Below are 144,179 nucleotides of genomic sequence, written 5' to 3' on the forward strand. Positions count from 1 at the left end.
GGAGCATCACTCCAATGGGATGAATGCTTAAGACGTACGAGTCCCTCGTAGACCTCGTGTTTCCCAAAGCCAAGAAATCTGAAATAACAGATTCTCTTTTTTCTAGACCGCCTTTACCATTTGTCATATACCAATAATTATATAAAAGAGGGAAAAAACATTTTCATAATCTTTGAACGGCTGCTAAAAGCGGACAGACAGAACGGAAGAAGCTTCTTTACAGTCCTTCGCCGAATGCCCATGAGCAAAGTACAGACCACCATGCCTCTTTCTTCACACCACTTTCTCTCCATGGAGATATCTCCTAGTTTCAGAAACCATTGTAGCTTATAAAGTTAAGATAGCTATAGAGTATGCTCTTCCGGTATAATGACGCCACGACTTGTTTCATCTTCCCGAGGTGAGATTGTCCACTAACCTATATCCTAGTTTTCACCCTTGCCATTTCAAGCCTTGTTCGCTGTGCTTAATACAGGCACGCTCGGGATTAGATAATCGCACATATTGAGATCCCGGGTTTCGCCTGTCGAATTTGTGCTGAAATATTCCAAAATGTAAGCGAAGGCAAATATTTTCGAAGTCTTTCCAAGTTTTAAAATGAACATGCCCAAGTTTTCAGTCCCTTTTATATATTTTGGCGCAATAGTTTGAATATTTACTCTAATCACTGAACGCTTATCGCAACGACTGAGATGCAGTGCAATGTTTAGACGACCCATGCTGAGAGGGTGATGTTACCTCGACTTTCAGTATTACTGCTATATACTGTGTCTCCAGATCGTGACACCTAGGCCGTCAAGGTCAAGTGATCGTAGCGCTTTCCCCACATTCGTCACTACTCGCCCCTTTCCGTAACCTGCAAGAAGACTCGTCCCCCTGTCGATGAATGTTATGTGCGAAAATACGACAAACCAATCAAAATGCGCGTATGATTTCATGTTCTTCGTCAAAGAATCCCTCAGAAATAATTTTTGATTTCACATATGTCTTGCATCTAAAAATATACCCAAGACACAGTTAAATGTGCTCAATCATACTGTATAATTCCGCATGTCCAGATGTGCTTTAAATTGCATCTGAAACATATATAATATATGGGGAAATGTATGTGAACCATTACGCAACGAGTTGACAATTATTTTAGGTATGCCCGTTTGCGCTAAGACGGAACCCGGTCGCAAAAACGGCCATGAGAGGGGCACGAGTCGCTATTCGGCTTGTCCCGGAATAACACGAGTTGGTCACGAATGGCTTTCCCCACTGTCCGGCGCTCGCCATAGTCCAGCACCGTCCGGCACAGCTCAGTGTCTCCACGTTTCTTATCGTATTGTAAGAGAATTTGTTGCCCTACATTTTATTCCCTAGCATTTTAATCGCATACTTTTGTCATGTTTTGATTTGGTATATATTATCTCATATATGTGTTCCAGCTTATTTATGTATTGGATATGTTTTAGTAACTTTGAATTTCACGCAGTAACGGGATTATCTAAGACCATGTAGATATGTCTCATGTATTCGTGGTCATTAATAGGACATATCTGGTTGAAAATGTTTAAAGGTTGCTTATGTGCAGCCCTGTATTTTGCTGTCTGCATCTCCCTTGTTGGTTTAGTAGTTAGTTTCCTGTTCGTGTTTTTCATATTTTAAGAAGTTCGTTTCTGTTAGTTCTCTGGTCTTTACATTCCCCCAGCTAGTAAGAGGAGGTTGACGTCTCCGACGTCCGCACGTATGGATTAAACCCCTTGGCGATATCTTGTGTATCCATCTCAAGGGACTGCTAGAGCGTTTATTGGTCGTACTGTTATTGGGTGGTCAGGGCGAAGCTTAGTTTCGCTATTACGTTATTATAGGGCGATTTTTATCTTTTACTGACTTACTACTGGTGTTACTGAGCTTAAGTATTTGGCTAGGGTGTTATATATTATAATCTTTTTTTCTGAAAAAAAAACAATTTTCTCAGAATTGCCTGGTTAAGGTCAAGTAGCTAGTAACGATTGGGAGTCAAGTTATTCTTTTGGCCAAGTGCCTTTTTATTGTCGTGAGTCTAGGTACTCAAAGGCCAAGTTCTTATTCTAGGGATAGGCACACATTTCTCCTTATCTAACCAAGTCACGGTTAATCGCTCCTTAGAGTGCTGAGTTAATAAACTCTCACGTTGAATGTAACGAACGTCTATATGTATTGACGATTGTCTTGTCAGAGTGTTGATTTAGCTATCTTTTGTAATAGCTTTTATATAGCTGTTAGCAAATCAGCTTGTGTATTAGTTCTGGTTTATTAATCAGCGATCATTGTCAGTGTCAATTAGGGTCTTGGGTCGTTAGATTTCTTTGTTACAATTAGCTGATATAATAAAACTGTGAATATTTTTTTCTATTACTTCATTGTTATTTAATGACACAGCTCCGTGACAGTAGTCGGTGATCCCCTATTATTGTAAGTGCGAAATGCAGCATCAATAAGTAACTTTAATGTGATAATCTGTCATTACATGTTTGTCATAAATGAATAAATTTGACAAGCCACAAAGCCTTTTCCTTATTCCTTAAATAATCAATGCCAAAAGCAGAGTCGATTGTACAAATCCGACTACACCATGAGCATGTGTTAATCGAATAGTGATGTGCCAGGTGTTCGTGAAAAGGTAACCGTATCGTAAGTCCATGTCAAGCAACACCAGCCACGAGTTTATTTACACCCACTACGCTATTAAACGTAGAATATCACTCACTCATTGTTAAAAGGCTTAAGATACACCGCCGACGTTCGACAATGAAACTTTATCACTTACATCTCCGATTCGTCGCACTGACAATCTGGTATGACGTCCATTGTAGGGGTAACGCTGTGCACGAAGACAAACAAATCTAACGTTTGATATATTATACTCATTTTTATATAGGTTTGACTGTAGTAACCTTGAAGAAAGCCAGCAATCAACAAGACGGCCATATACAAGCCACATATTGGATTAAGTAGGGACTAGGGAGAAAGTTTATGTCCAAATACTCTCATTACTATGATGTGTTCAGCGTGTCTTTGACTTCGTGGCTGGTGTTGGTAAAAATGCCGCATCCCGTTATCAGCATCTGCTTAATTTTACTGTACATTATCACTCGTTTGAACGAAAGCTACTGTTACTGTTTCCAACTATGTTGTTGTTGTTTCTGAAATACCAGTGTCAATAAAGTCGTTCTTATGTTGAAAGGGCAGTGAAGACCGTAAGTGTTTTAGCATACACTGATCTACAGAGATACAACAAAGCGATAATCGTGGCTTATCTGACCACAAGCAAAGTAACTATTTAAAATAGACATCAGTTCACGAACCATGGGACTCGTTCTTTCATGATTGTTCTTAACATTCATTAACGCCATTTGACGTCACCTGGCGTGGCATTTATCATGCATAACTGTGAATAAGCATCAAACAAACAAAAGACATGGTCAGCCCAAGCCGGGTTTATATAGGACCCTATGACGTCATAGTCCCGTTACTTCAAGTGACATCCCGTCACTTCTTGCTAGATTCCGTCACCTCCCCGCGAGACCCCGTCAAGATTTGCGGTGCATCTGGTCACGTGAGTGGACGTGACGCCATTTTCCCTGATTAATGTGTTTTTTTCAAGATGACGGAACTTCCGGTTCCAGTGTATCCCAGCATGCACCTGAACCGTAAGTGTCGCCATCTTGGAAAGACGCCGCCAGGGTGACGACGTTGACTACTTTAAATGGATCGGGTGTGACGTCGTTTCCCAACGACTTGGATGCCTTCTTGTGATACCAGTCCCTGGATTGTCCGGTTAAGACTCTATTGTTTACAGGCATCCGTCGTGTGGCAGGAATTTTCCTCTGTGTGGCGTTAGGCAACAAACACACACTTTTGTGTGAGTGGCGGATGATACCGGAAGAGCAGGACAAACTCACCAAGTTCGCGATCACCCATCACTGATTTTCAATTATCCATTTTATATCTAACAAATGTTATATTTTGGATAATACTTTATCCAAGTACTTTTTGGGGTTGAGTCCCTTATGGGATTCGAACACATACTGCCAGAGTGAGGCACCAAATTGTCAGCACACAAAGTCAGCGATTTAACCCACTCAGCCACCGAGGCTTCCACAAAAATGAAAGTCATTTTCATCACTATTTTGCCTTTACGTCTTTTACATTTTGAATGTTAAGTCCCTTGGTAGAACTTACAACTAATTTTTTTTCCTGGGTAAAATTATTCTGCAAGTGGTTACCAATTCCTATGCCTGGAATGTTTTTGCAAATGAGCAAAATCGAGAGAAGTTTTTAGTGAGTTTTTAGTGAGCCATGGCAGTCTTTCAAGACCACCTTGTTCACGTTTGTCAACTGATTGTAGTCTGATAATGGGTCAGTATGAACAACACACGTCATTGCAGAGTTTAAAGATATGTTAAACGATTTGCCATTAGTACATGGGAAAACATATTAATCCTCACGTCTCTGTGGACAGAGCAAATTATAACATACCGTACATGTACAATGGATGTCAAACACTAACTAAAGAAACCGCCAATGGGGATTAGATTTGTCTTGTTTTCTAAGAACTCTTCTGTCTGTCCATGAGACTGGAATTTAATGTGGTCCTTAGTCTTTCATGTTTTGAACTATGGCCAGAGTTGGACTGACGTCACTCAAATTGTGTCAGTTGACTCCAGAATGAACAACACCTCTTAAACCTGTCCAATTGTGGGCATCCTGACGATGAATGAACAGAACAAGAGACATGAGACAACAGAAATCTGAACAGCTTGATCATGCGAGAAGAAAGCACGAAGCGCCGAATGTCTTTGGTGAAAATATATAGTATACATAAAACCTCAACTCCCCACGAGAACCGGTATGGTGCTGACAAACCAAGATTCATAGTCAGGAAGAATGTTGGATTCGAACCTACTATTATACTGTACAGGCATGCATTGTATGGTGTTTCAGACTATATAAGTCAACTGTGCCCCCTATTAATTACAATACTGGCAAGACTTGGTACAGGGACTTTTGTTAGATTTTCACATAATAATCACATATAATCATTAAAAAGTGATAATCATCTAATGTATCAACTATTGCCGACAGGTGACTTTCTAATTTCCAGATGATTATGTGTTCGGTGTAATTTGCAAAGTGAAATGATGAATGTTGTGTTACATTTAAGTAAAGGCCTATATAATACCATTAAATATGTTCGAACTTATGAAAGTAAGGATGGAATTAGAAAATCCGTCAAAGCTTCCGTGTATCTGACAACGTCCACAGAAACACAACAGAAGAACTCATCTTTAGAAAGAAGGAAGTGATACAGTCCTAAGGCCAGGCCAACTTTATGTCGTCATTTTGGGATAAGCTACAAAATATATATATTCTCCATCAGTTAATGGCAGACCTCATGCTTCTGCAAATGATAATGGCCTGAAAAATAACGTTACCCTTATATTGTACAGGGTTTTGGAAATATAAGAAGTACCCATGATTATATCTGTGAAGCAAGCATGTATAACTGCTGCCCTTTGACAATGCGGTTGCTATTATGGGGGAGGGAGGGGGCGGTTTAGATTACCGAAAAGAAGTCCTTTGTTAATTATTCCCTAATGGATGAAAGTCAATTGGACCTGTGTCGTGGCCTGTTGGCCTGTCTTCATCATCGGCGGCGTCTGTCAAATTAATCTTCTCCTGAAACTACTGGACCAGCAAAGCCTACAATGAAACCTCAATTTGTTCGAACGGATCGAATCCTCTTTATAATGTCGAAAAACCAAATTATAGCCTGACACAGGCATTTTCTTTAAAATGTAACGAAATTTGGAAATTGCCATTCAACTGTCGCAAATATGTACATGGTTATGTTTATGTTTATTCCTATTCATGTTTCCACACAAGGTTACATCTATGCATGGATGTTTTTCAATATAGCAAGCTTTACAAACCTCAAAGGAGTGGTGCTATTAATCAAGTATTGTCATCTTCAAAAGCTTGTTTGTGTATCCATGTGGTATTGGATTATTTTTTATAAATTTTTAAGAATGGAATTAATATTTTAATAAAGATAGCATATAACGTTAAGACTCCCTTTGTAAAACCTAAAATGAGGTTACAGATGTACCAGAGTTAATGAAAACTATCAATGAAATATTTCATCAGAATATTTCTGCATTGTCACATACACAGAGGTTATCACGCGAGTGTGTTCGGGGACGGTAAATATCCTGCATTAGGAATAAACATTGTATTAACATAGTGTTTTTTCTTAATACAGCACATTTACCATCCCCAAACGCACAAGCGTGATAACCTCTTTATCATATCATGTCATTCTTCAATTCTGTGCTTGAAAATCGCTTTCCCTCTCTCACAAACATTACATAAACATTGCGAGTTTTCCTGGAATGCGCGCATATATATTTATTACGTCACAGGGTTAGTGATATACAGTGGCAAAGTAACGTATACGCAAAACAACAATTGTTGTTACTTGCATTTCGCGGCGATCCATCGGTCTGTCCGCTAGAGTAACTGCCCTTTGCCAAAGGGAAGCTACTCTAACCCTAGTCTATGAGACGTCACGGTCAAGTACAGACGTTGATGACAGTCAGCCTGTCTTGTCATAACATTAAAAAGTGCAATCAGATGTACACACAGCGACAAAACGAAACAAGGTAACAATTCAAACATATTTCGACCAAATCCAACCATTTTAATTTGTGGAAAAGGTTTCAAGCCGCAGAGGTTTACGAGCACAGATATGGCTACTGATGCCGCTTGGCTAGGCCGAGTGCCCTGGCAAAATTGTTTCGAAATTTACGTTGCCAAAACTTATGAAATGCTTTAGCTACGTCACAGTTAGACACCGATTTTAAGTATATAAGACTGTTCTTTTGATAATGATAGCAATTATCCCTGTAGTTTATCCAGATTCCCGATGGTTAATTCTGACTCGATTGCCGAATGACAAGGGCGACGCCATGTTTGTTTATAAACACTGAAAGTAGTCCCTACTTGACCTTTGATATTTCCATCTCTATCAGCATATGACCCAAACGGATACCGTTTTTATCCGTTGGTGAGTGAGTGAGTTGGGTTATCGCCGCTTTTAACAGTATTCCAGTTATATCATGGCGTGTCAGCTTAATGTGGGAGGAAAGCCCGACGTGATGCAGGTCTCAGACGTTTACCACTTCGGTGAAACCCCCAAGCATGGGTATGGTGCAGACGAACCTAGAAACATAATCGGGGCGAACCGGGATTCGAACCCACAATCATAGGTTTCTGGCGTGCCCATGGATCGCAACTCTGCACAGCGAGTCGCGACGCCTTAGACGACTGGGCCACCCGTGCCCCCTTATCCGTAGGCTTTATCCTGCCGAGAAACCTACCCATTATATAATAAAATCTAATATCCTCGGATGATGATTCCTTTATAACGAACAAAGTCATTGAAAAGTGCCCACTCTGATTCAATCGCTGTGCGAGACGAGTTTCAATATTTATTTCGGTGTGGGACTATTCTCCCAAAGCGATACGGACTCTTAAACACACAATATTATAAGTTTCGAAACCTTTTTGAAATATAAAAAAAACTTATGACAACTGAAGAGATCTTAAAGGCTTCTCTAAATTCCCCAATCTTAATGCATAAATATTGTGGGAACGCATCCTAGTATCATTACTCTTATTAAACATTTTGTACAAATTGCATATCTTAATTTACTGTGTCTCGTGTAGCACCGTGGGTGTTTTTTCTGAGAAAAGAATGAGATGAGTTGATATACTAGTACAACAGATGCTCATAAGTAGCATCTTAATACAACAGATGCTCAAAAGTAGCATCGTAATACAACAGATGCTCAAAAGTAGCATCGTAATACAACAGATGCTCAAAAGTAGCATCGCAATACAACAGATGCTCATAAGTACCATCCTAATACAACATATATTCAACCGCAGTATTGTATTACACCGGATATGGTTTTTTTAATCTGATTAGCTGCGATTGAAATACGAGATTACTACAATGTGTTTCTCAGAAGACATACATTTCCAATCACCGATTTTAACTGTGTACATGTAAACACTCAAAACCTATAATTACATGACAAATAACCAATACTTGTACCAGTTGGACTGAATTGGCAGTATGGCACAGGCTCTTTACATGCAATTGTGATTTTCCTGAAACCTCATTGAATTGATTTGAAGTTCAAGGTTACCGATTATGGAATTCAAATATTTATTCGGTTATAATGCCAAAGTGAATGTCAAGGACAGAGATTAAATTAAGGTTTAACTGTTCTGAAAATGCATGTATATAAGTTAGGCTGAAAATGGGTTAAGTTAGAAGGGCGTGTTTCTTTGAGAAAAGGGCACTGTCACAGGGTATAGTTCCCTACCCTCAAAGAACATATATCAGGAAACACGAGGTGACGGCTGACCTCACCAAGATATGTTTATATATTATTTGATCCCATTTTGTTATGATTCAAAGTAGTATTGCAAGCTTACCAGATCACATGTCTTAACGGGATCGGGTGTTCAGGCTCGCTGACTTGGTTGATGCATGTCATCGTATCCAAATTTGCGTGGATTGATGCTCATCATGTCAATCACTGGATTGTCTGGTCCAGACTCGATTATTTATATAATAAATATAGCTGGAATATAGAGTGCGGCGTTAAACGACAAACCCAAACCAAAAAAACATGTCACCTTCAGTTTCAGAAATGTATCTTTTTCCCTAATGAAGAAAATAGATTCGTGTCCGAGAATAACATCATTGGTATGTATTGGACCCTGGAATCAGAACTGAGATCAATCCACATGTTACGGGGAGGAGCAAAACGAAGGGCACAAGTCCGAAACAGATGGAGAACAGTTGTACACAGGGTACACAGGAATAAGAGATAAGAGTGCACTTCCAGTATGGTGATGTCACTTCCGGGTTTGCATTAATATTTGAATGTTTATATCATCTTCGTAAGACTTCGTTAAGAGTGAGTGAGTATGGTTTTACGCCGCTTTTAGCAATATTCCAGCAATCTCACGACGGGGAACACCAGGTTCAACACATTGTATCCATGTGGGGAATCGAACCTAGGTCTTCGGAACGCTTTAACCACTGGACTAACCCACCTCCCTCGGGAAGAGCTTGTGAGAAATATGAATGACAGTTTTGATTGCACTAATATGTTTTGACACTTAAAGTCTTTTCATTGGCAGCTGTTCATATGAAACAAAGTAAAACATATTTATTGCAAGTGATTATATTTTGTCTTTATCTTCTATCATGTCATGGCGTCATCGTCATACGACTCTTGCTCAAAATATTTTTATGAGGATTACAACAGTCAATGCCTTAGTAATTTAAGCTTCTAAAAATATTTGGAGAACACTTCCAAATGTGACACAACATTTATGACCTATTTGAACTTGTACCATATATTGCCGTGTCTGTTCAGGTGAACTCTTCCTCTGGTTTGTGTTTGTGACCGGTGCCACCAGAAGGGCATGCCTGGAATCATCACTGTAAGAAGACCCGTGAAGATCCGGGTTAGAATAGATCTTCAGCAACCCATACTTGCCGTAAATGGCGGCTATGCTTGTCGTAAAAGGCGACTTACGGGAACGGGCGGTCAGGGTCGCTGACTTGGTTGATGCATGTCATCGTATACCAATTGGGTGAGAGGATTCTCGTGATGTCAATCAATAGATTGTCTGGTCCAGACTCGATTATTTACAGACCGCCGTCATATAGCTGAAATATTGCTGAGTGCAGCGTCAAACAACAAACAAACTAAACACTGTATGATGTTGACTCATAACTACACGCTTAACACACAGTCTACAGTGGACATTTCTTATTACTAAGGGTGAAACGATACACCGATATTCCGATGCATCGCGATACTTGACCCACGATACGATATACGATAAACGTGGGCCCATTTATCGATACGCCACGATACGGAACGCAAATCTCAAGTACAGCGTTTCCTCGCTATTGTGCCTTTTAATAAACCGCTAACTTGGTTATAGCGCGCGGTAACGCATGGCTCCCAAAACGTACTTACATTTTTAATAAGCTCAGGTTTTACACCGACAGATGTTTTTCCCCATCGCATTAAACATTATCAGCTGATCCCCGCAAGCACATAACAATGGAAATACAAGTCAGCAAGTCCGATACCATTTTTATACTATCTTGTTATTAAAAGGTGTTCATTATATATCTGGACTTGTGTTTTGTAATATATTTTATTAATTTTACTCAGAATTTCATTTAATATAATTGTTTTCATTAAGTTAGGTGAAATCGTGTGTGAAGAGATACAGCAACCACGGTCAGATTACCGTTTTTGACGCATTGAAACGAACTGTAGTTGCTAGAGAATGGATACATATATTAAAAATGCCCTACTTTGACTCGTCAAAAGTCATATTTGTGGCAATTTGGCTAATATATGTCAACATAATGTTTTCGCAATCGAAATACATGTAGCACGGGAAGTCCTTAGGGTGACTGGTCAAATTGTTCCATACGTAAAAATACCCTGCAACAGCAATCACCAGTACCAAAATGCTACACTTGTGGTTCTTATAATTTTAAATATATATATAGTAAAAACTGCAACTAAGGTAACACGATATTGGAATATATTATTCCCGATAAAACAAAAAATTCAGATATAATTTCTTCGACAATTGCATCAAAATTCTTTGACGTTGTATCACTGGTGGAGCACATTAATTATTTTCTGGTGTTTGAACGTTGAATAGTTTTTAAGGAAAGTTAGAGAAAGTTCCACTTTGAAGCTGAACAACTTCAGTAGTCTTGTTATTATGAAATAATTTTGACTGTCCCAAAATCATGAAAGGTTCAATCTTGACATGCTTTAAGTCTTGTTTTTTTATCATTGCGTATCGAGATACGTATCGTATCGTGACCAGAATATCGAGATGCGTATCGTATCGTGACCTTCCTGTATCGTTGCAGCCCTACTTATTACTAAAGAAAGCACTTTTTCGCTCTTATGAATGCTAAAACATAAATCATGATCAATTTCCACTTACTCCCTTCACGGCGGGGACAACCACTTTTAGTTACATACGTTGTACCTATTAGGAATCGAACCCATGGGCCCACTTGCACAGAACAACCTTAGTTACAATCGATCTTAGGTGGCTACAATCAACTTTACAATCACCATACAATTGTCCTATTCCACTTGCACAAACCGATCTTAGCGCGATTGTAAGACGGCTTGGAGTTAAGATCGCGATCTTAGCTAAAATTGAAATCTTCAACGGTGGAGGCACGAATATTTTAAACTCGACTCCTGTCTACAGTAGTCTGCAAACGCGCATAGTTTGCTGCGCATACAATAAGTGGAACCGGTAACGACACGCAACACGTACCTCCATCCATCGCACTTTGCACAGTTTCAAGATTACTAGAATGAAGGCATATATTCTTGTCGGCATTAATACTGTCGTGATTTAGGAATTGTTTTCTATTTCAACAAGAGAAATACCTACTCATGTCTTTATTCAAAGTATTGAAATACGAATAAATACATTATTTAGTAACACAATTATTATGAAAATTAAAATAAATAATAATAATATTTCCTAAAACCATAACGTGTAAATGCATGGTCGTCATCTATTTGGGGGGAGCTTTTCGTAAAATCCTAAATATATGCTTCATTTTTTTGTTTCGTTGCTACAACAAAGGATGTTATGACAACCATTTCAAAACACAGAAAGACGGGAACTTTCAAAACCGCACAGACGGGAAATAAGAATAATGAATAATGGTTCAAAGAGCAATTGTTTATATATATATTCACTGGGTATTATTTTTTTTTATTTTTTTTTTAAAGTGTGAATTTTATTTTTGCTTTTTATGGGATATTTTGCAAAAAAATAAAAAATGTTTCATCATGTATATTTGCTTGTTTGATGAATACTTGTATTTCTTTTAAACTCTGATATTTAACCGGTCGTCCCCGTCCCATTTGATTTTAGATTTAAACATGTATGATTTGCTCTTCAGCTTGTATTTATTTGTAGATTAATGTAATGATAAACTAAAGACAAAATAACTGACACTAATGTGACTCAAAAGAAATATAGGGGAGCTCAGCGATTCAACAACATTGATACACTGGGTAAGGTAGATTGTACTCTACGGGCTTATACAAAGGGAAACCACTCACATCTAGAGTATAAACTAAGATTAGCCGCCCTTGTTTTATCGAAAAGGTCACGGACGTTACAAATCGCTTGCGGGACGACTTAAGTTTTTATCCTTCCCTTGTTTAGCGAAAAGGTATGTTGTTTCGCATTTCTTTCAGTATTGAGTCGGATGGGAATATTCCTTTTAGCTATCGACTCGATAGTAACGTGTTTAACTATGGTAATTAACGATATTTCTGACGTTAAATCTGTTGTGCGTTCTTCATGTTGTTAAAGTGTCGATTCGAATTATTAAGTTTAACAAGAAAAGAGGCAATGTTTGAACGTATAGCAGAATATTTATGTGAAACAGACCAAGCCTTGCACGCCATTTTGTCAAGTTTATTCAGGGACTACAACGATCGTACCTACTAAGATTGGTCCGGACCAATTGTAAGTTTCGATTGTAGCTTACAATGATCTTAGCCTACAATCGCTTTGTGCAAGTGGATGACGGTTGTAGCCGAAGCCTAAGATCGCGATCTTAAGGATTTACAATAATTGTAGCGCTAAGATCGCTTTGTGCAAGTGGACCGCCCAGGTCTTGACGAACCATAAATTGAGCTATTATGCTACCCCACCATCCAATGTTCAGTGTACAATAATTCGTCTTGAAAATGGTATTGGGTTATTCTAAACTGGAATTAATATCTTTGATATGTTATAAGTTGTGGCAGGGTCACGAGGGGTACATGGAGTTTTATGCGTCCCGCGTTAGGTTTTATACCAAGAGCCGGAGGAGGTAAGAGAAGATAGTGATGTAGTTATATCTCGATCTGTCCCCGTCGCGTGGCAATTCCCCATGAATCCCCTACGTTTGTCGTGTTGGATGATGGTGTACCAAGTTGGAATATCAAATGTTTTGATATAATGGGGCGTAGTCTTTTTTCTGAGATTGCAATCTTTCAAGAAAATCCTTTTCGAATTTGAGAATCAACATGCTATTAATTCTACTTGTCTCAATACTTAATGTGAATATAAAGTCATTCCTTGGTTGTTTTAAGTTTTATAGTTGATCTATAGATTTGGTGGTACATTTGCCGGACCCTGCAATGTATCTCTGTTTTTACGGTACAGTACAAAAGAGAAATGGACGTGTATGCAGGCTTTAAAATTCAAGTCAAAAGTTGATAGTACTTATGCGTGATTTTGAAGGAATTTCTTTCCCAGTTAACATACTGGCCTTATATATGGCGTTATTTGATAGGTCAATCATACCAAGTTCATTTAACAAACAATTAATGTACTGATGTTAAATGATTATGTTATTTGAGGCATAAACAGTGGGACCTTGGATGACAGATGGCTGGTACAAAATAGGTTAATTCCAATTCAGTTTCCTATTTTTCAAGTTGTGTATTCTACCAATAACAGCGCTGCTGTTATTGGATCCAAAACCATATCATCCCGATTAGACAATAGCTCATGATCAGTTTTCACCACTGAAGCGAGAGCATTATTAACTGCTTTGGAATGTATTCAGAAACAGTCCAGCTGTAAACGGTTCATCATCTTTTCATATTCATTATCATGTCTCTAGGCAATAAAATCGAGCTCTTCAAGTCATCCATGCATTTTTGATATTTTAGAACTATACAATGACCTTGCTACTGGCCAGTACGACATCGTCTTTTGCGTGTTGCCCAGTCATGTTGGAATCGGAGGCAACACAATGGCTGATGCTGCAGCAAAGGCAGCTCTCAACAAATCTGTGACACCACTTTTTGTACCATACAGTGATTACAAGAATTTGATAAGATTCTACATCAAAGACCTAATGCAAAAGAAGTGGGACACCCAAGTAGGTACTTATAAATTACATGCAATCAAATCAACCAAGGTGAAGATCCTCCATTCCGTGTCCCTTGTAATGAAAGAATCACGGTCAAGCATTTCCTGCTTGATTGCATTGATTTTTCCATCACATGGGATAATTATTTCGAGGTTTCATCCATAAAGGATTTTTTTAAAGTAAGTTCTTATTTAATTCTTCTTTTTTTAAAGAAATTGATGTTATAGATAAATTTTGATAATATGTATTGCAAAAAGTATGTGATTTTATTTTGGTAGAATGATTATATAACTGTGATTGTTAGTGGCCGTACCTTCAAAGGGGGTTGAAGTAACGGCAAATAATTGTCCCCCTGAGAGGGTACGTGTGTCCCATTTCATTCAAAGTATTTTTCATCTTTCTGTGATTTTAATCGAAGAATACTTGTTGGTTAAAAATGCTTTGGCTTGAACTTCCTGACAATCACCAGTAGCCAGCGGCTTGGTGTAAATCCTGCTGGGGTACCATGCATGTAACAGATATACCGTAAGTCCCCGTGGTCCCTGGTATGGTGACCTTACTTTGGTTGCTGGTGATATCGAGCCCATTTTTATAATGTATTGTTGAGAATAGTCACATTTTTATGGTTACGTGCTAGTTTTAAATCTATATCTGTGATAGTCTAGTGCTTTTACTGTCCTTTGTTGACTGTCATTTTGTCATGATATGGATGCGTCATTGCTGTAAACTATAGTCGAATCCAAACTTATTTCTCTGTGCATCCTATTGGAACTATTTCTGTTGACACCTGATCTACTTTGGCTGTATATCGACTCTTTGTGTCTCAAAACTTAATCCACAAAGGGTAGATTCGTAGATGACGTGTGTGGTTTTTTTCACAGGCCTGCAAGGTTTGGTGCAGTATTTTTAGCTGTAAAGTTACACATTCCCGTTTCTATCCCTGGTTGCGCTGTATACACAAGGACGCCATTGTTTGTTTGTTTGTTTGTTTTTGTAATATCAATTAGAATCCGTTAATTGTACCACAGGCGATATACTTGTTCCTGTAATAGGCATGACCACGCTTTTATTTCATTGCAAACTATACACAACAGTACACTACAAACTGTCACAAACTGTTTAAGAAAGTAAACTATTCATATCTTGAATTACCTTCTTACTGGGGTAGAATTGAATGCTTAATACAATTCACTATGTTGTATAATAGCACCTCGCGCTCGGAATGGGGCCCAGTCGTCTAAGGCGCAGCGATTCGCTGTGCAGAGTTGCGTCCCTTGGGCACGCCAGAAACCTATGATTGTGGGTTCGAATCCCGGTTCGCCCCGATTATGTTTCTAGGTTTATCAGCACCATATCCGTGCTCGTGGGTTTCACCGAAGTGGTAAACGTCTTAGACCTGCATCACTTCGGGCTTTCCTCTCCCCCATTCAGCTGACACGCCGTGATATAACTGGAATAATGTTAAAAGCGGCGTTAAACCCAACTCAATCACTCACTCACTCTCTCGTGCTCGAAAGCAAAATCGTTTGCTGGTATATATATATATATCACTATAAATCTGTTTTATAATGAAAAAATGATATTAAGTGGCAACCTTCAGTCAGCAGCATTTTATCCCTCACATAATTAAAGCCATTGCAAGGAAAAGCACAAAAAAGAAAAGCAAAATATACAATAGACACGCATGGTCGATGAGGACCGAACGACGTAATGATGTTAGAAACAAACAGCTGTTCCAGTATAACCTTTCTTTTCTAGTGTTTTTATTGAAATGTTTTACTTTTATTGGCCAATATAAATTGGTTTTGCTGCTGCTGCTGCTGCAGCTGATGATGATGATGATGATGATGATGATGATAGCAATGACTCGATATTTTCCATTGACAAGTTGTTTTTGATTGCATTTTTTTTTTTATAACGGTCTCTGATTGTTTGATGGGCGTTGATATTCTTACGGGAGCACCCAGTGCAACCCATTCTATTGTATCACCTTCACATTTCGGTATCGTGTCATGATAATATTGACATCCTTCAACGGATCTATGAGGTGTTAACGTTACTGAGAATAACACCACAGTCACAATGTTGTGATATAAGGTTGTAGATGTAGATATTTGAACCCACGGTTATCGGATCCCGGCACAATTAATGGTCATAAATCCTAGCCTGTTGCGGGGCTATAGATGACCGGTCCACCTCTGCTAACAGGGGCGAGAGCCTAGTAAAGAGGTAGGCGCTGTGTCATGGACTTGCAACACCGGTTTGACTTGCAACAGCCTAATTTAACGCACTAACGCCAATAACTACGTGTGTTTTTAAACTTTTTGTTAGTATTTCATCCAACGTCTCACGTTCCTATTGCAGTAACGGTGAGAGGATCAAAAACAATGCCGAGCTCAATGCTACTTGAACATGGCAAACAACTCATCTGGTTATGTTTTCCATTCCCAACTCTCGATTTAGTATCTGATTACGTTTTGCGAGATCTCAAATCTCCATTACACGCCAGTGAACAGCAACACTGGCATTCATGGATGAAACCTGGTGAGCTGGAGGATAAGATGAACCAGAAAAAGACATCAACACTTTTCCTTAAGGGAAGCGTTGACTCTAGCACTGATTATAATTATATACAACTGCATTCTTCGACGCCTTTTGGAACGTATATTTAGCACCGACGGATATGTGATATGTGATAATGAGCCTAATTATGAATTAATCCTCAGATAATGAAGTCCTTCAGACTAATTTACAGCTGCCACTGCTACAAGAGCGCCACATTTGACCGGCATCCAATTAAGACTTTTGTATTCAATAATGAACCGAGCCACCACGAGATAAGACCATGTTTACATTACATGGAGTTTTGGTACCTTTTACTTTTTACCTTTTAAGTTCTGGACAAAGGTTTTGTGTAAGCAATGGCGTACCACGTTAACTTTAAAGCCACATTATGTTTCATCACATGTACACTCAAAAGCAAAAGTTATTGTGACTTGGATGTCACTTACAAACTTTACATGAACTATTGGATTTGATGAAACGTTATTCGTGTTCATGTATTTTTCCAGACATAACGAATATTCGGGAGAAATAGCTTTAAATGTTCTCTATTGTAGACCTGATAAATAATCCAATGTCATTGCCACTATAGGCAACCATCAGAATTTGATAGGATTTCACCATGCCACACCTAAGTGACAATAACAGAATGAATCCGGTAGTCGCAGCGTGAGGTCGCACGTCAATTCAACGTCCACTAGTATAGAACACCATTTGACACGGCGACGTTATCAACAGAATAACCACGTCAGGGCCACCCACCCGTGACAACCCCTTAAGTCATATGGATATAAATCACGTTTCTTCAACACAGTTTCCAGAAAACAACTCTCCTAACCGGTATCATCCCTGGCAACAGAGGCTTACCTAGGAGGATAGTCCGACTACATCTTCGCTTGTTCGGCATCCGAGCGAGGCGCCCAGCCACAGGGTCTATCATGACGACAAAACTTTAACGTCGACGCTAGTATAAGCGTAACGCTATTTTTCAGGGCATTATCATTTGCCGAAGCCCGAGGTCTTCCATTAACTGCCCGACGAAGGAGGGCAGTTGAAAAGACCGAGGGCTTCTGCAAATGATAATGCCCTGAAAAATAGCGTTACCGTTATTATAGCTAAAATGGATGGAATTTGTTATCAAATAAAAAGAAACAACAATATAGGTTTTGAAACATTTACTGCAATCAACACGAATGTCACTGACCCACTTTTACAAATATGGAAACGTTATTGAACAAACCAGATGACGTCACTATTGAACGTTACGTCACCTATCCCTATCCTATGACGCCACCTAACAACGGGCGTGATAATGGCCCGTCGTCAAGTAATATGAGGGCATTATCAAGTTACAGTGGCCCGCTCATTTCAGATAACATGCGGGCGTTTTTATGATAATTCTATCCATTTTAGCTATAATGGTGCAGATAACACTTGCGTCGGACAACACGTCAAAAGAGAAAGGTTCTCTTCACTGATGAGTCCCGTTACCTACTGCACCGATCCGATGGCAGGGTATCCGCAGGCGTCGAGGTGTGTGTAACGTCACGCCATGTTTTCTTGAAAGCGCTTGCATTGGAGGCGGTGTCGTTATTATGTGGGGGGAATTACGGCTACCGCAAGGACTTAAATGATTGTGATTGATGGGAATTTGAACGTTGCAAGATACCGGATGAAATTTGCAAACCGTTTTACCGTCTTTGCAACATACCGGTATAGGTTATTGTACCAGCGGTCAAGGTTATATCGCCAATTCAAGGTTTTAGTTATCTCGTTGACTTATAATTGCTTTGAAAGACTCTATGTCTTTGTCCTTACACACAAAGTAATCTACAGCTTACTTTTATTCAAGGCGAATGTTGTCCTTCGCCTCGTAACAGCTCATGCTCAACGTTGGCGTGAACTATCAGTGTAACACCCGATCGTTACAGTGTCTTGTGGATCCTGTATAATTTGTTTTCTTCCATCTGTGACAGAGACACGAATATGACCACGTATAGACAGAAACGTTGCATGTTCTTTTGCCCAATACATTATCCTTGATTGTTTTAATAACATCGAGTATTAAAACATCCTTTTGATTTATCGTGATTGCTGGTGTGTTTTTTATCACTACAAGATGACCTTTTCGAAATATTAGTTATACAACTGTCAATATTCCAGTATATATAAGAACGTTAAAAAAGAATAGATCGATGTCCATTAGCAGCGGACACTACAGTAAATGGCATAGCATCATTAGCGACCCACGCACTTGAATACCTGTTCTACTTTCACCAATATCGGTTTATCGAATATGATTGCCTAGATGTCGTATTGTGAATTCCTATTGTTCATGAAATGAAATGCATCTCTTTTTCATTGACTTGTTAAATGTTGAAACATATGACTGTAAACTAGGGGAAATATAGAATCTCTCATGGACATTTGGCCTACCGTAATCAAAGATAACGTTATGCCTGTCCATGTGCCCACATCACTTATAATCGTATTCAGATGGTATGATGTCAAATACATACTTTAGTTTTCTACCGGAAAATTAAATTATTTCATTTCACCACGGTTCACCACCCCTTGTATTTGCGACTTAAAAGTAATTTCGTGTTTGCAAAATCCTAAAAAATATAAACTAAATATGAACTATCAAGTGTTTTGTTCACCGCAATGAAAATATAACTTTTTTCAAGTTCCGAAAACTCAGTCTTTGACACTGAAGTATATACTACAATATGTTATTGTTGACATATGGTATTTCTTCATCATGACGTCCGTAGGAAAATAGAACAATGTTTTTTGTAATTGCAAAGCAAATTTCTTTAATGGGGTCCATATGTAATAGTTTTTATTTGGAAATATCTTTCAAACCCACACTCACGCTATAACACACCTACTAAACTCACAACACGCGATATATTGTTTGAAACTATGCCCCGGGGAATTCATTAATAAATGCCATTCATTAATGTATTTATTATGAGCATATACTGTTTATAGCTATAGAAACTTACCCTCATAAACACAATAATATAACATATACTCAATACGCCAGCAGCTGTTTTCACTGGGACAATAAAGGTGAAATGTTGCAGCTGTAAGAAGTGATCAATAACCTCGCGTATGGCAGAGCCTGTCCATGAAAGATACCTCTATCGGGCGTCCCTCAGTAATCACAATGTACATACACGTTCACAGAGAGGAAGCAACGCGGTACAGCTGCTGTGATATCTTTGAGACTTTTGATTCGTGTCGACATTCATCTCGCCAACATCAAGGCGTGGTACGTAAAGAAAGGTTAGTACTTTGTGTTATTAAATTGTTGATGTATTTCTTTATTACTAAGGTCTTCTACTACTAAGGTCCTCTATTACTAAGATCCTCCTGTTGGTTTCAGATTCTATTGTCCGATCACTACTCTGTCTAGTTTTAGGTAACATCCTTATACGATAACTGCAACTGATTTACGTTTCGTTATGAGAATTCGCTACCACCACAGGATCAGCCCATGTCATTATCCTGTGATGTTGTCATTTTCAAGACAGCTTTTCGTGTATATTGTGAAGTATTACCGTGAATTCCTTTAGTGGTAGTTCTATGAACATCAGCGTTACTATAATGCCCACTGCATTAACACCATGGCAAAGATTAGTGTTCTTCGAGAACAATAAAAGAATAACAATGAATAAAACTCCTCTTCATCAGAGCATTCTAGTATAGTTATAGTGATTAGCAGTGTATGTGTATCTGGTAAAAGCGGCACAACCCTTTTCATCTTCATAAGAAATCTCCACTAAATGAAAGATTGCAGATTCCGACTAAATCATGAGCATGTATTTATGAATGACTATCAAATAATGACGGTGCCAGATACATTAGTTAATCGCCAGAGTTAAAGGATGACGGATCGCCAAGTGACATTTAGTAGGAGCGCATTAGAAGAGGCGTAATACGTAAGGTTGTTTGCATGAACAATACTATCTCTTGAGAGAACTTAAGCTTGTATATGTCATGCGTAATTAAAGGAACTGCCAAATCCTTACTGAAACTGAATCAACAATTCGTGAATAATATGAAATTGAATATTAATGTTTCCAATAATTTATCACTTAACGAATATTACAATTGGCTTGTCATAGCTGACGTGAGCTACCTCACAGTCCATAACATGTGTAGGCGTATGTGACAAAACACAAAAAAGGCCTGTAAATAATTCATCTATCAAGCAAAGGGGATCAATATATGAATATTATTTGAAGGTTCTGTCGTCGTGAACTGATGAACGATTGATGTCATCGAATTGTTCTCAATATTTCAAAATGGAACAATGATGCAAAGAACACGTGGATAACATAACTTATCATGTCACGGTTCCGTGATGATCATACAATTAGTTTTATTTGACAGACTGAATTGGCATTCTTCCCATTGTCAATATTTTGAGATCAATATCATTACAAGGACAGTATCCATCGAGACAATGTAGCTGACATAAAAATGCATACCCATGCATGAAGTTCTACCACCCATGTCTTTGTGAGAAATACATCTATCACACTTTTCATGATCATGTTTCTTTTTCGCATTATATCTTTGCACTTGGGTTTACGAATTAATGAAATCTGTTTCGTCGGATAATCGAGACTGACCATTCCTTGGCGTTGACGTCATATATGTACTTAACCTGGGTCGATGTTTCTGTTGGTGAACTGATGTACCCGAGTTTCATCATAAGCTCATTAGCTCTTATCAATTATGCTGAGTAGACTGCTCCCCAATGTGTTGCAGAACGAACAAATATCTTAAGTTTTTCTCCACTTGTAAGCAGCAGACGTAATTCAATATTTATTTTTCGTTTGAACAAAATCAGTAAATGCGCTATCTTTTCACTGGATTGCCTGGTCAATCACTTGATTATATGGTCAAGACACATTTTTTACTGGCCCCTGTCGCATGGTAGGAGTACTTCTGTGCAGCATCAGACAAACAAACACTTACTTTGGATGCAAATTGCAAACGCCTGGAGTCATCACTGATTTCAGTGATCCATTCATGTCATTTCTACCATTGTTTTGCCTCTGTTCGGCGGATAATCGAGACTTGATTATCCTCTAGCGTTGACGTTTTATGTCATGAGAGGATATAGGATATAGGCCCATTTCGGTTCCCTGGAAATATCATATTATATAATTGCAGAAAGCTTTGAAATATTGGCATGAAAATTTTCAGACATGGCAGGCATCCAGCCGTTTGTCTTCTTACAATTGCAAGTTTGTTTCTTCTGACATAACATTTAAGAGGCTTTGCTAAAATGAGTGATAAAAGCCGACCTTTCTAACTTCAAATATGATCAAGGCCGTGACACAAAATATTTCACTATATTTTACGAGGCGTATATTATCAGTTCAGAATCGAAATTGTTGGTTGCTAATTAATGTTTAACATAGTACGCTCCACACACTTGTCAAAGATGTTAGAGTGAATGAACCCCACTGGTGTAGAAGACGGGGGATGAATACGGAGGATGTTCATTGAGTCTTGCATTGCAGCCATGGCGACAACAGACTTGGACAGGTGCAAAATTTAGGTGGAACATGACGCCTTCGAGTAGTTTTCCACTAATATAGTCCTGTAGCCTGGATATTGTCACGCAGTTGCTTCAGCGGATTAGCATGATTTTGGTCTGACCTTTCGGGAGGTATTCTTGTCTCTACTGCTTTGAGTGCTGTTTCATCTCTGGGCGACATTCATGGCTACAAATAAATCACCCATTAAGATTAGTTTGGTCCACTTCAAACTTGTCTCACGGGAGATGATGAACCTCAGTGTGCTGGAACCTTCCTCAGAATGTTCCCATGGGAGATGCCTACTGTGACGGTTATGTGGCGTGTAGTGAGTAGTCTGGTTATCATTCTCTGAATACATCTGAGCACTTTAACAACAATTTCCAAACGCTTTTTTGAAATTATGCCTTTTTTGTGGGCCCAAAAGGCCCTTACCTTACCTAACCATGTCCTTTCAGAGATAAACTTCTCCGACCTGCGTTGCATCACTTTGCAATAAGCAGACACACCGTGATATACTGAAATAGGTGAGATGATGAGATGAAATGGGGTTAAACCACGCGTCAAAGATTAATGTACTCACATAGTGCATGCATGTGTGTGTGTGTGTCTGCTTGTACTAGACCGGACTAATGCCGATTTATAGTGCTAGCCCACTGAGATACCATGTCGCAGTTTAACATAAATACCCCACTCGTACACAGTATACAACTCCAAGCCGACCAGTCCTTGTTTTAGCCCCCTAATGCCGAGCGCCAGGCAGGATAACGAGAAGTACCATTTTTTAAAGTGTTTTGGTATAACGCGGCCGGGGATCAAACCACCGACCTTCCGCTCTCTAGGCAGAAGCTTTACCATTAGACCACGGAGGCGGTCTGATATACCGAAATTCTAACCAAACTCACTTCAATATTCCGTGTTGCCTCGTATGAACTTTTGACATGAGAGATCGTATGTTATTCAGAAATCCGTGACCGCAAAGCGAGAACGGCATAAATGTATTATTAATGTGTAACACGTGGTCCACCATATATCGTAGATAATGAATATGCTCTTTCCATTCAATAAAAATATATAAGTTTAAAAAGTCACTGTTAATTGATATACAGCAAAATGGAATTTTAACGAATGTGAGAATACCAATATATGCTAAATAAACCCGCCATATAAGATGGTGGAAGTGATCTCCTGCTGCTTACGTTAACTAAGACATCAATCAGGGAGCACGGGTGGTTCAGTCGTCTAATTATGTTTGTAGGTTTGTCAGCACTATTCCTGTGCGCGTGGGTTTCACCGAAGTGGTAAACGTGTGACACCTGCATCACCTCGGGCTGTCCTCCCACATTAAACTGACACGCCGTGATATAACTGGAATACTGTTCAAAGTAGCGTTAAACTCAACTCACCTACTCTCTGTCCTCTCTCCATCAGCTCGTGTTTAAACGTAGCTTACCATTACCAGTGATACAACCAACTATACAGAACTCCTGTGATGGGTTTATGACTTCATGTGCTCGGACTGACGAGGAAGGACACTATGTATTCATCTCACGAGATACTAATGCAGTTATGAGGAACTATATAGATTTCAGTGAGGACATACTGCCCAAAGCATTCAGTTACGTCTCAAACACTTTAGCCAGTACTGTTGTGTTCCAATGCCAATGCCACGTAATTCTTTCGCAGTGGGTTCATTCGTAGACGTTCTAACATAAATCGGAAGAAATCATTACACTCATCAAGTACATCAAGATTTGTCATTTACCTATCACGGTCAAGTATTTTCATCAAGTATGTTATTTGTATTTGAAATTTGCTTTATCTTTGATCACATCCTTGTCCAGACTATATCCCACTGAACGTTTTACGTGACGTGCGCTCCCACACAGCGTAGATACCAGAACGTCACAATCCAGCTGGTTGATAACGTATTCTGCCTGGATGTTTAATGTTTATGGCTTTAACCTCATAACCCTAATTTCCATCCTTTAATATAAGGCACTCTCCAATCATGCAACTTTGTACTGAAGTCTAATGAAAACCAGACGTTTCTTTGAGGTTAGTGATCCGACCCATCCTGAAAGCCGACCACACAACCTGAATTCGATTTCTCTCCAAGCGATAGAGCTTTATTAAAACTATAAAATTATTTATTTCATGTTTGGGATCCCAATTTAGTCTGTTTCTTCCTACAATAAAGTAAATCCCATCAACCAGATGCAAGCCTATTCAGTGATCAATGTTCATTCCGGCAAACTACAATACCATAAGCATGTTAACATCCACCCAACTATGTTACTGTGTCTGCCTGACAACAACAAATATTTATCATATAATATTGAAATATTTGTGACTATGACAGTCATGGCCACCTGGTTTGACATTCCTCCAAAAAATAGTTTTTAGAAATTGGCTGTACATATTCTTGTTTCGACTGATTACACCACTGCTGTTATCAGCAACGTTACTTGGCCATCAGTGTTTCAAGGGTAGACCATAGTATTCATATAAGTAAAATCTAGAACGATAACCAATGAATATGTTCAACATGGACTATAATTAACCGGCTTGCCGAGGCACTAAGCTTAAGGTGCATGCTTGTCGTAAGAGGCGACTAACGGGATCAGGTAGTCAGGCTCGCTGTCTTGGTTGATGTATGTCATCGTATCCCTTTTGCGTGGACTGATGCTCATGATGTCAGTCACTGGATTGGCTGGTCCAAACTCGATTGACGACACACCACCGTCATATTGCTGGAATAATGCTGAGTGCGGCGTTAAACAACAAACACACAAACATAAGATGCACGTTCAACGTTCTATTTGACATAAATAAGACACAAAAAGTCTGAAAACCTGACACCCCGATATAGCATTGTAAAGGGTGCGGTCGGGTAGCCTAGTGGTTAAAGCGTTCGCTCGTCACGCCGAAGACCCGGGTTCGATTCTCGACATGGGTACAATGTGTGAAGCCCATTTCTGGTGTCCCCCGCCGTGATATTGCTGTAATATTGCTAAAAGCGGCGTAAAACCATACTCACTCACTCACTCATTGTAACGGCCCATTTCAAAGAGATTCAGCAGGGCATTTCTGGGCCTTCCTGACTCTTATACTCACATACACCATACTAATAAACATATGTTGATATGACTGCTACTGAACAAATAGGGTTATACCTCAAGCTTCCTAGCTTCTTTGTTTGTGGTGTAAAACCAAAGTTAAATAACTCCAGTTGATCAAATGTACTTTTTGTTTTGTTCTTTCTGTGGTACAGCAGCAGAAGATTGTAATCTTGTTTAGGCGGTGTGGTAGCCTTCACTACAACGCAAAAGACTTCCCAAAATGTTTGTAAAAGTTTAGCGTAGCTACGCGGGGATTACGCAGAATTTTTGTGAAACTTTTGCTTAGCTACGCAGAATGTTTGAAAAATGTATGCGTAGCTTCGCAAAGACTCCGCGGAGCTACTGCGCAGTATGTGCGAACCTGACTGCCCCTTTTATTGAACCAATTAGCCAAAAAGCGGTTTCTATTCCCCACACGGAGAAGAATTGTTTGTGGTAGTGATTGTACCCCTTCTCTCAATGTCAACATGTGATATATGTGTGAGAAAATGAAAATTCAAGACATTCTTACAAGGTCAACTTTTTTTTCTATGACTGACCAGTCAGTGACGATAATTCTTTGCTATCCCCTGGTAGACTACGGGTTCCACGGGGTAATTAGATAGACGATTTGTGCCTCGTTTGTGCCTCGTTTGTGCCTCGTTTGTGTTCGTACCTAGTTGAATTGGATAAGTACTTGTCGGCATTTTGCAACATTTTACGACAATTACGACAGTTTACAACAATTTAGCAAACGTCAGTATAGAATGACTCCAGGAAATATTTCCAAAGCACGCGACGATATACGACAGTGAGCCTGTGTTTGAACAGCCACTTCGCATCGATCATAGGGGCTTGTGAGCGTCCAAAATGTAAGTGAAAATGTTGTGATTTAAATGTACGAATTGTAAGTGTATGCCACATAGACAATAGGGGAAAATACAATATGCACTTAACATGTATTATCAGGAAATATTGCGGTTGCTGATTCAGATCTTCCGTATGCGCCTACGGTGGGATCTGCACACGAAGTAAACCTTTTGGTTTTGAACCATTGATAGAAAGTAGGGACTTCCATTTCTAATGAACTGTGTAGTCATGCACCAAATCCGGATTAGCTGGGTTCGAAATCTTGATTAACACTGGTCAAGCCTATCTACTTTTATTCACCCGAATCAGTCAAATGCACACGAAGCAGACCTTTTGATCATTCCCAAACTCAAGCCTACATGTACTTCGGGCGCATAAATACACACGGAAGTCCTACAGCTGGTCTTCATATACACAGAATGGCCAACATGGCTTATTATACTTCTATTTAATGTATTGCCAATCTAGGTCATGTTTACTTTGTCAATCAATACAGTAAAGTCGAAAGGTTTCTAAACACCTTTGACTGAATCTAATTGTCCTCTGTATGTACACACAGGGACCAATTAGGGAAAAGGATTACAACCTTGGTCGTCTAATTTATAGTAAGTGAGTGAGTGAGTGAGGTTTTACGCCGCTTTTAGCAATATTCCAGCAATATCACGGCGGGGGACACCAGTAATGGGCTTCACACATTGTACCCATGTCGGGGATCGAACCCGGGTCTTCGGCGTGACGAGCGAACGCTTTAACCACCAGGCTACCCGACCGCCCCGTCTAATTTATAGAGTTATATAAGTAAAATAAGATAGTTTGACAATATTGAGATTTGGGATAAGACACATGTAAGAATCATTTCATTGCTATTACATACGTATTCATTGGAGGATTAAGATTAATACCAACAAAACTAAAAATATTAATATTTGGTGGATACAAAAACTGATTATAGTCATTTTTCTAAATTGGTCATGATGTTTTGGAAAAAAGTTTCTAACCATAACTACCTTGATGTTACCTCTTACGAAAAAGACTAAATTCACTTTAATGAAGAAAAAGTTAATTGAACAAGTTACGAAAGCTATTTTCTGTTTTATGCCAAGGTCGGAAATTTAATCACATTACATGTCAACTGCGGCTTTTTGACAGTATGGTTATACCAGGTCTTCTCTACGGATGCGAAGTTTGGGGCTTTGAAAACATCTCAGATCTTTTTAAAATATCTTTTATAATTACGGAAAGGTACTCCAAATGCTGCAATGCTATTAGTACTGGTGAGGTGCATCTGCACTAATGGCGCTGTATGTCCACGGCGTGGGCGGGTTTCGCAGCAGTTGGATAAGGAAGGGATCAATGACAGATCATTAGTCACATGTTGTTTTGGGTTTCAAGTATGGTCTTCATTGCTATACAAAATGTACATGTTGACGCACAGTTCGGGTGCTCTTACACTCCACGTGATATTGACACCCAGTTCTAACGTGTTGCACAAATTGCAATTTTGTTAACGAGAATCCGTGGAAACCACGCAATGTCATAATATCGTGTCCGCGATACACATTACTTATCCAACAAGAGATACTCGGTCCAGTTAGTAAATCTCCACACATGTATGTGCTACGGAACACTGAGAACTCAACGTATTGGTACTGAGCCGTCTCGGGTGAATATTCTCTTGGGGCATGCATGTACAATATAGGAACCATAAAACAATGGACACAATGAATGTAACTTGCTGGATACCTACAACAGTGAGCTGTGTACAATGGTGAGCTGCGGCCGTAGCTCAGACATACACGAAGTGGGCGTCACCTTCAAGCGGCCATTCCTGTCTTCGATCATCCGGACAGAAACATTTGGAATACCCAACTGTCTGAAGAACCAGATCAAGGTGGACTACAGTTGTAACACCAACGTAGTTATGATTTTTACAAAATATTTTGCTCCATTAACGGATGCGGGTGAAGGAAACATTGGATGGGGATTAAGCACATTTGTAGCAACGAGGGACCTATTGACTTCAATTGCTTCAGTCAGGGTTGAGAAACAATGGACCTGTTTGCAAGGAAACATAGATATTCAATACAATGACTGATATATTGACTTAAGCATGAGGAATATCTAAAAAAAAGTGAAAATGTCAAACTGTGACTATGAATGATTTCTTTGTTTGTTGTTTAACGCCGCATACAGCAAATATTCCAGGTATATGACGGCGGTCTGTAAATAACAGTCTGGACCAGACAAGTCAGTGATCGACATTATGAGCATCAATTGGGATACGATGACATGCATCAACCGCCTCTTACATGAACGACAAGCATGGGTTGCTGAAGACCGATCCTAACCCGGAATCTTCACGGTTGGACAGTATGAGATACGAGGGGTGGCTAAAAGGTTATGAGCAGAGGGATTTCAAGATACATCGTGTAGTAAGTTTACCACAGAGAAAATGCGGATCATTATACAGGGCCTAGAATCTTGTGACTGATCAAACATTTTCAGTTTGGGCAAACTTTAATGTACATAATGTTTAATTCAGGCGGAGTTGTTCCGTGTTAGAACTTCATTCATAATATAATACATTCAATTTAATTAAGACTCTCATATACATAAATTATGTTAATGGTTTGATTAATATTTAATCTATACATATACTGTTAGATGTGTTAAAGAAATATTTTTTGATGTTGAAACTGATATCGTAAATTTGGGGAAAATACCTAATATCGAGTTATAGCGTACAAACCGTTTGGAGCTGTAGACAGATTATGTACAGCGTATTTTTAATGAAAATTTTGACAAGCATTTAACGTAAATAATACAAAATGTATTATATTTGTTTTCTCAATAGAGTATGAAGCATGTATAGCATTAAACATGAAAGGGTTCATTAATGAGAGTGACTTTTTGGTTAAAGGATGCTTGGCACGTTATTTCAGTTTTTTTCATGGCGTTTCAGCTTAATGTGAGCGAACATCCGGAAGCAGTCCCCTGTATCTAAAGGGTAAGGCAGCGCTCTCTAATGAGTCATCAGTGATTTGACTACATGTCCATAGGGTATAAGGGTTGTCCTTAATCAGGTCAGCAACTCTGGTGATTTCACCATCACCAAATTTAAGGTTATATGTCAGGAACTGATCCTTCCTTAATATAAGTTACATTCTCGTTTGAGTGAGTGAGTGAGTGAGTGAGTGAGTATGTATATCTTGTTCTTGTTGTCGCCTTCTGTTTTTGTTGTTTAAGGATTTGTTCAGGAGATGCGTTACCTTGTTTGTTTATGTTGTTGTCGCATTACTTTGTGAGGGCTTGGCCTCAATTCTTACTTGATGCTATGAACTTCGCCATGGTAAGTTACCTTAACTTTAAAAATAAGCCGATACTATGATAGGAATACCATGAACACGATGCAACCAAGTGTCCCCACACATGGCAGTCGCGAAATACAATCTGTATAAGGTGATGCATTGTTGAACAAGAGCTTTTCCTAACTGATACCCCCAAAGCAGAGGACACACGTTGGTCCATGAAGGAACATACTCCTACGGTAAAGCTGTTCATACAGTCTTTGCATTATACGTTAGCAGCATTCTGTTAAGTGTCGATAATGCTGCAGGGCTAATGACGTGCACTTATCCAGTGGACTATTAATGATACCAATGTGCTTATTTATAATGCGCCAGAGGCGGTGGGGTACTCTAGTGGTTAAAGCGTTCCCTCGTCACGCCGAAGACCCGGGTTGTGGTGTGGTGGTTGCTGGAATATTGGTAAAAGCGGCGTAAAACCATACTCACTCACTTAAAATGCGCCAAATTCATTACCTGAAGCATCCTCAAAGCTCTAATGGTTAGGATGAATTTGAAAGTGGATGGTGTTGTGAGCTATGTGGATATCTTTCCCAGTTTAGGATAACACTAAACAACATTTACAATAAAATTTATTTTAAGTTATACTTGTCAACTGTATACGGGGAACAATATTTAAGGGTACCCCCGTCATTTCAGCTATTAGAATGAAATGACCAGCCTTGTTGCACGAGACACAATCACAGAACGCTGATAGTAAATGTACATGTTGTATAGCATGTCGTCCACGGTGACTCAATGCTGGGTACTTTCATGTGCCAATAAACGTCACAACCACTTTGTTTATTGATCGGGTACAACGAGGGAAATGTCTCCAAACGCGTACATGACTGAAAAAGAAACATAGCGCAAAATTCATGATTGAAACTGGTCAATCACAGAATGCAGTGTCCAGAAACTTTGGAAGATCTGAAGGTGAGGTACCCCGACTGATGAAACGATATCGGCAAATTCTGCATCAGAACTGAGGGCCAACTTCAGGACTGCCACAGGGATCCGACTTTCGACGTCAATGATACTAACAGGTTAACAATCTGAAATCAAGACCTTCTTTCAGAGGAATGCGTCTAACTATGGCGCACAGGCGCCTCAGGCAACAGTGGACACAGCAGTTTGCAGGTCGTCAACAGCGGCATGGGAGATACACCATGCTTTTGGTTGAATCAAGATTCTGGTTATGCTTTTAAATTGTTTGGAGACGGTGCGGAGAGAGGTACTATCCCGCAGAGCACGATAGGTAAGGTGGTGGCAGCATCATGGTCATGACTGTCGTTAAATGCGCAACAGGACGAATGTGATGATCGTTCAAGGGAACATGACTGGTCCACGTTATGTGAACCAAAGTTAACGTACAGTGGTCATTCCATCCCCGCGTAGGTCTGAACTTTGTGTATCAGGATGATAACGCGAGTTGTTTTAGACAGCTAAATGTATCCCACATTGAGCAAGGCGTTACGAGCATCGAAAGTCGATGGTTAACATTAGAATTGTGTTCCGTCGTTTTGTGGATCTCGGCCATGGACACTAAACGCACGCACGTACGCCCAAAGCACACACACACTCACAAAAGCTCGTGACTTTACCTTCTGATAAGCGACTCTCGCAGTGTTATGAACGAAAGTGTCATACATATTCTGTTTTATTTCAGTTTAACTTAAACTTTAAACAATGTTGACCATGGGACAACACATTTTCCTTGGTTCAAAACTTTTTTCTCAGTTTTGCACTAACGCAGCTACAAGATTGTTTGTATGTTTGTTGTTTAACGCAGCACTCGGCAATATTCCAGCTATGTGACGGCGTTCCGAAAATAATCGAATCTGGACCAGACAATCCAGTGATTGACATGAGCATCGATGTACGCATTTGGGATACGTTGACATTCATCCACCAAGTCAGCGTGTCTCACCACTCGATCCCGTTAGTCGCCTCAAACGACAAGCATTGGTTGCTAAAGACCCAATTCTAACCCGGAACCAGATCCCAGTACAATCACAGATAACTCAATAGTTTATATAAACACTAGATATCTGAACTGGTTCACTCAATGCCTTGAGACGGCACGTGTGTGCCTGACATTGCCGTCATTAGTGGCTGCTGATTATGGAACGGCCGTCCGCTTGAGCAAACATGCCGTGCGTGTGACAGATTGCGGTCCACCAGCTGAATATTTGCATTCGTGCTTTCCATATAAACAACTGACCAGGAGAGACGTAATAAACTGCTGTTTTACTGTATGAATGAAACAGTTAGCGGCGCGGCTAATGATGTTTATAACAAATGATACTGTGTGTAGACTCCTATATATACACAAAGAAAACAGTTAAGCACACCCTGATATATTTCATTATTGTTTGGTACCAATATTTGTAACAGTCATGAAAGATATAATTACGGGAAGAATTGTTTTCTCGAGATAATGTAATCAGTCATGCGTGACGAAAGCTCACGTGTCATGCATGGTATGCTCGTGCAGCATGCTGCCCTCGAGTATCTCTAAAAGCAGTATATCCAAACGTTTAAATTGCTTTCTTAAGCTCGTTTTTAAACAGTTATTCCATGACATTGTGTGGCCATGGCACGAAGGCGTATTCTCAAACGCCACAAGATGGCAAATAATCGGCATGCATAACGCAGGAATGTCTTGTAATGCCACTGTTCGGAATTTGGGGTATCACCACACTGTCGTAAGCCGTTTAGTCGTGAAAGATGCTCTGATCTGTGATGTACAGGACCGTCCCAGATCCGGAAGACCTCCTGCGACGACACATCGCGAAGACAGGGGCCTTCTTCGCCTCATACGCCGAGAACCCTTTTCAACAAGTACTCGTCTGAAACAGCTGTGGTTCCCCAATCGTCGTTTAAGCACCAGAACCGTCAGGAACCGGCTGAGAGCAGCAGGACAGGCCTGGGCGAGTCATAAAGCGTCCCTTGTTGAGAGATCACCACATAGCTGCTCGTTTAGCATGGTGCATTGCGCGACAGAACTGAAATGTGAGAACTTAGAGACGGATCCAGACGAAAGTCGCTTTCTGCTCCACGTCACTGATGGAAGAACAAGAGGTTGGAGGCACCGGAACACGGCCTACACCCCCAGGAACATTAAACCGACTGTTGCATAGGGCGGGGCTCGGTAATGGTTTGGGGGTGTATCTCTCATGATTGCAGGTTGGATATTTTGGTCACCATAAGGGGCAACTTAACGGGGGCTCAGTACATCCGGGACGTTTTGAGGCCAGTCGTCGTTCCTCATTTTGACAACCACGATGTTGCTACTCGACCTCAGTACATGGATGGCAATGCAAGGCCTCATCGTTCGCATGCAGTCGTGGATTACATGAGGAGAAATGCAAAAACGACTATACCCTGGCCAGTATTGAGTCCAGATTTGAACCCCCTTGAACATGTTTCGGATATTCAGGACCGGCGCATGCAGGCACGAGATCCCCCTGTACAAGATTTACGCCAATTGGAAGCATCATTGCATCAGGAGTGGTTGTTGTTGACCCATCAACAGATCCAACGTCTGACTGGAGGCATGATACGTAGGGTGGAATGCGTCATCCGGGCACGTGGCGGTTATACCCGCTACTGATCTGTTTCACGTGTCATGACAAGTAGAGACTTTAAGGAACATTTTCACACGAAACATCAAACGTAACTCGTTTACTTAATCCTGCAGCTCAATACTTTTTTAGGTATTATCTAAGGTCAAAAACAGTACCTGTGTTACCATGATGTTTTTGTCAGTAAATTTCAATCACAACACACCAACGTCTTCTTGTTGTCAAATGTTAGTTCTATCCGATGACATTGGTATCGCCCAGTTCCTGTGGTCAGTCATCCAATGCCATGATTGTTGCCATTTGTCATGGTTCAGAAATAGGATGCTTCACTTTTTTCTTTGTGCAAATGTGTTTATTCATAATACTGAGAGGCCATAGGCCTATAAAACATGTATGGGTGTATATACATTTGTAAGTGACACATTTGGAGCTTCTTAGCTTCATAGCATGCAATATGCACATTGACAGTTTTTTCGTAATTACTACATTCTTACTTGATATTAATGTAACACATTTCTGTAAACTTGGATAACGGATATAATGTTCAGCATATAACGGACAAAGTAGTAAGAAATGGTATTCACTTTCAACAGTGTTTAAATCACAAAACTGACAAATTCTGTGTTCTCTCACGATCCCCATATATATTATCACGTCTCGATAAAGAGTTCGTGTGAACCACATCTGAATCTTGCAAGTGCAATTCGAAATGATTTTAGTGTCACATCTAAGTATTGATCTCCACAGAAACTTTTTTTAAAGAGGGAATAATTTGATGGGTTTTTTTTATACTGATAAGGAAAACTCAACTCAGGTGTGTTGACTCATGTTTATAAGATATGATGATATCATGTCAGTAGCGTGTACATTCGTTGATCCGAAGGTTGGTCTTCAATAATTTTCGCAATTCTAGGCGCCATGAATCTTTTCAATGCAGGCATTTTGTTTTCGTAAACATGCTTCAGTGTCAGGTCCCGTCTACTGTCACGTACATGTAAGTCAGTGAGTGATGTCGTTTAATGCAAAAGTCATCAATATTCCAGGCATGTCGCGGCGACCTGTGATTATGTATTTGAGGTCAACTGAATGTTTGATGATGCACATTCCCGAGCTATGCTGAAAAACAGCCAGATCCTATTTTCAATTAACCGAGTCTCATTTCTACCCCGTAATCCGAAAACGAGGTCTACAAGTAAATAGTAATATTAATGATCTCTCTCATTTTTTTATTTTTTTATCATCATGTGACATCTATAGTGTATCTTCCAAAACCAGCTGTGATGTTTTAAAACAGAGGAAGTCAGTCCTTTATACTCGTTTTCAACGTTATAAGCAAACATCTGTATCTTGAAAAAATACGGGTGTACATAGTATATATTGATGTATTTTTTACTCAACCTAGGCTCCTACAACTCCGAACGTGGCCCATCTGTTTTACATATTCTGTCTGCCAATTATGGAATTAATTCTCTCTCTCTCTCCCTCTCTCTCTCTCTCTCTCTCTCTCTCTTTCTCTCTCTCGCCCTCTCTCTCGCATGTTTTACTAGATCATGCTAAATGTATTCAATGCAGATGTATGTATGAGTATTGGAAGACAACACGGAAAACTGGGTCGAGAGAAAAATATGGCTTTAAGTGCAAGTAGGTGTTTCAGCAGTGTCACAGTGGTGAGAGCTTTTTCTTTTCCACGTAATGATGGTTTGGATTTCTAAAAGCGGCGTTACACCCCAAAATGTCACTCACTGGCGCTATCTAACTGCTACGACGGTACAATCATGTCTTTTCCTAAATGCCCCTTTGGGGATTCGAACAGGTGTGTCAGGTGTGGTGTGCGTGTCTTAATACTAGTATCTATTTTCCCATGATTGAAATATACTTGGCAATGTAAAGATGATATATCTATCCCAGTTGGAGAGCCTAGTCACAAGTTTTCTCTGTTCTAAACCTTCAACCTTCCACTGTGTACTAACTTGTCTTTGTGGTTATCCAAGGTATATAAAATGTACATGTAGGATATAGTTCCATGTGTTATAATTCTTATTGCGAATTATGACTGGAAACCTATGTTCCATGTATTAACTCATTGTACATCAGACAAACCCGAGTTCTTTATTTGTTTGTTTATTATTCAGTGCTATAAGGTATGACTTATAACAAACACTGATGTTAATTCAAATGGCACATTGTTACATAAATGTCGACCCGTGAAGATCCGGGTTAGAATAGATCTTCAGTAACCAATGCTTGCCGTAAAAGGTGACTATGTGCGTCGCAAGAGGCGAATAACGGGATCGGCTGATCATGCTCGCTGACTCGAATGATGCTCATGATGTCAGTCACTGGATTGTCTGGTCCAGACTCGAATATTTTCAGACCGCCGTCATATAGCTGGAATATTGCTGAGTGCAGCGTTAAACAACAAACAACAACAACATAAATGTCGCCGTACTGGGTGTTTACATGTATGTGGGCGCACAGTGCGTATGCATGCGAATCACGTTTCCATGATCAAACACTTTAACCTCTTGTTTTGCTCTGAACTGAACCCCACCCCCATTCATAAGGGGATTTTGAAAAGAAACCTCCCGGAAGTAGAGGGCTCAAATGAATGTCTATGCACAGCAATCAATGTAGGGAGACTTCACGTGTCACGCAGTTATACAAGCCACTGAGAGCTTCCGGATAATACTGGTTATATCCTTCCATCACGAATATACATATGTTTTCATCCTTTGTACATGTCCACATATGAACCTTCCACTTAAATTACGGCGCTTGGATGTGATCTAAATAAATAAAATTCAAAGGGTTGCATTCAGTTCTTCTATCGATAGGCCGAATGCGCACGGCTTTCCAATAAAAGGCATTTAACTGGGAGTCAAAGATAGTATCTATGTCTCTATTCTGAAATTATCCTACGAGCAATATTGGCATGCAGCTCTTTTTCAAGTTCTAAATTGATAACCTACGCTTCTTTCAAAATATCCTTTGGCCTCGAATTCTATATTAATGAAATTTTCTTTTCAAAATTCCGTGCTGCATTAGCTCAACTCAGATGTTCTTCACACCAGCTCCGAAGTGAAACTGGTAGATATGTTAAAGAAGTAAAATCAGATAGACTATGTCATGTATGCAAACAAAGGTACATAGAGGATGAATACCATATTGTACGTGTGTGTTATGCTCATGGCAATCTCAGGAGTTTGTATCTACACCCAAAATACGACTTTTATCCAACATTACATAAATCTAACTTACAAATGTCTTTAAAAAATCCAGAAACTGTTAATTATCTTGCAACGTTTATATGTACGTCAATGCAACTAAGACAAACATTTGGGTGAACAATGTATATCAATGTATCAATGTTTATATGCTGTTACTCTCTCTAGCAATGATGTTACTGTAGAATGGGCCTATGGCCTTCTCTACTTTATGACTAAAGATGTCTTTATTCGGAAGAGGTCACATACACATGTTTGTTTGGTCATTCGTGTATGCCCAGGCATCTGTGCATAATTCTAGCTGTATCCTGGCGGCATGTTGATAATTGAATGAAGGCAAGGTCAACCGGTGGCCAAAGTGAGTACATGTCCTGCATGCTCACCCTATCCCAAACTTACAATGTACGATAAGCAATATTCTTTCGTTACTGAGTCAAGCAGAATCCATGTCGAATTGGACAGCTTATTGCGGACGGTGGGGTAGCCTGGTGGTTAATGCATTCGCTCGTCACTCAGAGGGGCCAAGTTCGATTCCCAAAATGGCTACAATGCGTGAAGCCCATTTCTGGCTTCCCCCGCTGTGATATTGCTGGAATATTGCTAAAGGTGGCGTAAAACCATAATCCCTCACTACCTTATTGATAAATGTCCCATGACGTCACTGCAGTTTATGGTCTACGCATCTTCTGTAGCCGTGACTTCACAGAATCTACTGGAAAGCTAAACTGATCCACCAACTTCATAAACGACTTGTACAGTGATTATGACCTTACACTGAGCCCAGCCAAGCTTTATCAAGTTCGCGGTGCATTTATTAAGCTGCATTGTCCAAAATAGTAATGACTCCTGACTTTACACATGACATGACTGATCAAATAAGTCGACCGTGACGATAGAGTAAAGAACACAAAAAGTCATATTCCATTGAATTTACAAAAAGACCGAAATGTTTCGTATCAAGGTATTTATTTAAGAATATCTATAAAATCAGGTTTAAAGTCTTCAATTTCGTAAATCTTCGACGTTTGAGATATGAATAGGTTTGAACGTTTTTGTCTTTAAACAAAGTGACATTTTATAAATGATAAGAAGACTATGTCTAGTCTATATTTTTTCCAATTTGACGAACACAAAGTCGATTGAATGCTTTTCGATCTCAACTCTTTGTAACAAGAAGTCCAATTACATCCATATCATTCCTGTCGTAGCTTGACACGTCCTCGATGAACCAATTTAGTTTCGTGAATACACGACCCTGACTATTGTCATCTATACACAGTGATAATTCCCTCGTGGCATCAGGCCAACTGAAGCGGGATACAATGGTTGTCAAAAACACAAGGAAAGTATTGTTCAAACGTAATTATGAGTATTTGAAAGGGAACACGCTTTTGACATTTGCCAGAAATTGTCATTGCCATGTACAAAAATGACAGGGACGTTGTTAGTTACAGTACCTTTTTCTGAATATACATTCACTAGCACAGCATCCAATGCCTTAGTGAAGCTTTCTAACCTTGTTTGGTAGACATGTGGAGAACATTTCCAAATTTGACGCCTCACTGTCCTAAATGATGTCTGATGCATTTCCCTAGTTTGACTTGTCACACGTTTCCATGTTTGACCTGATGTGACGGTGCATGTGTTTGTGACGGGTCCCACTGATGGGCAGGATACGCTCACCTATTGGCGAATACCTGCTATAATCACTATAGTATAGTGATTAATAAACACATGTTCATGATAGTCGGAATCATGAAATGAATTTTCATCACTGGGATTTCTTATCACAATGGAACTGATTTTGACAATTGTATGTATCTGGTTAAGTGTTTAATGGTGACCCAATGGGGCCTATCATCTTGCATTGTGCTATTTTTTCTCAGATTTTTCCATAGCGCTATGAGGTTCATACGGTAATTTGAAGATTGATGGGAAATTAATCATCGTGAAAACAAAGTGAAGCGACCCAAAATGTCTTATGTCGAACACCTAGGTCTTCAGGTATCATGAACATATATACAGTGTTCACGATTCGAACCCTTGAAACCTCGAAATTAGTTTGAAATTTCTAACCAGGAAAATTCATCAGAAAATAATTGGATAAATACGTTATAGTCGAGTAATTACTTGGGTATTAACTTTGGATTTATGTTCTATTTCTGAGACTCTGGGTATAGATTCATGAAATAGTACTTGTATATGCGGCATTCTACCATGACATTGAGGGATTACCGAATTTGATTAATTTTACTAAATTTGAAGATGTTAATGAGCGATAACCAGTTCTCACTGCATCGATGCACCTCATACATGCACAATAAAGAGTCCGTTGTAACAAAACACATTTTAGTCATTAAAAGGTGGTTAAAGTATTCAGTTTTTAATTTGGAGATGATTCCTCGTACATTAAACAACGCTAAATGTCATATAAAACTGAACGCATTGAGATGCATATCTCCTCACTAAACGATCATCAAATACTTCGAAACTGTAGCTTCATATGAAATATGCGCTGAACGTTAGTTCATATTTGTTTTACCGCGCAAATCCGGGCATTGAATGTTTTTCATATCCTATGTTTCTTCTTTGCATTGTCTTGGCTCTTATATGTCATCACATATGTACATGTATGTCAGTGTATCAAATATTTCAAGTCAGCGTTGAAGCGGTGCCTGTTCAATTTCACCACGTTAAATACGTCACGTTTAGAACCTGTCGATCTTCGTGACCAGCATGAGAGCCTTGAGAAGTCAAGTACCATTTTAAAATAACTATTTGATTTATATATGAATACATCATCTTCAGTGCTCTTCAGATATTCATCAACATACTTTATGGGCTCATAGGTATGTTAAGTACACGTAGTCTCTTGATTTCATTACAGCCTGTTGCCCTTCAACCATTTGCTTTGCAACATGTGATAATTGTAAATCAAAGACATCAATGCCATCGTGGTATTTATATTCGTATTTCCGTCACGAAGAAATTTAGAATACTTAAGGAGGTCCCTTGTAATACCAATTTCATGATAGTTCTCGTAGAAGTTCTTTTGTTGGATACCAGTGGGGCTTCTTATGTAAGGATTAATTCATTGTCCGTTTGTATCCATCTATGTAAATTTATAGTTTTGCGATGCGAACATCGAATATTATATGAGTGACAAAAAATATTTTATGCCTGTATTGTTTTGTGTCAGTAATATTACAACACATATGTCCCATCGTAACCTCTTTTCGAACCCCTAAACAATACGTATCAATGGCGTAATCAAGGTCGACGCTTCAAAGTGCACTGAAGACATCAAAGTTTTCGCCACATGTCGCTGAAGTTATGTTACGAATTGAGCTACACGAGGTAAGATATTCAATAATTAATGAGAGGTAAGTTTTTCAATAAGTAATGAAACCATCCATCAAAACTAAGGGACATTTTAATCAAACTTGATCTGATGACAATTATGCATCAGAACAATCGTATACACTGATGGTGTATCGGCTGCTATTTGTAAACTTCCTGTCTGCGATGTCATGTGACCTCCATGGAGGGACTCAAAATCATGTGACAAGAAGATGGCACCAGATTCACTCGTCCCACTCGGCGAGGCATGATTAATTTGACAAAATGTGGTCATTTGACTATCCAGTTGTAAACAGAAATAAATGTTCTCTTAGGTATGTCTTAGTTTTAGTGTATTGCGATTGTTATTAGACACGTAACGAGAAATAGTTATTTTGGGCTCGAAAACCGTTGACGTTTTCTATATACTTTGATATTGTGTGTGGTACTTGTTTCCAAAAAGAAAGGAGTGAGTGAGTGAGTGAGTGAGTTGGGTTTAACGCCGCTTTTAACCGTATTCCAGTTATATCACGGCGTGTCAGCTTAATGTGGGAGGAAGCCAAAGTTATGCAGGTCTTAGACGTTTACCACTTCGGTGAAACCCACGAGCACGGGTATGGTGCTGACAAACCTAGAAACATAATCGGGACGAACCGGGATTCGAACCCAACATCATAGGTTTCTGGCGTGCCCAAGGGACGCAACTTTGCACAGCGAATTGCGGGGCGGAAGAAAGAAAGAAGTCATGGTGTTTCTATATTTATTTTTATATATGAATTTGTTTAGTCCTATTTACAAACTGGTGCGTGAGTGTTTAACATGATCGCAGTCAGGATTTTGTAATATTCGAGTTATATGACGGCTCGAATCTGGTATAGGTAAACAAGTGATTGAATGTCTGAGTAACATTCAACAGCACCCGACATCACACAATCAGTTATGTCACAGGGCTTATCACACAATATAGCGATTGAATTGATACGATGCTTCCCAGATAATACATGTATCGGATCCGCCCAGCACTTCCGCCAAAACACAAGGGAATACTCTACCCGCCTCATTCTCTTATAAAATGTAATTTATCATTACATTTTGAAATATTAATGCGTATCCCATGAGGCAACAATATATTCGTTTTAAGTATTCGTTACATATGGCCGTATTTGAACCTGTGTATAGTTGTATACGAAGCGGTGAATTTTGTGTGTGTCCAGTGCTGAGGTTGACAATGAACTCAAATGAAACTTTTCTTGCTCAGGGCAGTCTCAGCGCTAAGTCTATGTTTAAGTAAGGGATTTGCGATGGTCTTAGCACTAAGGTCGCTTTGTGCAAGCGGGCCTTGGAGTCATATTGATTCACCCTGAGTAAAGAGAAGATGAATAGTTCCCTCCAAACCGACAATAATCTGAAGAATCAATCTGTTGACTGCTATCCGTTAGTATTGTTGTATCTTCAGAAGGTTATAACTCACCACAGTTGCGTGTTCCACACATATCACATTTTGAGTGTATGTGCTGTGTGTGTATCAAATCGATGTTTAAGGTTTTCAATCGATAGCCTGACTTAACAGTTCTCGAGGCAGTTATGTGCAATCAGTACACTTTACTGCTCTCGAGAGTGTTACGGTAAAGTTAGTAGTTATAAATATTTTCGTTAAAATCATCCACTTGTTGACCACGCCATGATATAACTGGAATACGATTAAAAGCGGCTTTAAACCCAACTCACTCACTTGTTGACCCGAAATAAGTATAAATATAAATTATTCCTTGCATGACAAGACTGCTTATAGCATAAGCATTTTTTCTCACGACGTTCTTCATTATTTGATATATATCACATAAAAAGACATATATGTATGTATGATGTAAGGAAAATGTCTTTTTATAAAATGGAATTGCGAATGGAATTGCGAATAGTCTACAGACAATCAATTATATCTACATCACATGCAACGATTAAATGAGCAAGCGCCTGAAGTGTTTTCAAACACATTAAGTACTCGTGCCACTGTACTTCATTCCCACTGATGACCTCTGTGAAGCCTCCACATTCCACTGAAAGAGCTGACCCGGTACATCAGCACTCGCAATCTTTGCTCGCCAAAGGCGTTTACATTGCCTTTGCCTGGCTGCTCCGCTGCTATTTCTGGGTCTAGGTGAACTCTATCTCACTCGGCAGCTGATGTGTAAAGCCATTGTGGTAAAAAACGATTAGCACTGAATAACATACTTATTTACTTCTTTGAGAGGCACTTAGTCTATGATATTGTCAAGACATTTAAGTTTTAGATGATTGGAACATTTTAGTGTAGTTACTGAACCTGTCTTCTGCCTCCATCTTATCCAATGACTTTGGGTGCAATAAGTGAATTGAAAAATCAAAGCCAGAGAATAACCAGCCTCGATTATCTGTTCCATTTCCAACAGAAGCCCATTTCTGGTATCCCACAACGTGATATTGCTCTAATATTGCTAACAGTGGCCCAAAACTATACTCACTCCCTCACTCACTTTGCAAAACTTACAACATGTCATCTTGGAGTGTAACGTGAAATCTCGTTAAACAGATATACCTGTCTCATTTTAAGCGATTTAACTTTGAGATCCTGGCGTTAACCCTGTCGATACTTTGAGTGTCTTGAAGTATGAAGTATGTTGAAGTATGTTGATGATCCCCTAGGTCTTCTTGATAGCGAGGATTCACTGTATATGTTACACCTATAACAGTTTGTAAAATCAACAGCGTGAAATAATTAACGTTGGATGCCAAGGTATTAGTTTAATCCTTCACTTCAGATATTATACATAGCCGTAGTTCACGTAAACACATGCACAACATGTAACTGTTTTATTCAGAACAAACATAAATCATAGACCTTCTATATAGTTACATACGATATACTGGCAGTATTCGCATACATTCCACCGCCTCAGTGGTCTAGTGGTAGAGCGTCCACCCGGAGAGCGGAAGGTCCGGGGTTCGATCCCCGGACGCGTCATACCAAAAGACGTTTAAAGATGGTACTTGTTGTCACCCTGTCTGGCGCTCGGCATTAAGGGGCTAAAACAAGGACTGGTCGGCTCGGAGTCAGTATACTGTGTCTGGGTGGGGTATTCATGTTAAACTGCGGCATGGTATCTCAGTGAGCTAGCACTATAAATCGGCATTAGTCCGGACTAGTTCAGGCAGCCACACACACGTGCTACATTAGTGCAATAATCTTGGACGCGACGTTAAACCCAATTTCACCTCGCCTCACCCCATACATTCATTCTCTATGATAACAGAGTATTCACACACAATATAACTGTGTAATAACAGCTAAATGATTGATACTATAATGTTGATATATATAGTCAAGGCTATACTGCAGTCACATATCTTAATGTTCGTCCCGACTCGTCTTCAAATAGGAAGAATCTCTATTCCTGTCATTGCCTCAATTATATTTAGAGATGGTCTGAACTGATCTCTCCTCGGCAAATAAAGGTTTCAAAGTGAGATGAAGTGAGACAAAATGAACAGTCGGACATCGATAACAAAATCAACAACCTCTGCGTTTATCGGCTACTTTTGCAACTGGAGACTGATTGATTGATAACGGAGAAAGAGTGTAAAGTCGCATGGAATGTATTGGCCTGTTGGCAGGTGTTCCTAACCAGATCGTCAGATCAAGTCAGATGAATGTGAATCGGCCTTGGGTCTGGATATAATGTTTAATGAATACTGATATCTGACATTATAACCAGACAAGTTCCATTGGAATTATACCATTGGTTGAAGATGAATGATTTAATTTTAATGACAGAACGTTCCTTTTTGTATTCATTTAAAAACATCAAACGCTGGAAATTGCTTCTCTATTTGAACTTATTCCGGCAACGTTGAACGCTCAAAATACAGAGACTTCTATTGTATCCTCTTTACACTCTTTGGGGTCGTCATTCACCAAGCCATGGTCGCATTTCGGGTTTTTTTCAATTTACATGACATATCGTAGAGATTTGGATTTTGGATATTGATCTTGGCCAACACATTTGTACCTTTCCGGCAATTACAGCTGGAGTCAAACAACTGCTGTTATCCTGGATAACGCTTGCCGCTATTATTGTTACTAAGGCGCGTGAGAGATGAAAGATAGCACACGACCCACAAGGGACGAATCCAGTCATTACAAGCATTTTCCATTTGGAAGAGAGATACAGGGTCAACTGGTATGTTGAAAAAAAAACGAATTATTATCCCGATGGCATACATCTCTCAAGATGTCATAATGATATTCCCTGGCTCCTGTCATCATCCTGGATCAAGTGCAACTTCCTACAACCCTGCTGATTTTTCTGATCGGGAGATATGGATAATTTATATAATTATGGATAATTCATTCCAAAGATTTTTATTGCGACCTTTCAAAATGTGACGCTCAGTGATTGTTATGTTATTAAACTCATATTTTACTAAATCATGCGAAATGTATGCAATATTAAATATGTGTACGACTATGAGAAGACCACACAGTGAACTTGGTCAAGATGACAATATGGCTTTAACTGCAAATAGGTGTTTCGATAGAATAGTGGTGAGAGCGTTTACTTGTCCATGGACTTCTAAAAGCCGCATAACCCCCTACAATCTCACTCACTGGCGCTATCTTACTGCTGCCACAGTATCATGTGTTCTCCTAAATACCTCTATGGGGATTCGAACAGTCGTTGTGTGCGTGTGTTAATGTCTATTTCCCCATGACTTTAATATTATTGGCTGTACAATGCTGATATTTCATCCTAGTTGGAGAGTCGTGGCATACAGTTTTCCTTTATTCTACACACTCAACTGCATGTATAACATTCAAGGAGTTTATAAATGTGTTTTCATTTGGAATCTACATTATTATTGCCTTGGATCTTTGTTCGACGTGTTGCTGCAGTGTTTTCGACACATGCAAGTTCTTTGCTGCCATGGTTTACATGTTAAACATTCATAATTTGTAAAATTATCTGCTTACATCTGACGATATGTATTTTCATATGGGTCAGAATGTGAGTATGTTGAATTGTTTTTCTTGAAACGGATGTTGTTGTTTGGTTTTTTTACAAGGGCCCTTGACCATATATAATGTACATGTAGAATATAGTTCCCTGTGTTCTAATCCGTATGTTTTCCGGATAAAAATATAGGTCCCCAGTTGCTCATATTTTTATCGGAGTAAATATTTCTGCTTAAGATTTTTATACCGCGGATGAACAAGTAAAAAGTGAATTTCATCCTGAACAAGATTTATATCCAAATGCCATTTTCTCTTTGATCATTTTTATATCGGCTAGATCCTATGTAAAGATTATGTGATGTACCCGCACTGCAGTCATGGTAAAACAGCTAAGTGCGAATTATGACTGGAAACCGAAGTTGCATGAATCATCTCACTATACATCAGAACAACGCAAATTCAGTTTGTTTTTGTTCGTTGCAACAAGGTATGAGTTATTACATTTTAAAAACTGAAAAAGCACAAGAAAAAAGGCCTTCTATATAGTTAAATACTGTATACATGTTCTTACAATAATCGGGGCGGTCGGGTAGCTCGTCACGCCGAAGGCCCGGGTTCGATTCCCGACATGGGTACAATGTGTGAAGCCCATTTCTGGTGTCCCCCGCTGAGATATTGCAGGAATATTGCTGAGAGCGGAGTAAAGCCGTACTCACTCACTTTATGTGAGATACAGCGATTGGCTCTTTCTTAAACATACACTTAGCAAGTCTCCTTTTGTCAGCTTCCAATACATTTTAGGGCTAGTGATTCCAACAATAACATGAGGACATCTTATGCTGTAAAATGCATTCATAAGATGGATGTATTTACTATGAAAACCTTGAATCAATGATTATAGATAAACAGCCCAATGCAACGGTACTACTGGTATAGAATTTAATAAACCATGAGATTCATCCCAAGCTTGAATCGCCTGAAACCATAACCAAGTGAAGCACATTGTGCTTCATTCAAGAGCTCATCCAGCGAATTTATCTTACCTCTCGAGCTCTGTGGCAGAGAGGATATGATATCACCATATACACACTGTAATGTACATGTACATGCACCTGAAACTAAACCAACAGGCTATGGATCAAATCATCCAGAATAATCTATATACAATGCAAGCATTGGAAACTTCAAATCATCAACACCGAAAATGCCACAACCGCTCTGGACATATGCTTATTTTTGCATATAGGTAACCCGACCAAATCTTTGACTTGCGCGATATAACTTGCATTTGGACACAGCAAAGTCCAAAATTATCTGAATGCCACCAAAGCAGTACCAATGTGCCTCTGGCTTGACATTTATTCATGTGCTTCAACACACTCGCTACCAGATACACCGGGGGAACAATCACCACTCCAGTCAACAGTAAACGTGTCCACTGTTTCACAACCTGGGTTCCCATGGCGAGAATCAAAACGTACAGCTTTATTATTATGTCTTCTTTGACAGGCATTTACAAGTTGGAGTACTAAGTAAGGATGAGAATTTATGGATGCACAACTTCTTTATTACAATTGAGAGCGACGTTTCTGTGTAGGTTCTAACGCCGTTTTCAAGCAATTGATGACACAAATAAGACTCACACAACCAAGTTCAATAACCTCAAGAAACAAACCCACAGCCATCAACCCACTAGAACATCGGCCATTGAAGACTACCCTAGCAAGACTGTCAAAAACTTGAGCAGCAAAAACCTCAACAAGCAACAGATTGCTGTCCTGGCCAAAGGGTTAAAGTTCTCACCAACCAGCATCCGGACCAACAACGATGAATTCATAACCAACATCGAGAAGGGATTACAAAAACTGGCCCAAGGACGTAATGTTGACTTCCTACGACACCAGATTGCCAACATCCTGGACAAAGACCAGCCCCAGAAACCCAACCTAACTCTTTATGAGTGGAAAAGTCTAAACAACCTTAATTCTGACAACATTACTTCCTTAATAACGGTGTTAGAACCTACACTGAAACGTCGCTCTTAATTGTAATAAAGAAGTTGTTCATCCATAAATTCTTATCCTTATTCGTTATTATGGTATGATGCAAATTAGTCATAGTGAGCACTCCATTTATCAAGTATTCCCTTGCATACAAAATCTGCAATGCTCCAATCATCAGTGCCGTGTAATCTGCTCAGATATTCTGCCTTGTCATTGTCGAGCGAGGAATCCAATCAATGTGCAACTGAATACTATACTGTAAGCACATCTAGAAAATTTCTAGAACTTCTAACTGACGTTGAACTTTCAAGCTACCTTTCTGCACGACTGAAATCACATTTTTGTTGTCTGGGAGCCATTTCATTTTGATGATTCCTTCCAAACTGAGAAAATTACAAAGTATCATGGCAACTGCTTTGAGCTCCCTCCACGTGGTCATCTGCATTTCACTGACTGACCAATGTTCATGAAAAACCACCGAACTGAACACACCATCCACCACATCCCTTGTTACTGGCATCACTGTAAACTACCCAAGTGGGGGAACTATCAGCTTATGAAAATGTTGGACAACTAGAACCGAAGTTTCATAACTTGTAGGAGATAAATAGATGCTCTCATCACATGACCTTGCCTGTTGCACCAATAGATAATGCCCTTGTCATGAGTAGACTGACTGGCTTCATTGTAATTATCTGACATTTACTTGACAAAATAGTCCGGACCGCTAACTTACCTTTCGTTTCTAAAATGATGTCAATACAATCCTTGAGTTTACAAATCTTTCTATCGGGTACAGTTAACCTAAATTGTGAAGCATCCACTCAAACCCCAGACCATTCTAAGTACTGTGATTTCGACGACAATGAATTGTCAACTTTAGGACCGAAACCAGATGTCAAACCAAATGACGATACAAAAAAGCAGTTCTCCAGTCCTCGTATTTCACTGAAAGCTTGCAAACGTGTTTGTTAACAAAAGATAGAACTAATATGAGTCTCTTCTTTCCCAGTGATCGAACAGAGTAAGAGAAGGTCTTTCAATCAGAACACTCAACAATGAAGTCTTTTCTGGACAAATTTTATGTTGATTTACATACAAATTCATGGTATTTAAAGGGTGGTTTGTTATTTTTCAGTTCCACTGACAAAACTGTGGAATAAACGTGTATTTAATAACCTTTCTTGATAGTATCAAGCAAAATGTCAGTTGATCATATTTCCTTCAAAAAGTTGCCACGATGTCTAAAACGTCTCAAACTTGATTTCAACATCACCCTGCTCGTATTCGTAGAAATCATAAGTGAGATTGTTATATACCTTTAGGAATATTTTATTTACCTTGCTCAATCTTGTTGAGAGCACGACTGGCTGGCTATGTAGGGACAGTGACGAGCGGAAATCTCTCCTCCAGTGTGACGGGTCTGAACATGTTTAGCACGTGGCTTTTCTGCACGAAAGGGCCGATAGGACATGACAGGCTGTCAGCCCTTACTAGACTGGGCACCAGTCTGTAGGTTTCCTATACGGAGAAAAAGTCAAACTCGGATCGCTTCTTCTCAATCTTAACGGCTCTGGCTCCAGCTCAGAACATCCTTCTTTTATCGTCGGAATGATTGGCCAGTTCATTGTTCTCATTGACTCAGTTTACAAGCCAGCTTCTGACGTATCTGCTAGTGTTTATTTCTTCTTTCGATGCCGAAAATCTCTGTAGCGATCACCTCGGTTGGATAATCCCCTTCACAACAGTCAAAAGCAAATTTAATTTGCTTCATATTGTCTATAGTGTCAGCATTAAAGTTCTATTGGATTTTGTCACGTTTTCACTCGAAATGTTTTCTCTGATCTTCACTGCGGGTCCAGCGAGGTTCTATTCAAACTATTATGCAGACCGGCGAGTTCAGCATCCACTGCACTCTCACTATCATCTTTGGTTGCCAATTGTGATAACATGCTATCAAGTTAGTCGTTGAATGGAATCTGAGATAGAACGACCATAGTTCAATTAACAGATGCACCTTCAGTGTACACGTGTCCGCAGGCGTGAATGAACTATCCGCGCCATAACATCCATCATATACTTCATACAAGCGCCCTCTGTACAAAAGTTCTTCTCAATGTATCCCGTTTGAGAAATAAATTTCATTCTTATTCATTTTATTCAAACGAAAGAAATATCATTTACCACAGAGAAAGATTGTTTGTTAATATTCAATTTATCATTGTTTGTGAAATATTATATATACATGCATGAGAAATTGTACTATAATATGGGTCACCAAGGTTATACTTGAGTAGAATATCTTGATTTCCGTTTTCCCGACTCGGCTTTAAACAGGAAGCAGCCTTATTCCTATCATTACCTCAAATATATCTAATTATGGTCAAAACTGATCTCTCCTGGACTAACACAGGTTGTAGTCGTCACGTAGGGATGACGTGAGATGAAGAGAAGAGTCGGACATCAATAACAAAACCAGCAATCTTTGCGCTTATCGGTTACTTTTGCAATTCGAGACTGATTGATTGATAAAAAGAGAAAGAAAGTTGTAATGTTAGGAATGTACTGACGTCCTATTGACAGGTGATCCACGCCAGTTCAAGTTGTGTGAATCGGGCTTGGATTGTAATATAATGTTTAATAATACTGATATCTGATGTTTTAACCAGACACGTTGGAATTATACAGTTGGTTAAGGGTGAATTATTTAATTTCAATAACTCCGTTCATTTGTTTATCTTTTTAAAAAGAAAAGAAAACCAAACCCAAGAAATTGCCTCTTATTTTGGACTTTTTTCGTCAGTTCAGCGCTCACAGAAGAAAGACTTCTATGGCATCATCTTAACACCCTTGATCATTGTTCGTTATAGGTCATGGTCTTATTTCGGGCTTTTATCATTCACATGACATATTGTAGAGATTTGTATTGGCCCCGTCCAACACATAATTACCTTTCCGGCAATTACAGCGAGAATCAGGAGTCAAATAACTGCTGTTATCCTGGATAACGTTGGCTGCTATTATTGTTATTAAGGCCCGTGAGAGATGAAAGATCCACACGACCCACAAGGGGAGGATTCCATTTGGAAGGAGAACAGATTCAACCTGAATTATTAACCTTATGGCAAATCATCTCTCAGGTTCCATTGCTATTTTGATCATGCTAGATCACTTCAACATCCTTCGACTATATTGACTTTTCATGGAAAAACGGAAAATTAATAAAATTATGATAGTTCATTGCAAAATTATTTCACTACGACCTTTCGACAATCGACGCTCACTGATTGTTGATAGTTTATTAAACTCATCATGTAGTCCATTTAACTTTGTATGACTATTTGAAAACAACCGAATTATTATCCTTATGGCAAATCATTCCTCAAGGTTTCATAATAAGGTTCCATTGCTATTTTCATCATGCTAGATCACCATTCGACTATATTGACTTTTCAGGGAAATACGGAAAATTAACAAAATTATGATAGGTCATTGCAAAACTATTTCATCAACATAGTGAACAGTGGCAAGAGAATAGTACCGCTTTAACTGCAAATAGGTGTTTCGATAGTATAGCAGTAGGAGCGTCTCCTTTTCCACGTCATGATTGCAGCTGGATTTCTAAAAGCGGCGCAACACACCAAAACCTCAGTCACTGGTTCCATCTAACTCCTGTGACAGTAAAATGTCTTCTCGTAAAAACCACTTTTTTCCCATGATTGTAATATAAGTGGCTACATTAATATTATGTTGACATTTCTATCCTAGTTGGAAAATCAGTAACAGAGGGGTAAAAACAAAGACAGTATGACGACTAGCATATTCCGGCAGGTCCACTCAATTGATGAACAGACCGAAGGTTTTCGCGGATGGATTTTGGAGGTATATTCATACATTTAGATATGAAGAACATTTATTAAATTAAGTATGAAGTCGTCTGTTAAAAAAATTCTTGATTTTTTATATTTGGATAAGTTTGTATGTTATTGTCTTTAAGAAAGAGGGATATTTTAATATATAGTAAGAAGAATATGCCTGGTCTTTATTTATTTCAAACTCACGTTTTAAAAGTAGTTTGAATCCTCTAAATTCAACTCTTTATACTATGAAGCTAAATTGCAGCCAAATAGTTAATTGCTGTCGTGGCTTATTTGATGAACCAATTTAGTTTCGTGAATACACGACCCTGACTATTGTCGTATTATGAGCTTGATCACAGTGATAATTCCCTCGTGGTATCAGGCCTCCTGAAGCGGGATACAATGGTTGTCAAAAGCACAAGGAAGGTATTGTTCAAATGTTATATTAAGTATTTTGAAGGGGACACGCTGTTGACATTAGCCGGAAATTATCAGTGCCAATAACAAAACTGACAGGGGACTTTGTTAGTTTCAGTGACCTTTCTAAGTATACACTCCCGAGCACAGCATTCAATGCCTTAGTGATCAAACTATGTGAATTCCCATCATCAACTAGGTATGAATACAATATTATACCGCGTGTGTAAATAGGCAGACATCCTCCCAACCCACAGCATAATCCAACTGCGTTTTACATAAACATGCAACTTCAAACACATTATAGTTATATGTTGTCACGTATTACTTTTATACAATTCAACGGTCTGCCTTTAGAATTCAGCATCACAAAGTTTACGAACATGTCACAATAGCCTATGACGTAATTTGTGACATTTTGTTGCACGATACACAGGCGAAACAATGCTCTGTGACGTCAGCCTTGCAACAGTGTTGCTGGGGTCATCGATTCTGCATAAGCTCCTCTCAGTGATCCACCATCACTACACGCAATGTTATGAATAAGGCCACCTTATGTGTAAGTGAAACTAGTTCCGGCAGTACATAAGCACGTGCTTTGGCATTAAACACTGTGAAATACCAGCTGATTATTATTAAGCATTGGTAAATTCAGTGGGCGAGTAATCAAGTAACAAAAAAGACAGAGATGACAATTTCAAACACCTTAACAAAAGAAGTGGATGTAAATGTGTGCAATGTTAAAACAGGTGCTTCTCCAGGCCCATATATATGCAACGTAAGATATGACCTGTTGTGCACTACACTATTACTGCTGACATAATTCGTTTACTTCAGCATTTGCATTCGGTAGTCGTAACATTACACTCGGACATTAACACAAGAATGTGGCGTATATGTGTTGCGCTTAACGCCGTTTTGAATAATAGCACGAGTATATGTGGGTGTTGGGTGCAATCAGTAGAGTGATGTTCAGATCATAGCCACGAGCACGAGTATAAAGTTTTTGATCTTGGATCATAATCAGGGCGAAACTTCAGAGACACAGTGCACATATCGCCACCCTACCCCTTCCCCATACATGATTGTGGTGTTCTTTATGTTTCATTTGTTGCCCTTTTTTTCTTCAAATTATTTTCGCCAAAGTGTGTTGCCAGATCGAGCCAGGTGAGATTCGTAATATTCATGGGGGAATTGGATTCAGTGGATCTCTTTCTTGTCGGTAGAGTATTGCTGTAAACTCTCAAAGAGCAGACTTAATCATCACTCGCTGAATCATAAGACTATTTGCCTTTTCCTGTTTGAAGTTGTTTGCAATCAATTTCCGACTTGATGAATTTCAAGATTCTTAGAAACAGTATTGATTTATATGTAGGTACAGCTGAGTAAAACACTAAACATTTGTTACGACAACATGACATTATTGTTTGGTTTTGGTTGGAAGTATAAACTTGATAAAATGATGTATGCAATAATCGATCATTCAATTTGTAATCAGTTACCACTGGCAGTTAGTCTATGTCTAACTTATGAGTGCATAACGTTTTGTCGAATCGTTTGAGTTTGGACCCATCGACGCATACGACCTTTTAATTACACATATACCCATAAGTCTACTATTACAATTTGATATCTGTACTGATACCGCAAGGCATATTAAGCAGAAATGTTGCACATAGTAACCACATAATTATCAAATTTCATGATAATAAATGCAGGAATGACTGAGTTATGGACATAAATGAATGGCTGTCGTGTCGAAGTCAGATTGGAATTCTGTGAGCACATCTTACAGATCAAGTACACAGTTTCTTCTATCATACAAGGCCTTGTAGTTTCAGAGGTGATGTCCAAAGGGTAACATTCAACGACGGACCGAGATAATAAGGTGAGATAATGAGTCAAACTATTTCGCGAAGATTAGATAAATTACCAGATGTGCCACAGGAGTCTGTTTAATTATACGTACCACGATGTCCTTTCCGATAAAGAGGGGGTTTCGGAAACATGTTCAACGGCGAGGTGTGCCTAACAAGCATCAACGAGGTCATAGCTCTAGCCATGGGCGAGTGTGGCATGAAGAAGCTTTATAGCATCTTGAAATTTATATTTAACATGGCAACTACCCTTATCCGATTACGTCCACTTGTGTTTAAATCACAGTGCTGAGATTGGGTTGTTCCATGTTGGTCCTCTGTTATAATTAGAACACTTCGCTGATATATTACTGTAGCACATTTTCAAATGAAATGGTAGAAAACACAGTTATGTCATACAAATCGTATTTATCCGTGATGAAAAAGGAGCTGACAATGGTCCATCTTTAATGTTGGATACCACTACCACATTGGCATCTTATGTAAGGATTATGTTATATGTGACAGAAAATGTTTTATGCCTGTACTGTTTTTATGTCGCTAATATTTCCAACACGTGTACATATCGCAACAAATAAACGGGTTGTATTGGCGGTACAAGTTCCCGACAAGGGTACAATGTGTGAAGCCCATGTCTGGTGTCCCCCGCCGTTATATTGCTGGAATATTGCTAAAAAAGCGTAAAACTATACTCACTCACTCCTTCCCATACATATACACTGTCAGTCTGGTTGCGCAACTTGAATATAGACTTAGAATCGATTTTGCTTCAGTTCCAGTTTCAGTTCTTTAACTTTGCGATGTAAGCATTCTTAAGGTAACGTAGAAACGAAACGAAAATGCACAAGGGCATGATTACGAGAGATGGACGTTGCCAAGAATACGCATAGTTGGATAAAAACAATATCTAAAATCACATGTTTTTCAATCAATATTCAGCAAAAAGAATAAACTCTGCTTTGATCCCAGACACTAGTAGAATTCCTGCTTTCGATAAAATGGATGTAAAATGTATTTGTTATAACGGCGGCAAGAATATATGTTCTTGCAGTCAATGAAGAAACACCGATAAGATCTAGTTTTAACATAAATACATGAATGACAAAAGAGGCATGTCAATTACAAAAATACTTTGTAAGGCTAAAACCAATCATTCCCAAAACGAAAAAGCCACAGAACTAACCGTATTACTCTTTTAAGTTGTTTTTTAGTAAAACAGTTCTTGGTCTGCAGACTTAAAAGGTTTAATCTAAAATAAAGTAAATTAAGATAAATGTTAGGTGGAAGTGCGCACGATTATATCAGGTCCTCGTCTCTTTTCACCAAAGATTGTTTTTTGTGGTAATCTTTTATATCCGTTGGAGTATCAAGTGTCGAAGGATACCTCTCAAAGCAACAGGGAGAATGAAACATGACTTAGATAGATCATTAATGTCAGAGAATCGATTGTTTTATGTATCAGTTCTTATGTATACCATTTCGGTTATACGAGAGGGATTAAATTATTATTAATCGTGTGCTGGTTTAAATACCTCGTTACTACGGGTTTATCCAATCTATTTTGTGAAATCCAATCTTCTGGTTCAGGATCAGATTTTAATTACTACTAACAGGCATAGCAGTATTAGTTGCAACATTAGTACTTCGTTTTGATTTAATCATCGCCCAGAGAAGACCATGCAACCATGAATAGTCGCCGACAGCAATCTGTTAAATAATCCTTGGCAAACATCAATGTCGGTTATCAGTAATGTATTTTACTAACAATCGAACCAGGTCTTCTAATGGTACAGGTAAAGTAGTACTAATATGGCTTTTGCAAGTACTAGATACAATGAGCCGTTTGCATTTATGTAAAGGTTCGCGAACTGTGGCTGAGTAAGGGCTTACGACAACTTCATAACGGCGTTTGGTATGATATCTCTAGGGTTCAAAATCGTAAATGCGCTCAATTCATGTTAGGAGTTTAGTTGGTTTGACAGTCAATTTCTATCTGACCCCTACTCCTTTTAGAGATGGCAGGCTAATTTAAATGTATGTTTTAAAATTTAGGTATTTGAGACAAGTGGAATTAATACCATATGGATTCTCAAACTCAAAGGATTTGCTTGACTTTTTGCAGTCTCAGAAAAGAACCAAATTCCATTATGTCAAAACATTTGATTTTTCGACTTTGTACACCACTATCCCACATGAAAACCTTAAGGAACAACTTCATTCCTTGATCCATGGGGCTTTTGTTACAAAACGTGGTGACCGCAGATACAGTTACGTATTTATATTCAAAAAATAAAAGCAAATGCCATCTTAAGTTTACTGAGAAAACGATATGTGAAATGCTGGTTTGGCTTGGTTTGCTGTTTAACACCGCACTCAGCAATAGTCCAGCTATATGACGGCGGTCTGTAAATAATAGAGTCTGGACCAGACAATCCAGTGATAGACATCATGAGCATCGATCCACGCAATTGGGATCGATGACATGCATCAACCAAGTCAGCGAGCCTGACCACCCGATCCCGTTAGTCGCCTCTTACGACAAGCATTGTCGCCTTTTACGGCAAGCTTGAGTTACTGAAGACCTACTCTACCCCGAATTTTCACGGGTGAAATGCTGGACTTCCTCGTTGATAAGATCTACGTAACATTTTGAGGCATTTCCAAATTTGACGCATCATTGACAAAAATGATGTCCGATGCAATTCCATATTCCCATTGGTGTTTTTTCAGGTGGACAAATGACTTGCCTTTGCATGTGTTTGTGACGGGTGCACCGGTAGCGCAGGATCCGCACCTTTTCGCGAATACCTGGTTATATCACTATTTGATAGTGATTCATAAACAAATGCTTATGATATAGTCGTAATCGTACTATGGACTTTATGCAGAGATTTCTATTTGATATTGAAAGGGTTTAGTCGCTTCTTACTTCTATAGATGGAGTATTTTATGTATACGCATCTAACTGTTCTGATGTTGCCGTTAGCAACCGTTTGTGCTTCTTAGCATTTGTACTAAAACTTTTCTGTGTGATTTGCTTCATCTGTGAAATAAATTAATTGCACTGCGGCTATACAAGCTTGTATCCCAAAGACTAATCAATTTCGTATTGATAAGATATCCGAAGCCTACACAATTGTAAATATGAGAAAAACAAACGAAAAATAATTTCACAAAAATGATGTTTCCAAAATTGTTTTTCTTTGTTTATATTGGTAAAGGGAGATACTTGCTATTTATTGTTATATAATTGTTCTGCATGTAAAAAATGTTGTCGACCAATATTATTAGCAAGTTTCAAATAAAACTGATATTGTGGAGTGTAACAATTACTGGAATTTGCCCTTGACTTTTAATTAGTACTCTAATTGCACTGATATTATAAGGTAAGTGATTGAGGCGTCTGGTACTTTTCCTGGCGCGTTTCACGGTATGCGAGTAGACATGCTCTAATGCACATAGCGGATAAGCGGACGGGGGTGATTGCACTGACGGTGACATCTTTATTATAATTACGTGAAAGTGTTGAAACTGTTTTTTGCTGAGCTGCCGGTTTGTACGTCATGCCGCCAACACAGCGGATTACACAGGCGGTGAAAGTTTGTTTTGTTTGTTTTGTTTGTTTGTTTGTTGTTTAACGCCGCACTCAGCAATATTCCAGCTATATGACGGCTGTCTGTAAATAATCGAGTCTGGACCAGACAATCCAGTGATTGACATCATGAGCATCGATCCGCGCGATTGGGATCGATGACATGCATCAACCAAGTCAGCGAGCCTGACCACCCGATCCCGTTAGTCGCCTTTTACGTCAAGCATAGTAGCCTTTTACGGCAAGCATGGGTTGCTGAAGACCTATTCTACCCCGGAATCTTCACGGGTCCGGTGAAAGCTGATAGTGGATACATGTATGAAGGTGTGGTTGTGATAGGTCTGTAGGTGATGTGTGGAGAAGGGAGGTGCGGTAACGTGTGGTAGTGTCTGTAAACTGGAGGCCGGTATGTGTGGGTAGCTAGTGTGTCATCAATGATGTGTGTATATGTAGGTTGTGAACGTATTGACTATGCTATGTGTATATTTTGGGTTGTGAATGTATGGTATATGCTCTATGTATATGTGGGTATAGAATGTATTGTTTATGTTGTGTATTTATGTTTGTTGTGAATGTATGATCTGTATGTATCTGTGCGTATGTATAGATAATGGGTGTATGGTCCATGCTGTGTATATATATGGGTACTCAGTGTACTTTTTGTGCTGTGTGTATACACTCTTAAAAAAGAGAAACGCACAGGTAGTATGCAGTTCATTGAACCTGACTACACAAACAATCAGGTATATGAATTGGATATATGTTATTGGAAAATGTTGGTGGCCTGATATTCGACAAACGGTGCGTCAAAACGCAGCCATTGTCGATTTGCAATGTCTTAAACGGCATTGTTTTCACACTTGTTCAAAAATGTCATGGAGGAAAACAGTAAAGCAAAATGCACGTGCAAGTTATGGCATGCGTCACTCGTGGTAGTGGCTATAAAAAGGCAAGCATAAGCTAATAACTTGTCATTCAATTGTCAACATTTTTCAAGTTCGAAAATGCCGAGACTCAGCGCTGCCGATCGGAACATCGATATATGACGTATCCAAAGAGGGGAATCGCAGTCTTCTGTTGCACGCCACTTCAAGGTCCACCCCAGCTCGATTTGACGCCTGAGACGAGTGTGGTTTAGCGATGAATCACGATTTCTTCTTCACCGGCGAGATGGAAGACAACGTGTTTATCGTCGTCGAACTGAACGTTTTGCCCTACATTGTGTACGTGAATTCGACACTTTCAGTGGCGGTAGTGTCATGGTGTAGGGGGGGCATATCCTACACCACGAGATCTCACTTGTTGTGGTTCAGGGAAATTTGACAGCAAATCGCTACATGAAACAAATTCTTCCACCTCACCTTCTTCCTATCATTGACCACCAGAGGGAGCTATTTCAACAGGACAACGCTCCACCGCACACAACTCGTGTCAAGGTAGACTGCCTTCATAATGCCAACATCAACGTTCTGCCCTGGCCGTCGAGATCTCCATATCTCAACCCAATCGAACACCACTTGGATGAGCTCGATCGACGTGTACGTCAACGTCAGAACACTCTGCAGACACTCCCACAACTGGCCAACGCGTTACAAGCAGAATGGCGCAGAATTCCGCAGGACAGAATTCGTACACTTATCCAGTCAGTGTGAAGGAGATGCAGAGCCGTGATTGCTGCGCGGGGCGGTCACACCAGATACTGAGTTCAGCGCCACATTGTGGCCTTATGTGACATAACAATGAACAGTTTTCAATGCCTTTGTACAACGACAACATGTGAATATCGAGCTCCAAAATTCTTTTTTGTATCCATGATATTAAATTATATATATCGACTATATTAGGTACAATAAATTTACTAAAAATCTATCTATGCGTTTCTTGTTTTGGAGAGTGTATGTGGGTAACATATATGTTCTGTGTTGTGTGTATATTTGGATAGTGAATGTAAGGTCTATGCTGTGTGTCTGTTAAGGTAGTGAATGTATTGTCTTTGCTGTGTGTATATGTAGGTAAAATGAATGTTCTGTGTTGTGTGTATATGTGGATAGTGAATGTAAGGTCTATGCTGTGTGTATGTGTAGGTAGTGAATGTATGGTCTTTGCTGTGTGTATATGTAGGTAAAATGAATGTTCTGTGTTGTGTGTATATGTGGATAGTGAATGTAAGGTCTATGCTGTGTGTATGTTTAGGTGGTGAATGTATGGCCTTTGCTGTGTGTATATGTAGGTAAAATGAATGTTCTGTGTTGTGTGTATATGTGGATAGTGAATGTAAGGTCTATGCTGTGTGTCTGTTAAGGTAGTGAATGTATGGTCTTTGCTGTATGTATATGTGGACAGTGAATGTAAGGTATATGCTGTGTGTATGTGTAGGTAGTGAATGTATGATCTTTGCTGTGTGTATATGTAGGTAAAATGAATGTTCTGGGTTGTGTGTATATGTGGATAGTGAATGTAAGGTATATGATGTTTGTATGTTTAGGTAGTGAATCTAAGGTCAATGCTGTTGAATGTGCAGGTAGTGAATGTATTGCCTACACTGTGTGTTAGTATGGGTAGTGAATGTATGGTGTATGCTGTGTGCAAGTGTAGTTAGTGAATGTATTATCTATGCTGTGTGCCAGTGTAGTTAGTTTATCTATTGTCTATGATGTGTACATGTGTAGTTAGTGAATGTAAGGTCTATGTTGTGTATGTGTAGGAAGTGAATGTAAGGTCTATGTTGTGTTTGTGTAGTTAGTGAATGAATGTTCTGTGCTGTGTGTATATATGGATAGTGAATGTAAGGTCTTTGCTGTTTGTATGTATTGGTAGTGAATGAAAGGTCTGTGCTGTATATGTGTAGGTTGTGAATGTATGGTCTTGCTGTGTGTATGTACTGGTAGTGAATGAAAGGTCTTTGCTGTGTATATGTGTAGGTTGTAAATGTATGGTCAATGCTGTGTGTATATGTGGGTAGTTAATGGATGGTGTATGGATGTTTGTGTTGTAGGTTGTTTGGATGTGTAAACAGCTGACAGTGTAGATGTGCCATTGTATGTTTTATGTATGCATTAATATGTTTTTAATGGACGTGTCTCATGGGGCACCTTGAGAAAACCAGTTTCTCTTTCTCTATAAAATCACTGGAAATTGTTGTATTTGATTTGTGGTGACCTGTCGGCTTGTACGGTATACGCGAATAATCTTGTTCTGATGCAATCGACGTGGAAACCAATATGACCTCAGCTTAATATAAGTCAACAAGCTTCAAAATGAACTGTGATTTTGCAGATAACAGTTTACTAAAGGTGTGGAAAGTGACTGAGTGACCGTTCTGAAGCCTTTTTTGGTAAACAGCAGCCGATTACCCTCGCGCTTACTCGGCTCTGTTCGCCTTATTCCGTTTCCGCTCACACCGATGTTGGCTTATCACGTGACCGGACTTTTCTCTTGTTGGTAAACAAACGCACTTTTACTGAAATAAGAACAGACGAGCCTATAAGAAGCCTTTCCATGCGCTATACATATGGTTTTGCATAATTGTATAGATATATTCGTACAATGGCGACAGTGAGACGCATGGCAATATAGCTTCACACGTCAAAGTGACCGTACCACTAGCTGTCGGTAAGGCTTCGATGAGAGGATGTGGAGAATAAATACGCAGAATAAATGAGATTTTTAGGATTTTCTCAACGAAAGTTAAACATTTCATGACGTATGGTTATCTGAATGTGTTGACACATCCAAAGATGTGAAACATATGCATGGTCTGTGTAAGATGTGACGATGTGACAGAGGTGGCCGCTGGCCTAGGTAGCCCTGAGTTGGAAGGTGATTGGCTTCATACGACCGAAACATATTTATGTCGTGATCTAGGCTTTGATAAACATTAGCTTCTAATTTAATCAACTCATGCATTAATTACAAACATGCAGACCCGTCCCTTGTTTATACAATTAAAACTTAAGATAAAGCCGAATAATTTAAAATATCATGCTCAGGAGTAGGTTAGTAGTAAATAAGGGAAGTACTCTTGGACTAAAACAACAATTATTAAGAAGCTTAGATTCCCCATCTGCTGCGTATTCTCGCTAATGTCTTTCAGTTACTTTTCAAATTACATTATAAAACATTAAACCACTGATCATGCCGAAGGCGTGGTTTACTAGTAATGAAAACAAAAAGATTACATATTTACACTCAAAGGAGTTCATAGCCAAGGATTAACTAACTTCTTTCCTTTCAGTAAACAGATTTCTGCAAAACATCTGGTCAGACTATTAACCAGTTGAACAAGCTTTATTTTATGGTGCAAGTATATGGGGCTTACTAAGTTTAAAGACATTGGAGTTGTGCAGAATAAGACTGCCAGAAGGTTTCTTGATTAAGTATATATATGCACCTGTTCATGCAAGTGGAGGGGGCATGGGCTGGTGTTAAGTTTCGGTCACACAGAAAATAGAATGTTTCAGATATCTTATCAGACTTAAGTCTGTGCAGCAAGATTGCCTGGCTAATATTATTCGGGATGTGAGGATGCTTCACTACCTCTTGGGATAGCAAACTAATTAACCTTTTGAGTCAGTATAGTTGTACTCACTGTAAAATTAGATGGGGCGATACACGCTGTGTATGGTATATTTTAAACCTTTTACTTCAGGATGACACAGCTAATTGGCACACTTTGCTTTGGAATGATAAGGGTAATGTAAATGAAAATAAGTTATCTACTTACAGAAAATATAAGTGTTTGTACCGCTGTTGATTTCTACGTCAAAAACATTTTTTTACAGAGACGATCGGCGTATTTCAGCCAAGTTTAGATTGGAATTTTACCTTTGTTTGTTGAGACAGCGATATATTCCATGACTTCTATACCACTATCGGAGAGGTTAAGTAAATATTGTGATTGTGGTTTTGTGGAAACCTCTCATTATATGTGTTAGTTTTTATAAACAAATTAATATGACACCGGTCTACTTTGTTTCTGAGGATGTCAGCTTATTACCCCTCCAATCACTGGTGCATAAGTTAGTTTTCATAACACTGTAAACGGAAGAACTGTACCGTAACTTTATTGTTAAATCTGACCGATTTAACAAATGTTATATTTGGGATAACACTTTATCAGTAAAGTACAAATTCTCGTTCTTTATAGGCTTCAGTCCCGTCCGGGATTCGAACACACACTGCAAGAGTGAGGCACCAGCACACAAAGTCAGTGATCTAACCAACTCAGTCACCGAGGCTTTCACAAAAAAAAGAAAATCCGGCAACTGGTAGTCTAGATCACGTACTTTTTGTACCCCTCTGACAAGTGGTCAGGTGTAACAAATGGCCGTTAACCGATTAGGTTCAAAATCAATTCAAAGAGAAAACCTACATGTTTGATAGTTTATTTCATGATATATACATGTACAACACAAACAAAATCAATTCAAATTTCCAATGGCTATTTCAACATTCCTTTTATTGGAGTATGAGTATGGCTTTTGGTTGATCTTGGATTGAATAGCCATCTGCCGATCTTACTTGCGTCCCAGTGGGCTTGACATATTTGGGCTATGGTGGCTTTGATTTTGCTTTTTATCTCTAGTTCACTGAAGGGGATAGGCTGTATCTCCGCTTTGTCTGGAGCAAGCTTCGCCAGTGTGTCTGCTTTTTCATTTCCATGAATAGCTATGTGAGACGGCATCCAACACAGCTCCACCTGTTGCCCTTGGTCCGATAGTCGTACAGAATATTATTGACTGTGTTTGGACTGGAGTTTGAAATTCTGGCGCTGATGGCTTGAAGTGCACTTAGCGAGTCTGATGACCATGACTACAAACATACATACATTTAAACTATTTCATTTATAAACCCTTACCTCTCAATTAAATGGAGGAGGAAATGAAGAATATTAAATCTAGTCATAGAGTTGGGGCACTGGGGTTGTCCTGAGTTGTCCTGAGTAAAAAATATATCATATGACCATATCACTCAGCTCCATAAAAGTGTAACAGTCTACATCGAAACGTCGCTATATGCATTAAACCAGACGTTTTACGTTTTCTTACAGAGTCCTGTTTAACACTATGCCCCACATAGGTACACTGTGTGAAGCCCATTACTGGTGTCCCCGCGGTGATATTGCTGGAATATTGCTAAAAGCGGCGTAAAACCATACTCACTTACAGAGGACAAGAGGGTACAGGGTGTATGTACTGTACTCTAGGTGTAGTAACAACACTGTAAAGACCTATAAACATTGTTGGTCCCAAGACTGAATGACAACCAGGTCACCACCGGGATACGATCTCAGCACCTGGCGCTTGCTAAATGCGCCCCCATGAAGATACCCGGAAAGTGATGTTTGTCTTGCCGAGGGACAAATATTGAATCTTTTTTTAATGAAATGGCCTTTTTATGTTAATGCAGAAATGTTAAATTGCTTTATTCCCCAAAAATGTACATCTATCATCCGCCAGTGTGGTTGGCGACCGTTGTTTATGTTTAGCGGCAGACTGCCTAGGTAGTGGGAGAGTTACCTCCCTTGGTTTGTTTCGTCTTCTCTTCACATGTTGTTTGGCCATTACTGAGAAGTAAAGCTACAAGTATATTGGAATACCTGTGTTGGGTTGTGAATTGCGAGGGTCCAAGCTGGCGATCATCCTGCTACTGACACATACAATTCCCTTGATCTTTCACTGACAGATTCAAATATTTATATGAATTTGAATGGTCAGTCAATGATGACCTTTGTGGAAGTGGCCATTTTCCAACAATACTTACAACTATCAATCCCGCTGAAGAACCATCTTCAACAAGGTGGAACTTTACAAAGCCCAGTTGGTCTTTGTTCCAAACACGACGTACAGTAAAACTAAAAGCTGACAGTTTCAGGAATGGTCCTCATCCTATGCAACTATTTTCAGATCAATTAAATTCTATTTGAGACGAAAGCATCCCTTAGTCCTCTGAAAACCTTCATATACGTAAAACATCGTTTGATCATGATTGTAAACAAGCTGGAAAAAATAGGAAGAAAGCTGAGAAATATTTCCGCCGACATCCTTCCCTACACAACCTAAATGATGTTAACTTCACAAGCGCCAAGAGACGCATTTTTTAACACAATAAACTCAATCCCAGAAAACAATATTTATCTAAAATTAATTCCTACAAAATTCAAAAGATAGACAGCAAAAGATCAAAACCTGGAGTTCACCATCACAAAAATGGTAATACACAATATTGACTACTAAATCTAAAAAAAGCCAACAAATTTGGTGAAACTTTAGGAAACCATTATAATAAACCCTCAATTTCAGAGGTTTAAAAAACAACAGGAAATGAAAAAGGTCATTTTTATTCTGATAATGGTGAGCACTATAATGTAACATTTTCACTCCATGAATAGCACACTGCCCTAGGGCAAGCTCATGACACCGCAGCAGGAGCAGACGACACATTATCAGCTCCTGAAACGCTTGTTTGGAAACACTACTTAATATATTTGATGAAATATGGACAACCGGACATTTCCTTCCTTCGTAAAACAATGCCATTATCATTCCTATATCAGAGCGTGTACGGGATCATATAGGTCCATCCAATAACCATCCCATGTCATTAAGTAACTGTGTTTGTAAAACCAAGGAGCGCATTGTCAATAATCTATTAGTCTCGCAGTTGGAGACCGGTAACCTCCCGAATGACGTCCAGTGTGCTTTCCGTAAAAATAGACGTATCATTGACCATCTGGTGCGTTTAGAATGATTTATAAAAAATTCTATTGTCAACAAACGACATACTGTATCAAACTTTTCGACCTAGAAACTTGGTATTTTAATACATTTGTATGAATTTGGATTGAGGGGCAGATTACCACAGTTCATAACTCAATTTTTAAACAACAGACAAAAATTTCAAGTATGAGTGGGCTGAGGAAGCTGTGACACTGTAAGTCCCCATGATCCTCAGCGAGGTGGCTTAAAGCCCGTGTTTTAAACTGTTGCAGATATTATTTTTCTGCCCAAATATATTTGACAAATTTGTTTTTAAATACAACTTTGTATTCGTGACACAATTATATTAACTTATTCTCGTCCTTATATGGCTAAAATAATGCCGATACCACGTTAAATTGTAACTCATTCACTAAAGAGGTGATATCTTTAACATTTGAGACTGCGCTACCACAAACGGATATGACAGTTATACATCCCATCCAAAGAGTCCTAATCGAATTGCATATTACATAACAGTGTTTTCCGTTGGAGAAATTCCGAATCATAGTAATTTACAGCCAATATATCCAGTAAGTAAACCGTGTACACGTATCATCAAATGTTGTTTTTCTGACGTCAATCGTTGTTCAATGCAGGACCATGAATCCTGAAACAATGTTAATGAATGTACTGTATCATGAAAGGTTTTCGTTGCATCAAATAAGAGAAATATATGTAGGGTCAACTAAGCTTCACTCACAGAATACCACTGCTTTTGAAAATGTGTGTAAATCATATGGTAATCCCAATGATAATCTTTTTCGGTATCTGTTTAATCGAAGTTTGCTTGTCATGTGTAAGTAGCCGATTCGAAGTAGTTTATAAAAGTACAGTGTATCATTACAAACGTCTTAATGGGCCCGATTTTCCCTTAATTACTAAGTTTAACCACGTACAATTATACACAGGAGAACAACATATGATAGTACAGACAGACAGACAGACAGATGATTTGTGATGCCTACACTGGTCTGTGTCGTACGGACGAATGTAACAAACTTGAAGTGATGTTCAGGTTTGTGCACTTTTTGCATACAAACACTTGATCACGTCAGGGGTAGATTATTTTTACCCCAGATATTTACACAAATATGAACTCATACAAGCCTGGTCGGCGATTATATTTACAACGTGTAGCAGTCACGATGCAGGATTTAATGTACTTCGAGAGGAACAGTTTAGTGGCTTTGAGGTTGGTTGGTTGGTTTGTTGTTTTACGCCGCATTCAGCACTATTCCAGCTATTTGACGGCGGTCTGTAAAAATCGAGTCTGGACCATCCAGTAATTGATAACATGATCATCGATCCACGCATTTCGGATCGATGACATGTTTCAACCAAGTCAGCGAGCCTGACCACCCGATCCCGTTAGGCTTTGAGGTGAACGGGATGAAAACAAAATGAATACGATCATACTTTACAATCCAATCAGTATAACATACAATAATCAATCATTTTGATAGACCTATGCCTAACCCAGTGGTGTGGTTGTTGCTCAACCCCAATGTATATCAGCTAAATGACGGCGCCCTGTAAAACATCTTGTCTTGACCAGACAACCAAGTGATTGATATTGTTTGTAACGATCCATACCGTCTGGGTACATGTAATCATCCAAGTCACCAAGCCTAACCGCCCGGTCCATTTGCTTGCCTCTTACGACTAGCAACTTGCTTGGAACACATTCTAACATTCACACGAGAGTAACCCATTTGGAGGAGATGGGATGGCACTGCAAACACATTCTTGTGCAAGATTCTTCTTTCTGGCAAGGTGTTATTAGCTTTATTGGAAGCTTTTAGAACAAATATTTTGGAAAATGTTTGCTTTTAGTGTTTTAATTTTCTATTTACATGAAAATTAAACAAACACAAATGTCTGTTTCTTTTTGTTTTTGGTTGTGGCTTCTATGTATTGTCCAGATTTTCAGTATGTGTGCCGGTGTTTCAAGGTGATTTTACAACTAACAATGTTTGATGTTAGGTTCAATCGGTGTCAAAGGGATATAAAATGTAACCCTGTTCTCTGTTGGGGTTTATTAAATGACCACTGCCTGGGTATCCATACGTTCATTTGTTCAGTATATAGTTTGTAGCAGTTCTTCATTAACAAAGAAGCGAACGCCGGGAGTGAATACTTCAATCAGGTTTGTTCACCCACAACCACCCCTTCCATCCCCGCCGTAACTCTTGGGAACATTCACAGAGAATATTATGCCAGAACTAATACAGATACCTATTAACTAATATACAGTTACTATTACTTAATATATACATTATATACACAAGAGGCCCGTGAAGACCCGGGATGGAATAGGTCTTCAGCAACACATGCATGCCATAAAAGGCGACTTTGCTTGTCGTAAGAGGCGACTAACGGGATCGGGTGGTCAGGCTCGCTGACTTGGTTGATGCATGTCATCGATCCCAATTGCGTTGATCGATGCACATGTTGTCAGTCACTGGATTGTCTGGTCCAGACTCGATTATTTACAGACCGTCGTCATATAGCTGGAATAGTGCTGAGTGCGGCGTTAAACAACAAACAAACAAATATACACAAGGTAGTACACATTTCACACTAACTGATATATCATCACCTTTCTGTACTGATGTTGTATTGATATCCATTAGAACGTACATAAAGGATTAGAAACGTTTAAGAAGGTTTATTGTCAGCCATCCAAATCATTGCGGTATGTGTTTATGCCACCAAGTTAAGTTAGAAGTGATTGGTTTTGTTGTATTCTTACTCAACAATGATTTTTATTTATTTGTTTTGCAGGATCCCTGGAAGAGATTATGGCAAAATGTACATGGAAATACGACCTTAATAATGGACGATATAGTTATCTCAACAGCTTTTTACGAATCCATTAAAGGCGATAACATGGAGAAATACACTCAGCCACCTCTCATTGGAAGGATATCAGCTTGAAAAATGACGACGAAATTCAATGCCGTTAACACGAACTCTGTTTCATTGCGCACAATGGCCACTGACTCTTCAGTCACGGTGAATGTGTTGCCAGCATTTGGATACCACCTTATCGGGGCACTTTTTGTAATAGCAATAATCATTTCGGTTTTGGCGAACGGATGTGGTTTGTTGGTGTTCATGAAAAACAAGACTCTGCGCTCACCGACAAATTTGTTCATCATAGCATTATGTGTTTGCGACATATTGATGTGTTCGTGTTCAGCTGTGGCGTGTGCAGCCAGTTTTAGCCATGGGTGGGTGTTTGGTGATGTGTTCTGTGTTCTTGAAGGATTCATGGTGTACTTCCTAGGCCTTACCTCCATGTACCTTCTGGCCGCCATATCAGTTGACAGATACATTGTGATTTCGAAGCCTCTCATGTCCTATAAGATTACCCATCGTGTCGCAGCTACAGCTATCTCCGTGTGCTGGGGGTTGGGCTTCTTCTGGGCAGCTCTTCCTCTGGTAGGGTGGAGTCATTATAGCTTGGAAGGGGTCGGGATTTCTTGTAGTATTGCATGGCAGAGTAAAGACCCCGTCAGCACCAGCTATATCATCATCATCTTTGTTTTGTGCTTCATCTTCCCACTTTGTATCATGGCCTTCTCCTACATAAACGTGTACCTCACGGTGAGTTGAAAATGCATACATAAACATGCGAACAATTCTTGTTCCTTCTCCTATCCGACGCTGTGAATTTGATGTTTGTAGTATCAATGGTACAGACATCTAGTGGAGATATACCATGGCATGTACACTAGTTCTAGCGTACGTGTTGCGATTTAGGCAGAGACCAAAATGGGGATGATATCCTATAAGACACATACATATGACAGCCTCATGCTTACTCCGTTCATGATGAGACTACGAGGCATTCGCCACTTTTTTTAAATTACTTGTTGTAAAAAGGGATATCGTATGAATATGTATAACGCCTCCGTGATCTAGGGGTAGAGCGGAAGGTCCGGGGTCCGCGTAATACCAAAAGACGTTTAAAACGGTATTTGTTGTTACCCTGCCTGGCGCTCGGCATTAAGGGGCTATAACAAGGACTGGTCGGCTCGGAGTCAGTATACTGTGTCTGAGTGGGGTTTTCATGTCAAACTGCTGAATGGTATCTCGGTGGGCAAGCACTATAAAATGGGCTAGTCCGGACTTATACAAGCACAAGAAATGCTTTTGATATACACAGTCCTTCACTGCTACTGCTAACAAACACTCGATGCACACGCTATTTTTGGCGAAATTAGATATGGTTTGAGGTCCCGAAATTCGTTGTGCAGTTTGGTCCTAAGGACGTCGCAGAAACCGGTTCGCCCTGATTTTGTTTCAAGGGTTGCCAGCACCATACCCGTTCTCGGGGGATACACCAAATGGTAAACGTCCTAGATCTGCTCCACCCACACGGAGCTGACATGCAGGGAGTATTACTTTTCAAAGCGGAGTTCAAACCTGGTGAAGCAGGAAATGTGTGTGGGTGCGCGCGCGTGAGTGGGTGTTTGTTTGTTATTTGTTTAACGCCGCACTCTGCAATATTCCAGCTATATTACGACGACCTGTTAGTAATCGTGTCTGGATCAGACAACCCATTCTTTGATATTGTGATATTGACACCGTCCGGGTTAGCATGAAGTAGCTTTTCGAAATCTGCTATGTAATGGTATGTAGCAGTCATGGTAAGTTCCTACGTTCAGAGAAAATGATTGTTGAAATTATTTGAGAAGTTAGTAGTTAAGGGTTACCTTTCAGAATAAATCACAGCTTACGATATAACCATGTTCTTTCCTCCCTACACCGTCCCCCAGGAACACAAATCACAATCACGTGCATGAAAAGCAACACTATCAATATGATTAAATTGTATTTGCAGTACATACTAGCGTGCAAGCATGTACTGCAATTGAAGAACTCCCACCGTGCCTACCTCTGAATTCTAAAGCTTGTCCTTGAGGTCACAACGAAATATTGACATTCCGGAAGTGATGGTAAAAACAGGGAAATTTGCTAACCTACGCACAATTTACTCCATAAGTTGCTGTAAGTGAGCGCATAATAGAGGAAAATCAATACAAACATTACTGGGATGATATGTGTATGTGGTCATCACCAGGATAAAACAAGGTTAACGTGTACAATAGACAGAACAATGTCATCGTACATTCTCCAACACAAAGGGACATAACTCTTCTTTTTAAATGATATAAGCGACGGTCAAACCTTCCGGTCTGGTTTCCGATTCAACAACTTGTGACATGTAGAGACGGTGCCGAGCTAAAACGTCACCATGTTGCACTTTCATTTAGAAACGGTCGTTTACTGCTGGATATCTTAACGAGAACATGTGCGACTCTTTGTAGTGATAGTTAGTTTAGCATATTAACATTTCTCTCTTCATCTGAAACAGGAATTGACACGATGGAAAATAAGTGGATAACCCCATGAAAAAAAAGTATATTGTCAAGGTCAGAAAACAGCGAGACATTATTTTAGTCTGGGGTAGCGTCGCATCGATGAAATAATACAAACTCCCTTTATTTATCAGCCTTTGTGTTATTTCCCACGACAATTCCTACACTATTACAACATTCAAAATAATCTAACAAATAGAATTCATACTACCATGGACTTCCATGCAATAAAATCGAACATACGCTTACATTTGCGGCACACGCAGAACTTTACCACATCTTAAACATTATTACAAATCCGTGCCTTGACATAATAATTGATCCTCTAACATCTGATTTCAATTGGGTTTTTTAATTCAGACAATCAATCATTTACTCAGTTGCAATATGCATGCCAGTCATGTTTGAAATGAAAGAATTACCCATTTTATTCTATGTCTTATAGAATGTGTCCATCATTTTGTGTAATAGGTCATTACAGGTGAAGTTTCTATAGTATCTGACAGATGCCATAGAAAGTCAACTCGTTTCGTAAAAATGGTATCTAACGAGAATGAGTGTAGTATTCTCTATGTATGTAATCATGGCAGTAACTGGTAATAAACAGCTACTTTTCACCCATACAACTTTTCTCATACACCATGCACCAATTACCCCTTACAAATGTCAAAATGTATTATGTATGTAGTTGATGAGATAATCTGTCAGTGGCTGTTACTTACACAATTTCTTGTCCTTTTTTTCTCTCACTTCTCTCAATTATATAACTTCTAAATAATTGCGTTGTTGTCAAACTTGTATCAACTGACCTTCGCATTATGCGTTCCGCACCTCCTAGCCTCTGTATTGAAATGCATGAATATTAATCAGCGATAAAATGAAGCGAGGTGAAAGATCAGCTGATCCCACAGTATCGCTTCGAACGGCAGGTTTACTATTACAATATAAGCAGTCATGGTTATACCGGATGACATGACAATAGATAAATCTTTGTTCAGGCGAAAATATATACTGCCCACACACCAGCGAAAATGTTGTCGATAAAGGTGAAGGCTGAACTGGTTAACGGTCTAATGGTATAATGGCCCATTATAACTCTCTTGTACTGAGGGTCCACGATGTTAAATAACAAACCAATTACAACCCCAAAGATGACCTTGATGTTTGGACCCGTGAAGATTCCGGGGTAGAATAGGTCTTCAGCAACCCATGCTTACCGTAAAAGGTGACTATGCTTGTCGTAAAAGGCGACTAACGGGATCGGGGGGTCAGGCTCGCTGACTTGGTTGATGCACGTCATCGATCCCAATTGCGTGGATCGATGCTCATGATATTAATCACTGGATTGTCTGGTCCAGACTCGATTATTTACAGACCGCCGTCATATAGCTGGAATATTGCTGAGTGCGGCGTAAAACAACAAACCCACCAACCAACCAACCTTGATGTTGGAGGATTTGTCAAGATGTAAATATAAAAATCCATGTATGTGGAGGTAACCATGCCTCCGAAACTGAACATGATATAACCTTCTCCCACACGGGTGAGGTGAAATCAGCAACTCGATGTATTTTAAGTGCCAGTATCTCCTGATTAATAGATATCCTGATTAATAATGGTGAAAATACCTTCAGCATCTGACAGCGAATCTGCATCTAAAACGTGACCAGCTAATTAATGATCCATCAGTCACAGAAAACATCACAAGAGTTTCTATCATTGTTCGAACAGTGCATCACATGGTTACATGGCCACCAAATGCAGGTATTTTGTCAACTAATGACTGTCTGAAAGTTGTTTCACCTGTCCTGTTAAATGGCATGGTATTGTGCTTTGACAGATGATTTTTGCCATGAGAGAGATGGCATAAATGGAACCTACGAAAGCTCCTTTCCAATGCACAAGAACTTATAAGTCTTGTCGCTCAAGGGCGCAAATTAATACCCATACATCTTGCTTTGGGAATGACAATAGGGCATTTGACTGGTTCTGTAAAGCTACAACAGTGAATGAACTCTTCTCATTTCGACATGGGGGCACGGGTGGCCCAGTCGTCTAAGGCGCCGCGATTCGCTGTGCGGAGTTGCGTCCCTTGGGCACGCCAGAAATCTATGATTGTGGGTTCGAATCCCGGTTCGCCCCATTATGTTTCTAGGTTTGTCAGCACCATACCCGTGCTCGTGGGTTTCACCGAAGTGGTAAACGTCTTAGACCTGCATCACTTCGGGCTTTCCTCACAAAATTTGGCTGACACGCCGTGAAATAACTGGAATATTGTTAAAAGCGGCATAAAACCCAACTCACTCACCCACTCACTCACTCATTTCGACATTGTGTTTCAGATTGTGTTTACATGACATAAAAACATTGTCAATTTTGCAAGTTGGAGTAAGATACTTTGGATTTGCATTTGTAACAATTAACAACCTCTTATCGCTTTAGTTTACAATTTATTACTTTTGTAAACATGGTAAAGCAGGTACTTGAATATTATTCAATATGTAGACTGCCTAAGAATTATTATATTTTATGTATTTTATATACACTTTAAACAACATCACTGTCATTGCTTTGTAGGGATTGATTTATTAGACGGTCACGGATAAGCTCATGATGTCAGTCACTGGATTGTCTGGTCTAAACTCCATAATGTACAGACCGCCGTCATATAGCTTGAATATTGCCGAGTGCTGTGTTAAACGCATGCAACAGTAGTCAATCAAATCTAATCTAATTTTTAGTAATTATTAGGGGTGCGATGATGTGGAAGGTGACGATGATACGCCAGACTTACAACATAAAGGCCATGAACTGAAATACAGACTGTACTGGCTCCATCTCTAAAACGAAACAGGGTGGCCAAAATGACCCAAAACAGCTTTTCAAGCTCACATTCATCCCTAATTAAATAGGGCTATTTTTCTTTAAAGTTGGTTGTTTATATTGTCATGTATTTAAATATGTGAAACCGCCATCCCTCCACACCACACCACACCACACCACACCACATCGCACAGAACCCCATACACACATAAGCACACAACCAGACCACACATGCAGACTTACATGCCACATGCTATCACATACATACATACATACATACATACATACATACATACATGTGAGCAATGTTCGTTGAAACTGCTTTCGATTTGGCAGTGTGAGTGACAAACTTACACAAGAGCCAATTACCAAGCAAGGATCTTCTGTAGCTGTCTACAAAAAAGTATTTCTGCACCATCTTCAGGTCAAGGTAAAGGTTGGACAATGACGGATGCAGGATTGAAGATTAAATGGATTGTCAATAGCACCTGACAATATTATCCAGAGCATAAACTGTAGATGCAGTCAAAGGTCTTGTAAATCTTCCAAATGTTCATATAAGGCAGGCATTGGATGCTCAAACACAGTATCTTAAGGGACGTGATGGTGTGGCTCGATCATTTTATTACCGTCTCCGCCATGCTTGTGGTTTTGATACAGGGGTCCATCCATGGTACGATCCAGAATATGTAGACGGCGTTATGGAAAATGATAAATACAAAATTCTTTGGAATGGGCCCGTATACAGCCTGAGACGTATCCAGGCCAACAAACCCGATCTTGTCCTTTTTGATAAATCCAATGAAATCATATACATTATTGAATTTTCTGTCCCTTTTGACAAGATTCAGGAAAAACATGGCAAATATGCGGACCTCGTTTTCGAAATGACACGCTTGCATCCCGAGTACCATGTTGTCGGCCTCCCCGTTGTTCTCGGTACCTTAGGTTTGGTACCTCCTAATCTGTTGACTGACATTGGGAGAATACCCGGGTTTGCTACCAGGAATACAGCACTTCTGACAATCTGGGTAATGCAGAAGGCTGCAGTGTTGGGGAGTCTTCGCATTCTCCGAAAAGTTCTCGGTGGGTTTGGCTTGGCAGCGCTCCCTGGGAGAAATCCCATTCGCTGTCTGGCCTGCGTGTAGAGGGGGCAAGGGCCCTGAGCTGATGATGAGCCTAACCAGCCTGACTGTGCCAGGATCACCAAAACCCTCTTTGCTTGTATTTCAATCTGTAAATAATAATAATAATGATGATAATAATAATAATGACACTAAACACATGATCTGGTTATAAATAACCCAATTGCAACTCACGCCTGTCACAGATAAACTAAATATGAATTATAAAACGTAGGGCCTTGAAGTCTTTTATTTACAAAAACGTGTTTGTATCCTGCTTCATACCTTTTGCGAGATGCTTCTGTTAGGAATAGAGCGTACAATTTGATTACATCATTTTGACGGGACACCAACATACATGTAGCTCGAGGCTATATGCCTACATTAGCCCAGATTAGAATATAGGTCCCAAGCAACCAATTGTCATAAGAGGCGACTGAATGGATCGAGTGGTCAGGTGGTTGATTGCAAGTTATCTATCCAAATTGCGTATGATACCCATCTCTTGATTGACTATTTACAGACCGCCGACATATAGATGGAATATATAAATTAGATACACTGATATTAGCATTACCCGTACGCGAACATTCGATATCCTACCACAACCAATCAGTGATCAAATCTTATTACTAGGATAGTTGTGAAGCAAACATAATTCTTATACTTACGATGCCTTGCGTATGGTGAATTATTTTTGTTGTTGTGAATCATAAAAGCTTTGCCTTTATGCAAGTGCAGTTAAAAGTGTCTCATTTGACCACACAATCATGTCTTCGCACTCACACTCAACATATCGCGTAGTAAACCTAACATGGTTGCATTACGTTATCAGTGTGAATAGTGCTGTCAAATGTGTGTCTCATAAAGTATGGTATGCAAGAAACGTATATTACGAAAGCAAAACCGTCATACATTGAGACTATTTTACTATTTGAAAAAAAGATCCGCTTCTTCTGATTTGTCAATCGTTCTATTACTTAATCTAATATTGTATTTACCTGTGTTGTTTCCAGGTCCGCAATATTGCAAGAAGTAATGTATGGGACATGAAGAGTCGGGTGGCAAGAAAGAATCTCAGACTGGAAAGAAAATTGTTTAAAACATGTTTCCTTATGGTTTGTAAGTATCAGAGTACATATTTCATATTTATGTAAATAAATGATTTTGTTGTTGTTTAGGCAAGTCAGCAATATTCCGGCTACATAACGGCTGCCTGTGATGGAGTCTGGACCAGACAATCCAGTGATTGCTATCGTATGCGCCACGTTCAATGGCATGCAATCAATCAAATAAACGACCCTGACCATCAGATAAGGCTGGTTGTGCACACTTTTGAAATACAGTGTTATTTCAATTTTTACGAATTATATTGCAATATTGTGCGCACCTTATTCGGAAAGTGGCTGCCCTTAGAGATGCTGTAAACTATTGACATGAGAACAAAGTAATATAAAACGTTAATGCCTGAGAATAATTATTATCAGTCAGGGCCACTGCCCAAACAGATTCCATTGGCCGTAGAAGACAAAATAGCGGTGAACATTATATGATGACACCGTTTTAGCTACGGTGCTGTTGTTGTAAATTCATCAATTATGTAAAATGTGTTTTTCTTGTTTTTAGGCATCTTCGTGTTCTCGTGGCTACCATATGCCATCGTGTCTTTCATGTCGGCGTTTGGTAATTCTGGAGAAATTACCCCTTTAATGGCGACACTTCCGGCTCTTGTTGCTAAATGCTCTGGATTATGGAACCCTGTGATTTACATAGCCACAAATGCTCAATTCAGGAATGCCTTTTATAAACTCTTTCCTTGTTCGAAGATGGTTCTTGTTGACAAAGATCAAGAGGATTTCAAAAGCAATAATTCTGATGATAATAACATGACGTCTAAAAGATCAAACGAACCCAATGAAAAGAATATCAAAGATGACATTGGAGCGATAGTGTTCACGTTCCAGTCAATAACAGAGCATGCACCTGGTCACACGGTAGTGAAGGAGTTGTCGCCTCGTGTGTCGCAAGCGAATGGTAGATTTGTTCCAGAGAAAGTTGAGCTTACAGATCTAAGTATCACAAACAAGGTGGACGCATGAGCTGAATAGGTCGGTGTCATTTATCCATCAAGGACAGTGTGATTGAAGCATAATTATCATGGCACCATCATTACATTATATTGAAGTCTTCTTTTTCAAAGCTGATTATTTACGGAATGATACTCGATGTTCATTTTTTTAATGTTACAAATGTTTGCATATTGAAAGAGATTAATCATATATTAGTATCAGACACATACAATGTTTTAGACAATCACCACAGTAAACAACAAACAAACAAACTAAACTATTGTATGTTGTCATGCTCTAATTCGCAGAGACAAGAAAGGCCCACGTTTACGTGATGGTATTATGTTTATTGCTGAAATATACATTCCATGTTGAAATACCATCACCGATTCTTATGTGTCTATATGTTGTATGATGCATATTAATCATATTTACAGTGCATATCGAATTTGAGATATTGTATGATCGCTCACTGTCATTACAGAAGGAAGAATATTTGAGGTTTTAAGAGTATACCAGTATTATGTTTATCTGTCTGAAAGTCTCCAGGTAATTATGATATTGATGACAGAAATTCCATCAACTTTATAGCATGGAACAGTGAAGGTTTTGTGAGAAATAAACTGTGATATCTTGTTTCGGGTCATATTTATTGCGAACACATTTCCCCAGAAGTTGCACATAAAATGTGCCACCTGCATAGTCCCAATTGTTGTTAAAACTTCCGGATGCCTGCGAAGTTTCGCAGTATCCTCGCATAATCGGAATCTTATATGGTATGGCGACCTTGTTCAGGTAATATTTTGAATGCTGTGATTGTAGATTGATTGTAGCCTTACACGTATCTGACCTCAAACATCGATTACACTTGTGTCTGAAACAGTGTCTGTTGTCCGCTTCAACGTGTAACATTCATTCACGGGTGATGCCTTCCGAGGTCCATACACTTCGGTCAACGATGCTGAATTACCTGGATCCCACTGCTGTAGAAGGCTTCCTCCTCGTGGTTTAAAAAACCGTTTACATAATGCTTGCCAGAAACTTTTTTCTTCAAATTTGTTGAATACGGAGGATGTTCAATGAGTTGAAAAACTACAGTATTGCATTGCAGTCATGGCGATAACGGAGCATACTTTTAGTGAGCTCTCCACGACGTTTAGCCTTGATATTCTCACGCGGTGGCCTAAGCAGATCAGCATTATATTGGCCATTAATAGTCTGACCTTTTGGAGGTAGTCCCATATGTTACTGCGTTTGTTCGGGTGAACACTTGACTTTGTATGTAAACCACTAGGATTCCCATGGACGCGGAGGAGGCGTTAGATGTTTTCACTGCTTTGACTGTCGTTTTGTCTCTGGTTAGTAGTGTTAGTAGCGTACAAAGCGCACAACAAAATCAACTGGGTCTGATTCTAAACGATGTAAATTCTCACGAGTGTGCTAGTTAAAATTTAATGTCGCATCGGCATTATTTCATCAGAGATTATGGACCTGGTGCGTTTCTGATCAGGAGTCAGGAGCCTGCTGAAACCTTTATCACCTCAATTCATTCATCAACACGTTGTCATCCCTCGCATGAGAGATGCGTACTGTTTTGTGTTTATGTGACGTGTGGTGAGTCGTCAATCATCCATTATATTAAAATGTATCTTAGCTGTGGATCTTCTTGGATCATCTCCGATGCTGTCTCTTCCCCTCCACTACCTACCTCTTATATTTGGCAAAGGAGAAAGTCTGACGTCGACACCAAGTTTACAGGAATGGCTGTTTGGTAAAACCCCTTTCAGTTGGAGATGCTTCATGACACAGTGCTATAGCCAATAGTGTCCATTTTCATCAACAGAGAACACCTAGTCACTTTAATGACTGCAGAAATATGTTGTCTGGTTGTGTATTTAGTGCAAATGCAAAGACTGTAGGCATGCAAACTGTACTACATGTATTCATCCTTCGTGGTTAGGTTCAGAACTTTAAAGCCACCACTCATCCGTGCTATACATTTCACGAAGCCATAGTGAGAATGGAGTGAGTAATAGATTTATTCTTAGCCAGGGCAACTAATTTCAGTTACACATCAAATACAAATCTCTAAGGCTTGTAATATAGTGCCCACATCGAATATTTTCATGAAGAATAATTGAAAGAGACGTCCAACGTAAAAGAATACATTATGGTTACTGGGATTATGACAGGGACGCAGTTTCTTCGACGCAAGATGCACAAATCATCAGTCAAAATAAATAACATTAACTGCAATAAATTTGTGTCTTGAATCGATGATAGCTATAGTGTAGTTCAAAATAGGTGGAATTTCAAAGTGTGAGTAACTTTGTCATTAACACTGGCTCGATTTCAGTTGAGAGATATTTTGACTCACTCGTCACTTTCATTCACAATAACAAAACTTGAAAGATGATTGTGAAACATTTGGTTCTTTTAATGTAGCCCAAAAGACCAAAAGATAAATCTCCGGACTACGTCACAATTATATTTCCCGTCACCGTCTTGGGTCCGATCCTGGGACGTCAATGTTTTGCTTTAAGGCGATCGTTGTAAGGCAAGTAAACGTCCCAGTTACTTCAAGATAAGCATAAAAGTAAACAAAACTCGCGTTACAAGCATGCAACTTTACCGTTAAGAGAGGTAACATAAAGAATAGAAAATATAACACTTATGTGTTTTGGAGTTAGTATGTTAGTTTGGTTATCGCCGCTGCGGCAATATTTCAGATAACTCAGCGTGTTGTGTCCCTATTCAACGCCCAAAGGTTACGTATAAAATCAGGACATTATTTTAACAACTATGCGGTGAGGTGAGGTGAAATGGAGTTTAACGTCGCGTCCAAGATTATTGCACTTATATAGCGACGTAACAACTGTAATGTAATGCTGTCGGTTAATACTCACGAATACGAACACGTTTCTGCTTATGGAAAACTTCTGGTGAACAACACATTGCAACCTTGCGAAATTATGCTGGGTTAACTGTTGTATGCTTAATGCCAAAATAACTAAACGGTGAGTATTACAGTAACTGTGCGTTCTGCTCATGCTGACATGATTTATGATAGCCTACATACATTTAAATTAAATTCACTGAGCTTCGGAGCTGCGAGGAATTCGCCAAGGCTCGGGACTCACAACATTAATTAACTCGGGAAACATAATCCGTAACTTATCCATTCTCCATGACACACGCGAACGTATACTATGTGCTTCTTGATAATAGGTAGAGATGTCGGACAATATATCAAACTACGTCACATTAAAATGTCTGTGACGTCATCTTTATTGTGGTAAGGCGTTGGATACATGTTGGTATGGTATCGTATTCACCATAACAACGAAAACAACGAAATAATTAGCGAGAACTGACCCATCAGCATGAAGATAACCTGAAAGTGCAAACTAATTTCACCTTTATCAATACCCCTATGGATACCGAATGCTACAACTGGAGTGTAATAAGTGTGACATAAGATTCTTATAAAGTCACATTTGCATCAACATATAACAATACTGTAAATCATGAATAAAGGGTAGTAATACGTCATCCATTGTGTTTCAAAAATGACGTCATTCCTCTGAACATATATGCGCATTCTACAGAGTGACGGGAACGGTGAAGGAAATGGCTATTTGACCGTTTTGAACGATATCAGTTCATCGATATACCTGAAACTTAAGTGAAACTTCTTCACCAAGTTGCCTTGTTTATATTTTGCCACTCCGAGCAGAAATTCTAACTCGTGCATAACGAAACAGATAATCAAGTATAGGAGCACAATTGGTGCCTGCGTTTTGCCTCCATGCCTTGTTCCCAGGGTTAATGTAGATTTTAGCAATGAGGAAGTCCAGTATTTCACATATTGTTTGATAACATTTGCTTTCATTTTGGGCAAATTGTCCTAAACCTATAACATAGAGCTATAACTATATCTACGGTCACCGTGTTTCGTAACAAATGCCCCATAGATCAAAGAATGAAGTTTTCCATTAAGTTTGCCATTTGGGATGGTGGTATAAAGTTGAAAAATCAAATGTTTTGAAACAATTGAACTTGGTTCGTTTCTGAGATAACGTTCAAGCAAATCATTGGAGGGTTTGAGAAACTCTTCTTGTCTCAAATTCTTTCTGCGAATATACAGAAAAACTTTCCTTGATATGTTAATATGTACATCTTGTGATAGTCACTTAGGGCTATAATACTACGGATGTGACTTTGAATTCTAATACACTAAATCACTCATTCTCGTATTCATAAGCCACTTCAGAATTGAGCGCTAGTTTAGGACCATGATGCATACAGTTGAGCCTGTCATCCAGCTTGATAAAGAACAAGCATGAAATACTCACATCCCCCGCCAATATGACATGTCGGGTGTGTGCAATGCATTAGCTCCTGTGAACTATGTTCACTGGACCTTTTTGTAAAGAAATATAGTACGTTTTTCAAGATCTGCTCCGGAAACGAGGACTACCTCCATTTTCAGTCTAAATCAAAGTCGTTGCCATGGAAACTCGAAAAAATTATTTTTTTAAATCCCAAACTATCAAAAGGCACAAGTTTACCACTAGATCTATCTATGTGCCAAGTTTGGTGAAGAATTATGGTACGGTTTTCAAGATCTGCTCCGGAAACGAGGACTACCGCCATTTTCAGTCTAAATCAAAGTCGTTGCCATGGAAACTCGAAAAATAACTTTTAAAAAAAATCCAAAACTATCCAAGGCACCAGTTCACCACTAGACCTATCAATGTGCAAAATATGGTGAAGAAAAATGGTACGGTTTTCAAGATCTGCTCCGGAAACGAGGACTACCGCCATTTTCAGTCTAAATCAAAGCCGTTGCCATAGAAACTCAAAAAATATTGTTTTTAAACATGCCAAACTATCAAAAGGCACCAGTTCACCACTAGACCTATCTATGTGCCAAGTATGACAAAGAAATATGGTACGGTTTTCAAGATCTGCTCCGGAAACGAGGACTACCGCCATTTTCAGTCTAAATCAAAGTCGTTGCCATGGAAACTCGAAAAATATTTTTTTTTTAAATCCCAAACTATTAAAAGGCACCAGTTCACCACTAGACCTATCAATGTGCCAAGTATGACGAAGAAATATGGTACGGTTTTCAAGATCTGCTCCGGAAACGAGGACTACCTCCATTTTCAGTCTTAATCAAAGTTGTTGCCATGGAAACTCGAAAAATAACTTTTTTTAAATCCCAAACTATCCAAAGGCACCAGTTCACCACTAGATCGATCTATCTATGTGCCAAGTTTGGTGAAGAAATATGGTACGTTTTTCAAGATCTGCTCCGGAAACGAGGACTACCTCCATTTTCAGTCTAAATCAAAGTCGGTGCCATGGAAACTCGAAAAATAACTTTTAAAAATCCCAAACTATCAAAAGGCACCAGTTCACCACTAGATCTATCTATGTGCCAAGTTTGGTGAAGAAATATGGTACGGTTTTCAAGATCTGCTCCGGAAACGAGGACTACCGCCATTTTCAGTCTAAATCAAAGTCGTTGCCATGGAAACTCAAAAATACCTTTTTTTAAAATCCCAAACTATCAAAAGGCACCAGTTCACCACTAGATCTATCTATGTGCCAAGTTTGGTGAAGAAATATGGTACGGTTTTCAAGATCTGCTCCGAAAACGAAATGTGACGGGCGGACGGAAGGACGGAAGGACGGCCGGACGGAGGACGGACGGACGGCACCCATTCCTATATCCCCCTTCCACTTCGTGGCGGGGGATAATAACTTGATAAAAATATAGCAAATGTTCTTAAAATCGTTAATTCACATCAGATGGAATAGTTGTTTGTTCTCTCATCGGATGCAGCAAACCTTCTTGATGGTTAAGTACTGATTTACTGTAACGGTGTTTCCTGGTGGTTTCAGTGCTACAGGTCGAGATATAAATATTTTGTTGAAAATTCCACTCGCCCATTATAGCAATATTCCAACAATATCACGGCGGCGAGACCAGACCTGGGCTTCGTAAACCTGGGGTAAAGTAGCTGTGTTACATTGGAAATGTACAAATTGGTTCAAGTTTATGTAAGAATTTCCCGTAATCAAAATCAGGGGAGGAATTGGTATATAAAATATTCCAAAACAAAATTATTAAAAATGCAGCATTCAAAGAGTGAGTAAAATTAGGGTGTCTGTTGCATAGCTAAGGACAAATATTGTGACCATATTCAAAGTGATCTTGAAGAAATATAATTTATAATCAAATATGATGCAACCATTAGGTTTTTATGAACTTATTCCTAAGATTCAGCATAAATGTCAAATGAATTTCTCCCACAAGAGTTATTTATCCATCTTGATTTTGATACGGCTGAAGCGATGCGTGATTCTGATCCTGATTAATCAGTCCACTGCATCAGCACATTTATGGTTTAATAAATTGATCACATGTAACTCCGATAAAAAGACAACCCTTCGTGTATTAATTGAACTTCGGAGTTCAATTATAGACTCTCGACAAATCGAATTCATATAAATTCTATAAAAAGACAATCATTGATCCTTCGGAGTTCAATTGGGGACTCTCATAAACATTCCCTTGTGACAGTTTGTAAATCCAAATAAGACATTACTTCCGCTCAAACATAAACTAGTGCACTAGTACCAATACTGATGAAATGATGGTTTCACTACGTAAGAGTTTTCAACCAGTATAATGGTTACTATGGTTTGGCCTTACTGAAATTGATAAACCGTACACAATTTCCTCATGGCTTACCTGCTTGAATATTTGTTTATGTTGAAAGAACCATGTTTGTATGCATTTATTAATATGAACGTCTACAAAACCTCTTTTGTGGACTGGATGTTGTGTTATTTTTTGTTGCGTTTTTTGTTAATTTGTTTTTTTATACTTACGTATAATTCAGTTTGTTTCATAGTCATAACATTCATAAAATTTCTTTCAATTTAAGACACAAAAATGCATAGGATGAATAACCCTTTCCTTCATTGGGTCAGAATGACACGAGCGCAATGTCATCGGCAAAGGTCATGCAACATATAGGATATGCAAGTCAACATGTTCCTCAGAACGAACGTAATGTTTATTGATTAGGTTCAGTCAGTCCATATTGATCACTCTCTGTCGTCGACTGAAGCCGTCTTGTTAATGCCATAATTTCTACAGATGAAAGCCCGTTGGCTACAATACATAAGTGCTCATGACGCCAACCGTAATCTCGTGATACATAGAGGCAAATGTCAACGTCGGAATTTAATCAAGAGGAATTTGAAAAAGCACTTCAATATATTTTGTGGAAATAATTGACGTTTGTGTTGATGTGATCATCCGCTAGGACTGTGATGAATTTGAAACGATTACAAGAATATGTTTCAATGTGACATGTTAATTAAACATATGTACTGCATCAATGTATCAAGATTGTGAAGGTAATCATTTCACATGGCAAACATTCGTAGCAACATCAAATGTGAAAGGTGTGTCTGTACGTTTTGTTTTTACCCATTCTATTTCCATATGTTTGAGAAAAACTTGACATAAAGTTTCGATTATTTAAGGTTTTTTAATAATCTCCAAAAAGCAGGTTCGTTCTGTTCTCAGGAGAAGAGGTGATGTTGGAGAAGTAGGATCACCTCAGTCTCAGTCACGATCTAATAATTCTTTCGGACTGGACCATAGGAAAATATGTGTTTAATAGATTAGTGGTTTCTCATAAATAAGTATTATAAAAATATAATTTGTTATATTTATAGGAGGGTATTGAGAGAAAGAGATAACAGTAAAGTTAAAACCCTCGGGCATAAGACATCGAACAAACAGATGACTTGATATAGAAATGGCACTTTCAGCTAGTACATCATGTACGAACCTCATGAGGCCACAATGAGTGAGTATAGTTTTACGCCACTTTTAGCAATATTACAGCAATATCATTGAGGCGACACCAGATATGGGCTTCACACATTGTACCAATGTGGGGAATCGAACCCGGGTCTCCGGCGTGACGAGCGAACGCTTCCACCACAGGGCTACCCACCGCTGCCATGAGGCCATAACAGTGTGACAGACCCAAAACGAAGTGTAGTAACGTAAGGTGAAAGTCAGCTCATAGCTATCAAGGGAACAAAAGAAGTTAGGAATCCTGAAACATTTGTATATACCGTACATATTTAAAGAAACTCTACTCTACTAATACTCTTCCCCACAAAAAATATACCCAAAATATTCATGCTCTCTAATTTTTTTTGTTAACTTTAGTATGTATATGAAAGACTCAGCTTGAAGTCTGGGGGATTTGTACTAGTCGCTGTACTGAACATAAGAATGAACTTAAGAGAGAGAGAGAGAGCTTCTTTGAGAGGCATTTAGAAGTTGGAGTACTAAGTAAGGATAAGATTTATGGATGAGCAACTTCTTTATTAGAATCAGGAGCGACGTTTCGGTGTATATACTAACACCGTTATCAAGCAAGTGATGTACAGAGTATGGTTGACAAGTATATATTCAGGTAGGAGGCAGTGTTTATACAGTAAAGTAAATATCAGATGTAAACATATTGACCGGCGAAGATGATGAAAAAGGTTTACCATAAGTGTCTAGATTCAGTGCTATTCATAATCTAGCGTGGGACTTTGATGTCATATGTTAATGATATTATTTTTAGTCATAATATACATCAGACTAGGGACAAATGCAGTGCATTTGTTGTTTGATAAAATGTTGCATCCCTCTCTCAAATTGTTTCCATGGTTACACGGTACCTCCCAATTTTAAGTCAAAGTTTAAACATTGGGGAAGTATTTAGCAAATACAAAATTATCAACAGCTAAGGGCAACAAAAATAAGTCTAAATTTTATTGAGCTTCTGTTACTCCACGGGTGTTTAAGTGCAGATATAAACGCTGCCTTACTTGCAGTTATATAATTGAAGGACGAAATTTTTTAGGCAAAGCAAAATATGGATTGTGATACTAGAAATTTCATTTATTTAATAATTTGTAGTGGTTGTAATGAAACGTATACCGTGAAAACAGAGAAGATGAATCTTCAACGGCCGCAAATAAAACAGCCACACAACCGCACTGTTCCGCATATTGAACATTCAGATAAATGGAATATTCTGTTGGTATCTCTCACTAATGGGGTAATTACTCTAGTATACATTTATTTCATGATAAACATACATGTGTGCAACCTTTTTAAACTATATTAAATTATTCATTTTTTTGGGTACAAATCAGACAAGATTGCATTTTGCAAAACATAATTTGCCCCCTATATACTAGTATATATTGCATATATATACAAAAGAAATGAATAATCAAAATATTTTTAAAAGGTCGCACGCAGGTATGTTTATCATTAAATAAATGTATAATGTAATGACCCCATTAGTGAGAGATACCAATAGAATATGTCCTTTGGAAATAATTCAGGAATCTCGTTCTTGTTCAAAATAAGTGTGTGTCATCGATATTGTTATTCAGGTAATTTCGATGTACATTTGATATTCTTATCAATGTATTGTTCTTGAAGGAATCACGTTTTCTCATATATCACAAGCTTAGCAAATAAATAAAGTATTATTGATATAATTTACATAATTCTGAAACGGATATACATGTATTCTGTTTACATTACATGTAGACATTGTGAAATGCCTTTACCATCAATAACAAGAATATAGCTTTTTCACTATCCCCCGCCATGGGGCACATTAAAATTTTGTTTGTATATATAGTAGTGAATTTAAACTTTAAAAAGAGTCCTATAAAGCTGCATTAATAGATAGGCACCTGGGCCGCTTTATGTCATCAGATGAAAAATGAATAAAAGTGAAAATAATACACACAAAAGGTCCTTTCTCTGAAAAAATAAACTCAGTATTGATAAGTATCAGTGTGTAAAATGTCATTCCTCTAACTTGAATAGTTTGAAAAAATGTGTCAACATTGAGTAGCGGACGGACGGACAAACTTCGTTCCTATATCCCCCGCCCCAATTCTTGGCGGGGGGATAATAATCACAAAGCTGCATAGACCGGGATTTGGGGAAAGTCATATCAGTCTGCTGATGAAAGTCTATATCAATATACGGGAACATCTCGTTTCATGTTCAGCCATCATTGCACGTCTCTGGAATAATTACTGAATGCATTTGATTGATGAAGATATCATCAGGGGAATGCTTTCAGCGCCAACCATCCAAAATATGAAGTTGATTGTTGTCTACTAAGTGGCTTATCTACGGCCTGTACTGTACAGTGTTAATCTATTTGATAAAACGCTTTTGGCTAATTGTGTTGCTTGATGAGTAATCTTCCTGAGTAGTGAGCGCATTATCTACAATACACTTCAGGCATGATTATCCACTAATCAAGGGTGCTCTTGTGGCTTAACACTATCCTTTATGTCACGACAATACAAAAAAGTCCTGATCCATACACTAGATATTTGCAAATTATATACGCTTCTACAGTTAAACATCGTTTGTCGAACTACCAATCCTATTCTATGAACTCCAGACGTAATTTAGAATTTAGAACACATCAGTTCCAACAGTACATACTTGAAACCTGATCGTATTCTCCTTTGACTCTCTAGGCTAAAAGTTAGAACTGTGTGAATGGCGGGTTCTACCGGTAGGGCAGGACATGCTTACCCTTTTCATGGACACCTGTTGTCATCACTTGTTTTGGTTGGTATTGGTACTGTGACGCTCTGGCGTGACAAACCATATGAACCATACACTTAATGCTGGCGAAAACTTGAATCAGTTATTAATACCTTTCATCATTTTGGCTTTCTTGTCATTTCTATATCAATAAACATTGTTTTGTTAATTACATTCATATAAAGAAACATTAAATTTGCGTTTTAAAATCCATGTTCATAATTGCAATGCAAGTTCCAACAATTTATGAATTTATTTCACTTTGTGTGAGGTAGTGTAGTCTCAGATGTAGATTATATGAGTTCATGTATTTTATATACGTATAGAGCAAATGGTTTTAAATAATATTAGTATTTATGAAATTGATATAATTATCAGAAAACGTCCAGCAAGTCCTGAGGCAAAGTGCAGGTCATTGTAATATGATAATACCCTCATTGTGTTTTCACTACAGGCCATCACCCAACCTGCATACATTCGTAAACAAACATGGTGCATTCCTTCGTTTCGTTCATTAGATGCACCCTTGCGACCTGAGCTAAAAGCAAAATCTAAGTGCCATAGTTGTCATTATCAATGACTTTGTGCGTGTGATTGTGGCAATTGGTGTGAGTGGCGGGTGCTATCGGAGGACAGGACACCTGGTGTCATTACTGAATTTCAGTGATCAACTCATATAATTTTCATTACAAGTTTGCCTTTTACGCTCCATGTAATGGTATCTGTTTGGAATTATGCGTAAAAGACAAAATATGGAATACCGTTCAAGACTACTAAGTCTCGATTCCCAGGCCCCGTTTATTTACAAAGCGCTTTGATCTCAAGTGCAGCTTGAATAATGCTCACTGAGGCGAAAATACTCACTAATTCAGTATTACTTTATTATTATGGTCCACTTGGAAGCAGTTATCTGCGAATCAAAATACATAATAATTTCATTTTTTATTATTTACAAATATCTTAATTAATTTTATCCTGTCTGTACTTGACCAAACTTATAATGGCGATTATTAGCGTTATTGATGCCAAAAACAGATGTAAAAGACGAGGTTTCCATTTGGCGACTGTCTGTCGAAACTAACGACTAAAAGCTAAAAGCCCTCCTTATTTGCCAAGTTTGTAATTTTGGAAGCAAATAGCCACTGGTCCAACGTTCTCCTTTACCGGAAGTCCATTCCCTCTGATTGTTTCATAATGTGATTCTCTTACATGAGACCGTTAGTAGAATGACATTTCCTGAAGGAATTATCTTAATATTCAGTAGTAAATGTGCATTTCTAGGCAAACTAATTTCCCACAGTCGAATTCGTGGCGCCACATGTGTTGTCATATTTGGCTTCAAAGAGCGCTACGCCTCAATGTCTAATTTACAAGAAAATAAAAGTCATACTGTACAGCACTCATGTGGCCGCCATGCCTAGTATAGGACAGTATGAACTTCAATACTACTACTTGTCTTTGCGCTTTAGGGAATAAATATACAAACGGACTTCTGATAAGGGTAATATCTCTCTTTTTTTCTGAAAGATCAGCTATATAATAACCTTATACGTTGATTGCCTTTGGAAATATGACGAGGGGTATCACATTGGTACATTTATATGATGATATACGAGAACCAGGGGCTTAGTTGCATTTCTGTATTCAAATGGCAAGGTTATCTTATGATCAACAGACTCTATGCCCATGGATTTTCATCACACACCAGATCTAGATACCTTCTGATTATGATACATATTGTACAAAATTCTTCTGTGGCTGATTCCTCCCATATTACTCTCATGCGCCTTGTTATAACTGAAATAATGTTTAAAGTGACAGAGAACCTCATCATTGCAATGACATAGCGGTGATGAATACGATGACAGTTGTGTCCGAATTTCATGTGTATCTAGATGTTCGTTATCAACAGCACTGCAATTTTCTGCCATCTTTCGGTCACAAAAGTAAAACAATGGTTTAGTTAATTTTTACCATGTGTGTCATGTGAGGCCCTCATGATCTTCAGATAGAACATGCAGTTTCGTTCGTCAACACATATATGCACATTCATGCAAGCAAAATCTGTTTTATCTAAGTAATAGGACTATTGGGTTCAAAGAATGCATGTCGAAAGATTTCACTTACAACTATGTACCTTTTGACAGTCATAGCAACTGAGGTTGTCATTGCTACCCCCTTCGTGCTAACTAATGTTAACCCAGATCGTAGCGGTACTATATACTGATGGCAGCATTTACCTCTTAGGCTAAAAGGTTGGAATGAGTCGCCGAGAAAGATTTCCAGATCTCCAGCTACCTCTGTCGAAGGCACTACCTCTGTAACTGATATGCTTGTCATCAGCGTATATACTTCAGCGTATATATGAAGGTAAAATGTCGTCATAACTATTGTCACGTATCTGTGCTCCTGAGACCAAGGTTTTAATCAAGTCTTTGAAAGGCATTTAGAAGTGATACACATAAGGAAAAGAAGTTATGGATGTCAACTATATTCATTATGAGGATAACAACGTTTTTTCCCCTTTTTACCAATAGGCTTCTATATTTAAAATCAGTTTAACTGATTTCAGTTCCTAATCCTCCCCTTATGCTGTACTATTTCTCATTTTCAAAATTTGTGACCCTTTTTATCAAGTATGATCTCGTGCCCGTTTTCTGTTTGTACTGTATGTATGTTTGTTTCTCGTTTAACACCAAACTCAGCAATACTCCAGCTATATGACTACGATCTGTAAATAAATCGAGTCTGATCAGGACGACCCAGTCATGAGCATTGATCTTTGTACGCAATTGGGATACGATTTCATGGATAAATCACGTCAACGAGCCCGGCCACCTGACCCGAACGACAAACATGGGCTTCTGAAGACCAAAGACGTAATACGTGCCTTGTGTGAAACTGGGCAGACAAACAATGCAGTGATTGAACTGTTAGAATGAAGCTTGCTATGACTGCCAATTTGTCACCATCTGCTTTCAGATCGTGATACCACTTGTTATAATGTATCATTCTGGAGACAGCCAACATGAAGCGCTCTCAGCACACAACTGTACGTTGTCAGAGTGGCATGTTCAAGTATAATTGCCCGTCGCTTTTGCAGGTAGAGACAATATCACACGATACATTGGAAGACTGTTACGTATTTCCATTTCATTTCCATTCATATTTGCATAGAGCTGACATGGGTTATAATTATCTACCTGTGTTTTCCATTGTACACTATATTGAAATATAACAAAAGAACACGTACGCACTTGTCAAACTGAAAATAGGTAAATACACTGTCACGAACGTTGAGTTTGCACGGTGGGTCTATACATGCCATCATTCAAAACGACTTGATGACATTTTAACTGAACGTATAAGTGATCATTAGTAATTTACCTCAATCATATTGAATTTGGCGAGTTGTACCGTTGTCCTTTCGATTTTTACAAATAAATATCAATATCATGTCTGTGTACTAATAAAGAAGGCCAGTCAGTGTTAAAAAGAATAAGAAAAGGAAATAACACATTTTTTACACTGTAGATCTCAAAGCATGTTCATTACATTACACAATTATTTATGGGTGACTTGCTTATGTTTATTAACATACATGCTCACCATAACTGCAATGGCGCTATTGGCCACCACAGCGGTACATGAATGTCAGCAAATACCACAATACACAATGTGTGAAATATAAAATGTATTATTTCGCATAATTTATTCATACTGCATATATGTCGTAATGATACATGTAGTTAATGTGTGAGCAATGCACTAAAAAGACATGTTCAATATGTGTACCATGGTTGAAAATGTAAGTTAACGACGAACGGAGGGAAAGGTTTCAGGGCGAAAATTAAAACTAAGGTGAATAAGTGCTGTACTTTGCCACTTTATCCAGAATCTTCCACTAAAGACGAAGAAATACCAAAGGTAATGGGAATATGATCAAGACGAACGTTGCCAACAATAAAAATGTTCACCCACTCAACAGGATTGATGATGAGGTATTTTCTTACCCTGTTGAGTAGACGCATGATTGTCAGGTATTAACTTTACTTAACATGAATACAAGAAAATTGGGACATGTGTACGCAAATTCTTTTTCTTATACACTGTATAATGTGTAGCCACAAGAGTGGTTTACGTAATAAAAACGTCAAATTTATGTGTTCATGTGTCCTTAGAAGATTGGCTATAGATCTTCGTCATCGCATATTGTAATCTCATTTTATTAATGTTATGTTTTTTTGTGATTTTGAAGCTCCGAGTCAGTATAATGTGTCCGAGTTTGGTATTCATGTTAACGCGACGTTAAACCCCAGTTCATCTCACCTTGGACCGCCTCCGTGGTCTTGTGGTAGAGCGTCCGCCCGGTTAAAAGATGGTACTTGTTGTTACCCTGTCTGGCGCTCGGCATTAAGGGGCTAAAACAACGACTTGTCGGCTCGGAGTCAGTATACTGTGTCTGAGTGGGGTATTCATGTTAAACTGCGGCATGGTATCTCAGTGAGCTAGCACTATAAATCGGCATCAGTCCGGACTAGTACAAGCAGCCACACAAACACACACACACGTGCATGCACGTCGCTATATAAGTGCAATAATCTTGGACGCCACGTTAAACCCCAGATAACCTCACCTTGAAGCAACAGATGAAGTACGCCTATCGAACGAGCAACTGACTCATCCTGCCGGTGTCACGAAATGGCGATGACTGATTTGAAGGCTACCGTTGAAGAGAATATATCCCAGATAGCCGATCATGTTGAAGTCCAAAAAAGAATAATTAGAAAATAATGTATTTATTACTCGACACATTTGGTGGCCATAAGGGTCGTGACAATAATTTGATGATATGCGCTATTATCTTGACAGGTTGCGATTTGGTACTAGATGCATGACAATTAAACACATGTTAAGAAGCAGTATTCCATCATCAAAGAGAATGTCAACCTAACAAAAAATAGTTAGGAATGTAACAACATATATGATACATTAGTCCGTAACGGGATGTACTGGATTTACTCAAGGTTCCTGTGCACTTGTATGTTTTTGTATGGCTTTTCACTTGACGGCGACTTATAGCCAATCAGAGAGCTAGATTCTTTTACGAGTGATGATAACATTTTTCAACGAGTACTTTAAATGCCAAATACAGTGCATCGTATGAATTTGATATACTGCTCATTGTATACATATGCGCCGTTTTCTATTGAAGTACACTCATGACACGTTGTGTTACGTATTATAACAACGTATAATTGCACAACATATCGCGGCACAACTTATCCCGCTCAAAGTACCATTGTATCATTGCAAAATGTACAACTCACATAACAGGTGGTGGACAGAATTTGGGTAAACATATTTGGTTGGTTACAGGTAGAGAGGGTGTACGCATGTTGTGTGTGCAGGTCATGAAGATGAAATTGACGACGTTCCACGTGAGCTCATAAGACTACAAAGAGGTCGGCGTGATACCAGAATTCTCTTAAAGCAGTTTGATAGAAGTTAATTACAAAAAAAATAAACATCTCAGGCTCGAGAATCGGCTTATAATGTCATAAAGAACATGGAAAAAGATTGTATATGGGATTAATTAACGAGTAGCTCTCAACCTTCACAATCAGTTGATGAATGACATGACACTATTTTTTATTGCTCTTTGTTTTAAAAAATAATATCCCATTTTTACAGCAAATGAATTCCTTTCATTGTCACGATACTTGTCAATTGTTGTTGCATGTATCTATGCAAATTTCCTGTCACAGTTTTCAGTCATCGGATGCCCCACATCAGCACGTACTAGTATGTGCTATTAAACTCGCCACAAGAACTCTTTGTTAGCCATGGCAGGGCACGCACATATCCATCGTACTTCTAGTCGCGGAGCATCCGCTACCGCGTTCTTGACAATGGTACGTGCCAGTGGGCGGACCTCATATATAGTCATACTGGATTAATTGTCAAGTCATAACTCAACTTATCCTGGCTCACCAGTAGGGAACCGATACCGAATATGAAAAAAGTAAATAGTGGCCGATGCCCTTCGTTACCTTGCTAAATAAAAAACAACAACAACAAAGACAAGAGGACATATAATGAATATACCCTGTTTCTGTACTAAGGGAGTTGCCGAGGAAGCCAATTAATCCCTTCACACCCTCAACACTTGGTGTCATCACTGATTTTCAGTGATCCATTCATATAAATTTCACCGCTATTTTGCCTTTAACTCCTAAACTGAATGGAATCTGTTTCGGCAGATAATCGAGACTGATTATTCTCTTGCGTTGACTTTTTATACTCGCAGTTGAGATCAGGGTAATGGTCGCTTTTGTAATGTGTCGGGTTATCGGTAACAAATCATTCCTACATGATTTAAGCCTTAAGTCATGATGGATTATTATTACAATGACATAGAGGTTTTGAAATAATCATACTGTTTTTACGGTTTTAAGCAAGGTATGTAAGATTTGGATGAGTTTGATATTTTAAACTCTTCAATAAATCATAATGAGACTATAAATGATTATAAAGAAGAATGGATCTCCGTTAGTTTAAGGGGGTTTCGATCCCCTGCATTGGTGCAACGCATTAAACCTATTAATGGTGTCATCGGTCGTTATAACTGCAGTCAGAGTTGGAGAGCCATCCTCACCCACGTTGTCATTTTGTGACAATGGTTACGTCTAGAGTTGAACATTAAATGGTAGGTAACAATACATTTGGATGTTGTAATTTACACAAATTAAAACAATCATATCCGTCGGACGAATTGATCATCTAATTACAGCTGCAAGTGCTTCTTCTAAAGGTGTATTTGCCAATACTTCTTCTGAAGGTGTATTTGCCAGTACTTCTTCTAAAGGTGTATTTGCAAGTGCTTCTTCTACAGGTGTATTTGCAAGTGCTTCTTCTAAAGGTGTATTTGCAAGTGCTTCTTCTAAAGGTGTACTTGCCAGTACTTCTTCTGAAGGTGTATTTGCCAGACCTTCCTCTCAAGGTGTATTTGCAAGTGTTCTTCTAAAGGTGTTTTTGCAAGTGCTTCTTCTAAAGGTGTATTTGCAAGTGCTTCTTCTACAGGTGTATTTGCAAATGCTTCTTCTAAAGGCGTATTTGCCAGTACTTCTTCTGAAGGTGTATTTGCCAGTACTTCATCTAAAGGTGTATTTGCAAGTACTTCTTCTAAAGGTGTATTTGCCAGTACTTTTTCTGAAGGTGTATTTGCCAGTACTTCTTCTAAAGGTGTATTTGCAAGTGCTTCTTCTAAAGGTGTATTTGCAAGTGCTTCTACAGGTGAATTTGCAAGTGCTTCTTCTAAAGGTGTATTTGCAAGTGTTCTTCTAAAGGTGTTTTTGCAAGTGCTTCTTCTAAAGGTGTATTTGCAAAAGCTTCTTCTACAAGTGTATTTGCAAGTGCTTCTCTACAGGTGTATTTGCAAGTGTTCTTCTAAAGGTGTTTTTGCAAGTGCTTCTTCTAAAGGTGTATTTGCAAGTGCTTCTTCTACAGGTGTATTTGCAAGTGCTTCTTCTACAGGCGTATTTGCCAGTACTTCTTCTGAAGGTGTATTTGCCAGTACTTCTTCTAAAGGTGTATTTGCAAGTGCTTCTTCTACAGGTGTATTTGCAAGTGCTTCTTCTAAAGGTTATTTGCAAGTGCTTCTTCTAAAGGTGTATTTGCAAATGCTTCTTCTAAAGATGTATTTGCAAATGCTTCTTCTAAAGGTTATTTCCAAGTGCTTCTTCTTAAGTTTATTTGTATATGCTTCTTCTGAAGGTGTATTTGCCAGTACTTCTTCTGAAGGTGTATTTGCAAGTGCTCCTTCTAAAGGTGTATTTGCCAATACTTCTTCTGAAGGTGTATTTGCCAGTACTTCTTCTGAAGGTGTATTTGCAAGTGCTTCTTCTAAAGGTGTATTTGCAAATACTTCTTCTAAAGGTGTATTTGCAAGTGCTTCTTCTACAGGTGTATTTGCAAGTGCTTCTTCTAAAGGTGTATTTGCAAACGCTTCTTCTACAGGTGTATTTGCAAGTGCTTCTTCTAAAGGCGTATTTGCCAGTACTTCTTCTAAAGGTGTATTTGCAAGTGCTTCTTCTAAAGGTGTATTTGCAAGTGCTTCTTCTACAGGTGTATTTGCAAGTGCTTCTTCTAAAGGTGTATTTGCCAATACTTCTTCTGAAGGTGTATTTGCCAGTTCTTCTTCTAAAGGTGTATTTGCAAGTGCTTCTTCTAAAGGTGTATTTGCCAATACTTCTTCTGAAGGTGTATTTGCCAGTTCTTCTTCTAAAGGTGTATTTGCAAATGCTTCTTCTACAGGTGTATTTGCAAGTGCTTCTTCTAAAGGTTATTTGCAAGTGCTTCTTCTAAAGGTGTATTTGCAAATGCTTCTTCTAAAGATGTATTTGCAAATGCTTCTTCTAAAGGTTATTTGCAAGTGCTTCTTCTTAAGTTTATTTGTATGTGCTTCTTCTGAAGGTGTATTTGCCAGTACTTCTTCTGAAGGTGTATTTGCAAGTGCTTCTTCTAAAGGTGTATTTGCCAGTACTTCTTCTGAAGGTGTATTTGCCAGTACTTCTTCTGAAGGCGTATTTGCAAGTGCTTCTTCTAAAGGTGTATTTGCAAGTGCTTCTTCTAAAGATGTATTTGCAAGTGCTTCTTCTAAAGGTGTATTTGCAAGTGCTTCTTCTAAAGGTGTATTTGCAAGTGCTTCTTCTACAGGTGTATTTGCAAATGCTTCTTCTAAAGGTTATTTGCAAGTGCTTCTTCTAAAGGTGTATTTGCAAATGCTTCTTCTAAAGGTGTATTTGCAAGTGCTTCTTCTAAAGGCTATTTGCAAGTGCTTCTTCTAAAGGTGTATTTGCCAGTACTTCTTCTGAAGGTGTATTTGCCAGTACTTCTTCTAAAGGTGTATTTGCTTCAATTCCTCATTACAAATAACCGGATTTTAAAAGCTTTGAACGCTGCGTTCTGTGAATCAGTATTGCATAAATTGAATACTTTGAACTGGCAGTACTCTGAAACTCTGAAAGCAAGTATCAGATTATCAAAGAACAATGCCATTATCATATGATTGAGGTGCTATTCAGTTCCTTTGTTGATCTTAGATGGGCCAATTAAAGGATTGGTCACTTATAGTAATGGCTGTGATTATGGTGATTGGAAGGATTTTGCTAGTCAATTTAGCTTATTGGACAGATCAGTCGTGATTAGTGCGTGTGTGCACTGTGGCGAAATCTGTTGCTTGATTAATTTGTAAATCTGCCTCGCTACATTTGAATGTATTCCCTGTACAGAAGGCTTAAGTAGTTCACGCCGACGTGTATTTCTAGTTATGAATATTCGGTGTACCAGTTAACTCGGACTCAAGTAACTTGATATATCTGGATGTAACTTAATGTTACCGACGGAATACTGATCAGCGGTACTCCGCTTGTCTCGAGCTAAACTTACTTCCATAGTTCCCTATTGTCCTTCGAGTTAGCGAGCTTGAACTGTACATGAACATAAAACATAAAGTTGGCGTTATTTATTGAGTGAGTGAGTTGGGTTTAACACGTCTTTGGACAGTATTCCAGTTATATCACGGCGTGTCAGCTTCATGATGAAGGGAAGCCCGAAGTGATGCAGGTCTCGGACGTCTACCACTTCCGTCCAAAGTCGTCGATATGTATAAAGCTGAATGGTTTACTTTGATTATGATCAGAAATAACATCAAGACAATCATTTATTGTGATTGCTATTAATCGTTTGACATATCAATGAATATTCAGCTCACTTGTCAGATATCTTTACTGCTATTTATACACGTCTATACATTATTATATGATAAAACATTCATGAGTCTCACTTAATTGACAAGAAGATCGATAACATCCGTGTTCTGGAATCTCATTTTTTATTCAAATGTCATCTACGGTGATCGAGGTAGCAAATATGACGTTTAAGAAGTCAACGAGGAAGACTACAGTAACATAACGTTGATGGGTGAGTGAGTGAGTTGGGTTTAACGCCGCTTTTAACAGTACTCCAATTATATCACGGCGTGTCAGCTTCATGTGGGAGGAAAGCCCGAAGTGATGCAGGTCTCGGACGTTTACCACTTCGGTAAAACCCACGAGGACGGGTATGGTGCTGACAAACCATGAAACATAATCGTGTCGAACGTTCTTTGTTTCACATGTATGGGTAGTACCTTTGTAACTGAAACCTCCACGCCCTGGAACCCGTTCTACAAACGATCGCAGCTTCCACAATTTAACATAGACTTATGCCAGTCGTAACATTACGATCGCTTTGTGGAACTTGGTCCTGTTCTTAAGAATATCATCATAACATCACAGCCTGACCACAACCCATTACCCATCAAGACGTTGCGTCCTTGCGAAAGACTTTTTACGTGGTATTATTGAAGTTGCGACCATTCTTTAAGGGGGATTCTAGAATTACCAATAATCAACGAAGAACAAAAGCGACAAAATCCTATCCATCGTCACAATAAATCTCTGCTGAAAGCAGAGTCGATTGTACGATACCGACTATTTTATGAGCATGTGTTTATGAATCACCATCAAATAGTGATGATACAAGATTTTCCCGAACATGAGAGCGTTTCCTGCCCCACCGGTGGCGCCCGCCACAAAGACAAGTCATTTGTTTACCTGACAAAAACAAGAGGACATATTGTCCAAGTGTAAAAGGTAATTACATCGGACATCATTTTTGTCACTAGTACGTCAAATTTGGAACGCGTCAAATTACCAAGAACTTGATTGGCATTTAGAAGTTGATTGACTATAAATACATGAAACCTTTTAAGGATAACAACTTGGCAGAAGATGTATTTTTTGTCACAACGTTGCAATGCTATTTGCATGCCTTTTGTCTGATGTAGGGACACGATGCAGTCCCGAAATGTCCTCACAAACATTAAAAAAATTGGTATTCACAAATAGCTTCATGTAGTCTTTGAATACTTTGTTGGTATATGATTGCTGAGTGTTCATAGATTCATAGTTCTCTGGTTCGTAGCTAGGCAATATGTTTGAGGAAAGTCTTAGAAAGCCACGTCTGGTAAGATGTGGACCACCTCGTACATTTGTAATAATATAACTGTGACATGAAAATGCAAATTACAGCTGAATTCTTTCAAATTGCCTTATTTTAAACACATACACTCTCAAATGTTTGTTTGTTTGTTATTTAAAGCCGCACTCAGCAAAATGTCAGGTATTGACGGAGGTCTGTAAATTGTCGAGTCTGGGCCAGACAACCCAGTGATTGACTCATGAACCTACGGTATTGGGATACGATGACATGCATCAATCAAGTCAGCCAGCCTGTCCACCCGATCCGGTTAGTCGCCACCTACGACAAGCATGGGTTGCCGAAGATCAATTCTTACCAGGATCTTCACGGGTGTATTTACACTCACGAATCGTTATGACAGTAATATACGTTTCACATTAACATTTACATATCTATTGCAGGTATTAAAAATAATGGAACAGCATATACGACCGTATAATGTTAATGAATGAAATAAATATTTCAGTAAAACAATGAGTGAGTGAGAATGGTTTTACGCCGCTTTTAGCAATATCCCTGCAAGATCACGGTATAGGACACCAGAAATGGGCTTCATACATTGTACCCGTGCGGGAAATTGAACCCGGGTCTTCGGCGTGACGAGCGAACACTTTAACCACAAGGGTACCCAACCGCCCCTTCATTGACTTGCTTGATCATTCAATTCGTCATTGAGATTGGCCATGTACCTTTGTCCATCACAGTACTAATCGATATGAAATTACATAAGGTCATTGAATATATTTATTGCTTTAGGTTTGCTTCATGTGTAATTATGAATAAATATTATTGGTACTGCTGTCATACATGCAGATCCCAAAATGAACAAAAGGTCAGTGATAACTTTGCGGTTGAATGTATTTTCCACAGATGATTGATAACAATTCCTGAGTAGTGAACGTGATGAATTACTATATGCTTCATTTTGTCATGCCTTTAAATCAGATGGCATGTTAATGAACACGCGCGTTGTAAATGTCCACTCAGCCAGAAATTGTATCGTCACATCCTTGAAAAAGCTTTAATTTAATCAGTTTGGAGTTACCACGAGAGATATGCGTGTCAATATCAAAACCAGAAAAACGTCACTAAGTATTACTGGGTACCTCTGTCATTTAAGACTGTTACTAAAGCCAAATTGTATTTTTATGGCATAGATCAATCAACATTTGAGTCACTGAGGAGCAAAACCGAATTAACACCAACGTGTAACTGTCACAGTTTGTTTGTTGTTTAACGCTGCACTCAGCAATATTCCAGCTATATGACGGTCTGTAAATAATCGAGTATGGATTTGACAATCCAGTGATTGACATCATGTGCATCGATCTACGCAATTGGGATACGATGACATGCATCAACCAAGTCAGCAAACCTGACCACCCGATCCCGTTAGTCACGTCTTACGACAAGCATAGTCACATTTTATGGCACGTTTGGGTTGCTGAAGACCTATTCTACCCCGGATCTTCACGTGTCGGTAACTATCACAGTACACAACGACTACGATTACCAATATATGTGTTGAGAATAGATTCATCAAGAGACATACAAGCTTCATTCAAGTGAATACAGATAACCTAATTTCCCTTCCCGGAGAATATTTTTATATAACTTCTGTGACTAAAATAAAGCTTGTCGATATAAAATATCTGTGTAATGCTCATGATGTCAATCAATGGATTGGCTGGTCCAGACACGATTATTTACAGACCTCCGTCATATAGCAGGAATATTTCTGATTGTATCATTAAACAATAAACTAATAATTAAAATTACCTTATTTGAAGGCGTAGCTAACATGTCAGCAGTAGTAAGGCAAATGTAACTAATAGGGTTTCAAGATAATGTCACATGAAACCATTGGAGTCAGGTGTTAAGCATGTCTGTGGAGTTTTAAATCAAATCAAGTCAAATCATTTAAGTCTTACACATCTTTAGAATACACAATACTCCATGATGATCACAGCAGGACGCTTCGACACAGAGCAGGGCCGCTATATGATCTACGCAAGCCCTGCTGAACCCATGGTGTGTTGATGGTCCGTTTCAGTTGTGGTGTTGCATTGAAGTCAATGTCAGACCACTCAAATCAACAGACAAGGACAAGAAGCAATCATCATAAAACATGGACTGGCTGTCCCATGCCCAAAGATTACCCACACTTCATCAAGGACAAATTAAGCCTAAATTGAGATTATATTATTGAGTATACAATGTAAGGGCATGCAGACAGTTTCAAGTCATGAACAGACATGTCTTTAATACTCTATATAAAGCATATGATGGCATAGTTGTGTTTCAGTCACCATACCCTTGAGTTTTGATCTGAACAGAGCTTTTTCCTACCATGAATTCCACTATTATAAACGGTACAGTTAATTCGACGAGTGTTCCACCAGAAGCATCAACATCTGAACCAAAACCTGGTGTTTCTTTTTCAGGATTTGGTTATGACATTATTGCCTTGGTCCAGTTTTCACTTGCCTTCTGTAGTTTCTTTGGAAATGGTATGGCCGTCCTGATATTCTTAAAGCATAAACAGCTGCGGTCACCGACCAACACGTTCATCATGAACTTAATCTTCTGTGACATGTTGATGGGGATGGTGGCCTTTATATCAGCATCTGCTGCGTTCAACCATGGATGGGTATTCGGACGAAATATGTGTGTTTTTGAAGGATTTATGGTGTATTTCCTGGGCCTCGCTTCAATGTACCTCTTGGCGGCAATAGCACTTGACAGATATGTTGTCATATCCAAACCACTGTCAGCCTCAAAGATAACCCAAAACGTTGCCCTACTATGTACCGGTGTCTGCTGGATCCTTGGATTCCTGTGGGCAATATTTCCCATGTTTGGATGGAATGAATATACTGTGGAAGGTCTCGGGATCTCATGCAGTGTCATCTGGCAGAGTGACGATCCATCCTACTCCAGCTATATCCTCGCCATCTTTTTTGCGTGTCTTGTAATTCCTGTAGGTCTGATGTCCTTCTCCTACTACCACGTATACATGGCTGTAAGTATTAAAGTCGATGGAAAGAAACTGAAGGTAGATTTGATCTTAAGTTTGAAGGTTGTAAAGTCTCTCTTAGGTTCTTTGGATGCACATTTTCTCGTAGCCATGGTTTGGGTGTTTGAACATTGATGCGACCAAGCTTTATTCTTTTGAACCATTCAAAACTATTCATCTTATACAGTCGCAGGTATACTATTAAAGCAAGTGAAGATGATAGGATTAGTCTGATACATACTGCTATAATTAAAACCTAATATTGCTCTGGCAGATCAGCATGAGCGGGGATGGACAGTCAAAGTAGACGACACACAACACAATTGCAATTGCAACCTGGGCCCCGTTCCACAAAGCGATCTTAGCGCTACGACTATCATAAGCCTATGTTAAAGTATGGGAGTTACGATCACCTTAGCGCTAAGATCGCTTTGTAGAACGGGGCCCAGGTCACAAAATTGCAATTACCCGATCCTCATCAATCGTCTCTCTTTTGATATTAGTATTTGGGTATTCGGGATTTACTCTTTCCATGAATCCCCACTGGGTTAATTTTTAAAAGTGATAATGTTATACAGACGAATGACACATTACATAAAATGAATAATGCTGGAAGCGGCGTATTCTTCAACCCAGTAACCACAACAACTATTCAACTGAGCCTGAGCTGGTGCTGGGCTAAGATATGTTGCCTCTCCTTTGTAGTTTTGTGTCAAACTGGGAAATATTTGGTGAATACTAATGTATAGCACCAGGGTTGATTTAATTAGAAATTTAATTCACACTGAAAACGTATGGGGACATGAGTGATCGCATGCTGAAATTCGACCCAGGGTTCGAATGATCGGGAGTTCAAATCCCAGTTTCGCTATGATTAAGTTCCTTGATTTGTTAACATTGTAACACCATGTACTTTGATGTACCGGTTGTTAACACACCAGATAGACCTGCATCATTTAGGGAATTCAGCGGACATTAGTGAGTTAGTGTTATGGTTTTACGCCGCTTTTAGCAATATTCCAGCAATATCACGGCGGGGGACACCAAAAATGGGCTTCACACATTGTACCCATGTCGGGAATCGAACCCGGGTCTTCAGCGTGACGAGCGAACGCTTTAACCACTAGGCTACCCGACCGCCCCTCAGCGGTCATTAAGCTGAAATCCGGTGAATAAACTGAACTATTTATCAAGGCGGCGTTGAAGCCAACTTACTGCCTCATTCACTCTGTTTTGAAAAGCCACATGCTTCTGTAACTGGACATTTGTGTTAGCCATGTGATCGAGTGCGTGAGTATGGTTTTACGCCGCCTTTAACAATATTCCAGCAATATCACGGCGGGGGACACCCTAAATGGGCTTCACACATTGTGCACATCTGGGGAATCGAACCCGGGTCTTCGGCGTGACGAGCTAGGCTAACCACTATGTTATGATTAATAACCGTTTATGTAAATTACATATTAAGGTTTTGTTTCTATCTCTGTATTATCATTGAACCAAGTGTGCATAAAGTGAGCAAATATTGCGTAAATATTTGTCAATAACATGCATGTACATCACTAAACTCTCAAAGACGACTATGCTTGTCGTAAGTAGCGACTAACGGGATCGGGTGGTCAGAATCGCTGACTTGCTGGATGCATGTCATATTTTCCTAATATGCCGGATCGATGCTCATTATGTCAATCACTGGATTGTCTGGTCCAGACTCGATTCTTAATGACTGCCGTCGTATGGCTGGAATATTGCTGAGTGCGGCGTCAAACAACAAACAATCAAACATACACTAAAGTCTTGAAGTCAGACACTGAAATATACAATAATACTGTTAATGCTTTGTAAGTAGAGTAACATTTAAAAACATGCGGTCGGGTAGCCTGGTGGTTAAAGCCTTCGCTCGTCACGCTGAAAACCCGGGTTCGATTCCAGACAGGGGTACACTGTGTGAAGCCCATTCCTGGTGTCCCCCGCCGTGATATTGCTGGAATATTGCTTAAAGCGGCGTAAAATCAAACTCACTCAATTAAAAACACTATTGATAGATAAAACAATATTAACACAACGCACTCTTCAAATTTGCCAGGTGCGGAACGTGACGAGGAACAGCGTGTGGGACACTAAAAGTCGAGTGGCTAGGAAGAAACTGAGGGTGGAGAAGAAAATGTTGAAGACGTGTATTGCGATGGTTTGTAAGTAATCCCTGGTATACAACAACGGCATGATTTTATGATGGCTTTTTCTGAAGCGAATAGTATTTTAAATATGCTACCTTTCAGCAATATTCCCCCAATACCACCACACTCTGCCTTACAAGATGCACAAATATGTAACATGAGCCAATGCCTGAGTTACAGTATCTCTTAATGACATTATATATGCTCCAGTATCAAAGAAGAGAAGACAGAGTTGTGTGGATTTCAATTTCTTCGCCAGAAGTTTTGGCTTTCCGAGTTTGCCCAGTGCATGGCTTTGTTATCATATCTGGTAATGATTTTTTATACATAATGGTTTAATACTTTCTGTCACATTCGTTTCTTAATACACGTCAAATTCGTTTCTTGAAATACGTATGTTAGTAAGTAAGTACGTAAGTAAGAGAAATAGACAAAAAATATATTCTTTTTCATTAAACGGGCGTCAATTTGGACGATAGATTCTCTTCATGTTTTTCCTGAGATAACATTTTAATGATTCTACGAGCGTACCTCATGCTTTTCCAATTGGTGTCGGCTACTCGTTGCGTCTCTTTCATCCCATTGGGTTTCCCTTCCGAATTATAATGAGATTAAGAAAAATCGTTAAACCCAACTCGCTCTCTCATGATGTTTTTTTATCACCCACTGGAATGTTTTATTCCAAGTCTATAAAACATATTCTACTAGAACTCGATTGTTTTTCAAATTGAAGACTCGATAATCAATTTCAATTATCATGTTAAGTAGAGCGGATTTTGTATCGTGTTAAGCTTTCTGGTATTTTTGTCATTAGCAAAGTGTGTCTTCTTTTTGGCCCAGGCATATATGTTTTTGTGAGAAATAGCTATGATACGATATTATCAAAATAATATTATCAATATTAATTCAAATTGAAGACTCGATAATCAATTTCAATTATCATGTTAAATAAAGCGGTTTTTGTGTCGTAATAAGCTTTCTGATATTTATGTCATTAGCAAAGTGTGTCTTCTGTTTGGCCCAGGCATATATGTTTTTTTGTGAGAACAACCTATGATACGATATTATCAAAATAATAATATTAATAATAATAATAAATTCAAAACTTTTTCCATATCCAATAGAAATCTCTGCATAAAGCAGAGTCGATAGTGCAATTACGATTATAGCATAAACTTGTGTTTATGAATCACTATCAAATAGTAATGATACCAGGTGTTCGTGAAGGAAAACAATCCTTGAACGATTGAGACATGGATTGTTCACAAAATGATATTGCCCGTCCGCTTCACACACCTCTTCGTTTGATTTGTTGTGTTCAGAGATTTGTCGCATAACGCTGACCTCAGGAATATTCCAGCTGACCCTATTAGTTACATTTGTCTTACTACTGACATGTTAGCCATGTGTTACACGCATTCTCAACGCGTGTAAGGGAATGAACTTCAAGGCAGTTGTGTTTTGTTCGTTTGTTGTTTAACGCCACACTCAGCAATATTCTAGCTGTATGACGGCGGTCTATAAATTATCGGGTCTTGACCAGACAATCCAGAGATGTACATCATGAGCATCGATCTACGCCATTGGGATACGATGACATGCATCGACCAGCTCAGCGAGCCTGACCACGCGATACCGTCAGTCGCCTCTTACTACAAGCATAGGTTCCAGAATACCATTACTTTTATAACCTGGATCTTCACGTAGAACATCCACATGAGCACACTGAGAGATGTTGAGGAGGAGGATCAAATAGTATTATTATAATCTCTGAAACGTACAATCCGAAACATCTGACTAAACTTGCTTTGCGACAAGAATGGGAACAATATTTCTTCCTGAAGACGAATTCTTACCTGTATCTTCACGGGGGTTCTATTTAGAGACTTAACGTACCGTGTATCGTGTAACTTAATGATTGGTGTTTTAGTCACGCTGCAATTGTGACGCTGATTGTGTAGCTCGATAGATTTGTTAAAAAGGGAAAAAGGCACTTCTGCATTGGTAACCGTTAAAAACATATTTAAGACAACTGTGTATGAATGACGTGTCATTTGTTTTTTGCATGATAATTATATTGGTACATGTACGAGATGCGTCATGTGAAGAACCCGGTAACCGTTCAGTCAACGTGGCCCCTACCTTAAAACACGCTTTACCCGTAGGGGAAGACATGCTCATTCGATTCGCGTGCACCTGGTGCCATCACTCTATCTGTATAAGGATGAATCTGTGTAGGCTCTTGCTCTTTCTTTGGATGCACAAACAGTTACATATTTATGTACAGATGTATTACATAAAGATAATGGGGGCACGGTTGGCCCAGTCGTCTAAGGGGCCGCGATCCGCTGTGCAGAGTTGCGTCCCTTGGATACGCCAGCAATCTATTTTTGTGGGTTCGAATCCCGGTTCGCCCCAGTTACGTTTCTAGGTTTGTCAGCACCATACCCGTGCTCGTTTGTTTCACCGAAGTGGTAAACATCTGAAGTGACATCTCTTCGGGCTTTCCTCCCATATTAAACTGACAAGCCGTGATATGACTGGAATATTTTTTTAAAGCGGCGTTAAACCCAACCCACTCACTTACTCACTCATAATGATAACTCCTGTCATAAATTGGTTTGTTTCTTATTTAACGCCGCAATCAAAGTATCCTTGCTGTATGGCAGCGACCTGTAGATAATCGAGTCAGGACCAGACAAACAAGGTGTTAGTATCATGACCAACGCCCCACACTGTCAGGACACGTTGATATTCTATCCACCGGGTCGCCGCGCCTGACCACTTGTCCATTAAGTAGCCTCCCATGACCAGCATGTGTTGCTGGGGACTTTTTCTAACCCCGAATCCCAACGGGGGCACATTCTTCACGCTACATTATCAGTATCCAACAGGGGTTATAAGGTCATCTACTTCATTATTGTAATTAAATACCTCACGTGGGAAGTTCTCCTATGAGCATTCAACCATCCTTTGTCTGTAGATTCTCTAATGGAGGGAACCTGTGTCTAATTGTTCCTTCTACGACTACATGTACATATAGTAGAGAATAGTAAAATTACGTATTTGGGGAGAGTATCTAAACTTACATTATTCATCGATACGCCATCCTTTTCAGGATCTGTTGCAAGATGCATTAGATTCCATTGGTCATCATTGTGTATCTGGTATAGTCGATTAACTGTTACGTGAGCACAAAAGACCCGTTATTATAGATTGTAATGTAGACCCTTGCTCGACAACATGTAATATTGCTGTCGTCGCGCAATCTGTTGTGAATGCTGCTTATATAATACTATGAACTGATTGATTATCTCAGAGGCGGAGAGTGATAATGCCCATATAGAGTGTGAGGACTGAGACAGTGAATTCTTGGCTCTATATTTTCCTATTCTGAAATTTTATTCCTGTTCTGAAACATATTAAAAATTAAATATAGTGTGCGAGCAATGTTGTTTTCGACTGCTAAATAACATTTTTGATTTGACTCATCAATAACGTCAGCATTTCACTGAGACAATAACATAGCGCCAGTGAGCACACGGGAGGGATGGCTGTCCGATATGGGAAAAAGTATAATTATGCATATTTTTCTGGTGGTTTATTCAAGAATTGTAAAATAATGCCAGTAGAATATTCATACAATTGTTTTCATTCGCCCTGATGATGGATATCTCTAATGTCACAATACATGTCATAAAACTGAACAAAAACAGCTTAGGGCATTCATAACCCACCAACTTCGACCATTGAGTAAACGTTAGCACTCTCTTTGGCATTTATTTTGTCACTGACTTTTGTTGTGGAGCAATAACACAGGTAACAGTCTGTGCATATTCACCTCGTGTGAAAAAAGGAAAATGTCTTGTTGAATCGCAAATTGTATCTTATCTTTGTTTACGCTGTGAAAACACAGAGCGTCGTACCAAACACATGCTTCCTTGTTTCCTTATAAAGGAATTCATGTCAATATTGTCAATGAAGAGCAATTATTTTCTATTTTAAAATATTCCGCAGTGATGTGGTGACAATACAGTTGTGCAACTGTAACCTTAGTTTTTTGCGAATACCCGTATCATCCCAATTTGAAAGCGATTCATAGACACATGTTCATGATATTGTCGGAATGGGACAATAGACGGCTTTTGGCAGAGATTACTTGTGGATATTTAAAGGATTTTTAGGCTTTTATTTTCATGTCCTAAGACACATGTTCATGATATTGTCGGAATGGGACAATAGACGGCTTTTGACGGAGATTACTTGTGGCTATTTAAAGGGATTTGTGGCTTTTATTTTCATATCCTAAGACAACGTGAGTTAGTGCGTGTTTTATGCCACTTTTAGCATCACTTCAGCAATAGCACGACGGGATTACACAATATTGACAATACATATTGTACCCATATAGGGAATCGGACCAAGAGGTTTGGCTTATTACTAGGCTACCCCACCATGCTGATATTATATAGAACAAAATTATAATGTGAGTGAGTGAGTTGGGTTTAACGCCTTTTTTAACAGTATTCCAGTTATATCGCGGCGTGTCAGCTTAATGTGGGAGAAAAGCCCGAAGTGATGCAGGTCTCAGACGTTTACCACTTCGGTGAAACCTACGAGCACGGGTATGGTGCTGACAAACCTAGAAACATAATCGGGGCGAACAGGGATTCGAACCCACAATCATAGGTTTCTGGCGTGCTCAAGGGACGCAACTCTGCACAGCGAATCGCAGCGCCTTAGACGACTGGGACACCCGTGCCCCCTAAATTATAATGAGCATGTTAAAGTGTTTATGATTGTCAATTATGTCCAATGATGACTCTTGCATGTTTGTCATGTGAAACAGTTACACAGACATGTATTAAAGATTTATTTCAACTTGCAGCCATATTTCTCTTGTCCTGGACGCCCTACACCGTTGTGTCCTTCGTCTCAGCCTTCGGTGACCCAACCTTGATTTCCCCGCTGATGGCGACAATACCCGCCCTGGTAGCTAAGTCGGCCGGCCTGTGGAACCCTCTCATCTATGTGGCAACCAACAAGCAATTCCGATATGGCTTCTACGCAATCATTCCTTGCAAAGGGATCAAAGATTCATTGGTGAAGAAGGAAGAGAAACAACCAGAGTCCTCAGAATCGGATTTGGATGAAGAAGACGGCAAGAAGAATACTAAAAAGGTAACACAAGTGTTTGCTCATCCATCAATTATTGCCATGCTTACTGCGATAATGATTACCACATTTCTCTTATCTTTGAATCTCATAATGTCAGAGATAATAAAACATTTGTATGAGTAGTTAGACAAACAATTATATTTATGCTCAATTCTGGCATAATTTAATAACTAACCAGCTGTTAGCTCTTTATAGCAATGTTAAAGTACCTAGAATGATGAAGCGTAAATAAGGGTCTTTCGTTCATTTAGAATTTCTTTACATAATTTTCATGTAAATGATGCTAGAAAACGTAGGACAGAATATTATTCAAATTCTTTTAAATTATTTACCTCTGCGTTGTAGAAGATTAATTCATTGTTGTGTTCGCTTGCAAAAAGGGTTCAAAGTTAAAATCTCAATACTTAACTTTTGTTATTACTCTTCATAACCCACTCGCATCAGTTAGTCTGTAACATTCCAAAGATATTACTACCATAAATTCGGTTGCTTGTGCAATGACGGCCATCATAAGTAGTATTTCTTAGCAAGTCATATTTTCATAAGCTCGATTGTGTAGGCAAATTAGACCTATCATATCTTACACATGTTTGGGATAACTGGTGTCAATCATATGTGTGAGCTCGAATTCCAGGTCCGGTGATAGGCTACTCCATGGTGATGACCAAGGGTCTGATTATGACGGACTACTTTCCTTTCCGAATTGTAATTAATTGATAAGTACTGCCACTCGTGTTTCAGTCTAATTCACTTCCGTCTGTGTTGAAACATTTTGGTTTCAGAGTGTAAATAAATGTTCTTTTATCTTAGCTCGCTTGCATTATCATCATCGCCTTGATAACCCACGGGAACGTGTTTATGGAGGGTGACACAAAGTCTGAGTAGTAAGCCGGATTACGTCAGACATGACCGCTGTGCTATGTATTAATGCGCCAATTACGCATCGATTTAATGTTTAAATGGTGTGATTTTAGGATGGTTAAGAAACAGCTAACTGCACTCGTGACTGTCATATCGCCTAGACCCTCGCATAGTAATCTCTATACACGTGCCTGTACGTAATTTCGACCTGTGTGGGCACTGAAGATGGGTATAACGTGAATGGATTATTCAAATCAAGCCTTCCTCGTTATCCGACAATAGTCTGCTTTTGAGTCTGGGGTTAAACTTTATTTGAACTCGCAATGAGGGACCAGCAATCTAATGCTCATGTACATGGTATGAAATGCGTGGTATTCCACTTTAATTTAACTGTCAAGCTCACTTAGCTTCAAATAAACATCTGAGCATCGAGATTTACGAAATGCATTTAATCTTGAGTGCCATTCTGGGCATAACTTTAACGATTAAAAGTACAAATTATGCACCTGCAGTTTTGATCAGCATACGCACTTGTTGTCACCTTTGTCGATACGTCCATGTAGAACATCAGATTTAGGGAAATTATTTGTACTTAGCCTGGTCATTGTTGTTGTGGTGTATTCAAACCTAAAAATAATTATTCAAATAATATATACAAACCATTGTTCATTAATTCCCTCCAAAGGTATATACTACAGTTTGATCATATCATATCACTATTTGACTTTTGAAAGTGAGACTAGGACTGGGATATCTACCTGATCTTAAATTTTAAAGCCCACCAACAAAGTCATAAAGTGAAATTACACCCGAGTTAAAAATAAAGTCAGAGATCTGACTTATTGCCTAGCCAAAGATCAATGTTCAATTACCAGTAATACCACTGTAAATGCAGACAGCTCTCACCTGTAACTACCGTTAGGGCATTCATGTTGTAAAATGAACGACAGCCAAACAGTGGAGTTAAAACATGTCTAGGCTAACTGAGGCATATTTGAAAAAGAGACTATGTTCAACAGTGCACATTTCCTGTCTAGTGACGACATTTCTTTTGTAATATTTGTCCGCACATTTGCAGGAATTAACGCTTTTCTGTTATGTTTCCCGACTGTTTTTTGCAGGATAAGAAGGAAGAAAAAGCCGGAACATCTGGGCGACCTAAAGGCAACGCTGTGGCTCCAGCTCCTGAGGAGGAGTCTGGCAATGAGCCCACGGTAATAGAAGATGTTTCACAGATGGAGGAGGCGGACGTGGAACTCAAGGACATCAAGAAGAAATAGATGAACAACGGATATGTATTTACTCATTAGTGACCGAGTTCAAATTGTACGTCGGCTTCTATCAATTTAGCGCCATTTACTCGTTAAAGGAGACCAAGGCTCGGACAAATTGACCGATTAATTTTTCCCCTAATTACACAGAGACAATGTTTTAATATCTCACAATTTGCAACTTATTCTGGAAACGGGCATCGTGCTGCTTTATTGGACGACTTGATTCTGGCACATGTGCGAACCTAGTAAGTCTGATTCAAGTCGTTAACATCATGCCGTATTTCATTGCGTCTATAAAGACACAATTTATCCTGTATTATTAATCAAAACGTTACTGAATACCCGAGGTGCAGACACTGGCAGCGGAAATGTTATAGCCTACATTTACCAAATAAATGTCACAAAAGCCTTTCGATTCCAGTGAACGATGCCGACCATATCATGAGCATGTGTATATTAATTACTATCAAACACGGGATCGGGTGTTCAGGCTCGCTGACTTGGTTGGTGCATGTCATCGATCCCAATTGCGTGGATCGATGCTCATGATATTAATCACTGGATTGTCTGGTCAAGACTCGATTATTTACAGACCGCCGTCATATACAATGTAGCTGGAATATTGCTAAAATGCGGCGTTAAACAACAAACCAACCAACTATCAAACAGTGATGATACCGGGCGTGCGAATCCTGCCCCCCCCCCCCCCCCCCCCCCCTGTCACCCGTTACAAAAAACGAGCAAACGGAAGTCAGTTGTTCACCTGAAAAAACCACGGGAACAAACGGAAGTCAAAATAGGGAATTGCACCAGACGTCATAAGTGCACTGATAAACTGCAAACGTCCTCCACATGTCTACCATAAAACTTTTTGAAAGTTTTACTAAAGACATTTTGTCATATTGACAACTGGTAATAAGGAATACAATTGTTGCACTATATGCACTGTCAAACTATTGATGGAAGTAAATGTTGAAGCGAACTATTTTGAGGCCCCTTTCTTGTATCCCCGAATATAGCCTTTGCAATGTCGTGCATTGTATGAATGTCTTATATACCAGTAACACCAAAAGTCACAATTACCTGACAATTGTACTCGGTACAAGCAGAAACAATATCCCCATCAATAAACTATATTATTATCTATGGTACAAAAGAACGACTGTCTAAAAGACATGATAAGCACTCACATGTTTTAACTTGGGCGCTACACTGATTTATATATTCGACAGTTGTAGAGCTTTTGAATTCCTTCCTAAAATCCATATTTTTTTAAGTTCTTGAACCACCAAGAGACATGTAGATTACATATAAAACGACAGGATTCGGGAATAATGATTATACAACGGTTGACACGAACGGCTTCACTCCCATGGCTATTTTCAATATCGACTTTTTTCTTTAGTTACTGTGAATTTCCTACAACTGGGATATTTTGCATATACTGAACCGCAAAAGAAACGTCACCATGGATAGATATGTGAGAAACCTTATTTGTCCAAACACTGTAAACATACTTTGAGACATATTAAAAAGATGAAACTTGGCCAAACTGATCATAAAGGTGTTTCAAATGTTCTTAAAGTGAAACACAACACTTGTCTCTAAGAAAATGGTATCACAATCCACAAGTATCTCGTGTACACGTGTCCGCCATGTGCATTGATGACTGCCGTGTAATTTCGATACATGGAATGGATGAGGCGGTTGATGAAGTCCATGGGCACTTGAGCCCACACTCTGAGGAACGCCTGCCGCAGTTCAGCTGTTGCTGGTCGGACGTCATTCAGCCGTCTTTGAATCTCATCCCACAGGTGCTCAATGGGATTTAAATCGGCACTGAGGGCAGGCCGCTGCATGGTTCTGATGACACTCTGCTGGAGGAAGTCTCTTGTCGCTCTCGCAGTGTGGGCACGGACGTTATCAGGCTGAAACTCGTGGTTGCGGCGACGTGCCAAATGAGGTATAGCGTGTGGTCTCAAGACTTGATCAATGTACCGAGCTGCTGTGGCACCATTGCCTCTCCCTGGACCGATGTTCTGGAAGACCACAGGGCTGACCCTCTGTGCAAGACCAATTCCACCCCACACCATAATGCTTGGACCACTCCACGAGTCTCTCTCCACAACACAAGCATCCGAATAATGTTTCCCACGGCGTCGCCAGACTGCACGGTGTCCGCACTAATGTGGTCGCTGATGTGTCCCCATGGTCTGTCGAGCAGTTTCCGCAGCAGTAACAAAGCGATCTTGATGATGCTGATGCTGACGTCGGGTAGTGACCCTTGGTCTTCCGATACGTGGTCGGTCATCTGTAGTGTTGGTGGTCTGGTACAGTTGCTGGAGCCTGTATATGGTCCTTACGTGGACTTGAAATGCATTGCTACTTGCCGAGCGGTTTGTCCAGCTTGCAATCGTGGGCTTGGTGTCGCTGATTTCTTGTCAATCGTGGCATGTGGTAGCAATTCAATAACGAATGAATGTTATCGGCTCTGGGTTGATTTTGTATAGGGAAAGAAATTTGGGAACGCATGTGCATTTCAATTTGCACGGAACAAACGTGCATTGGGTTACCATGATCGTTGCCATGATGCGTTTGGGCGATCGGTTTTATTGTCATCTGCTTTGGGGGGTTTTCATTAAATTTCATTTTTCCGGACAAGGTAATGTTCATTTTTAGAAACTTTGTCAAAAATTACCTAGATATTTAAATGACAAGGCAATGTTACTTGGTGACGTTTCTTTTGCGGTTCAGTATATATTCACAATTCATACATGAAACATTCGGATATATATATATATATATATATTCATCTATATATATATCATATGCGGTTGTGTAAATGGCCATGGGGTTGAGTATTGAAGCCGACATCTGTTTTTTGTACGTGTCTACTACTATGATTTGTGAAGACAGGTTTACTTGGCCAGTGAGATTATTTGATTACCATAAGCTGCATATGTTATACTATTTGCACATAAGTAGAAATAAAAAAACAGATAAACCGTGATTGGTGTTTTTCATCTTTTTTGTGAATTATATGACATAACAATTGAAAGCTGTTTTGAAAGTGTGTGAATCAATATCTCATCGATTGAGTGAGTGAGTTTGGTTTAACGCCGCTATTAACAGTATTCCAGTTATATCGCGGCGTGTCAGCTTAATGTGAGAGGAAAGCCCGAATTGATGCAGGTCTCAGACGTTTACCACTTCAGTGAAACCCACGAGCACGGGTATGGTGCTGACAAACCTAGAAACATAATCGGGGCAAACCGAACAATCATAGGTTTCGGGCATGCCCAAGGGACGCAACTCTGCACAGCGAATCGCGTTGCCTTAGACGACTGGGCCACCCGTGCCCAATATCTCATCGAGAAAAGAATATAAAGACACAAATGGTATGAAACACCCAATCAATTTCAGTAGCGAAACGATGGATTTCTTAAAACTAATGCAATTGATATATACGTATCAAATGAAACCTTAAACTTTTTAACGGAAACAATTTAATATATAAGGTCATTTGCTACAGATCAAATTGACAACACATAACTTTGACATTCCGTTAATTCCGACGTTTGTGATTTATGTCATACAAGTACAAATCCAAAGATACAAACATAATTCTAATGCTACCTATCATACCTTCACATGGCTCTGTCGTAAGAGTCGACTAAATGGATGGGGCAGACGGACATACAGACAGACTATTGTATTTTCTTCTCACCCCAGATACAGATAAAAACAGCATATGCAAAAATACAAAACTGAGCCATCCCTTAGTCGCAATTATATAACATTTAGTATAAAACTCCAAGTTTAAACCACTCAATGCTGAAATCAGATCGTTGATGTACTGATTGAATAGAAGTGGGGAAAGAAGGCACCCCTGTTTTAAACCACATTTTACAGTAAACAACTGGGTGAAATGTCCATTTAATCTTACACTGCATTTAATACTGTTAATTAAATATACTGTATAATGAGACAATAGCGTTATACATCTTTCCTGTTGTGCATAGCACAGACCTGTCTATACAATCGTATGCCTTTTTGAAATCTATGCAGGCCAGAAAAGTTTACTTCTTCAGCGACTTCCTGGTTTCGATGAGAGATGTTAGAACTGATACATGTTCTACAGGGGATCTTCCTTTCCTGAAACAGTTCTGTTCATCACACACTATGTTTTCATTCTCAACATGTTTGTACAGTTTTGAATTCCGAACACTGCAATAAAGTTTGTAAGATGAGTTGGTAAGGGAAATGCCTCTGGATGATAGGGGATCATGTCTGTCGATGACGACGATTTTGGAATAGGATTGATGATAATAATATCAATATTCTGTAGTCTCTTCTGTGCAAGGCTAACTTTCCCGATCTGTTTCCAGAATTCGTTCTTATTTCCTCGGGTGATTGCGTGTCATCGTACCCCGATGCGAGGTTGTCATTGTTGCCGGTGGTAATACTTTCAGTCACCGGTTTTCCTCTTTTAGATTCGATTATTTTGAGGTTGTCGTGATACAGCCCGCTTATTGCTGATTGCGGCGTTAAACATCCGCTCACTCATTACATCATATTAAGAACAAATTCCAGGAGTGAGATTTTCATTCATTGATATTTAGTCACTGTAGCAAATTGATTTTTCGCTTCATTGTTAATACTTGGATTGGAACGGTGTATCTCATGAAGAAAAAGCAAAGAGGCCATATTGTCGTGCTCCGTACACAATTCACATCTTGTCGACTGCATGCCAATCCCTTAGATGTATTCAAACTCGCATCTCTGTGGCGTAAAAGGATAAACAATGAAATTCTGAAATCAAAAGAACCATCACTACTGAATTGTTGTGAGCCCAACCAACAACATCCGCCGTGCGTGAAGGTCGTTATACTTTGTATCTATTCTATATCTATATGTATATGTATTATACAAAACAAATTGTACCTCCGAGTGTTAATAAAATTCAGTTCAGTGCCCGATAATATCTACAGCCATCCATAACCATGACGGTCATTCAAATCAGATTTAATCTCCAAAACAATACCTGTCTGCATGAGGGTCACGGATGGCCCAGTCGCCTGAGGCGCCGCGATTCGCTGTGCAGAGTTGCGTCCCTTGGGCACGCCAGAAACCTATGATTGTGGGTTCGAATCCCGGTTCGCCCCGATTATGTTTCTAGATTTGTCCGCACCATGCCCGTGCTCGTGGGTTTCACCGAAGTGGTAAACGTCTAAGACCTGCGTCTAAGACCTGTCTGCATGAAGATCTGTGGTGAATAAATAGACAGCAGCCAATGAGCGGCGATGTTCCCATCGTCTCGCTACGAGTAAGCGAATAATTCCGACTGGCATATTTGATTTCTGTATCTCGAAAATGAACATAACCGAGTTCCGAAAGCAAAATAATATTGCCCGCACTATTTTGTTGTTGTTGATTTTTTTATACATCTTGCCCTTTCTTAGCGTCACAATCGTGCACTTTCACCTTCAAGGTTGTTTGGTTTTCGACATTTCCGAATAGTGGTGTACAGAAATGAAGTCGAATCGTTTTAGAAGCGGACGTCAGACTTGCTCAAGAATTCACGCATCCTTCATTTAAATTCGGTGGTCAAAGTTCGTATAGGGTACACCTGCCTTTTTTAAAGGGGTTGTCGGATTTTCCCACTGGAAAGTATCGTTTCGGAGTAATAGATCTGATTTTTATTAAATTGAAATTATATCACGGCAAACTGAATACTACTCGTCAGTAGCCTTTTTCCACATCTTGCTGTCTGAAGAATTATTTTCACTTTATCAGTGAATCAGTGAACCTGTTTGATTTTCTAAACAATAATCAAGACCCTGTCTTGCTGAAATTAGTTATATGCCCCGCAATATAGGAAAACAAAAGTTTCTTGCATGCTTTTTTAACGTGTCCAATTTATACACCTCGTTAATTTTGTTTATTTTAAAAAATGGCACTCCTGTTTACGGAAAACGTTATCAAGCTCCAAAACATTTATAAAAATGCTGATCTCAAACCTAAAACCCGTGCTCCTACATGAACTTTTGCGGCCATGTCATACAACCATTGATGGATGTCACGTCCATCACGGTTCGTCAGTGAATGGCAGCAGCCATGACCGCACTGGTCACACTCCTTCTGCGAACGGGTTTTTACATTAACACAAAGGTTCAGTGCTCGCGGTTGGATTTATTCCAAATGAATGACTTTCCAGTTTCATGAATAGAAAGATTCTCGCTGTATTTGATCTGAAGGACGTTCGAAAACAGAAAGTAACTCTGTCTATGGATTCGGGGTTTATTACGTCTTCTCAACTCCCAACAACGACACAACAACCGTTTTTAAAACTACGAATATACATTAGCACAGTATCTATGCCAGGAGTTAAAAAGCACTTCGATTTTTGTAAGATGTTCTTGTACTCCTGTCATGCGCAGTCAGAATGTAAACAAACCTGACAAAGTGAGGACCAGAAATCCAGTGACACGATAGTGCATGCACTGATTTCGTTGAAACTGAAAACGATATTTAGGGCTCCAAGCCTTAAATAACAGATTAATAACTTAAACCATTAGATTAAACTGAATAGAAAACTGTTGCCAAATCAGTACTTTTTTAAGAAAAATTTAAGATTCAACAGAAGATTAAACTAAATTGAAAAGTAATGACAAATCAATACTTTGTTTAGAAAAGCTTAGACTCGACCTCAATTCCCCATGTACTTTTGTTTATGACGTCGAGCCTGTGTTCCCAACACTGTAGTAACGTTAATTTCGACCCCGTTTAAGTTCCATCTCACATACACGTCTAAAAGCAAAGTGTCACGTTCCTTTAGGTCGACACTTGATCTCTGAATGGAGATATTTTGAATTCTTTTGGTTAAATTGTCCTTCACTATACGACGGAAAGGAGCCCGGACAATCTCTTCGTGTCTTTGAAATGAACGTTTTTTTACGTCCACGTAAGACCAGAGAATCTCTTTTCACGACTGAAAATGGTACTGACAAATGTTAAATATAACTGCACCTAGATTGGCCGAAATTAAAGAGCATTAAATACGTAAAAATATGTATTTCATCTTGAATTGCATTGACCACCAAACAGTATAACTGCACCTAGATTGGTTGAAAGGAGTGATCATTCAATAACCACCAGAATTATTGATTTCATACAGAATGACATTGGCCACCACACCAGTACTGATATTTCTTTATTTACTTCCATTATCAGTTTCAAACATGCTTAGTGTACATAATGTTATATCAACTATGTGGAAAGGAAACACAATAAACATTTATCAATATAAAAACAATATATACAAGACTTAGCCTGTTATTTGTAACGTTATATATTTGGCAATAGAACCTCTGTCATTGCGCACATCTCCTTATGGTGCCTCGGTGAAATTATTTTGATGGATTGATGGATACAATTGTTGTGTTGGAGGCCAATAAAAATAGGACAAATTGGCTTTCCTCGTCAGGCTTTCCACTATGTTGAAAACAATGCGTGTTTCATCTGGATTTCCTTTTACAGCTGATAAGATAAATTGCCCGTACAGTTTAGGATCAAGCAAATTGCTATACGTTTTGATTTTCCTATTCATAAATGCAAACACTCATCCTAAATTATCATTTATAACCATAAATATTGTTTGAATTAATACACAAGCTCTTCCTCAAATCAGTTAATTCCACTAATGCGCTCGGCAGTGGATTATGGTGTGGGGCTTTGAAACAATACCCAAAACATTATCAAGGAATGAGACCTGCGATGTAATTTCCCTATTTTGACTTGTACAATATCTTCCCATGTTTATTTTTCAGGGGAACAATTGATATGCCTTTGAATGTGTATGTGACAGGTGATACCGGTGGGGCAGGATACGCTCACCTTTTCGCGAACACTTGGTATCATCACTGTTTGATAGTGACCCATAAGGACATGCTCATGATATAGTCACCAATCGACTCCGCTGTTAGCAGATATTTGTTATGAATATTGATAGAGTTTTGTAAAACCCCATGTCGTGTTCATTTATTGTTATGGCACCATTGTAAAATATTTGTTTGTTTGTTTGTTTGTTTGTTTGTTGTTTAACGCCGCACTCAGCAATATTCCAGCTATGTGACGGCGGTCTGTAAAAAAATCGAGTCTGAACCAGACAATCCAGTGATTGATATCATGAGCATCGATCCATGCAATTGGGATCGATGACATGCATCAACCAAGTCAGCGAGCCTGACCACCCGATCCCGTTATTCGCCTTTTACGACAAGCATAGTCACCTTTTACAGCAAGCATGGGTTGCTGAAGACCTATTCTACCCCGGATCTTCACAGGTCCCATTGTAAAATGAATGGGAGTGTGAGCTGCATTATGATTGTTGAAAAATGGGATTGGGAATTTTCCGATTTTCCACTGAGCATGAGTACTTAATCTTTATAATAAATATATATATATCATATTTTCTCTCAATTTTCTCAAACAATTGTTCGTCTAGGTGGATAATTACCACATTAATCTAATAAATATAATGCTTCACATTCTGACAATCAGTAGGTTTCAGTTAGCATGGAAGCTAAATTTCAGGACATCGAATACTCGATAACATTCGTAAATTTGAAAACACATACATGTAGTGTTTTTCTCCTAATAATCGTCCTCTGCGAAAACGATAACAACCCGATGTATAATTATTAAAGTGCCCCATTCTGTGAGTTCCGTTGCTGAATCTAGGTGATGTCCTTTACAAAATGAAAAAAACTAATTACCTGAGGATCAACAACCAGATTTTTTCACACATTACGTGAGTCTATGTTCGCCTGTGTCACCGCAATGCCTGAACGTGATATGAAATTTGAGAGTGTGGCGCGTGAAAGACTGTTAACAGTTCTCGTTGACGGTCTCAGTTATTCAACATCGTGATAATAATTTGCGTCATTAGATCGAAATGCTGGGTAAATATCACGTACTTACACCTCGATAGTTTATACGTACGAGAGGGCACGCTAATCCGTGAGCCTTAATTATTCACTATGGTGGTAATTACTTCCTTCGGGAGATTTAGACCTAGATCCAGGACTACCCAACACCGCTTCCCATCCACATCACCTTAATCACTTGTTAGCCAGATCACCTATTACCGGACCCGTGAATATCCGGGGTTAAGAATAGGTCTTCCGAAACCCATGCTTACCGTAAAAGGAGACTATGCTTGTCGAAAGAGGCGACTAACGGGATCGGGTGGTAAGGCTCGCTGACTTGGTTGCTGCGTGTTATCGTATCCCAGTTGCGTGGATCGATGCGCAGGATGTCAATCACTGGATTGTTTGGTCAGACTCGATTGTTTTCAGACCGCCGTCATATAGCTGGAATATTGCTGAGTGCGGCGTTAAACAACAAACCAAAACCTGTTACCACTTGAGGGAATCAAAGCCCATATCATCTAAAAACAGGCGTTGATTCACGTTCGTCGTGTCCATTGTCGAACACATAAAATGTAGTTACGCCAGTAGTATGACTGCGTTATGCATCGTTAGTGTATGCCTTGCTTTCCTGGACTGGTAAAACCCCTATGTATCGCATGATGTGATTTATGAGGAAATAACTGAAATGACTTTTTATTCGAACATTGTCAACTTGAATTGTATGGTGCACAGATTGTTTACATAAGTTCAATCATGAACTGCTAAACATCATTATCGTTAGCCTCTTCTCTCTACTCTATATGGTACTGACCTCCAAATAAAATTAATCTAATCTACTATGATAACGTCGTACAGTGATCAGTAAGACTGGGTTCTTATATCACATACAGTGTGTTTAGTAAAATCACAACACGAACAACACTAATATACATAAATATATGATATAAATATATATATAAGATATAATATAAGTTTCATTCATGGTGTTGTTAGGTTTTTGAAAGGCATTTAGAAGTGATACACATAAGGAAGAGAATATATGGATGTCAACTTCTTTATTATGAGGAACACAACGTTTCGGAGAAAATGCTTACATGTACTCCTTCATCAGGTAATGAATGCCATGAGGCAGAGATCATATATATATATATATATACATGTAAGGACAACACAAAATAATAAGATAACAAAAGGTTGAAAATAACAAAGAATAATAAACCAACAAGGGAAGCCAACAGATGATTGGCGCTGAGAGGTCATCGGGGTAGAATATCATCTGTTTGCTTCCCTTTGTGTACAAACGTTATGATACAGACGGAATTGCAGTTAACTGTACAATTCCTTCCATATGAGCATAGAACAAATATTTTCCCAGATTTGTAATGATTTAAGAGTTTGGGGATGACATGAAATGTATAATGTTTGGATGTTAGGATGAAGATAAAACTTAGTGTTAACTGTACCTATGCTGGACACACTGAAAGAAAATGGAATTCAATTTCAATGCAGTTTAACTTACAAAGTTTACATTTTCATAAATATCTAGGTATATTGAAGTGACGCCCACCCTTAATTTCCAGGTCATGACAATTTATACGAAAACGAGAAAGAGCCATTTTGAATTTGCTTTGTGTTATGAATAATAGTACATTTTTTTTAATTTGAAAGTAATCACTGTGCCAATTTGTTGGAAGTTGTCCTTTAAACGTTTTCGAAACATATTGAGAAATTCATTTTTGTTACCATACATTTGAAATAACCATATACGAGTATCTCCAAATCCTAATCTATTCCGATAATTTCATAACTTTGTAACCCAATTTACTCGGACCTTACTCACCATACAACAACATCATATCAAAACCTTTCCTTGGTAAACGACACTGGGGCATTGCCAAAATATTTAACCAATAATTTACAAATCTTGTCATAGCATATACATGGATGGGGTATCTACCACACTCACTTAAAATTGTGGTGTTCGAGGCGGACAGTTTTAGAATCAAAAACAGTTTACATGCGTTCACTTGTTCCTTATCCAGCTTTTCGATATGTTCGAACCCTCGAACCTCTACACCATACAAGAGTACTGGCATTATCGTTGCCTGAAAGATTTTGCCGAAGAAATCTGGTGAAAATGTTTGCAACGAGTCTAGACTTCTCAAAATACTAGTATATATCTATAACGTCTTCGCCTGCAGGGCTACATGTATATTGTCAGCCGTTTTAGACCAATTACGCCTATTGTTAATACATAAACCCAGATAGGTGTAACAAGGAACAACTCCAACTACATTGCCTTTATAAAATAATTTCTCAAAACGAGCAATCAACCGCCATTTTTGAAAACTACAATTCTAGTTTTAGACATATTGACCGACATTTTCCAAGTTTCACAGAAATTTTGAAGAATATTTATCTTCTTTGGAGATTGAAAACAGTACTTCCAAACAGTATCAAATCACCATAAAAGAAGATACATATAAGTACATGTAGGATGTGAATTACATCTGGATGTAACTGTACACCAACTGGACACTCCTTTTCAATCTCAATAACTAATTCATGTTTGAAGAGCTGAAACAGGAAGGGGCTCATCACACAGCCTTGTCTAACACTAATAGAACAATAAAAAAACATGATTTGTTACAATGAGGATATACTACAAACAGTAGATGGAAAATATAACCTTAACACAAAATACATTTTAAAAATATAATTATAAATATAATACATCATATAAAATCATTATTCACAGTCATCATTTATAAAGTTAAGCTAATGATACAATAACGTCGGCTTGTTCCATTCTTCTCATTGTCGAGTCTTCTCTGCATATCCTCTTGTATTTACAGACAGTTTTAACAAAATCAAACATAACCCAAACCAAGACAGAACCTCCTGTTCTCCTATTTCCTGGTCAAATAAAACACATACGGACGGATGCACGACCTTCAACCTTAGCATAAGCTAACTTTTTGTGTATGTATTGTCCGAACAATAGTGAGCTAATTAATAAGAATGCCTAAGCTGTAATGTGAGTATAGAAACATCTGAACAAATCCCGACAATGTTCTTGGTAGTTGAAAGTGACTTAGTTACACACGAGAGCAAGACCAGTACGTTAATGAAGCTTAGTTTACAGACAAAGGATATATAGCTGTGCTCCAGACAGTGACGGGTGCAGCTTTAAGCTGCAGTTATTATGGAAAGATACTATGAAATAACAACGCGTCACGACAACTCAACACAAATGCCAAGCCGGTCCTGTTGTCAATGGTAAAACCAATACTACTGTATGGTTGTGAAATATGGGGTTATGATCATTGTTAACTAATTGAAAAGGTTCATGAAATGTTTCTCAGAAAATTATTATCGGTAAAGAAAAGCACATATTTAACAAGGCTCTATGGAGAACTTGATAGAACCCCACTTTGTCAAGATGCAAAGTTACGAATGATAAATTTCTGGTCGAAGCTTGTGTCAGGAAAATGTAACAAACTATCGTTTGTATTGTATTCAGTTTTCATTTGTTCATCCACGGCCTTATCAATGGTTGTCTTTTATTAAAAATATTTTGGATGAATCAGGTATTTCCTGTGTCTGGATATCACAGAGTTTTATATCCTCCTCCTGGTTAAAATCATATGTCTCCAAAACCCTCTCCGATACATATTAGCAATCTTGGAAAGCGGATATTTCTAATTCTAATAAATACTCCACACATCGTATTTTCAAAATTGTCAATAACTTGAAACATATTTAAGAAACATTATTCCCCATTTATCCTTAAAAAATGGGGAAAAAACTCTATTGAATGAAGGTTTATACAAGTTGTATGATGGAGATGTATTGCACTATATTTTCAAATGAAAATATTTCAATGAATAAAGGGACATGTATATACCCCGAAACACTATTTAAAAAGACCAAATATGTAACAACTCCAGCAATTATTTGACTGTCATAAGAAATCTGTCCAAAAGACACTATGACTCTCCTCTTGTTATACACTTTGGAAGGCAAAACTCGCCCTGCGTCCTCTTTATCCATGTTATTCTTACTTAGAACTCCTATAAGGACTGGTCGTCTTGACATGAAGCAGTCTCATAATTAACAAGTAAAGGTATTCGTGCAGTCATTTCAAAATGTCTTACATTTCGGCTCTACGACTACGAGTATATGTGTCCTCAATATGTAATACTTGCCGACGGACTACAATTTTCACAACGTATTAATATTGAAGTTCTTAAGCATTTTGTTCTCTTCCATTTTTTTATCAATATGTATCAGAACAACTATAGATTTTTTCACATTCTACCAACCAGGCCGATTCAGTTAACACGGAAGGATATGACGTCATTCACTGCATTACAGGTAATTACATTACAGCATGACGTCATTGTATTTGAGTCTCACATATGTGAGAGTACTTTTGTATCTTACAATGTCGACAACTATTTTGTCCTGACAGATTTGCTAACCAGCGTCGGTTTCAAAGACAATTTCCGGGCATCAAATACTCAATAACACCCGCAAATCTGAAATTTTCGGAAAAAATCGTTTTCAACTCAACTAATAAATGGTGTCCCATTTTGTAATACAGCTCATAGTTCTTCCTTCTCCACAGAAACACAAACCAAAGTACAATCAATAAACGTGCCTCATTCTGTCTGTGAATTCCATTGCTGAATCATTAGATGACCTGCACAATCTATGAAAACTAATTACCTGAGTTAACACACATTACATGAGTCCATGTTCGCCTATGTCACCTCAGCGTGATATGTAATTTGAGAGTGTGGCGCGCTTTGAGATACTATTAACAATTCACGTTGACAGCCTTAATGATTCAACATTGTGATAATAACTTGCGTCAGTAGACCTAGTTCGACGAATATCACGCTTTTACACATCTGTAGTCTCTGCGTACGAGAGGGCACGCTTATCCGTTTCGCCAACACTTGGTGTCATTCCAATTTTACAATTATTCGTGAGTGCATTTTTCCATCTGTGTGCCTCCTCCTGTATTTTATTATCATCGAAGTAAAATACGAGTATGATTAAGCCTTGGACTAAGTTTTACTTCAACCATACATCAGACTCAATGTGTAATAACCTGTTATATGTGCAATTACCCTGTGGGCTTTCGCCATAATCCTTTCCTATCTTAAAAAGGGCAAGATTCATCAGAATATGAGTCCCCCGGCACCCACAAATACGTAGGAACAAATCATCTGATCGATACAGCAAGTCCTACCAGAGTGATCTGTCCAACGTGATATGTGTATTCCTATCTAATCTGTCTGTCCGTATACATGCGTAGCTATTGAGCGATCAAAACAATACAATGGAATTGGAAATCGGAACTTTGTATTTGTCATTTTATGGCAAAGATGTGAGTTAGTAGATGTAACACATTTTGTACATGGCTTATGCTTCAATCTGTTGCCTATCCAACTGTAGTTATCAATAGTTACTGAAGCTCACCTTTCACATTAACACATGAAATCTTATATGTTGCACCTTAATCGAAATATAGATGTAAATCTTTACACTAAACATTTCCCTTCTGATATCTCGGTTACCTTCAGCGTGACTAACTATCCAGACAATGTTGTGGTCTGACAAGAGGCAAAGTCAAAGTTGTTGAGATAATTATTCTAAAGATCCTTAAACAGCAAAAGACACCAACAAGACAACCTGGTTTTTGTGTGTGCAAGGTTTCATGAAAGAATACCTATTAGTTTTAGAGATCAGGTCCTGACAAACACAACACTATGAACAGAGTCAAAGTCAAACTTGTTGCAATGGAAACGGAAAACACAAAACATTCTAAAAAGCCCTAAATAGCAAAAGGCACCAGTTGACAACCTGGTCTTTGTGTGTGCAAAGTTTCATAAAAGATTACCTATTAGTTCTGGAGATATGATCGGGACGAAACATTATTACAGACGGACCTTCAGACGTACGGGGGCCATGACAAGCTGATTACAATAACCCCCCAGTATTACATACTATTACATACTATTACATACTATTACATACTATTACATACATATAGTACACCCACATTAGATAATTATGTAGTTGACAAACGTACATCCCCTTAAAACCTGGATATTACTGGATACTACTTGGTGGCTAAAAGAAACCATTAATCGTTCCCACTGACAGCCTGTATTTGTTCCTAAACATAAATGTTGATATAAGATCCCAAATATTAATTACTGGTTTAAAATGACTATTCGGATAAAAAATTGGAAATGTTCTCAACATTCCTGTGACTGGAAGTTTCTGGGAAAAGGATTGTTATAGATGGTGTCAATCAATCATGAGTTTTTGGTACACATTTATCGTTCCATTCATAACATGTATGGTCCCGGTGAGCTAACAAGACTATCTTAGCTGCAATAAGAAATATCTAAAGCATAGAATAATCTTCATAATGTAATTGATGATGCCATGAAAGCGACTTTCATGTCGGAAGACCAGTAGATAACTAACACTTCATACTGTAACACAATAACTCGTCTGTATTTTACAACAAATGCTTGGTTCTTGAAAATCTGTGCAGATAACATAAATAGATATCATTTGTTTATTTGTGCGCGTGGATGTTTGTTGTTCAACGCTTTATGTCGACTGTCACGACCATGCGCTATTGAATGAATTTTAAATACAGTGCTTTGAGGAAATAGTTCATTTGGGTACGTACGAACTAGAATCTAGCTGCATTTGGTTGATGGTCTTTTTTACGCTTCGTCACAAAAATATCAACGGCGTTGAGGTATTTCATGATTAGATTAGAAGAGCTATTAAGTAAACTTATTCTGTTACTGTACTGCAATATGTAGCATCTTGGTTCTCCTTGTCCCACTTTAGATTTAAAACCGGATGCGAGGTAAGAGAGGAGGTCCCAAGAAAGCTATGGTTATGTAAGAGGATCGGTTGGTCAGGCATTGCGTGGATCGATATTCCTGAGCAGAGATCAAAATCCGGTATATGGTCTCTTTCCTGATGTTAATAACTGGATTGTCTAGCCCAGACTCGATTATCAACATACCAGCTGGGATGTTATATTTCAGAGAGGCGTTAAATAACAAACAGCAAATAATTTAATAATTAAAGGATAAAAGTATTTTCTGAACGACATACATCTCGTCTTTTATTATCCTTGAATATCGGCTAAGTTCTATTATTGTCCACAATTACGTAACTAACAGCCAACTTTATATTGGCCGACGCACTTTCAGAATACAAATACTTACACCTAGCCAACTGCAATTCAGTCCTCAACCTCAACATGGTCACACTCAGTGGGTAGATACATTTATACAATCGTGTCCACCTTTACTGTCTGTACGCACTTATCACGTGTTATGACAACAAAAGGATAATACTGTCATACTAATACCATCCTTCTGTTGTCATTACCTACTCATGTTATCCCACTCATGTATGCAATTGTTGTTACTGTTAATCCTCTACTGTTAATCCTCCACCTACTATATACTAGTATATTCGGTACAATGTTCCACATTCAGTCTTGCTTGATAACAGTTTAAGGATCTATACTGAAACGTCGCTTTTACAGTATTAAAGAAGATGTAATCCATAAATTGTGTCTACATTGTCATCTGTCAATTTCCAAGTAATGCTTATCAAACAATAAAAGAAAGATATGAATACACAATGCCATTTAGAAAGTGGTCAAATGTATAAATTTCAAATGTTATATTTGGGATAACACTTTCTTAGTAAAGTACAGATTCTCGTACATTTGATTTCTCGGGATTTGAACCCACACTGCCACAATGAGGCACCTAATCGTTAAATAGAAGAAAGCCTCATGTCAGCACCTTACCCGTGCTCGTTGGTTTCGCCGAAGTGTTAAACGTCCACAATCTGGATCATTTTATGTTGTTCCTTCTTCATTTAGCTGACACAACGTAAAATAACCGAAACCCATTCCAAACACAGAAACCTCAAAACCTTAATGTAACACTATCAGGAATAGTGTCCATAGTTAGTGAATGGGTTGAGTTGCCGCTGCTTTGAACAGTATTCCCGTTGTATCACAGCGTGTCAGCTTAATGTGGGAGGAAAGTCCGAAGTGATGCATGTCGCAGACATTTACCACTTTGATGAAATCGATGAGCACGGGTACGGTGCTGACAAACCTAGGAACATAATCGGGGCGAACCGGGATTCGAACCCACGATCATTCGTTTCTGGTATGCCCAAGGGACGCAACTCTGCACAGCGAATTGCCTCAGGCAACTGGGCCACCCGCGACACATATCTAATAGTGTTAACACAATGAAGGCTATGACATGACATTTATAGAATTTTTTGGTGTGAATTGATGTCATTTAAACGAGTGGCGAGTATGTCAGTTTTGTTTAAGCTGCCTCGTACTTCAGCGTGTCACCTTGGTGTTGGGAGGCAAGCTCGAAGTGATGCTAGTCTCAGATGGTTATCACCTCGGTAACGGGAATGGAGCAGAAAAAAACTAGAAACATTAATTTGACCCATCTTGGTGTGGAACCAACGATCATGATTATAACACGCATAAACTTCTTACGATGGAATTGCAAACAAAGGATATCATTTGTTTCAGCAGAAAACAATGTCTTATACGTGGCAGATTATCTCTTTCGCTGAAACCGTATTCTTCTCTAAAATGTTATAAAGAGCACAAAAGAACAAGTGCTATTTGACATCATTTGTAATTGTTTTTTTAACTGCCGTACTGGTACGGTCGGCGAGGCTAATCCCTGTTGTCCACAAGACGTTTGGCGTGCCTGATCATTCATGACCATTGGCCCAGAATGTAAGGCCGCAAGTTACCTTTGCGATAAACTGTGGGATTAATTCTTGAGAGATGGTGCATTTTAGATATCATCGCCGGTCATGTAGCGGGAAAGACGACAATGTTGGCATTTGAGCGTGATTTCAACTGGAACTAGCCAAAATAAGAGACTGACGAACATGCATATGTTTGACTATGTAGGCCTTTTTTCTTCTGCTGTGGGACAGTACGTACGCCCTTGTGTTTAGTCAGGTGACTAGTTCATAGGGCGAAGTTGACAAGTTTAACAACAGATTTATAGTGTTAAATTAGCTCTTTTAGTTATAAGGCGTTACTACATTGTTAAAACACTAATATGGCCGTTCAATACATGTTATGCTTTACTGGCGACAACACTAAACTAGAAACTATTTGTAACAGCGCCATGACATTACTGTTTGCCGTTGTTTACTCAGCAAACGTTGTCATCTTGACCTTTCTCTCTATTGTTATGTTGAGATTTGTTAGATATATTTTTTATTGCAGCGAGAGAATTTAGAACGTATCTGACGAGCGACACGTAGACACGTTTTGAAATACACGAGTTGCAATAAAAACGGTATCAACGGGTAGTAACAGTAATGATATAGTAATAAAATAGTTGTAAAATAATAGTAGCAATATCTATTACTTACTTAAACTTTGCAGATTATCGAATTCACACGAGACAAAAGACAGTTTATCTATTATGCATTGGTTTAAGTTACCGCTAATTATAAGCTAGAAGGATAACAGTGTAACAACATTGTGGACAGAGAACACACTACGAAGAAGAAAATTAAACAGGAAGCCAAATAGACCGGATTAAATTACTTTAGTGGTACTTCTGTTACTAGCTAACCTCTTATGTAAGCTCATTGTTGTTACTGTTAATCCTATACCTACCATATATAATTCTGCATCATGTTTATTATTTGGAGCCCTATGGATCCGCACTAAAAGCATTAAAATGGCAGAAAACTTAATCCAAAAATCTCTAAATAAAATACAACAATGGGCAGACAAATGGGGCTTCTCCCTTAACTCAGAAAAAAAAAAAACAGGACTAGTATTCAAACATAAAAACATGAAACCTGCCTACCCAATCCTCCAGCTAAACAACCAAACAATCAAATTCCAAAAACAAACCAAATTCTTAGGACTTATTTTCGATCAGCACCTCACCTGGGAGGCTCACGTCCAAAACCTAAAAACTAGATGCAGCAAAGACCTTAACACATTAAGATGTCTCACCGGCTCTAACTGGGGAGCCTCCAAAGATACCCTCCTCTCACTATATACAACACTAATTAGATCAAAACTAGACTACGGCTGCGCCATATACAATACCCTAAACAACTCTCTATCTAAAAAACTTGACTCAATACAATACCAAGCCCTTAAACTAATTACACGCACCCAACATGGCACCTCCTACACCTCACTTCAGGCCCTTACAGGAGAAATGCCACTAAATCTACGCAGGGAACATCTAAGCCTTAATTTCTGGGCACCGTCCCAAACAAACCCTCTCATCCAAAACCTAATTAACCAAAACATTAGCCCAAGAAACCAAGCTCTAGCTCGCAAACACCCCTTACTCACCCCAATATCCCAAAGAATAACTAACTACCTCAATGAACACCAAACTCAAAATCTTAAACAAAACTGCAAAAAATCAAATATCTTCACCCCTAAACTCAAAATACCCCAAATAGACACAACGCTAACTAACCAAATAAATAAACAAACTGACCCAAACATAGTTAAAACCACCACACTTTCATACATACACGAAAATTGGCCAAATTGGTGTCACATATACACTGACGGATCTTCAGACCCAATCTCCAACCACACAGGTTTCGGAGTCCATACCACACAACCAGTTATATCCACACAATCTTACCGACTCCCTAACAACCAATCTATATTCACGGCCGAACTTATGGGCATGGCCTCAGCCCTGCATAACCAACAATCAAAAAACAACAAAAAAATCCTAATTCTCACTGACTCGCTTAGTGGGCTACAAGCCCTCCAAAACAAAAATACCAAAAAACGACCTAAATTAATAAACCAAATACTTAAAAGCTCCAACGACCTAACAAAAGCAGGCAAACAAATAACCTTCTTGTGGATCCCCGCCCACGTAGGAATTTACGGCAACGAAAGCGCCGATAAAGCAGCTAAATTATCTCTCAAAATACCAGAAATAAGCCTAAACCTACCCATATCAAAATCAGAAATTAAAAGTGTAAACAAACAAAAAATAACCAAAAAATGGCATAATCAATATCAAAACTCAAATAGCCAAATCAAAAAAGTGCTCAGAAAACCACTAGCCAAACCTAAAATCCTACACCCCTCTAAAAAAATTGACAGATTAATTACAAAACTCCGAACAGGACACACGAACCTAAATAACCACCTAAAACAACTTAAAAGACACACCACAGGCAACTGCCCCGACTACAAACAACCCGAAACCACAGAACACGCACTCATCCACTGCACCCACTACCAAACACACAGAACCACACTACAAACCAACCTCAATCTAAATAAGGTTCCTACTCTAGATGAAATACTAAACCCTCAAAATAAACTAGAAAACTTCAAGGCCCTAGGCGTGTGCGTAGTGCGTGTGTGTGTGTGTGTGTGTGGGTTATAATGTACGTAGGGTATGTATGTGTGAGTGCGTGTGTTTGTGTGTGCGTGTGCGTGTGTGTGTGCATGGTATGGTGGGGTGTGTGTGTGTGTACCTACGTGTTTGTGTATGATTGTGTGCGTGACTTTATAAGTAATTTGGCGTGTGAGTGTGAGTGTGCGTGCGTGCGTGCGTGCGTGCGTGTTCATAACCCAACCTTAATTTTAAACATTGTGTTAGTATATGTCTTATTTTACCTTACCCAGATCATGACGTTATAATTTGCTTTTATGTCTAGTGTCTCGTAGGCCATACCTGGTCGGATGTTATATTTTACTGTTCATGTACATGTTTTAGTATGAAGTGTATATAACATGTGACACTATAATAAACATTATTCTCTCTCTATTCTCTCTCTCTCTCGTATTCCTAATCAAAACAGGCCTAATTAAGCGCATCTAAAAACTAATTAATCTACCAATCCAAAATCCAATAAACATACAAACACCCACCTCACCCGACTCCCTTAGTTCCCTCCTCCATCCACCTCGGCATTTATTCCAAATTTTAAAATTTCAAAAAATCGATATAAGCAACCCCTAAAAGCCCCCTCTTGTGTTGCACACACCACTTTCACCCTTCTCGGAATACACTAAATGGTCTGGCCAGGCCCGTGTGCGAAATACGCTGCAGTCGGAAAGCGCACGTTAAATCTTCTTTATCAGTCAGTCAGTTATTATTTAGTCTTGCTTGACAGCGGTATAAGGACCTATACCGAACGTCGCTATGACAGTATAATAAAGATTTATAAGATTGAGAAGTTGTTATCCATAAAGTTTTGTATACTTTGTCATCCGTCGGCTTCTAAGAATGCCTAGCAAACAATTTATCGTAAGAAAGTTATTACTTCCTTATTATCGGTACATTATGATTGGCTCTTATGGTGAAAGAAGAGAATTTATGGATGCAACTTCTTCATTATGAATTTATGGATGTCAACTTCCTCATGTGTATCACTTCTAAATTTCCCTTCAAAGATCTTATGGTTAAGTAGTGTCTTCGGTAGTTATTGAAAATCATATCTTTTGGCTAACAGTGTCAACGTGATAGCAACAATCATAAGTGTTTGGAATTGAATTGTATTACCTTTCTTTAATTGAATTATACACTAATAAAGATGTTACCACCATTGACATATCAGGGCAAAAACATTCGCTCAGCACTAAATCGTCTTCGAAATTGTCAGAAAACCTGAGATACTTTTAGAAGCTTTACGATAAAGTCCAGGTAAATGGATCTAGAACCAAAATTTCAAGTTTCGATGACTAATCCCGCCACGAGCGCTCTGTCCTTTGGATCGTCACAGACAGACAGACAGACAGACAGGAAGGCAGGCAGACAATAGCTTTCTGCGTTGGAATATTAAAAAGCAAGTTTTGGCAGCGACACATACCTCATGTTTAAAATGGAAACAATTTCTCATTGTTTGATAGGTTTAAAAAGTTCGACATTTTAGCCGTTATACCCGTAAATAATGTAGGTCTTAGATCATCGTGTAGTGGACACTCGAATAAAAATGTTTTTTATCTTCAAGATCATCATTACAATTAAAGCACACCCTGTCTTCAACCTTTAAATTGATATATCTGCCTGTTTCGATCCTTAAAGGTGCAATACCACATCTAGATTTTGTAAAGGCATATCTGTAACTCCGTGGTATAATGCTCTTGACATAGTTTTCACAGCAATAACTTAAAAATACTTTACGTACGGAGTTTGCTTGTACCAGTATAAACATTATCCTTCCATAAAACTTTCTGCCAGCTTATCAGATATTTTTCCATAATATCATCTTGTAGTTTGCTGAAAAATTTAATAGCTTTCATATTTAAACCAGTAGGGATGTTGAATATATGCTGTATGTTTAATTCTGGTGTCCCCCGCCGTGATATTGCTGGAATATTGCTAAAAGCGGCGTAAAACCAAACTCACTCACTCACTCACTGTATGTTTAGGTCGTCCAACTGTGACGAAAAACTTGAGTTACAATTCTTGTGATAAACTGCAAGCCTTTCCGCCCACGAAAAGACATCATTACGTTTATTTAGTCGATCGGGTATATTTCTTAAACGACATGAGTGTCTAGCTATACATGTCGCACCAAGACAGAAAACGCCCCGTTACCATGACATTATAAATGTATCTGTTCATGTTGATCGCACCTATACTTTTCATCTAGATGTATATAACACTGCAACCACCTTGGTGACTGTATAATCACGACCATAGCATTAGCGACCGTGGCGCCAGTAGGGACTTGGAGGACTTATAGATGGGGACAATTCACCACAACCTGTGTTTCCTTGAATGAGTTCCTTTTCAAACTTTTCCTTTAACAGGGAAATTGATGGTTTTGTGGACTCTTTGTGTATACTGCATTCAACAAGTGCCTTGGAAGTGTGTGTTAGTAAACAACGCGCCGTCGGAATAGGGACCACACATATACAATCAGTAAATAATGTATTATTAAGCATTGTGATTGCATCTTAAGGATTCGGATTACAAGGATGTTCACACTGTGAGACGCATCTCTGTGAAATTTGGCATTTGGCTGAGAAAGTTGTCAAAATTATTTTCTTTTCATATACACATATTAGTGAACAATATTTTTTCAACATCACATGTCGATGAGCATACGTTTGTAAAATTTCCCAGGACTTCTCTCTGGAATACGAACTGGTCTTTACTTACCTGTCTATAGCGATGTATTAAAAACTAGTGACACTCACCATGTCACCAAATGTGTCGGTCGCCGCCTTAGACACACTCGGTGGCATAATGACTCTTGCTTCCGTGTTTAGTTTGGTCTGCAACAGTTGTGGTTTTCTGGTTTTCCTGAAAACTAAAAGCCTAAGATCTCCAACGAATGTGTTCATCATGTCCTTATGTATATGCAACATATTCATGGCGATGGTAGCATTCATCCCAGCTGCTAGTTGCTTCTACCATGGCTTCATCTTTCTACATGATGTTTGTGTTTTCGAAGGATTCATCGTATTTTTTCTTGGTCTGACGTCTATGTACCTTCTGGCTGCTATATCACTTATTAGGTACATCATCATCGCAAAACCTTACCATAAGTCCACGATAACACATCGGGTTGCACTGATGGCAAATGCGTGTTGCTGGGGACTGGGATTGTTGTGGTCAAGTTGGCCCATCATGGGGTGGAACCACTACACAACAGAAGGCGCGGGGGTATCCTGCAGCGTCGTATGGCAGAGTGACGACATCGCCGACACTTCCTACATCATTGTTATCTTCATCGCCTGTCTCCTCATCCCTGTCGCTGTCATGGGCTATTCGTACTTCCACGTGTATATGAAGGTAAGTTCCAATAATAGTGTAGTGAGTATATCTCTAAAATATCACAGCACGTCAACTTTTAGGAGAGCGAGACAGATCAAAGGTCAAAATATGGTCTCTGGTTACCTGATTATATCATAACAGAAATAATAACAGTATTATTCTCACACGGAGGGGTGCACTGGTACAATTAGCTTATGATTCAGTTGGTTCTTCCTGGGAGGACAACCATTTACTAAGGGACGCATGATGGGTTTAACACCTGCTATTATTATTTGATAGTGATTCATAAACACATGCTCATGATACAGTTGGAATCGTACAATCGGCTCTGCTTCATGCAGAGATTTCTACTGGATATTGAAAATGTTTTGTCGCTTTATTTAACCCAGCTTTGAACAGTATTTCGGTTATATCATGGTTGGTACCAGAAGCCCACAGGGATGCAAATCGCAGACCAATGAAGCACCGGTACCCCCACGATTATTGCTTAACTCACACATCAATGCATATAACACTGTTCATTTTTATCTTCCTTATCATAACCCTTAATGCTACCGGTCACTGTACAAATGTTGTTTGAAAATAGTATGATGTTGAAAAGTGGGCAAGGAGATATAAATTAGAATCTGGTTTAAGCTTTGTATATTATGACCACTGGCATGCCTGTAGTAAACCGCTGGGAGGAGGCACCGCAGAATATGATGCCTGTAGGTTCAGGGAGAGACTTGGATGAAGGTATCATTTTTATTGGAGACTCATGAAAGAATGGACAGTTTTTACAGTAAAATACTGATGATGTATATTGACGTGATCGTCATGATAAACTACTTGAATTGGCAACATTTGATCGTCGGCAGCGTGTACATAATCCGGGCCAAGTATCTTCACGGGTCAGACACACATGTACAAACCTTGCTTTCATGCTTGTAATGGCACGTCATAGTTAAATTCCTATATTATCCTTTGTAGAAGTGTCTCCTGTGTCACAACTGGCCTTGCATGGTCCGTATTATCCAGTTAACTGTGTATATATATATATATGGTATATCTAGTATTTACACAACTGCCTAGAAACCCGTGAAGATTCGGGGTAGAATAGGTCTTCAGCAACCCATGTTTACCGTAAAAGGCGACAAAGCCGTCATATAGCTGGAATATTGCTGAGTGCGGCGTTAAACAACAAACAAACAAAACACATCTGCCTGGAAGTTCATTCCCTTACACGCGTTGAGAATGCGTGTGAGACAGACGTGACACGGGTGCTCAGTGGGTTGCACGTGGGTTTATCACCCGTTATAACACACGTCGAATTCCATTTCATAATAAAATGTCTGTATTATGCCAATCTTTGATTAAAGTATATTAGGCTATATTATTGGAATTGTCCATCAGTATTGAAACTTACACAGCTTTTAAGTATAAAAAAATGCCAAACAGTTTGCTTACTTACTTACTTTGGAGATTTAACGTGCGCTTTCCGACTGATGCATATTTCGCACACGGGCCCGGCCAGGCCATTTAATGTGTTTCCGAAAGGGGCGAAAGTGGTCTGTGCAACTCAATAGGGGGCTTTAGGGGTTGCTTATATAGAATTTGGGAATTTTGAGATTTGGAATTGTAACCCAGGCAAATATTTGTATAAAACCTGTTGTCTTAGAAACGAACTTTCAATTGATAATATGTTATATTTTGAGTACATTCTCCAACTGTAATTGTCTACCTGTACCAATCTGTCCACATCTGTCAACAACTGCCGATTATCTGTAACAATGAATTGGGTGTACAGCATGTGTGACCCACGCGTCCCACACGGGACTGGGTTTCAGTTGAATTTGAGGAATACATTCAATGAATAGTGATCTAATTCAGTTACCGCCCTTGGACAGAGAGGACGTGGCCGGATGAGCTCCCGCAATTTGAAAACAAAATCCAAGTTTTACTGAACCATCCGACGCCGAAGGTATACTTAATTGTACTACAGAGCCTTTATAAACGCAAATATACAACATTCTGTGAAGATTTTGTGTAAAAGGTTTCATATTTGCCTCTTTTGCTTAACTTTTGAACTCTAACAATGTCGGAACCATTTATGGATTCTCAAAACTATGTTGAAGCGGTTTTGACACAAGCAAATGTCACTACTTGCAACGTTGAAGCGGGTGTACCATCTGCAGCTAAAAAGGTAAAGCGGAAAAATTGTGATACAAACGGTGTTGCAAACTCTGATGAACTCCCATATATTTCGAATCATGAAATTTTGGCAGCAATAAACAACCTGAAAAGTACATTCAGTGATCAGTTAACTGACATCGAAACGCGGGTAACAAAGCGGTTTACAGAGATTCTGAAGGAAGAAACTGTGAAATTACGTCGAGACTTTGAGTCGGAGATGACGAAATTAAGTGACAGGGTAAATAATGTCGAAAAAGGTCAAACAGGCGAGATAAGGAATGTCCAGAAGAATTTCGAGACTCTGAAAACGAAAGTTGCGACTATGGAATCGACTTTTTCTGATGCGTTAAAGGATGGTAAAACTGACAAAATTATGTGTGAATGTGTTGTCAGAAATCTCCCAGTTGACGCACGTGAAGCTAATGACCCCAGTGTGACACGTCAACTTGTAAACAGTGTGATTCGAGATGGCCTAAAACTGTCGGATGTTCGGGCTGTACATGCGACAAGAAAAAAGCGTGCTGACGGTAAACCCGGCGTTGTGTTGTTTACCCTGGAAACCCCCGATCAGAAAAGGAAACTATTGCAGAAGAAAAAACACCTGAAACAGAGTAAGGACTGTTCTCGCGTTTATGTGGATTCGGCGCTTTCAGAAGATGAACTGATAAATAGGTCTAACATGCAAACCATCATTAAGGAATTGGGGAAAGACACTGTGTTTCGTTTCCATGGCAAACGGCTAGTCAGCTCCAAGAAAGACTAGGATATATTGCGGTTAGGCTTTTGGAACGTGGGTGGCTGGTCGCAGCGGGAATCAAGTAACAAACTATTTAGGGAAAATATAGTATTAGATTTACAATATGATGTGTTAGGTTTGTGTGAAACCTTTCTTCAAAACGAGGACTCTTTAACAGTGGACGGTTACACGTGGTACGGAAATAACCGCTCTCAACTCCATAAACGAGCAAAGAGAGGTTCGGGTGGGGTAGGTGCTCTATTTAAGAACTCTTTATTGAAAGATTTTTTGTTGTGAGATTTTAGACAACGATTTTAACGACATGATTTGGTTTAAACTTACGTCTCATTTTGATGCTGATTTTAAGATTGTTTTGTGCGTGTGCTATTTACCCCCTTCATGTTCATCACGTGTTAACGATGGAGAAGAATTTTTTAACACTCTGTTGGAAAAACTTTATCTCTTTCAAAATGATGGTATTTTATGTATATGCGGCGATTTCAACGCACGAGTTGGTAATGAAAGTGACTTTATCGAGGGAGTAGACAGCGTACCCGCAAGGGAGATAATTGACTACACTAAGAACTCTTATGGTGGTTTGTTTATTGACTTTCTGACTGAAAGTAACCTATGTATGATCAACGGTCGACTAGGAGCACAGGACTTCACTTATGTGAAGAATGGGGCGTCCGTTGTGGACTATGTGGTTACAGCACATGATCACCTTAGTAGCTATAAGAACTTTAATGTTGTTAAAATGTCTTCGATTATCACTGAAGGTAATGTCCCTGATAAAATACCCGATCACTCGATACTTTCATGGGACTTGGAGGTACCAACTAATTTGTCTGATTCTTTTACCACAATAGGCCAAATAGGTAAATGTAAAATGTACGTTAAAAGTAAAATTAAAAGTTATTTTTTGTCTGAGGTGTCTGCCGCTCAGATAAATGAAGTTGTACATAAAATAGAAAGAAACTTGTCTGTTCACGACGATGTTAATGCAGCCTACAATGAGTTTGTTTCTTTTTTGCATTCTGAATTAGATAAGTGTGCTTTACCATCACAGTCTAATGTTAGTGTCAATCGAAGATGTAAATCATTTTATAAGCCTTACTGGTGTAATGAACTACAATCTCAATGGGATAAAGCATGCCTTGCAGAAAAATATTGGTTGAAATGCAAGTCTCGGGTCAGGAGAAAACGTTCCAAGCATAGCTATTGTCAGGAGAGGAAATGTTTCGATAGACTATTACGCAAGTATAAAAGGGCACATCAGCTCAGTGAGCAACAACGTCTATTAGATAAGTACTGTGACAGTGACTCGCGCAGCTTTTGGAAAGCAATAGGCAAGATTGGTATCAGTAACGACCGAGTGTATGATGTCCCCTGGGAGGTGAAACATGATAGTGGTATATCTACAGATAGAGGAGTAGTCTTGAATACATGGAAAGATGAATACAGTTCTCTATTCCTTGAGAGTACATCTCCTAGTTTTGATGATGGTCACTTCCATAAGATTTGTGATGAGTTGGCAAATAATCAGGTGAGAGTGGACTGTCAGTTTGATACCCGTGACCTAGATTCACCGATTACAGTGTCGGAAGTTGTTCGTGCAGTTGCACGAGCAAAGCGCGGGAAAGCAGTTGGTTTTGACCTACTCCCGGCTGAGGCCCTAAAGAACGATACTTGCATCGATATCTTATTTAGAATGTTTTCCTATTGCTTTGATAACAAGGTATGCCCCGACTCGTGGCGAACAAGTTTGATTAACCCAATTAAAAAAAGTGACACTGATCCCCGCGACCCGTTGGGCTACCGGGGTATTGCTCTCCTGTCCGTGCCTTGTAAGATTTATTCTGATATATTAAATTGTCGTTTTAGTAATTGGCTAGAGGTAAATAACATACTGGTAGATGAACAAAACGGATTCCGATCAAAGAGAAATACACAAGAGCACATTTACAGCTTATTCACAGTGATAAATAATAGGAAACTATCAAAACAATCGACATTTGTGTGTTACATTGATGCTATGAAAGCTTTTGATAAAATTAACCGTAAATGTCTATGGTATAAACTTATGAAAATTGGTGTTAACGGTAATTTTCTTCAAGCAGTCCAGGCAATGTATGACGATACTTGGTCATGTGTTAGAGTAAATGATCACCACACAGACCGCTTTCCAGTTGACTCAGGTGTACGCCAAGGGTGTGTTTTATCACCAACTTTGTTCTCTGTATTTATAAATGATTTAACTGCTGAAATTAATAGCTTACACTGTGGTATCCACCTGGACACTGACATGCTGAGTATCCTAATGTATGCTGACGATGTTGCTCTCGTAGCACCTGACGAGCACTCTTTACAGCGGATGTTAGACTGTGTAGCAAACTGGTGCGCACGTTGGCGCTTACTTGTCAACATCAAGAAAACTAAAGTTGTGCACTATCGTCCCAGTTACATTAAAATGTCCGATTTTGTGTTTACAATTGGGTCTGACCAGGTTGAAAGTACTCACGCTTATAAATACCTAGGTGTCTGGCTACAGGAACATCTTGATTTGAATTTTACAGTTAAAGAAATAGCTAAATCTGCAAATAGGGCACTTGGTGTTATAATTTGTAAATTCAAAGCAGTTGGTGGTTTAGCTTATAACATTTTTACAACTTTGTACAATAACTTGGTCCAGCCTATCTTATCTTATGGATCGGCAATTTGGGGAACTAAGGAATTTAGCTGTATAAATGCTGTCCAAAACCGAGCGTGTAGATTTTTCTCAGCAGTCGGTAGAAAGACTCCAAATTTGGCTGTCCGTGGTGAAATGGGCTGGACATCCTCATTTACAAAACAAAAGATTGAAATTCTTCGGTTCTGGCGCAGTTTGCATGCTGCAGATCAATCCCGAATGCTGAGTATTATTTGCAGATGGTCAGTAAAATTCCGTAGATCCTGGAATAATACAGTTTTCAACTACTTTGTCAGTTTACATTTACCAATTTATGATCTAAATAATATTTCTACTGAAGAGTTTAACTTGTCTAAAGTATGTCTGTTATCCTTAGACCATTCTGATTGGTTACATGGACTCTGGAACGATACGGGCCAGGTAAATGGTAATAAGTTACGTACATACAGATTATTTAAAGATTCTTTATCAGTAGAACCCCATGTCAGTTTATTGATGAACAGACGTCAGCGCAGTATATTAAGTAAGTTTCGCTGCGGCTCACTGCCATAAGAAATAGAATTAGGAAGATTCACCCGCCCGAAAACACCGCTTATTGAAAGTATGTGTAAATTCTGTAATTGCAATGCTGTTGAGGATGAAATACACTTTTTTGCTGAATGTTCTCTCTATACAGATTTACGCTATGATTTATGGAATTTAGCTTCTCAATCAAATCCAAACTTTATACAGATGTCCGCTGCCGACCAGACCGTGTTCTTTATGCGGAACAATAAGGTGGTCAGACCCCTAGCCGCGCTTCTTCACCACATGTATGAGCGAAGACAACTGTGTCTTTCGTCTCTACCAGCCTAGTTCCATGTATCTTAGTATCAGAATGTTCTGATAACTGGCGATAACCGGTGATAACTGGTGATAACTCATTTTTATGTATATGTATGTACTGTGATAACTGGTGATAACTCATTTTTATGTATATGTATGTGCTGTGATATTTCTCATTTTTACTTATATGTATGTGACGTCCTGCGTGTCTCGTAGGCCATAATAGCCGGACACTGTACACACTATTTATGTATTTTTATTGTCACTGCTGTACAGTGTGTGACACGAAAATAAAATAATTTTCTTCTTCTTCTTCTTCTTCTAAACGATAACAATGTGAATCTTGCGTTAATGAGCGGCAATTGACCTGTGTTCACCAGACCATAACCATCGGCTAACATGCATGAACTATTTCACTGGGGTCTTGACATTGTGACTAGCCGACAGAAGAATAGTAGAGAATGTAGATACGCGTTCGTTGCTACGAGATCACACGAGTTGACACGATTGTCACCGTCAAAAGACTCCAACCATCAAGGAACCGTTATTATATACCCCCTCCGTATCATCAACTCATCAAAGACCCCAATCAGTCAGAATCCCTTGTATATATTACTGGCTTCACCTGTTAAGATGTTGACCTGATATCACCCCTTTTGTGTACAGTGCAAGCTTCCCCACTCCATTGCAACAACATCCTCTCTACTCAACTGTATAAACACTGCCTCTTACCTGTATATATGCTTGTCAACCACACTCTGTTCATCCCTAAACTTAAAATACCCAAAATAGACACAACACTAGCTAGCCAAATAAATAAACAAACCGACCCAAACATAGCTAAAACTACCACACTAGCATACATACACGACAATTGGCCAAATTGGTGTCACATTTACACGGACGGATCCTCAGATCCGACCTCCAAACACACAGGTTTCGGAGTCCATACCACACAACCAACTAAAACCACACAATCCTTCCGACTCCAAAACAACCAATCAATATTCACGGCAGAACTAGTGGGCATGGCCTCAGCCCTCCATATTCAAGAATCCAAATCCATAAAAAAAATCCTAATACTTACCGACTCCCTAAGTGGACTGCAAGCCCTCCAAAACAAAAATACCAAAAACCGACCTAAATTAATAAATCAAATACTTTAAAGCTACAACGACCTAACTAAGGCAGGCAAACAAATAATCTTCTTGTGGATACCCGCCCACGTAGGAATATACGGTAATGAAAACGCCGATAAAGCAGCTAAACTATCCCTCAAAATCCCAGAAATAAGCTTAAACTTACTCGTCTCAAAATCAGAAATTAAAAGTGTAAACAAGCAAAAAATCACAAAAATGGCATAACCTATATCTAAACTCAAATAGCCAAATCAAAAAAGTGCTCAGCAAACCACTAACCAAACCAAAAATTCTCCATCCATCAAAACAAATCGACAGAGTAATCACTAAACTCTAAACAGGACACACCAACCTAAATAATCACCTAAAAAAAATTTAAAAAACACACTACAGGTAACTGCCCACACTGCAAACAACCAGAAACCCCAGAACACGCACTCATCCACTGCACACACTACCTAACACATCGAACCGCATTACTAACCACCCTCAATCTAAACAAGGCTCTCACTCTAGAAGCAATACTAAACCCACAAAATAAACTAGAAAACTTCAAGGCCTTAGGCGTATTCTTAATAAAAACGGAACTAATAAAACGCATCTAAAAACACAATAACCTACCAAATCAAAATCACATAAACAAACAAACATCCACCATACCCAGCTCCCTTAGTTCTCCTCCCCAACCCCATCGGCATCTATTCCAAATCTCAAAATTCCCAAATTCTATATAAGCAACCCCTAAACCCCCCTCTTGGGTTGCACAGACCACTTTCGCCCCTTTCGGAAACACATTAAATGGCCTGGCCGGGCCCGTGTGCGAAATATGCATCAGTTGGAAAGCGCACGTTAAATCTCCAAAGTAAGTAAGTAAGTAACTCTGTTCATCACGGTTGATAACGGTGTTAGAACCTACACCGAAACGTCGCTCCTAATTGGGATAAAGAAGTTGTTCCATATATCTTATCTTTACTTTATGACTGTCCTGTTATTTGCTAAAGACTATTAATATCAATTAAAAGACATAAGAGGCAATGGAACCGAAATATGGTATACCCGGCTGTTGTGTATTTGATGATAGTGTTCAGATGCCCTGAAATGTTATAACGTTAGATCATGAGGGCGAAACATTACAATGTTTTATTGTACATAGCGTTGGGACACCAAAACATCCGGTTTAAAATCAATATCGCTGACATGAGAAATTACCTAATAATATATATATAATTGTATAGAAGGTAATGGTGAAAAAATGAATGATCGTTTAATGGAAACCGATTGTATTTAACAGCTCCCTGTGCACATGCGGTGTCGAAGAATACGACATTGCACCGACACTACAAACACGTTGGACATATTTGAGTTGTTGCCTGACGAATAACGGGCGTTTGTCATCCTATGCGTATGCATATTTTTACATTTTATACCATAGCAGAGTAAGAGAAGGCATTGGAGATGGTCTTGACAAGTACTAAAATAACTGTTGTTTATTAAACGGAGACTACTGATTTCTTCTCTCACTTTCCAATTTAATTCACGTTCATTTCTTCCGTTCTTCTAAACTGTTATGAAAATCGTTCACATGATCACAAGATCTATCACGAATTTGACGATGTTTTCTACAACATGGTGTTGCTTACCTCGGCGGCGAAGCTTAGTGTTTAGATCCGATGTTTGTTTTCAAATAAATACGTAGGCGACCACAGATGAACAGGATTGTCTAGCCAATGATTTGTTTAGCAAGTGCAGATAGGTTGAAATAAGTGACATTGATATTTCATGCGATATCGAGCTGTGATTCGAACCGAGTGCGAAATCTTGAATAAGGACCAAGATGGCGAGCGTCACTCGTTGTCTGTGCGTGAATTTTTATACGAATGTCTAATGCTAAACACGCTATCGTCGAGTTCCTGTGGCTCATTCACGCAATCCAAATTGCGTAGATTGTTGGTTATATTTGTACTATCCATTTTCTATACGTCACGCCCTTCCTATGCCTTACCTTTTTCTTGTGAGTTTGGCAAAAATTCTTACCGTTATCGCTCTGTTATTTAATGAGAAATGCGTGAGACTCCTTCCAACTGTTGCTATGTGTCAGATAGAGTACGTGCTATGAGCAATCCGTGAAACCTCGCATGCACAGAACGGCAAATGTGAACAAGGCTTTAAACAATCCGCATGCGTAGAACGATCGAATTCAGCACTTCCGCAAGGAGTTACGAGCACCGATTTGACCAATAAAGGCTGAGAAACAGAAATACCGTGAGAGGCTGCTGATCGATTGACAGTGCCAATCAGGAACAGATACGAGCTTGATCACATCTTTCTCTCGCAGTAAATTCCGATGTCAAACTTCGCCGCAGTAAAACGACGGTTAGAAAGCGTCCCAAAGCCATCGTTTTTTCGTACAATGCCAATATACGAAACAGCGACGTTTTCCTGTTTGGAGTGATATGCGTGTGTAATATTATCGGGAACCTGTCTTTGGAATACGAACTGGTCTTTACCTACCTGTCTACAGCGATGTATTAAATACTAGTGACACTAACCATGTCACCAACTGTGTCCGTCGCCGCCTTAGACACACTCGGTGTCATAATGACTCTTGCTTCCGCGTTTAGTTTGGTCTTCAACAGTTGTGGTTTTCTGGTTTTCCTGAAAACTAAAAGCCTAAGATCTCCCACGAATGTGTTCATCATGTCCTTATGTATATGCGACATATTCATGGCGATTGTAGCATTCATCCCAGCTGCTAGTTGCTTCTACCATGGCTTCATCTTTCTACATGCTGTTTGTGTTTTCGAAGGATTCATTGTATTTTTTCTTGGTCTGACGTCTATGTACCTTCTGGCTGCTATATCACTTATTAGGTACATCATCATCGCAAAACCTTTCCATAAGTCCACGATAACACATCGGGTTGCACTGATGGCAAATGCGTGTTGCTGGGGACTGGGATTGTTGTGGTCAAGTTTGCCCATCATGGGGTGGAACCACTACACAACAGAAGGCGCG

The 144,179-nt window shown here is 39.0% G+C and overlaps 3 protein-coding genes across 3 annotated transcripts in view; all 3 read left to right on the forward strand.

Moving 5' to 3' along the window:
- Positions 1-19,779: 19,779 nt before the first annotated feature.
- LOC124152279 (parapinopsin-like) lies at positions 19,780-76,243 on the forward strand. Its single transcript, XM_046525156.2, has 4 exons — positions 19,780-19,909; positions 66,925-67,749; positions 74,491-74,596; positions 75,101-76,243. The coding sequence occupies exons 2-4, from the start codon at positions 67,081-67,083 to the stop codon at positions 75,571-75,573; spliced, it is 1,248 nt and encodes a 415-aa protein (XP_046381112.2). The 5' UTR covers positions 19,780-19,909; positions 66,925-67,080; the 3' UTR covers positions 75,574-76,243.
- A 23,390-nt stretch (positions 76,244-99,633) lies between these two features.
- On the forward strand, positions 99,634-110,303 carry LOC124152271 (visual pigment-like receptor peropsin). The gene is made up of 4 exons (XM_046525147.2): positions 99,634-100,334; positions 102,415-102,520; positions 107,394-107,686; positions 109,666-110,303. The coding sequence occupies exons 1-4, from the start codon at positions 99,663-99,665 to the stop codon at positions 109,822-109,824; spliced, it is 1,230 nt and encodes a 409-aa protein (XP_046381103.2). The 5' UTR covers positions 99,634-99,662; the 3' UTR covers positions 109,825-110,303.
- Positions 110,304-143,888: 33,585 nt separating this feature from the next.
- LOC124152273 (pinopsin-like) overlaps positions 143,889-144,179 on the forward strand; it is a 7,457-nt gene continuing 7,166 nt past the window's right edge. The window contains exon 1 of the mRNA XM_046525148.2: positions 143,889-144,179. This exon is cut by the window's right edge and continues 132 nt beyond it. Within this exon, the coding sequence (XP_046381104.2) occupies positions 143,889-144,179 (291 nt within the window).

The sequence above is a fragment of the Haliotis rufescens genome, unplaced genomic scaffold (assembly GCF_023055435.1).
Source record: "Haliotis rufescens isolate VD_foot unplaced genomic scaffold, xgHalRufe1.0.p SCAF_11, whole genome shotgun sequence".
Lineage (NCBI taxonomy): Eukaryota > Metazoa > Mollusca > Gastropoda > Lepetellida > Haliotidae > Haliotis > Haliotis rufescens.

Excerpts from the sequence above, each read along its gene's own strand:
- LOC124152279 (XM_046525156.2), top strand. The coding sequence starts at position 67,081 with ATGACGACGAAATTCAATGCCGTTAACACGAACTCTGTTTCATTGCGC. Across the intron at positions 67,750-74,490 it reads ACATAAACGTGTACCTCACG|GTCCGCAATATTGCAAGAAG; the intron begins GTGAGTTGAAAA and ends TGTTGTTTCCAG. Across the intron at positions 74,597-75,100 it reads AACATGTTTCCTTATGGTTT|GCATCTTCGTGTTCTCGTGG; the intron begins GTAAGTATCAGA and ends TCTTGTTTTTAG.
- LOC124152271 (XM_046525147.2), top strand. The coding sequence starts at position 99,663 with ATGAATTCCACTATTATAAACGGTACAGTTAATTCGACGAGTGTTCCA. Across the intron at positions 102,521-107,393 it reads GACGTGTATTGCGATGGTTT|CCATATTTCTCTTGTCCTGG; the intron begins GTAAGTAATCCC and ends TTCAACTTGCAG. Across the intron at positions 107,687-109,665 it reads GCAAGAAGAATACTAAAAAG|GATAAGAAGGAAGAAAAAGC; the intron begins GTAACACAAGTG and ends TGTTTTTTGCAG.